Source organism: Rhinoderma darwinii, chromosome 1, assembly GCF_050947455.1.
Source record: "Rhinoderma darwinii isolate aRhiDar2 chromosome 1, aRhiDar2.hap1, whole genome shotgun sequence".
Taxonomy (NCBI): Eukaryota; Metazoa; Chordata; class Amphibia; order Anura; family Rhinodermatidae; genus Rhinoderma; species Rhinoderma darwinii.
The window spans coordinates 388,274,795-388,418,973 of NC_134687.1; the positions used below are offsets into that span (position 1 = coordinate 388,274,795).

The 144,179-nt window shown below is 42.5% G+C and overlaps 1 protein-coding gene across 1 annotated transcript; it reads right to left on the minus strand.

Annotated features, from left to right (window-relative positions):
• Positions 1-7,773: 7,773 nt before the first annotated feature.
• On the minus strand, positions 7,774-115,169 carry SLC28A3 (solute carrier family 28 member 3). Its single transcript, XM_075860606.1, has 18 exons — positions 115,110-115,169; positions 74,137-74,226; positions 71,732-71,787; positions 60,543-60,634; positions 56,794-56,983; positions 53,046-53,190; positions 50,805-50,918; positions 36,858-36,935; positions 35,890-35,970; positions 35,060-35,140; positions 34,287-34,412; positions 27,661-27,791; positions 24,023-24,191; positions 22,914-23,111; positions 21,705-21,786; positions 19,646-19,744; positions 9,976-10,102; positions 7,774-8,022 (listed from the first exon to the last, which is right to left on the minus strand). The coding sequence occupies exons 1-18, from the start codon at positions 115,167-115,169 to the stop codon at positions 7,896-7,898; spliced, it is 2,046 nt and encodes a 681-aa protein (XP_075716721.1). The 3' UTR covers positions 7,774-7,895.
• Between the last annotated feature and the right edge of the window lie 29,010 nt (positions 115,170-144,179).

Here is a 144,179-nt window from a genome sequence, read left to right on the forward strand (position 1 = left end):
ACAAGTCCGGAAGCCGCGACCGGAAGTAGTAATCTTACTGTCCGGCCTCGGCTTCCGGTCCACAAGAAAATGGCGCCGGACGTCGCTCGGCCGAAGTCCTTCAATTCATGCGCCGTTCCCACACAGACGGTGTACAGCATAGTGGATGGAATGGGCCCCGTTCGCATTCACTATGGGGCTGTATGTGCCGTATTCCATGTCTGTATGTGTCGTTAATCGACACATACAGAGATGGAAAAATAAATGGCAGCCCCCATGGACAAGAAAAAGTTAAAAAAAAAAAAAAAAGTAAAACACAAACACACAAATAAATAAAACATTTTTTAATAAAACACTAAAAGCAAATTGATATAAAAAAAATTTTTTCCGCGACACTCGTCCTTTAAGGTGTTAAAAAAGCAGGTAAAAAAATATCATCTACCTACTCAATGCCAAAGATGGTGTTAAATATTATGCAGTCAAACCCTCTAAAAAACTAGCTATACAAAACCTAAATAATAGCAACAAAATAAGACTTGCACACCAAATACCTGGGGAAGTGGGGAAATGTAACAATATACTTGTAGGGAGAGAATTCTCCAGGTCCCAAAGTGGGCGGCAGTGGAAGCTGGCATTTAGAGAATAACAGTGCTGCACTTATGTGTCACTAGTCCCATAAGAGTGTAAACCATTGGGCATCATAGTAAATAAAATTTGGGATATAACTGTGGAATCAAGAACCAGTCCTTCCCAGAAAAACAAAGGCATTCCTTCCCTAGAAATAGGGTCCATACAGGGTCATTTATGTAGTGGAGAGTCCCTGCAGCACCGAGGGTCTCAAGCGTTGTGGGGGAAGGGGTAGAATCAGGCAAGCCCCTTTCCTTAAAATTGTTGCTGCGCAACCTTACCTCTTAGGGCAAATATAGACGTGGTGTCAATTTGCCACTGCGAATCTGCAGCAAAATTTGTAGACTTGATGGTTTGTCCAGTTGTGGCGGATTTCGCAGCGAACTTACTGCAGATTTCAGTTTTTGCATTGCAGAATGACAATGCACTGCGTCTCCGCAACAGACTGTGCATGCTGCAAAATTTAAGCTAGTTTCCACACTGTTGTTTTCCGCAACTATTGTTTTCCGCAATTGAAACCAAAGAAAAATTGTCTACATCCTGTCCCCAGCGGAATTCCGCAGCAAATCCACCACGTCTGAACGTGCCCTAAATCATCCATCATCAGAGTCATCTGTAGGGATCGTGAGTAGGACTGAACTGACATCTGCAAGGCATCAACGTCCCTAGTCACAGTCAACTCTGAGCTAATTTTAACTAGTAGGATCAGCTACTTCAGATCACCAGGAGGTGACATTCCAACCTTTGGGCTAAAGTGTCCAGGTCCCTTTTAGAAGGCAGGATAGCCAGCAGCTTATGGAGGATGGAGTAATCCCCCGCCACCCCTGCAGTAGAGGAGTGAGATATCGTGGGAATAGTGAACTCTGGAGACAAAAGGTTCAGGTATGATTATCCCAAAATAGGGAGCGGAGCCTCTTCACCTCAGAAAGCTGCTAAGGATAAAAGCAGCTTGGGAGAGCTGCCATCCTGGACAGGTGAGCATTTGGCATCAGGAAGGGGTAGGCACAAGCAACTTCCCTGCAGCGAATGTATGATTGCCACTGGTCGAGGGAATAGAGGTCCATTCTTAAAGAGGCTCTGTCACCAGATTTTGCAACCCCTATCTCCTATTGCAGCAGATCGGCGCTGTAATGTAGATAAGAGTAAAGTTTTTTTGTTTTTTTAAACGAGCATTTTTGGCCAAGTTATGACCATTTTTATATTTATGTAAATGAGGCTTTCTAAAGTCCAACTGGGCGTGTTTAAAGTTAAAGTACAACTGGGCGTGTATTGTGTATGTACATCTGGGCGTTTTTACTTCTTTTACTAGCTGGGCGTTGTGAATAGAAGTGAATGATGCTGACGAATCAGCATCATCCACTTCTCTTCACAACGCCCAGCTTCTGGCAGTGCACAGACACACAGCGTGTTCTCGAGAGATCACGCTGTGACGTCACTCACTTCCTGCCCCAGGTCCTGCATCGTGTCGGCCACATCGGCACCAGAGGCTACAGTTGATTCTGCAGCAGCATCAGCGTTTGCAGGTAAGTAGCTACATCGACTTACCTGCAAACGCCGATGCTGCTGCAGAATCAAATGTAGCCTCTGGTGCCAATGTGTCCTCGCTCGTCCGACACGATGCAGGACCTGGGGCAGGAAGTGATGTCACAGCGTGATCTCTCGAGAACACGCTGTGTGTCTGTGCACTGCCAGAAGCTGGGTGGTAACGAAGAGAAGTGGATGATGCCGATTCGTCAGCATCATACACTTCTATTCACAACGCCCAGCTAGTAAAAGAAGTAAAAACGCCCAGATGTACACACACAATGCACGCCCAGTTGTACTTTAACGTTAAACACGCCCAGTTGTACTTTAGAAAGCCTCATTTGCATAAATATAAAAATGGTCATAACTTGGCCAAAAATGCTTGTTTTTTTTAAAGAAAAAACGTTACTCTTATCTACATTGCAGCGCCGATCTGCTGCAATACGAGATAGGGGTTGCAAAATCTGGTGACAGAGCCTCTTTAACCCGCAAAAAGCTCTAAAAAAGTATCCAGGCTAGTGGGTGCAGCGGAAGCAGTACCCCATTGATTGCCCCTATTATTTTTGTGCATTTTACGTGGCAGAAAAGTAGGGCCAAAGTGTGAAGCTCAAGAGAATTGTGTCTGCTCACAATGCACGCCATGCTACACCCCTGGAGGGCTGTTTTAAACCATTTGCATATGACTTTTAGCCAGCTTGATAAAAATTAGAAAATAAAAGTCAAGAGACAATTATGAATGTAAACATTTTATGTCATATAAATAACATTCAAATATTTTACTGTTTCAGTTGATAATTTTGTTTTGGCATAGACTCAAGAGCTCGTCCACACTCTGCGGAATTGCCGGGTTTTCGAATGGAAAATACGCAGCAGAATACAGTAGCAGCAAAGTGGGTGAGATGTAACAAATCTCTTCCACATGCTGCGTAAAAATTCAGAGCAGAAACTGACCTGTGGTGCATATTTTTCGAACCGCAGCATGTCAATTCCTGCTGCGTAAAGTTGCCAGAATTGCTGTGTTTTTCAGTGGAGATGTCACCATCTCCCAGCATTGTGAAAAATGCCGCAAAATACGCACCATTTTCTGCCGTAAAAACCGTAGAAAATGGTGCGTTTTTGCCTCAGCAGAATGTCTGCTACTTTCAGGGTATGTTCACACTGCCAAATTTCAGACGTAAACGAGGCGTATTATGCCTCGTTTTATGTCTGAAAATAGGGCTACAATACGTCGGCAAACATCTGCCCATTCATTTGAATGGGTTTGCCGACGTACTGTGCAGACGACCTGTTATTTACGCATCGTCGTTTGACAGCTGTCAAACGACGACGCGTAAAAATACAGCCTCGTCAAAAGAAGTGCAGGACACTTCTTTGGACGTTTTTGGAGCTGTTTTCTCATAGACTCCAATGAAAACAGCTCCAAAAACGGACGTAAAAAACGCCGCGAAAACGGCGTGAAAACGCAGCGAAAAATGCGAGTTGGTAAAAAAACGTCTGAAAAGCAGGGTCTGTTTTCCCTTGAAAACAGCTCTGGATTTTCAGACGTTTTTGTTGACTATGTGTGAACATACCCTCAACGGAATTGCTGCAGAAATTTTCTGCAGCAATTCCGCTGTGTGTGGACAAGCCCTTAAACATTAATCTTATTCATGGAATGTACACACACACACACACACACACACACACACACACACACACACACACATAACTGTATTTATTAGGAATTCAAAAGTAAGTTCATTTTTTAACACCATTTTACATACTGAATTAATCTACATAAAAGTTGAGTAATTCTGTAAATGTATTACACCTTGTATTATTCCTGAATTACAGTCTCACTGTTAGGCTGGGTTTACACGAGCGTGTGCGTTTTGCGCACGCAAAAAAGTGGCGTTTTGTATGCGCAAAAGGCACTTAACAGCTCCGTGTGGCATCACCATATGATGTGCGGCTGCGTGATTTTCGCGCAGCCGCCATCATTATGACAATACGTTTGGATGTTTGTAAACAGAAAAGCACGTGGTGCTTTTCTGTTTTCATTCATCCTTTACAGTGCTGTTGCACGAATCACGCTTGTCCCACGGAAGTGCTTCCGTGGGACATGCGTGGTTTTCACGCACCCATTGACTTCAATGGGTGCGTGATGCGCGAACAGCGCACAAATACAGGACATGTCGTGCGTTTCACGCAGCGGACATACGCTGCGTGAAAATCACGCACCTGTCTGCACGGCCCCATAGACTAATATAGGTCCGTGCGGCGCGCGTGAAAATCACGGGCGTTGCACGGACGTATAACACGCTCGTGTAAATGAGCCCTAAGGGCAGTGGCATAACTACCGCTGTAGCAGCCGTAGCGGCTGCTACGGGGCCCGCGGCATGAGGGGGCCCGTGTTGCCCGCCGGCACGGGCCCCCACCATGACCGGAGGCTCCGCTAGCAGCCGCTATGGCTGCTACAGCGCGACGCCACTAAACACTATGGCAGAGCAGGAAGGTATCTCCCCGCTCTGCCATTAAAGGGGTTGTTCCTACAAAAGACATGTATCCCCTATCCACAGGATAGGGGATACATGTGTGATCGCTGGCAGCGATAGGGAGAACGAGGGACCGAAAGTCCCCTGAAGTTCTCCATCACAAACCTCAGACTTCCAGGGTCTGTGTCGGCAGCTCCGTAGAAATTAATGGAGCGCCGGTCGCGCTTGTGCGCATGCGTGACCAGCGCTCCTTTAATTTTTATTGAGTTGCGCAGACTCCGGAAGTCAGAGGTTAGTCATGGAGAACTTCGGGGGACTTTCGGTCCCCCGTTCTCCCTATCACTGCCAGCGATCACACATGTATCCCCTATCCTGTGGATAAGGGCTACATGTCTTTTGTAGGACACACTATAGGTCGGATTTTTTTGGGGGGTTGGGGCTGCATGGCGTTACCTACAGGGAGGGCCATATAGCGTTACCTACAGGGGGGCTGTATAGCATTACCTACAGGGGGGCTGTATAGCGTTACCTACCGGGGGGGCTGTATAGCGTTACCTACAGGGGGGGCTGTATAGCGTTACCTACAGGGGGGCTGTATGGCGTTACCTACAGGGGGGCTGTATGGCGTTACCTACAGGGGGGGCTGTATGGCGTTACCTACAGGGGGGGCTGTATGGCGTTATCTACAGGGGGGCTGTAAAAAGGCACTATCTACAAGGGGGGGTTGTGTGACACCAAGGGGAGGGGGGGCCCCAGCCAAAAGTTTGCTATGGGGCCCAGTCTTTCCTAGTTACGCCCATGCCTAAGGGATGTGCCTGACTATGAGCTTGTTGACTGTTTGGGTATGTGCACACGTAGTGACCAAAAACGTCTGAAAATACAGAGCTGTTTTCAAGGGAAAACAGCCCCTGATTTTCAGACGTTTTTTGAGCAACTCGCGTTTTTCGCGGCATTTTTCGCGCCGTTTTCACGGCGTTTTTTACGTCCGTTTTTGGAGCTGTTTTCATTGGAGTCTATGAGAAAACAGCTCCAAAAACGTCCAAAGTGCCCTGCACTTCTTTTGACGAGGCTGTATTTTTACGCGTCGTCGTTTGACAGCTGTCAAACAACGACACGTAAATGACAGGTCGTCTGCACAGTACGTCGGCAAACCCATTCAAATGAATGGGCAGATGTTTGCCGACGTATTGTAGCCCTATTTTCAGACGTAAAACGAGGCATAATACGCCTCGTTTACGTCTGAAAATAGGTCGTGTGAACCCAGCCCAACTCACATTTTTCGCAGCGTTTTTCGCGCCGTTTTCGCGCCGTTTTTTCGACCGTTTGTAGAGCTGTTTTCAATAGAGTCTATGAGAAAATAGGTTGTGTGAACCCAGCCTTTCCGTAATAACTTGCTATTCTGGCCTATAAGGCCACGTTCAGATGTGGCAGAATTGCTGTTGAATTCCGCGGCGGACAGTCCGCAGTGGAATTCTGCAGAAGCCGTTTTTTTACATTTGTTTCTATACATTTTTAGGAAAGTTAGTTCAGACTTTGCGGAAAATAACTGTGCGGATATTTGGCTGCGGTGCAGAATTTTCCCTCTGCAGCATGCACATTACGTTGCGGAGAAGCAGCGGAATTTCACTGTGGATTTCAGCCATTGCAATGCAAAAACTGTAATCTGTGGCAAGTTCGCTGTGATATCTGCAAAGTCTGAATTACCTGTCAAATATGAAAATATTGATGCAGATTCGTTGCGTAATTGCCCCAAATCTGCACCAACATTTGCAGCAGAAAAATTCTGCCACGTGTGAACGTGGCTATATACCGACTGCTTCTCGGGATTAGTAAAAATATAAAGTAATGCAATGTATTTAGAAAGTTACTCAATATTTGTTCAAAAGTGGACATACCCTTTAATGCATTGAAGAAATTTTATTCATAGGATGAAGTAAAAGGCTCTATTCACATGACAGGGTCCGAGTGTCGGCCGATAAAAACGCCTGTTTTGGTCCATTTTTCTCTGCCGTTTTGCATCCGTTTGGCATCCGTTCCATTTCTCTTTCGGCAGTGTTTCCGTTTTTAACGACCGATTTTGACCCTTTCTGCATTCGTGTTTTTTCTCTGTCCGTTTTAAACACGGATGCATTTAATTTGTACATTTTTTGCCACACACTTCCCTCTGTAGATAATACCACACACTGCCCTCTGTATATACTGCCACAGCCCCCCTATAGGTAGTGCCACACAGCCCCCCGTGTTGGTAGTGCCACACAGCTCCCCTGTAGGTAATGCCACACAGGCCCCTGTAGGTAATGCCACACAGCCCCCTGTAGGTAATGCCACACAGCCCCCTGTAGGTAATGCTACACAGCCCCCTGTAGGTAATTCCACACAGCCCCCTGTAGGTAATGCCACACAGCAACCTTTTACATAGCACCCACCTACCTTTCTGTGGATAGCGCCACTGTAGGGGACCGTTCTAGGAGAAGTCCCTGACTTCAATGTCCACATATGGAGAGTAAAGTGAGGGACTTCTCCTAGAGCGGAAACACAATCCACAGCGTGGGGGATTCCGCTTCAGAAGTCCCTGATGTCACTGTGTCCATATATTGACAGTGAAGTCAGGGACTTCTCCTGGAGCGGAAACACCGTCCACAGCGCCGGCAATTCCGCTTCAGAAGTCCCTGACGTCACTGTGTCCATATATGGACAGTGAAGTCAGGCACTTCTCCTGGAGCGGAAACACCGGCCACAGCGCCGGGGATTCCGCTTCAGAAGTCCCTGATGTCACGGTGTCCATATATGGACATTGAAGTCAGTGACTTCTCCTGGAGTGGAAACACCGTCCACAGCGCCGGCGATTCCGCTTCAGAAGTCCCTGATGTCACTGTGTCCATATATGGACAGTGAAGTCAGGGACTTCTCTTGGAGCGGAATCCCCAATCCTCGGCCACAGTGTTGCCAAAGCTGTGGTCGGGGATTGGGGATTCCGCTCCTACAGGGAGCAAAAAAATACCCTCCTCCTCCTCACATGCACTTCGCACTGTGAGGAGTAGAAGAGAGCAAACGAGCGGCGGAAAGCTCGGCCGACACTCGGATCACATCCGAGTGACAACCGTGCTTTACACGGCCCCATAGACTTCTATGGGAGCCGTGTGGCCGGGAGAATGGCCAAACATAGGGCATGCATAAAATCGACCATGTGAATGACCCCATTTGGGGTCTACTGTTCCTACTGCGGCCGTGTGACGGCCATTCAAAAAGCAGTCTTCACACGGCCGGGAATCCTAGTTGTGTGAATAGGGCCTAAAGTACTGAAGCAAACCAGGTACAATTAAAGGATGGTGAATCAATTAGCTGGCAGCATCCAGATAATGTGTTCATGCTGTAATTGCCTCCAATGGTAACATTTAATGGACTTACAGCAACAACCCTGCAACAAAAAAAGAAGACATATCAGCCAATTATTATTATCAGTGTTATTGTTAATACTATTCTATTAATGGTAAATATTTTTTTTACAATGCAAATGTAAAATGTCTTTACTGACCATTTACTGGTTGTTAAAATGTATCACCCATGCATAAAAACTATCCTTTAACCCCTTCCCTCCGCAGCCAATTTTCAGTTTTTCATTTTTGTTTTTTCCTCACCGCCTTCCAACTTTTACATTTTTCCGTCTACATAGCCATATTAGGGTTTGTTTTTTGCCAAATGAGTTGTAGTTTTTCATGGCAGTATTTATTGTACCATATAATATACTGGGAAACTAAATAATGCTATATTGTAATATTTCTGACTTTTACGGATGTGGCAATACCAGATATGTTAATTTTTATTTTTTTAACAATACCCTATACTGTTTTCTATAAGTCCCTAGGGGACTTGAACCAGCGATCGTTGGATTGCTTGCATGATATACTGCAGTACTAATGTATTGCAGTATATCGCTATACTAACAGGAAGCGGGGCTTCGTAGGAGTACAAAGATGGCAGACCTGGGGGTCTTCATTAGGCCCACAGGCTGCCATAACAACCATTGGCACCCCACGTTCGCGTCGTGGGGGGGGGGCGATGTCACTTCGTAGGGGGCTGTCCCCCTATTTCTAACTGACTAAACTGATTAGATGCCACAGTTGCTATTGTCCGCGGCATCTAAGGGGTTAAACGGTCAGCATCAAAGTTATCTTTGATTCCGCCGTTGCATTGAGATGTCGGCTGTAACAAACAGCGGACGCGCTCAGTATGCAGCAAACTCAGCCCGTGAGCCTGCTCCATACAACCCTTTCACACCTATTACGTACAGTTAGGGTAAGGCCTCACGGTGCGACCACGTTGCGTTTATGTTGCGTTTTTAAACTGCAGCGAGTTATTTTTCAATAGAAGTCAATGGTGAAATGTTTGTTATAGACAGACTGCTGCTATTATATTACAATGTATTTTTATCTTCATAATGTTCGACCGCATGCGGTTAATGGCCGCGCTGCCAAAGTTGTTGCTGAACTTCTTGCGTTTTTGCTAAACAGTTCTGCAATGCCTTGTAATGAACTATATACCGGCAGCGCCTAACAAACTTCAACACGGGGGAAAACTATGTCCATCAATTGTTTCCTTTAAAAACACAACAGAACTGCAGCATTACAGAGACAAAAAACGCATGCAGTTGACCACATGCGGTTTTTAAACGCAACAAAACCACAACAAAACCGCGTCAACGACGCACCGTGTGGCCTTACCCTTAAGTGATAATGCGTTAAGGGGTTAAGTTTGTGTAATTAGGGGGAGTCCTGTAAGTGTTTGTCATTCAGCAGCGCTCAGTGAAGGGCTAAATTAAAAAATATTACCCAGACTGCCCCGTTAATCTGTGTGAAATTTTAGATAATTTGGAAAATACATGGCATTAGTTATGTCGTACTGACCATGAGTTACAGTTTGTAATATAATCCGAAGCTGCATTTTTGTCGGTCGTCATTAGAAACAGTCAACACGTATGTTAGACACAACTCAGCTGTAAGGGAATATTAGTTTTCCCTATATTGGATTACTTAATGCCTGGTGTAAATAAGACACTTCCAGCATTACTTGTTGGTTCAACGCCTACATAGAATTTGTTAGTTGTTTTGAATTCTGGGAAGATTTCAGCACTGAAGCTTGAAGAATTGTGGAACTCTGGCCTATAATAAAGGATCAGTATAAAATAGGTAATGCCATGCATTAACAAAGTAACTAAAATTTTTAATGTAGATCAATTGTACATATTTATAAACAGTAAAATTGTGTTGAAAGATAAACATATTCAAAAAGAATATGTATCTTGTAGCTACATTCATAAATTCCTGTAAATATTTAAATTCTGAAAGAGTAATAACTGGCAATGCATAGTTACAATTTATAGAAGCTCAAGCAGCAGTCAGTAATCTCCGGTGTTCCAACAGGCAGGTCCGTGGAATTAAGGAAGGAGCTGTCTAACACCATGCTGCATATGCGTTCTGCAATTGGTGGAGTTAATATTCCTGAAATTATATGGAATAACAGACAAATAAAAACTCGTTATTTTACATACATTTAGAAACAGATATAACTTTATCTCATTTAATTAGAGCAGACCACATCTATCCATCATATTCAAAAAACCTGTGACTAGGAGAGACCTCTGTATAGTAGAACATATCGCTTTATGTTAAGGGTATGTGCACACGATGAGAGGCTTTTACGTCTGAAAAGACAGACTGTTTTGTTATGGAATAAATATATGTATAATGTATCTGGGACCTCAAGGAGTGAAATGTTATAGAGGAGAACATGTGTTACAATAGAATGGGTATTTTAGAAAGGTTAAGAGAGGAAATAGTTTGCAGCTGCTCTGCTGTCTCTTTTGAAATTGCGAACAGATGGCGGTCAATCACTTGACCAACCCCCCTAAGCATAAAAGGGAATACCTTGTGTTCCACCAATGGGTTTTATTGAATATACAGATGACTCATATGTTATGGAGTGTTTTTGTGTGATGCTATAAAAGCGACCACTACGGTTAAATAAAGTCAGAAGTATTTTGCCTTGAGAAACGTCTCAGTGTATCTGTTACTTCTCCGAGCAGCTCGCCCCCCCCCCCCACCTGATTTGAACCTGCATGGAGATCAAGGCGTAACGTGACTCAAATTGCGATCACAGAAATTGGCGCCCGAACCAGGGACTTGACCAGAAGGACGGCACCCCACCTAGGGGATCTCCCGGGACTTGAATGGCGACCACCCGGACGAAGGAACGTGCAGACCACTGCTGCAGCAAGGTAAGAAGACTTAATTCTTACAAACTCTGCTCTGCACCTTCCTGTCTGGTAGGTCACCTTCCCGGTAGTACTCCTGAGGAATAGAGGGGCCACATGAGGGTATTTTTAGTGTAAAAATCTGGTCAAGTCTATATGTAATCCTACCCTCAGGATAAAGTGCCTGATCTCCATGGCAGTATTTGTATGAATGTTGTAGAAACCCAGTTTTGTGTCACAAATGCATTTTAGAATAAGGAAATTGTTTTTGGAAAAAACTTCCGATAATCCGGCAAATTACCAGAAACATGTGTACATGCTTCAGGTGACTATGGGGATTATGATAGGCTAAATTTTAGCCCGGAAATCGAAAATTTTGTGCAATCTGATAATCCGGAAAAATGCCGAAAATGTGTGTACAGCATTGAGGTACTTGCGGAGATTATCATGCACTGATTTTCAGCTCAAAATTCCGGAATTTTCTGCAATCTGATAATCCGGCATGTCAAATGAACAGCTTGATTTTACGTTTGCCTTGTTATTTGGATTAGGAATATTTGTCATGGTGCGGAGGGCACGTACTCGAGTGGTGTCTCAGACGAAGAAAGTAAGATAGTTATAAAAGGACTGTGAAAGGGAAAGATCCTCTGGCCAGAGTAGAAGAGTAAGTACGGAAACTAGAACTGTCTAAAATAGATGAGAAAGAAATTCATCTGTCAGTAGCTAAAATCTGTAACAAAATAAGAAGTATCAAGTGGATAAGTAACTGTCGAAAATAGGCAAGAAAGAAATTTGCCTATCAGGAAACTTACCCCTTGAATTACTTAGGGTGTGCCAAAAAAGGCCACCACTTACAGTCACAAGATGAGGAACTTGGTGTTCCTATTAAGGAGTTTCGAGGGGATAAGTAACTGTCTAAAATAGGTGAGAAAGAAATTCACCTATCAGGAAAATTACCCCCTACGTAACTTAGGGTCTGCCCATAGGCGACCACTTATAACTATGGGGAACTTGGTGTTCCTATTACGAGATGAGCACCCACAAGGACTGACAGCCAAACAGGTAGTAGCAGAAAGAGAAGGTAAAAAGGCAACGCAAGGAACGAATCAGTTAATGAAGGCATGTGGAATGGGAAAAGCGGGAAGATTAGATCTGGAAAAATATAGATGATATAATGAGCAGATCCTTTGTGGGATTATTGTTTAGTTGGTTGTAATTTGGCTCAGTTGGATAGTGAATTAGCAAGCACCTGTTAAAATGGTGTAAATTTATTAGGGGATTGTAAATCCAGAACCACACAGAGTCAAAATGACAAAGCAGATTGGAGTAGATGGATTGTAGCATCTTTTAGAAAGCAACAAAGAGCCTACAAATGTATGTAATGTTAATACACTGAAGTAAAAGTGCAGGAGGTTGTCAGAGGAAATTCAAAGGGAGGTATAGAAGTAGTAGTTGTTTTAATGTTGCAAATGACCTTATAGTAAATTCCCATACGATATAATTTAGAATCAACTAGTGTGATAAGAGAAGGGGGAGGTGGAGAACAGCTGCTAGTGAGATAAGAAATGTAATCTTGTTCTTGAAATGAATGGACACAACATTAAATGCTGATCCAGCCGACGCCCGGTAATGGCGTCCGTACCTCATGTTGAGTGTGTCCTCATTGTTGGTGGGAAACCCCTGCGCACTGTTTCCAATGGGAGAGGCTGCCCCCCCTGCCCCTGATGTGGCCACGCCCGGCCCATCCAAATCAGTATGAAATAATCACCTTGTTAATTTTGTCATTTGTAGTGTCTTTTCTATTTACAGAAGTTCCAGTTTTAGTTCACTGATGAAACAACACGTCATCATAATATAGAGATGGTGGCCGTCAGATTGTACGGTTAAACATTAACGTAGATAATTCCTATACAATGGTGTGATGAATGATTGCAGATACGTATGTTGTTTTGCCGGCATTGAAAGTGTTAAGTTGTGAGAAGTTGTGAGAAGTTGAGAGAAGAAGTTGTGAGAAGCTGCGAGTTTGTGACCCCCCTCCCTCCCCTCTAAAGTGTGCTGTGTTTGGGAGGAGGAGGAGGGGGGCTGACTGGGTGCAGTCTGCAGGGCTGATGAGACAAAGGGATCTCAATATGCACTGCTGATATATATATATATCAGTAATGTGTACAAACTGAAATAAATTTCTTCTCTTTTGCGCAAGCGCTGTTGGTTATAAAAGTTACGATATTTATGTGTTATGATGTGATCAGATTTCATGTGTTTTGATAATTCAGACGTATTAAACTACAGATACTGTGAGACACGGGGGGGTTTTGAAAATGTATGTGCCCCCACCGTTATACTGTTTATTGGTTTGCAGTAATTAATGTTATCAGAGATAATATTTTCTGTTTTGTTGAATAACTAACTACAATTGTTTTGTTTTTGATTTCACACATGAGTTATGTCATTGTAAAGATCAAATGTTTGTCAGGAAAAAGTCATTTTTGTTTCAGGCTGTTGTACATTACAGGGGGTTAAACTAGTGTTATGTTGAGATGTAGTTTTGAACTCTGCTACATTACTCTCGCAGAGTCCACAAAGGGGGGGAAGGGTGAAGGAACTGATCAGGTACAATTTTGGTTTATGTGTAAGAGACCATCCCCCTCCAGCAAAGTTACACAGGAGGCGATGTGACGTCACTCACACGAGTTTTTATGGATTTAGATGAGGGAGAAGGCAAAACAAAACTTGTCTGGACATTGTTAATTTGATGTAAAGTTTTTGGGAATGTTTTATTTTTATTTGTTTTTGTATTAATCAAGTATTTGCAGAACCTGATAAAAGTGAGATTCTCAAAGTATTCTGGATTATCAGCTGAATGAGGAGGAGTTGTGTTTGGTAGCGGCTTGTGACACCAATCCATGGAGTACCTCTACGCAAGCATATACTTTGTACTGGACTGAACAAAATGGACATGCCACTGCAGTTCTCACACAAAGTCATGGACCACAGCAGCGCCCGGTAGCATGTTATTCAGCTAGACTAGACCCTGTGGCCCGAGGTTCCCCATCATGTGTGAAAGTTATTATTGCTGTAAATTCAATGTTAAACAAGGCCTCAGATTTGGTCCTGGCATTTCCACCACATGATATTACTGCTATTCTAACTCAAGTACAACCTAAGCATTTGTCCACTGCAAGATATTTGAGATTAACCTGTGCTCTTCTTCTTCCTGAGCAGGTTACTTTACACCGCTGTACTACATTGAACCCAGCTACCTTACTGCCTTTGGAGCAAGGGGGAGAAGACGTAGGTAAAGTATGGTCACAATTTTTGCCTGAAACTGATGAACATGATTGTATGGCCCTTATGGCCCAGGAAACAGTGGGGTTCGCACATGTAAGAGATACCCCACTCCAAAACCCAGACCTAATACTCTTTGTGGATGGTTCAAGGTATTGTGTAGAAGGATCTTTTCTTACAGGATATGCAGTAACCACCGAAGATGTAGTCCTAGAAGCAGCCTCCTTACCAGCGTCCCGCTCAGCACAAGAAGCGGAGCTTAAGGCCCTGGCAGCAGCATGCCAACATGCAGAAGGAAAGACAGCAAATATATACACTGACTCTCGATATGCTTTTGGGATTGCACACGATTATGGCCCCATATGGAGGGCAAGACAATTTTTGACCTCTGCAGGTACACCTGAAAAGAATGCAGACTTTGTAAAATACTTGATGGAGACCCTGATGTTACCTACAGAAGTAGCAGTAGTAAACATTAAAAGCTCACACTAAGGTGAGTTCACCAGAGACAAAAGGGGAAATGCCCGGCAGACGAAGCGGCAAAGCAAGCAGCACAGAAGCTACCCGTGTTAGCAGCCGTATGTCAGATAAACGATCCAGAGGAAACAAGACCAGCTGTAAGCCCGGAACTACTGCAAAAACTTCAAGGACAAGCAACAAAAGAAGAAAAAGACAAGTGGACGGCCCAAGGAGCAACACTACGAAAAGATGGCCTCTGGCAATGCAAGAATAAACTGTGCCTGCCTAAGACAATGTTCCCAATGATGGCCCAGATAACACATGGAGAGACACACCAGTCAAAAACGGCAATGATGGACTTGGTAAACAAGGTGTGGTATGCCCCAGGGTTTAGTGTGATGGCCAGCAGTTTTACACAAGGATGCATGATCTGTGCAACACATAATATTGGAAGAACTGTAAAAGTACCACAGAAGCACACACCCAGACCTATATATCCGTTCCAGAGACTGCAGATAGACTATATTCAACTACCCAAAGTTGGTACCTATGAGTATGTGCTTGTTTGTATTGATCTCTTTTCAGGATGGCCAGAAGCTTTTCCAGTAACCAAAGCTACAGCCGTAGCCACAGCAAAGAAACTGATCAACGAGGTGGTGTGCAGATATGGAGTTCCAGAGGTGATCAAGAGCGACAGAGGAACTCATTTTACGGGTGAAATCATGAACTATGTGTTGTCAGCTCTAGGCATAAGTCAAGCCCTACATACACCATACCATCCACAAAGTAGTGGGAAGGTTGAGAGACTAAATGGGACTCTCAAATTGAAAATCCAAAAAGCAATGGTAGAAACCGGGAAACCATGGACCGAGTGTCTACCATTAGCCTTGTTCTCAGTAAGATACACGCCCACAAAAAGAACAGGTCTCAGCCCATATGAGATCTTATTTGGGTCGGCTCCCAGATTAGGATGTTATTTTCCACAGGTGCTCCAAATGCAGTATGGTAGACTAACAGATTATGTATAAACGCTGAACAAACAAGTGACTAAGGTGCATGCACAAGTCTTTGCTTCCATTCCAGGTCCTGATTCAGTTGACGTATAAGCTAGAACCAGCAGATTGGGTCGTTGTTAAAAGACACGTGAGGAAAAGTCTAGACCCAAGATTTGATGGTCCTTTTCAAGTCCTACTCGTTACAAGCACCTCAGTGAAGCTCGAAGGAAAGGCAAGCTGGATTCACGCCAGTCATTGTAAAAAGGTTCTTCAGCCAGAAGAATGAAGATCTTTGCGGTTGTTGCGGCGGTTGTTGCGTGTGCTCTTATCCAAAAAGGCAGAACTGCTACTCCTGTACACGTAATCAGTACAGAATCACTGGAACAGTTCAGGACAGGGTGGGCGAATGCCACAGTGGATAGAAAGCAGGGTAACTACACCTGTAAGGCCAATGCCCCGTGTTATACTACAAATGTGACTACAACCGAAGGGACTTGGAGAAAAGGACCACATGGAGGGACTGTGTACCTTCACATAGACAAAACAGCCAACATTAGCATACAAGAAGAGACGGCTGTTGTTTTGTTGTTATGAACCAGATTTACAGTATCTATAGAAATATACAACCAGTAAAAATAGAAATGAAATGATAAATAAGATTTATGAAAGATGCAACAAGGAGAGGCTCAACTCTACGATTGTAATAAAAGAAACTGATGGGATGATATTATGTATGAATAATAGCCAAATAAGAAATAGAAGATATTTTGTATTCTTGATAACAATTTTAAGAGATAGTTTTAAGCCACATATAACAGTACAAAGTCTGGAAAGAATCGCACACACTTGTAAGAGCGCTGTAACCCAACAGCAGAAAAAGAATGTACACTTCAATATTTCCTTCCCTGAATCCCCCAGCTGTCATAGACAAAAAAGAGAATGGTATGACATGCTATTAGGAGGGGTAGGAACGGGATTAGGAGTATTGAATGGTATACAGTTAGAAACAGTTATGAACAAATTAAACTCAGTGGGAGACGACACATCTACTGCATTAAGGAGAGGTGCCTCATGGTTACCTACTACCTTTGCCATACAACAGAAAGGGTTAGCTATAGATGAACTGTTTTTAAATGTTTTTAATGAAAGTATGCTAACCGAATATAGAACATTACAGAATGTATCAACTTTTGTAAATTGGACAGTATGTACGCTTAAAACGATGTGGCAACAAGAACAGATGAATAATTTTAAGAATAAATTGTTTAGTAGTCATGTTAGGCAATGGACAGACATTCTGCCCATAGGAAAGAGAAATGATACGTGGTTATTGTTACAGCCTGAGTATACTGAGTGTACACCTAGATGGTGCGCAGGAAGACTAATAGCATTTAATGTGAAAAATCCTACTCTATTATGCAAATTTATTGTTATGCCAATGGTAATGATTGATCCGGTGACATTATTAGGACAATATTGGATGCCAGAAATGAAAGGAACACACATAGATTCTCACAATAAGACAAGGAATATAGATTTGTGCCAATTAACAGAGCAAGGATATGTATGTAATCAGCAGTCAGGGATATATGAACCCTGTCTAATGCAGCACCAGGATAATGTATGCGCACTCACTATAATCCCACAAGCTAACCTACAGGTTTATATTGAAGTAGGTCCACAGCATGTATGTTTAATAACTAACAACAAGCAGACCCTTAGCCAGTTTAATCTCATAGGACCATTTTCAGGATGTCTATACAATGTGACGCATTTGACTTGGGGGAACCAAACTATAGTGTTCCTGCCTACTTTAGAAGAAATAATGTCCACTGTATGGGTACCTGAACCTTTGCCCTATGGAAATTTTAGTTTGCCACTGGAAGAGTTAAAACAAGTGTTACAAAAGTCTAAAGACGTAAAGAAATTGATAGCAGCCCATAATGTAACTCTAAGTAAAGTGAAAATATTGGCTACAATAGCAGCTAAGGAAGTAATAAATTTATCGTCAGCAATAAAAGATGCCAGTGCCCATCACTGGTATGACATATTTACAGGATTTTCCCCCACTGCCACTAAGATACTGCATGTGTTATTCCAACCCTTGATATGTTTCATAATATTGTTTATATTGCTTACATGTTTCAATTGTTATACATTTTGCAAAATAAGGGAAGCATTCAAACAGAGGCCTATACATTATGATGAAAGAGTGTTGTGAGATTACCCCACCTACATACCTGTGTGAATCAAGTGAAGAAATGGATCGAAGCCTTGCTATCAGGAGATAGAAGTAGCATTGGAATTTAGGTGTTGGTAAAATCACAAAAGGAGGGATTGTTATGGAATAAATATATGTATAATGTATCTGGGACCTCAAGGAGTGAAATGTTATAGAGGAGAACATGTGTTACAATAGAATGGGTATTTTAGAAAGGTTAAGAGAGGAAATAGTTTGCAGCTGCTCTGCTGTCTCTTTTGAAATTGCGAACAGATGGCGGTCAATCACTTGACCAACCCCCCTAAGCATAAAAGGGAATACCTTGTGTTCCACCAATGGGTTTTATTGAATATACAGATGACTCATATGTTATGGAGTGTTTTTGTGTGATGCTATAAAAGCGACCACTACGGTTAAATAAAGTCAGAAGTATTTTGCCTTGAGAAACGTCTCAGTGTATCTGTTACTTCTCCGAGCAGCTCGCCCCCCCCCACCTGATTTGAACCTGCATGGAGATCAAGGCGTAACGTGACTCAAATTGCGATCACAGTTTTCAGGAGAAAACAGCTGCCTCGTTTCAGACGTAAAAGCTCCTCCTCGCATTATGCGAGGCGTCTGTGACGCTCGTAAATCTTGAGCTGCTCTTCATTGACTTCAATGAAGAACGGCTCAAATTACGTTGCAAAGAAGTGCCCTGCACTTTTTTGACGAGGCAGTCAATTTACACGTCGTAGTTTGACAGCTGTTGACGTCGTTTGACAGTCGTTACTCCAATTGCTCGCCCTCATACAATATTATCATGTCGGCAGCGCGTCTCCCTGTTTACAGAGGGAGATGTGCTGCCAACGATAATCTTTTTTAAGTATTACTAAAACCTATTAAAGTTCCCTGTGACTGGTTAAAGGCTTTATTGAACTAATGTGGTATTTAGAGACACACCACATTGAGAAAATTTATGGTAACACCAAGTTGTAACTTTATTCATACATTTACGTGAGGAATAACAGAGGAACAGCAGGACACAGAGTTCTAAAGATATTACAGAATTATTATTTCCCTCATCCAACAATATTAATTGGTCCTGGGACGACCATTGTATGTTGATATCATAACCCTATGAAAACCTGATAATTGGTTCTGAAGCCCTCAAAATGTCCACCCGAAACGATAAAAAAGATGGATTGAGGACAAATAAGCACAAAAATACAAATAAAGCATGTATTGTAAGTACAGTGGTCCCTCAAGTTACAATATTAATTGGTTCCGGGGCGACACCATAACTCAATGGAAAACTAGGAATTGGTTCCAAAGCGCCAAAATGTCAACCACAGATAAGAAAAAAAAAGATGATTTAGCAGACAACTAATACAGATAAAGCAAGTTCTCACATATAAAATTCAGAAATACTGCTGAAGGCTTTAAATCACTTTCTACGATCAGGACAGAAGCTTCTTCAGGAGCCTGTACAGTACACAGTGTACCAGAAATATAACATGGAGCCGCCCTCACCTGGTGTCCAAAGGAGCAACTCATTCTGGCACAGATAAAGCGCAGTACAGGACATGCAGTTCTGTACTGTAGAGAGGCGCTATTCAACAGTCAATCAGGGCATGCTAATTCGCTGGATCTTCCAGCCAATCACACGCGCCCACGATCCAAACCTTTTGTGGCATTGTATGTTGAATGTGGTTTCAAGTTACAAGGAAAGACCATTGTATGTTGAAAATATTGTAACTTGAGGGACCACTGTATTTACTAAAACAGACATGTCAGGAGAGGTGACCGGTCATCTTCAAAATGTAAAATACTTGAGTTGTTATAAATACGATACCTGCAATACAAGCAGTCATGAAGCATGCTACCGTACCAGCGATCATTGCTCTAATGGCACCTGCTGCAATGTCACCTTTTCTGCTTGGTGCCATTGAGGCTGCAATATACAACAAAAAGCAAAAGTATTACATTATTTTTTTTAGCAAACTGGCATGTTACTAGTTCACAAATGCAGTGCAAAGGTCCTTTTACGCCGGCCAATATGGGGCGTGAAAACTAGTGCTGATCAACGAGACAGCTCGTTGATCGTCGCTCGTTTGCTCCTTTCACAATGAGTTATGTATGGGGACGAGCTCTCGTTACTCCGATCACTCGTCCCCATATATTTTCTTCATGTTGGCGGCGCGTCTCCCTGTTTACACACCAAGATGTGCTGCCGGCAACGATAATATTTTGTGATACGATACGATCAGCAGATCACGTTCATCAACTGATCGTTGGCCAATTATCAGGAACGACCATTTTTATATGGCCCATGTAAAAGGGCTTCACGTCTGGTCATACACATTTGTATGGAGGCAGCCCATATATCCCCCCCGATGTCTGCCATAATTAGAAAGAAAGAAAGACTGGATTTGTGGGATTTCAACATTCCCAATCCTTTGTTCCCTAGGGAGATAAGCATTGCCAGTTTTCTGTCACGGCTTACCGCCCTCTCCTCATTAAAAAAACATCCATGATCAGCTGATCCAGATCTTTTCAAGCAATTGCTGTAGATGAAAGTAAAGGTGTTCACACATGTAGGTTTTTATCAGGTTTTTATGATGCCGTTTTTGAAGCCAAAACCAGGTGCGGATCATAAAGTACAAGAAGGTATAAAGGACATATAATACTCATCCCCTTTTTTCAATCTACATGTTTTGGCTTAAAAAACTGCATCAAAAAACCTGATCAAAACCTGTGCATGTGAATACACCCTGATTGCTGTTTTGCAGTAATCGACAAAGGAGGTTTGCCTCTCTTGTGAACAAACTTTTATAGGTAACCTCTTGTTGACCTAAAGATTGAGCATCAGTATACATCAAAGTGTCACCACAGACCTCCCAGGCTCTTTGAGCATGTGGAGAAATTTAGATTAATGTGCATAGCGATCTTCCAACTCCACAATATTTAGGGCTACAAAGGATATCCAACACCTATAATGCAATTGTAATTGGTTACAGATAGGTTCCCCTTTGGGCACGTTCAGACGTGGCGTAGTTTTTCCGCTGCAAATGTTGGTGCAGATTTGGGCCAATTATGCAACGAATCTGCACCAACATTTGCATATTTGACAGGTAATTCAGACGTTGCAGAAAACACAGCGGACTTGCCACAGATTTCAGTTTTTGAATTGCAAAGGCTGAAACACGCAGTGAAATTCTGCTTCTCCTCAACAGACAGTGCATGCGGCGGAGGGAAAATTCCACACCGCAACCTATGGTCCGCAGCGGAGTTTTCCGTAACGTCTGAAATAAGTTGCCTAAAAATGTATTGAAACAAATGTAAAAAACGGTCACTGGAGAATTCCACTGTGGACTGTCCACAGTGGAATTCTACAGCAATTCCGCCACGTCTGAACGTGCCCTTTTTCAGATCTAAATGTTCAGTACAAAATTATCATACAGTCTCTCAATAATGAAATCTAAATCAGCCCTTGCCTAATGTTCGGCAATGTATCCGATATCTCCCTGTTGAAATCTTAGAATTCTAGGAGGTTTCCATTTAACATTGTTTTACTCAAACATTTTGCAAAGTAGTATTTCTAGCTATTGAAATAATGTGAAACTCGGGTAGAAGGTTGAGAATGTTGTGTTAAACAGAAAGGAAGGACCATTTTAGTCAAAATGTCATCATGTGATTTCAAGGACCCTTGACTTTCCGAATGACTTCTTCCACGGGAAGGAAGGATGAAACCTATAAATATGTATATGTATATGTATATATATATATATATATATATACATCTCAATTCATTGATGGGCTGTGATTCAATAGGCCTAGTAAAGGCTGGTTTCATTCCACTAAATGGCTTACACTTTAATAAAACAGATATAGGATAAAATATAGATGCATACATAGTCCACCAATAGTAATTCCCAAGGAGCCAAAATTTGCAAATCCACACAAAGCATATGTTGCAATAACTTCAGACCGAACCTAAAACAGAAGATAAAACAATAATGAGAAATGTCAAACCGTATCGTGTAGGTTAAAACTGGTTTTGACTTCTATTCATTGAAGGGTTCTATTGACCAACCAAGGTTGAAATGAGCAAGCGGGCAATTGTAAACCATAGTTAAATCTACTTTAGTGAGATTGAAATAAAATCATATGACGTAACACATTGGCATGATATCAAAGTGTCTAAAATCTCCCACGAAAAGCCTGGCAACAGCATTTATATATGGGCTTAATACTCCTAGACAACTTATTTTTTATCAACAATAGATTACATTCTTTCTATAACTGAGATGTATAGACTACAATATGTATTGTGCCTGAACTGTGCGGCTTAACTATGGCACACACAAATGATGTATTCCTTCTTCACATGAGATTTTACCAAAGTGCACCAATTGTGGATAAAACCTTAAGGCCTCACGCACACATCTGTTGCCCATCGACGGATCCGTGAAACACGGGCCGCACACGGATGGCTTCCGTGTGCAGTCCGTTGTTTCAACGGACCAAATTAATGAAATGGCCGGGTCTGTTCCGTCAAAAACGGACAGGATTAGGACCTGTCCTATTTTTGTCGGAACGGCCACACGGTTCCGTTAAAACAACGGAAGTGTGCATGGCCCCATAGAAATGAATGTGCCAGTGTGCTATCCGTTGAAAAAACGGATAGCACACTGAGGAAAATAACTGCGTGGGCATGAGGCCTAAATCATCGCCCCATTTGGACAACGTCTTATCTAAATGAGGACTCACGTGGTGAGGGTTTAATTCTTCCAGTAGCAGTCGCTGCAAGTGAATTGTGGCATTACATGGCGCCCATTAAAATTGGACGCAATGGGATTGTTATGCTCATGCAGGCACAGACCATCCAGGACTTTTTTAGTGGTGAACCTCTGTTTTTTTGAATGACTCCATTTTATAACGAAATGACCAGGATATATCAGGTTATCTATACTTCTAAAAGACCCCTGACAGAGACAGACAATGGTTTGGGCATTGGGAATCTTTTTGGACATTTTTGAAGGCATTAAGGAGGAATAGAAGACATAAACAACAGAGGGGACGTTTCAGTACAATGAATGTTCCAGTAGAATCATACTTACGGACATATATTGTTTTACGCCACTTATAAACAGCGGCCCGTTATCCTTCCTCTTTTTAATCAGCCCAGCAAGGTATTCATATGCAACAAATTCATTAAAAAATGTCTTGTATCCTATAAGTTTTCCAACTATGAAGCTGTCTTCCAAGTCTACGCCCATCATGAATGAGAACGGCATGAAAACATAAGAACATATTATCTGAAATATATAATATAGCTTGATATAGTTTAGTGGATCACATTGCGCATGTTCAATGTAATTCAGCAGGATAAACTGCAATACATGGTCTGCAACAATTACAATGTACAATCTTCAGATAGATTAATAATGCATTATTAATTAGTAATTAATTTCTAGAAACGACTATTCCTGCAGACAGGATGTAGGGAAATTTCTGAGGGGATATTTTCTACTCTCGCACATGTTTGGGCTTTGTTCACACAGTGCAGATTTGATGTAGATTTTGCATGTACTGTATTATATAAGGAAAAAACAGGAATAGAACCTAAACAGAATACATATATAAAGGAAGGTCTTAAAATGTCTCATCTCCTGGATCCAGTTATGGTTTTGCTTTGAACAAGGCCTAAAGCTGGTATACTGATGCAAATGTGACATTTTTGAGTGTACTCCAACAGAAAACTTTACTTGTAGATGTTGCCGTTGGACCCGGCATCTGGTGTCTGGGGGTCCCAAAGACCTGTGCGCCACAGAAGAAGACACCACTATTACACAAGGCAAGTGAGGGGCCCCTATTACAGATTTTTCACTGGGGCCTTGGAGCTTCAGGTAACACTCCTGACTACTATGAGCAACATTTCACATTTTTAATTTGCATAAAATATTGAGTACCATTGCAAATACTTGCCATGCTTGCATGTTTGTGGAGGAGATGAAAGATCTTAGCTTTAGGTATCATGCACACGACCGTTTCCGTTTTGCGAACCGCAAAACACAGATCCAAGTGAATATTGTGTGCTGTCCGGTTTTTGCTAACCCATACACTAGAATCGGTGAGATGGACCGCAAACACGCACAAGAATAAGACATGTTCTAGAATTTTTAAGAAAGGACGCACGGATCCGCAAAAAAAACAATTTGACGTTTACCTCAAAGCTGAACTGTGGATAATCAAACATATTTCCCAGCCATGAGAGGACAGCATTGAAGAACGCTAGCAGCGAGAGAAAAGCCATCAGATTCACTGCGATGTTTGCCACTAGAGAAATTGAGGCAGAGGCTCCTTGACTTGCAGCTTCTAGAATATTTCTTGCATCCCTGATTTGAAGCAAGCAGAATAATGCAGAATAAATAACCAGATGATATGTATAAATACTTGAGAATGTGATGTGACAGTACCAGCACAAAATAAATTACTGTAATAAAATATATTTTCAATTTATATGATTTCAGAACTATCTTAAAGGTTGAATAATACTACAGTATATGTTTTATAAAACTGAATAATGGAGTTCTATATTGATTCTAGGCAAGCAATGCCTTTAAATAGTTAGTCTAGGATGAGCAAAATATTGCTTAAGAAGAATTTTAGATAGAAATATACCATACTCGCATACATCTGTGAATAAAGATGTATTCTAGAATGTATACACAGTACTATACAGCCTGGATTCACCAAATACTATCAAACACACAAAACAATGAAGAACTTAAGGCGGACACACATAGCTGTTGACCAAACGAGCCCTTGGCTGACATCTATTTCTACCAACTCTACCATAAACATGTACGCTGAGCTCAGTCTAGTACAGAAAGTTGTACAAAATACAATAAATATGAAGAGTTAAAGCTAATATCTCTGGTTTTTGAGAGTCAGCGACATATGTATGCAAAGTAAAGTCATGCAGTTGTATTTGTCTAGAACATACATTTGGCGGCACACTTCAAACGTGCATGCCGAACATATACCACAAGCCAGGGGCGTAGCTAGTGGGGGAGGACGGTGGCCCCGTTCTCACTGAGATGGTGGGGTCCGCCGCTGCCACCACTCTGCATGGCACGTCTGCTAGAGAATGCCTCTGATTCTTCCCGTCAGGAGCAGAAGAAGCCTGCCTGTGAGGAGAGGGTGAGCAGGCCCCCCTCCCCGATGGATAAAGTTATGATAGGGTTTACATACAGGGATAATAGCTGGTATATACAGTGATGATGGCTGGTATATACAGGAATGATGGCTGGTATATACAGACATCATGGGGGTATATACTCTTTCATTCACTTTCAGAGAGGTCTGCAACACTTTCTAATGCAAACTCATCTGTCAGATGTCAGAGAAAAGATTAAAGGCTATGTACAACTTCGAAAGTGATATATATATATATATATATATATATATATATATATATATATATATATATATATATATATATATCAGTGTGTTTGGTGCAACTTTCTAATTCGGTCTTATTAAAAATTATTTGTACTTCTTGAGATATAGCTGCTTTGTATCCTGTATACAGGGCAGCTGTATCTAGCGCTGAAACCTGTATCCGTAAAATCAGTGGCACTGACGGGTTCAGTGACAGCGGGTCCACCCGTAATCTATCACATCTAAGCTTTGAATTTAGATGTGACCAGTAACATGCGTGTTACATGTGTTGGGGGGCACACTCAAATATGTTTCCCCCCCTGTGCTAAACACCTAGCTAAGCCTCTGCCCCAAACGCAATGTGAACAGAGCTTTAGGCAGCAAAATGCTAATTTTACAGGCCTGAACCACTTAAACCAGAGTGTACTGCATTCCCTTCAATATCCTGAATTTAAAAATAAATAGGTGTATTCCCTCCTTGTAGTAGCTTTTAACTTTGGGCGATTGTTCTTCATAAGTGATCAAGCCACAGTGACCCCATAGGAGACAGCCCGTGTCCCTATTAGTTTCAGCTCAATGAGTGCCAACTACAGCGCGTCCACAAATTAAAGCAACAGTGTCCCATGAACATTCCAGATGTAATGCCCTTATAAATGCAAAAGCCAGAGGCCTCTTTAGGCCGGGTCAACACGAGACAGAAATGCTGCAATTTTTGCAGGCAGATTTGTGCACGGAAAAAATCTGCAGCGGATTACAGTACCAGCTATTTGGATGAGATATGCACAAATTTTATCTACATGCTGCAAAAAATGTTTGCACAGACCTGCGGTGCAAATTTTGAATCAGCATTATGTCAATTTCTGTTGCATATTTTCACAGCGGATTTCACCCCTTTTAATATAGATGGGTGAAATCCACAGGCGGATTTGCCTGCCATGTGTGACCCTACCCGAGCTGAAACGGCATTTAACTAACTTCTTCCATGCTCCCATAGTTTCCTGCAGGGACCCACTTCCTGCTGAGTTAGGATTGAGTGGGGGTGTAAATATTTCATTTTCTGAATCTTGAAGAGTAAGGTCCCCAATTCAGCAGAAGAATTATGACTGAGAATTTTCTTCTTTGTATATAAACATTGACTATGCACATTTATGCTGTAAGCATGTCTTAGGCCTCATGCACACGACCGTATTTTTTTCCACCCGTAAATACTGGCGTAAATACGGGTCCGGTGTCACACGTATTCGACCCGTTTTGCACCAGTATTTACGGGCCCGTGCCTGTAAATACGGGCCCGGTGTCACCCGTATTCCACCCGTATTTACGGGCACGTTTTTGGCTGCAAAATTACACTGCAGTAATCGGCAGCCCCTTCTCTCTATCAGTGCAGGATAGAGAGAAGGGACAGCCCTTTCTGTAATAAAAGTCAAAAAAATTCATACTTCCCTGGCCGTTGTCTTGGTGACGCGTCCCTCTCTTCACATCCAGCCCGACATCCCTGGATGACGCGGCAGTCCATGTGACCGCTGCAGCCTGTGATTGTCCTGTGATTGGCTGCAGCGGTCACATGGGCTGAAACGTCATCCAGGGAAGTCGGGCCGGGAGACCGGGAGACCGGACTGGAGGAAACAGGAAGTTCTCGGTAAGTATGAACGTCTTTTTTTTTTACAGGTTGCTCTATATTCTGATCGGAATTCACTGTCCAGCGTGCTGAAAGAGTTACTGCCGATCAGTTAACTCTTTCAGCACTCTGGACAGTGAATATTTACCGACGTCGCCTAGCAACGCTCCCGTAATGACGGGTGCACACACGTAGTCACCCGTTATTACGGGAGCCCCATAGACTTCTATGGGCTGTCTGTGCCGTTATTACGGCCTGAAATAGGACATGTTCTATCTTTTTCAACGGCACGGGCACCTTCCCGTAAGAAAACGGGAAGGTACCCGTGGCCAATAGAAGTCTATGAGCCCGTTATAACGGGTGTTTTTACGGTCGTGTGCATGAGGCCTAAGGCTTCGTTCACATCTGCGTCAGGACTCCGTTCAAGGGTTTCGTCAGACCTTTCCGTCAGGGGAACTCATGAACAGAATCCAAACTAAAACAAATGGAAACCATAGCTTACCGTTTGCATCACCATTGATTTCAATGGTGACGGATCTGATGCAAATGTGACGCAGATGTGAACGAAGCCTTAGTTAATCTCTTTTTGTATTATTATTGTTACATCACTCAGTTTGTACTATGAGGATATAGGAGAAAATTGTGTTCAACAATGTAAGTTATTATGTGACGTATTACAAGGTTACACAATTATTAAAATTAACTACAAAATATTTGATCATTGTCTTCTTTACTTATCATCTTGTTTTTTCAATTCCCTTATAACTTATGAATTGTAAAGTTACAGTCTATATACCTCTTACCCTTTCTCCAGTTTAAGTCCATCCTGCATATTTATCTTCACTGGTTCAGTCTCTGGCCAGAATAACTTGGCTATAGCTAGTGCTGCTGGGGCAGACATGACAGAAGCAGTCAGCAGGTGAGAAGAAGATACCTACAAATTACAAATGCAAGAAGACATTTATTTGGTATTTTATGTACAGATTAGTCCTATTTAATACAATATGATATAGACACACATATTTCTGTGCGGAAATTCCGCAGCATTTACAGATTTAAGGGCATGTCCAGACGTCGTGGAATTCTGCAGACACTGTCCGCATCAATGCCGCACATAATCTGCGTTGCAGATTCCGTTGCGCCTTTGCCTAAAATGTGCAGTAAATTGCTGCGGATTAGTCGTTGCGGATTCAGGTGAAGAGTACTTTCTGTTGTCTTTTAAAACATTCCATCTCAGTCTGGCTATAGACCTCGAAACACATAGGTCAAGCCACAATGATGAAATATCCTGTTCGTGAAAGCAATCCGCAACGCAACACACATAACATCTGCGGATTTCCAGTGCGGACTGTACGCAGCGGAATTCCACAGCAATTCCGCCACGTGTGAACGTGCCCTAAAAGGGTTTTCCCATCAGAGACATTTACGTCAGATAGATGCGGGTCCCACCTCTGGGACCCGCACCTATTGCCAGAACAGGGCCCTCTAAATACCGTTCTACCACTCTGCGTTGCAGCTGACGCGTGTGATCCCGACCATGAATTACGGAGACAGCGTAGCTCGCTGAGCTACGCTGTTTCTGTACGTTTCATAGAACTGAATGGTAGTTACGGAAATAGTTAAGGGCCTGTTCACATCAGCGTTGGCTTTCCGTTCAGGGGTTCCGTCTGAGGTTTCTGTCGAAGGCGACTGCGCTATTGAGTCCGTAGTTAAAACGGAAACCTGCCGGAATGGTGACGAACGGAAACCATTAGCAATATTTCCGTCACCATTGATATCAATGGTGACTGAAACGGAAGCTGTGGTTTCAGTTTGACTTTCCGTTGCGGGGTTCACCCAACGGAAACCTCCGACGGAACCCCGGAACGGAAAGTCAACAATTATGTGAATAGGTCCTTAGCTCGCATGCTACACTGCTTCCCTAAAAGCCATTCACTATTATAGGAATTACGAAAACAGCGTAGCTCAGGAATCACACACTTCAGCCACAACATAGAGTGGCATCTATCTGACATTTATGACATATCCTGTGAATAAATCATAAATGTCTCTTAGGCTGGATTCACACGAGGTCATTACGTCCGTAATTGACGGACGTATTTCGGCCGCAAGTCCCGGACCGAACACAGTGCAGGGAGCCGGGCTCCTAGCATCATAGTTATGTACGATGCTAGGAGTCCCTGTCTCGCTGCCGGACAACTGTCCCGTACTGTAATCATGTTTTCAGTACGGGACAGTTGTCCGGCAGCGAGGCAGGGACTCCTAGCATCGTACATAAGTATGATGCTAGGAGCCCGGCTCCCTGCACTGTGTTCGGTCCGGGACTTGCGGCCGAAATACGTCCGTCAATTACGGACGTAATGACCTCGTGTGAATCCAGCCTTATGGGAAAACCCCTTTAATAGAAAAACAAAAAACTTATGTAACTCAATACAGTTACACAAAAATTTATTTTTTCTATAAAACACGTTTTTATTGTGCAAAGTACTAGAACGTAAAAAAAAACTATACTTGTTTTGTATCGCCAGATTTGTACTACCTCATAAAACAAAACCATTAACTTGTTATTTTACCGCTCGCTAAACAGCCAAAAAATATGCAACAAAACAATGGTGGAAATTTTTTTATAAAAGCTAACCAATAAACTATATATACATCAAAATTGTGCTATTGAAAAATACAACTTGTCCCAGAAAAAACAAGCCGTCATACAGCTGCAGCCACGAAAAAATATAACAATTATGGCTCTTGAGATGCGAAAGTAAAAAAACACTTGCGGTATTACGGGGTTAATGACCAGACCCGTTTGGGTCCTTAATGACCAAACCACTTTTTTTATTTTTTCATCCTCACCTTGCAAGAGCCATACATTTTTTATTTTTCTGTCACTGTAGCTGTATAAGGCCCCATGCACACGACCGTAAAAACTCCCTTAATTACTAGACTTCTATTGGCCACGGGTACCTCCCCGTATGCTTACGGGAAGGTGCCCGTGCCGTTGAAAAAGATAGAACATGTCCTATTTCAGGCCGTAATTACGGCACGGGCAGCCCATAGAAGTCTATGGGGCTCCCGTAATTACGGGTGACTACGTGTGTGCACCTGTAATTACGGGAGCGTTGCTAGGCGACGTCAGTAAATAGTCACTGTCCAGGGTGCTGAAAGAGTTAAACGATCGGCAGTAACTCTTTCAGCACCCTGGACAGAAACTACCGATCACAATATAGATCAACCTGTAAAAAAAAAAAAAGACGTTCATACTTACCCAGAACTCCCTGCTTCTTCCTCCAGTCCGGCCTCCTGGGATGACGTTACAGTCAATCACAGGCCAATCACTGGCTGCAGCGGTCACATGGACTGCCGCGTCATCCAGGGAGGTCGGCTGGATGTCAAGAGAGGGACGCGTCACCAAGACAACGGCCGGGTAAGTATGAATTTCTTTTACTTTTATTACGGAAAGGGCTGCCCCTTCTCTCTATCCTGCACTGATAGAGAGAAGGGCTGCCGATTAGTGCAGTGCAATTTTGCAGCCAAAAACGTGCCCGTAAATACGGATGGAATACGGGTGACTCCGGACACGTATTTACGGGCACGGCTCCGTAAATACTGGTGCAATACGGGTCGAATACGTGTGACCAAGGACCCGTATTTACGCCAGTATTTACGGGTGGACAAAAATGTGCATGAGGCCTAAGGGCTTGTTTTTTGCAGGACGGGGCGCCGATAAGATGAGAGAGGGAGCCAACTCCCACTGTCAAACACCTAACATTCCATGGTCGCTATTGACCGCAGTATCTAAGGTGTTAAACGGTCGAGTTGTTTTGCTGTTTATAACAGCTTGCTAAAAGGTAACTCCCTTATTAGGTAACTGTCCTAATAAGGACACGGCCAATTTTGGCCTTGAGGACAGAGCAATTTTTTTTACATTTCCCTCTTTGCATCCCGACGCTCATAACGCTTTTATTTTTTGTACGACGTAGTTGTATGAGACTTTGTTTTTTGCGGGACGAGTTGTACTTTATGTAGGTACCATTTTTTTGGTACAAATACATTATCGTTTAATTTCTATACATTTTTAATTAGATTAAAATGCAGAAAAAAAGCAGTTGCGCAGCAGTTTTAATATTTTTTTTTTACACCGTACACCGATGATCATAAATAATGTTATACATTTGTTGTACATGTTGTTACGGTCGTGGCGATACCAAATATGTCTATATTATTTCATGTTTTGGGACTTATATTTTAAAAAAGTTGATTTATTATAAAAAATGTGTGTTTCTGTGTATTTTATTAACTTTTTATTTATTTATTTACCATTATTTTTTTTTTACATTCATTTAACTTTTTTTTTTAATCCCATAAAGGGATTTATCATTTTGATTTTTAATTTGTAACTGCAATGTACTGGCATAGATCTATATGCCAGTACATTAGCCTGTATACTGATTGTACACAGGCAGTTGTTAGGGCATACCTCAGTATGCCCTAACAACAGGAAATATGTTCAGACAGCCCTGGGGTCCTTCAATGGACCCTGTGCTGTCTGGCCATACGAGTTGTGGGCTTTGATCGCGTCACAGTTATTTTCTGTGACGCGATCAATGTGCAGTCCCCTCTCTTTGAACGCCGCGATCAGCTGTCATCGCGGCGTTCAAAGGGTTAACAGCGGAGAGAAGATGTTTCTCTCCTCTCCGCTGTCAGAGCGGGGCCGTGGCTGTGTATTACAGCCGTTGCCCCGCTCTCGATCGCGCGCACAGACGCGCGCAGGGACGGCTGTCACACAGGACGAGTATGCTCGTCCTAATGCGCGAAGTTCTCGCCGCTCAGGACAAGCATACTCGTCCTGTGTCGGCAACCAGTTAAATGGTATTCCAAGAATCAACAATTATCACCTACACACAGGATAGGTAATAATTGTCCTAGCCATGATTAAGAGCACAGCCAGTGCTTGAAACGCGTAGGCTCCATTTCTTGCCATTTTTAACCACCTTGTTATCCTCCTGGTGTTTTCCGTTACTTCGTTGGATTATTTGTATGTCGATATTTTTTTCAATAAAGTGGAAACTGAGTTTCCCCCACTTATACCACACATCGCTGGACCTTTCTCTTTCTTGCTACTGCTCCCTGCCGTGAGCCGTCGCGGTTGATCCAGGCGATATCGAACACAGGAGTGTGAAGCTGGTGAGCTGGAGGTTTCCTCCCATCCCTTTATCCCTGCTATTATCACTGTAATAATTGTCTGATCGCTGGGCGCCCCACCGTGGGTCCCCACTGATCACAAGAACAGGGTGCCCGAACCCCCTGTTTCCCCTTACTGCAACCGCAGTGAGAAGCTTTATTGGAGCGGCCGTCCAGCATGTGCCCGCTGCTCCTCTTAATGTTTATGGGACTGACGGAAGCAGCTGAGTGCTGTACTCTGCTGTTTGTGTTATTCCCATGGACTTTGAATGGAGCGGCAGCGCACATTCTCAACTGCCGCTCCAGTCAATGTCCTACTCACTCACTAAAGTCATATTTTTATATGATATTACATTATTGTCTGTTCATATAAAATACCTTAGGTATGCCCTAACAGGCACAAACACTAGACAGACCTGGGGGCCTTTGTTAGGCCCCAAGCTGATAGCATAAAACTATCAGCCCTGGCAATTGTCCAGAATGTCCAAAAACCTGTGGCAGTGTTCACACAGAGTTTTTTGCAGGTAGAAAATTCAGCCTCAAAATTCCATTTGAAATTTTGAGGCAGATTCTCATCTGCCTGCACGCTGTTTGCCGCGTTCTTCGCTCGCGCCCATTGAGTGCCACGGGCAAAAACGCAGCGAAATACACTTTCTCTGCCTCCCAATGATGTCAATGGGAGGTCAGAGGCATAAACGCCTGAAGATAGGGCATGTCGCTTCTTTTTACCGCGAGCGTTTTTTACCGCTCGCGGTAAAAAAAAACGCGTCCGCCTCCCAGCATTTTTGCCCGTTTTTTGGCGCGTTTTCCAACGCGGTTTCCGCGTCAAAAGCGCGTTAAAAAAAAACTCAGTGTGAACAGGGCCTAAAGGCGACAACAGAGGTCAGAGCTTATTGAGTGTTTACAGGCAGATTTGTGACTCCAGACCTGGCCTATGATAAAGGTAACTCAGGATCAGCACAAATTAAGTAATTCAATGTATTTATAAAATTTTTATGTAGGTTATATCTATATATGAACTGTAAAATGAGTATACACATGTAGCATCTAGTGCAGAGGTCTCAAACTCGGCTGGGTAAATAGGTGGCACATAGAAAAAATGTGAAGTTGACGAACCGCATTACTTCAAATTTGATACAATACAAAAGTATTGTTAATACAATTAGTTATTTGAACTACTAGAACAATAATACATTACTATAATAATACTACATTACTGTAACACGACATTACTATAACAATAATACATTACTATAACAATAATACATTACTATAACACTACTAAACTACTTTAACACTATTACATTACTATAATAGTACTACATTACTATAACAATACTACATTACTATAATAATACTACATTACTGTAATAATACTACATTACTATAATAATACTACATTACTATAACAATACTACATTACTATAATAATACTACATTACTATAACACTACTAAACTACTACATTACTATAATAATACTATATTACTATAACAATACTACATTACTATAACACTACTAAACTACTTTAACACTAATACATTACTATAATAATAATAATACTACATTACTATAATACTACTAAACTACTACTTTACTATAATATTACTACATTACTATAACAATACTACTAAATTACTATAATAATACTACATTACTATAGCAATAATACAATAATACATTACTATTATAATACTATATTACTATAATACTACTACATTACTATAATAATACATTACTATAACAATACTACATTACTATAATACTACATTACTATAATAATACTACATTACTATAATACTATATTACTATAACAATACTACATTACTATAATACTACATTACTATAACAATACTACATTACTATAACACTACTAAACTACTTTAACACTACTACATTACTATAATAATACTACATTACTATAACACTACTACATTACTATAATAATACTACATTACTATAACAATACTACATTACTATAATAATACTACATTACTATAACACTACTACATTACTATAATAATACTACATTACTATAATACTACATTACTATAATACTACATTACTATAATAATACTTCTTCGGCCTGCTCTCTCCTCTCACAGATGTCAGCCTCAGGGGCCGCTTGCGGCCTGCGGGCCGCGTGTTGGAGACCCCTGATCTAGTGGTTTGCAGTTTATTTCCATAGTAGACATTATGCAGATCTACATTTGCCTTTTGTAAATACAACCACACATGTCTTTACTTACTCCAAATGAAATGTATGCACCAAGGACACTTCCTGCAATTGTAGCAAAGCCAGCAGTCATCACTGCATGTATTTCAGATTTTGTCAGATGTTCTAGATATGGCTTTATCAGAAGGGGCGATTCGGTCTACAAATAAAACACAAATTGTTAACACTTAATTATCAATATTTAACATCTCAATTGGAAGGATCTTTTGTGTAATTTATTAGGACAAGGAGATTTAGGCTTCATTTAGACGACCATGTCATGGCTGCATTTTCTGCAAGTCCATGGGTCTAATGACCCAAACTAACAGCATCATAAATCTATGATGCTGTTGATTCGGGTGACAAGACACATGGTCGGGCCGGGACTTGCGACCGTAATATTCATGCTAAGTACAGAACTTCATTAAAGGGTTTAGTCACTTTCTAAATATAATTGGCACCTAACATTGCCCTTATAATGCCCTATAATTAAATGACAGTGGAGATATGAATGAAACATCACATGACCTCAACTCCATCACTGCACCGCAATTGTTTACCTGCTACCCCGTCCCGCATGCTTCAGGTCAGGCAGCAAAACAGAACTTACGAAGCCATCCTATGAGTATGTGACAAAACTTTTGTTGCTTATTCTCATCATATAACCCAAAAACCAGGTGAACCCTCACTTTACAAATATTATGTTAATCTTCATTCTGGGATTATAACATTTTTATTACATAGGCTATGAAACGTGTGAGAAATGGAATATATATTTCAAATAAAAAATAAATATGATTTGGATACCTGGCCCACAAATATGTTCCCAGCAGCAACCAATGATTCTGTGGGAGACGTTGCCATGGTAATTTGCATTAACCAACCAACCTTTGAAAAAAGTTACAAAATAGTTATTAATTGCTTAATATGACAAGTAACTTTATATACTTCTAGGTTCCTTGTTTTGGCATAAACTTGTATTACAGCGGCAATTATTTTTTCAGACAGTGTCATTTGGTGTTGGATAACTTTTTTCCTTCAAGTAATAAATTGATCCTTGAAAATAGTTGTCTCAGGGCTTAAGCAGTGTGTATGGAGGCTGTATGGAAGTCTAGTATGGAGCTGCACAACCTCTGTATGCTGCCGTACAGGCCCCATTTGGTGCCGTATGTACAGAGATATTCTCTTCTCGGAGCATTGCATCTGGGGCAAAATATCTCTATACATATGGAGTCTGATGAACCAGGTTTTTTTTGGTGGCATATTAAGGTACAGTAGGAGCTCCATGTATCTCTGTGGGAGAACTATACGGTACAAACAGCTTCTTATAGCATAGTCCCCATTATCTTGACTTGGGAGCTAAGGTTTGGAATGCATTCCAAAATTGAAGCACCTGTTATATGCAGCAAAATTAACTCTATTATTAACTCCTTATTAACTCCAACCCCTTAAACAAAATATATGGCCCCTTGCTAAAGCATTTTTAAGTTTAAAAATACATTAAAAGAAGAAAGAATATTTTTAGTATTGTAAATATAAAATTAGCAATTTATAGACATCATATGTTTGCATTATCTCCACATTTACGTGGAAATAAGGCATAAAAGGAAGACATAAAACTAGAACAAAAAGTTTACCTTTTTAATTAGCCACTGCATGAAACCAAGGAAGTAAAGCATTGACATGATAGTGCTGAAGAATATCACAATAGGTAGAACCTGAATGACACAATAGAATAAGGTAAAGCCATTATTTCTTACACCTGGGATCTCTAACTCAGCACTTCTATGGATGCACCATTGATTTGCCTTGAGTTGGAAATTCAAGGCTAGATTAATATTTGACCGCGGCGCAAAATGTTTTTGGTGGCTGAATAAGCTTAGTGGTCCTTTCCCTCAGATTATTGGTGGCGATTTCAGCTCACGGGACCAATGTTGTCTACAATTTTGTCTTGAAGTTTGGTATACTAATAAAAAATAACAACTACCATAGTAGTCATAATAAAGGACATCGACAACCAAACCAAAGTTTGAATAACTTCCACTAGCTAGGAGCCATCAAGACCTCAAGATCTTGTAAATGGCTCACAAAATGATTTCTAGTGTAACTTCACCCAAAAATTTTTTAATTCATTAACCCTTGAATTCTCACCCACCATGTAAATCTTTAATCTAAAAAAGGAGCATAATTGCATGCATGCTGCTGCTGCTCTTCTCCCTTTTGGCACATCCTCAGTTTGTCTTCAAACCCAGCTGAGCTGAAAGCGAGCATTTGTGGTACGGAATCTGCTATTTATATATGCACCAAAACCTCTGTACAGTGCAAGTGAATGGAGTTTTACAATTTGAAAGCATGATGTGGATTCTAAAATCTACTGTAAGCTCTATTCTACTATGAATTCCTCATGGAAATGCAGCACATTAAAATTTGGATTCAAATTTTCATGATTATCTCCCTACATTTTAACATGTCCTTACTGATAATGGGAAAATGACAGTGGGCCTGTGAATACATCCGCGTGCTAATAGTAATACTAGCTGTAGTATTAAAATCATGAGGAGAAATTCATAATGGAGCACAAATTATTCAATTCTTTAGGGCTCACCTTAAAAGCAAAAAAGTGATCAATATACTTTTCTCCAAAAACAAATTTTGAGCCTGTGTCTGAATATTCGAGGAAAGTCTGAAACAAAAGGAATAAATAGACTTTTAATAACTGAGCTCCACTACATTGCTATTATAAAACTACTCAACTCTAAGGGTATGTGCACACGGTAGCAGGCATTTACGTCTGAAAAGACAGACTGTTTTCAGGAGAAAACAGCTGCCTCGTTTCAGACGTAAAAGCTCCTCCTCGCATTTTGCGAGGCTTCTCTGACAGCCGTAAATTTTGAGCTGCTCTTCATTGAGTTCAATGAAGAACGGCTCAAATTACGTCTGAAAGAAGTGCCCTGCACTTCTTTTGACGACGCTGTATTTTTACGCGTCGTCGTTTGACAGCTGTCAAACGACGACGCGTAAATGACAGGTTGTCTGCACTGTACGTCGTCAAACCCATTCAAATGAATGGGCAGATGTTTGCCGACGTATTGTAGCCCTATTTTCAGACGTAAAACGAGGCATAATACGCCTCGTTTACGCCTGAAAATAGGTTGTGTGAACCCAGCCTAAGACTGTTCATAGTTCACAGTTAAACCTGCAAAAATCGTGAGATTTTAAAAATCGCGCCGACTTGTGGTAATACCTTATGCCAGCTCGGTGTTTGGCCACATCACGACCGCACCTCAGCTGCCCAGCGACCGCTATATGTGTCCCTTCCCTCAGAATTGACCCTAATAGCAAATGATTGTCTCCAAATCAGCTTGTCTTTTGCTGAACCTTTGGAGTTCATTACTGTGTGAGAACATGGGCCCACTTGAGGATCTTCTAGAACTCTGGTGGGCCAGTCTGACTATGAACATATATTTCTAAATTCTTTAAAAAAAAAAAAAAGTGAGCTATTAACTAATAGCACACAAAGGTTTGATTTAATAAATAATTGCAATCCCAAATGTATCTATAGTAATACCACCATACAGTGATGCAATAACAGTGTCACACAGAGCCCACATAATACTGCCATACAGTGCTCAAATAATATTACCAATTACCATGCAATATTCTATAAATTCATTAAATAAATAGTAAAATCCTACATCTTATAATTTCACTTCAAAATATTGAAGGTACAATAAATATTACAATATAGTACATATTACAAGCAGATGCCGCTCCATAGACAAAATACAGGCTGTCATAAATGGATGCCTGCATTCTGTTGACGGATTTGCAGCGCAGCAGTGGGGAATTTATATTTTTGGTTGTCTCTCTCTATATATATATATATAATTTTCTACTTATGATTCCATCTGTACTAATAGTAAAGTTGGATTTGGCAGAGCTTCACCTGAGGGCTGCATTGGTTGGAGACACAGATTGAACAAGATGAATGTTTTTTGTCTGGTCTTATGGCTTCTGCTTGGGATAGATGGCATTATAGGGGTCTAGCAGCCATGCTTGATTAACCCTTTCATGATGGGGTCTTTTGAGCCTTTTTGACCAGAGTACCTCTTCAACTTTGGCAATGCCACATTCCAGAGATTTTTCAATTGGTTGCTCCAATTTTTATTATTTTCTTAGTGGACAAATAGGTATTCTTGTGCCAAATTGGAGCCAATATGTATTTCCTAGCTCTTTCCCTTTTAGATGTTATATCATTGGTTTAACCAATAAAATGTGTGACAAAAATGAATCCTCCAATTCTCCCAGGTATAGTGATGCCAAATATATGGAATTTATCTAACTTCCTATAGCACCCAAGAGAAAATTTCACCAGTTTAATTTTAAATGTCTATTCCTATTTTATTTAATCTGTAGAATGTTCCGCCATACAGATTGTTTTTTATTTTTTTTAGGGAAAGCACAAGAGCAGACATCGCTGGGTTATGGTGGACAAATACTGTGTGGGGTGCATACATTCTATGTGATATGCACGCATTATTGCATAAACGTTTGAGACTTTTGCAACATACGTCCATTTATTTTTCATTCGGGGAAGGTGACAACATTTTAACGTCTTATTTTTTTTCACAATTTTAGCACGGAAGCATGTTTTGTGTGTTTCCAGCATATCACGTTACAGAGATCACTGACAACTGTACACAGGGGCGGATTGGCCATTGTACTACTAAGATTCCCGGTGGGCCGCTGGTTTATGAGACATAGTGGGCTGCCTGGCCCGACTATCCCTTCTCTGCACACACATTTATTTCTCTGCCTGGCCAGGCAGACAATGTCCAGGCCAGTGTCAGAGCATTGTGAGCGGTGGGTGGCCGTTGCGCACATGACGTTCTGACGTTGGCCAGCGTCACGACATTCTGAGCGGAGCTAGTGCTGTCCGGCCGTCAAACTCAGAGAAAATATTTGTCTCCGCTCCCCCCCCTCTCCCAACCCCCATTGGTGTGCGGCGCTTCCACTGTCTTCTGGTTCCTGAGCTGAGCAGAGTTTGAAATGTGAGTGTGACATTTTGCGTGCATTTCATTTTTTTTCCAGGCTGATATCTATGACTTATGTGCTGACATGATCTCTGCACTGGGGCTGATAATCAGCACTGCCCCCAAGGCTACATAAGTGTCAAGTCTCCCTAGTACAGAAATCATGTCAGCCCACAGAGAGGTAATCAGCCCCTAGAATAGAGGCTGATGATTACTTATGTATGGGCTGACATGATTTCTGTATCAGGGCTGATATAACTTATGATTGAAAGCCCCCTAGTACAGAAATCATGCCAGCCCAGTATAGAGGATTCATGTGTGATCACTGGGGGTCTGACCATTAGGACACCCAGCAAAGAGGAGAACGTGGACCAAAATTCCCCTGAAGTTCTTGATGGGAATGAAGCGCTGGTGCGCATGAAAGACCCGCGCTCCATTCATTTGTATGAGACTTCTGAGACCACGGTCTCCGGCAGCTCTATAGAAATGAATAGAGCACTGGTCGTTCATGCGCACTAGCTCTCCGTTCTCATCGAGCACTTCAGGGGAATTTTGGTCCCCGTTCTCCTCTTTGCTGGGTGTCCCAGTGGTTGGACCCCCAGCGATCACACATGTATCCCCTATCCCGTGGTTAGGTGATACGTGGGTTTTGTGGGAAAATCCCTTTAGTGTCTAATAGTATTGAAAAAAAAAAATGCACAATAAATAAAAAATAAAACCATTTTTACATAAAAAAAAATTTTATTTTGTCAAAATGTTAAAAAAGATACACATATATAGTATGTAATTGTAACGACACGAACAACAAAAGTTAACACATTACTTAAACCACATGGTGAAGGTGAACTGAATAAGAAAAAAATGCAAAAGAAACGTAAAAATTCCTTTTTTTCAACCCCCCTTCCCCCAAAAAATGTGAAAAAAGTTAATTAATAAGTCCCATGTACCCCAAAAGGATACCAATCAAAACGACATCCCATCCCACAAATATCAAGCCTGCATACGGTTACATGGACAGAAAAATTAAAAAGTTATGGCTCTTTGAACACAAAGTAGTAAAACATATAAAACAATGTAAACTTGGTATCGCCGCAATCGTAACAACCTGCTGAATAAAGTTATTATGTTATTTATAACACATGGTAAACGGCATAAATTTTATACGCAAAAAAGAATTTGAAAATTTCAGGTTCTTTTTCCATTACCCCACCAAAAAAGTTAATAAAAGTTAATCAATAAATGATATGTACCCCAAAATGGCGCTATTAAAAAATATAACTTGTCCTGCAAAAAGTCCTCATACAACAATGTTGAGGGAAAAATAAAAAAGTTATAGCTCCTTGAATGCGACGATGGAAAAACTTAAATAATTGCTTGGTCATTAAGGTTTAAAATACCTTCAGTTAAAGTCTTTTACTTAATAACTAACAAAGCATGTTTTTTTTTATTTTTCTTTACGTTTTGTATCCTTCAAGTAGAGGTACAGAGGGCATTAAGAGGGTGGAACCTCTTCTTAGTGATAGGGGTAGAATACAAAAGTGCAGAAACATATGCTTTTAATATGACTATGATCACTTCACCATACGCTGTCCCAAAGTCTTTGTTAAAGGTAAACATAAGCAATGGGATCTATTTTGTCTTTTAACCCCTTCCCTCTTTAGCCACTTTTGACCTTCCTGACCGAGCCTCATTTTTCAAATCTGACATGTGTCACTTTATGTGGTAATAACTCCGGAATGCTTTCACCTATCCAAGCGATTCTGAGACTGTTTTCTCGTGACACATTGGACTTTAAGTTACTGGCAAAATTTGCTCGATATGTTCAGTATTTAATTGTGAATAACACCAAAATTTAGCGAAAAATTGCAAAAATATCCCACATGTGGCTGTAGCGTGCTACTGGACTGACGCACCGGCCTCAGAAGCAAAGGAGCACCTAGAGTATTTTGGGGCCTTATTTTTGTTAGAATAAATTTTAGGCACCATGTCAGGTTTGAAGGGCTCTTGCGGTGCCAAAACAGTCAAAATCCCCCAAAAGTGACCCCATCTGGGAAACTACACACCTCAAGGAAATTATCTAGGGGTACAGTGAGCATTTTGACCGCACAGGTTTTTTACAGAAATTATTGGAAGTAGGCCGTGAAAATTAAAATCAACATTTTTTCAAAGAAAATGTAGGTTTAGCGATTTTTTTCTCATTTCCACAAGGACTAAAGGAGAAAAAGCACATACAATTTGTAAAGCAATTTCTCCCGAGTAAAACAATACCCCACATGTGGTAATAAACGGTTGTTTGGAGACACGGCAGGGCTTAGAAGGGAAAGAGCGCTATTTGGCTTTTGGAGATCACATTTAGCAGGAATGGTTTGCGGAGGCCATGTCACATTTACAAAGCCCCTCAGGGGACAAAACAGTGGAAACCCCCCACAAGTGACCCCATTTCGGAAACTACACCCATTGAGGAAATTATCTAGGGGTATAGTGAGTGTTTTGACCCCACAGGTTTTTTGCATAAATTATTGGAAGTAGGCCCTGAAAATGACAATCTAAATTTTTTCAAAGAAAATGTAGGTTTAGCTTATTTTTTCTCATTTCCACAAGGACTGAAGGAGAAAAAGCACCATAACATTTGTAAAGCAATTTCTCCCGAGTAAAACAATGCCCCACATGTGGTAATAAACGGCTGTTTGGAGACACGGCGTGGCTTAGAAGGGAAAGAGCGCAATTTGGCTTTTGGAGATCACATTTAGCAGGAATGGTTTGCGGAGGCCATGTCACATTTGCAAAGTCCCTGAGGGGAAAAAAAAATGAAAACACCCAAAAAGTGACACCATTTAGGAAACTACACCTCTTGAGGAATTCATCTAAGGGGTGTAGTGAGCATTTTGACCCCACAGATGTTTCATAGAATTTATTAGAATTGGGCAGTGAAAATAAAACAATCCTTTTTCTTCAATAAGACATAGCTTTAGCGCAAATTTTTTCATTTTCTCAACAAATAAAGGAAAAAAAAGAACCCAACGTTTGTAAAGCAATTTCTCCCGAGTACGGCAATACCCCATATGTGGTCATAAACTGCTGTTTGGGCACACGGCAGGGCTCAGAAGGGAAGGACCGCCATTTGGAGTGCAGATGTTGCTGGATTGGTTTCTGGGCGCCTGTGGGCCCAAAACAGTGGAAACTCCCCAGAAGTGACCCAATTTTGGAAACTACACCCCTCAATGCATTTACCTAGTGGTGTAGTAAGCATTTTAACCCTGCAGGTGTTTTGTAGAAATTAGTGTGAACTCGATGTTGCAGAGTGAAAATGGGATTTTTTTCCACAGATATGTGGACAATATGTGGTGCCCAGCTTGTGCCACCATAACAAGACAGCTCTCTAATTATTATGCTGGGTTTCCTGGTTTTAGAAACACCCTACATGGGGCACTTATCTTTTGCCTGGACATTCGACCAGGCTCAGGAGTGAAAGAGTACCATGTCAAATTGAGGCCTAATTTGGCGATTTACAAAGTATTGGTTCACAACTGCAGAGGCTCAGATGTGAAATAATAAAAAGAAACCCCTGAGAAGTGACCCCATTTGGAAACTACACCCCTCACGGCATTTGTTAAGGGGTGTAGTGAGCATTTCACTTTTCCATAAATGAATGCACTGCGGATGGTGCAAATTAAAAATTTATATTTTTCCCTAGATATGCCATTTCAGTGGCAAATATGTCGTGCCCAGCTTATGCCACTGGAGACACACACCCCAAAAATTGGTAAAAGGGTTCTCCCGGGTATGACGGTGCCATATATGTGGAAGGAAACTGCAGTTTGGGGACGCTGTAGGGTTCAGATGGGAGGAAACGCCATTTGGCTTTTGGAGAGCGGATTTTGCTTGGTAGTAGATTTGTTTGAGTATTGCTGGTGTTTCCATTTATAATGTGGGGGTACATGTAAGCCGGGCGGAGTATATAAGGGGCATAGTCAGGTGGGATAATAAAGGGGTAAAAAAACAATAAAATAATCCATAGATGTGTGTTACGCTGTGCTCAATCCTTTCTGCACAGGCCGGTGTCGCACTGATATATGGCGTCCTTTATTATCCCTCTTTTGATCCACACTCCGCGCCTTTGCAGTTTGGGGAATTTTGCTGGGAAAGTGTTGTCCTGGTATAATACGGGCACAGGCGCTTCCAGCGGATATGTTTGGGCCCTCCCTTTCCTGGTTCCCTAATTTTAGGTCCTTGATAAATCGCCTCTTCAAACAGAAGAAATGTTCCCCTCGGGCACAACTGCATATTTTTTATTTCCTGACTTATTGGAGCCATAACTAATTTTATTTTTTCATAGACGTAGTTGTATAAGGGCTGTTTTTTGCGGGACGAGCTGTAGTTATTATTGGTACCATTTTGGGGTACATGCGACTTTATGATTACCTTTTATCCTATTTTTTGGGAGGTCTGGTAAACAAAAAAAACGCAATTCTGGCATAGTTTTATTTAGGTTTTTTTATACAGCGTTCACCATGCGTTATAAATTACATGTTACCTTTATTCTGCGGGTCAGTACGATTCCGGCGATACCTATTTTATAGGACTTTTTTATGTTTTACAACTTTTTGCACAATAAAACTACTTTTGTAAAAATAATGTATTTTTTCTGTCGCCAAGTTGTGAGAACCATAACTTTTTATTTTTTTTGTCGACGGAGTTGTATGAGGGCTTGTTTTTTGCGAGACAAGCTATAGTTTTTATAGGTACCATTTTTGGAATACGTGCGACTTTTTGATCACTTTTTATTCCTATATTTATAGAGCAAAGTGACCAAAAAACAGAAACTCTGATATCGTTTTTTACAGTTTTTTTTTACGCTGTTCAATAAATAATATAATATTTTGATACCTCTGGACGTTAAGGTCGCGGCGATACCAAATACGTATGGTTTATTATTTTTTTTCAATAATAAAGGACTTGATAAGAGTTAAAGGGGGATTGTGTTTTATTTTATTACTTGAAACTTGTATTGTTTTCAAACTTTTATTTTTTTCACTTTTTTTTTACACTTTTTTATACTTTTTTTTACACTTTTTCTCAAGTCCCACTAGGGGACTTGAAGGTCCAGCTGTCAGATTTATTTTTTTCTAATACATTGCACTACCTACGTAGTGCAATGTATTAGATCTGTCAGTTATTCACTGGCAGCAAGCCGATTAGGCTTCGCCTCCCGGCGGAGCCTAATCGGCTTCCGTAATGGCAGAGCAGGAGACCATTGTGTCTCCTGTTGCCATAGCAGCAGTCGCCAGTCCTGATTGCCTGTCAGGGCTGGCGATCTGCTAGTAACCGCTACGATACAGCAATCGCTTTCGATTGCTGCATCGAAGGGGTTAATGGCAGGGATCGGAGCTAGCTCCGGATCCTGCCGTTACAGGTGGATGTCAGCTGTAACATACAGCTGACTTCCACCGCTGATGATGCCGGATCAGCTCCTGAACCGGCGCCATCTTGCCGGCGGCTACGGAAGCCGATCAGGCTCCGCCGCCGGGCGGATCTTGACCGGTTTCTGTGCTAGGCAGACCGGGAGGCCAGTATTAGGCCTCCGGTTGCCATTGCAGCCACCGGAACCCCGGCAATTTCATTGCTGGGGTTCTGATGAGCTGCAAACACCTTAAATGCAGCGATCGCGTTTGAGCGCTGCACTTAAGGGGTTAATGGGGGGGATCGAAGCTAATTTTGGTCCCTGCCATTACAGCCAGATGTCAGCTGTAAGATACAGCTGAGATCCGGTGATGATGGCACCGGCTCAGCTTCTGAGCCGGTCCCAAACATTCGGCGTATGGGTATGGCAAAATGCGGGAAGTCAATGCTTTCCATGGCGTACCCATACGGCAAATGTCGGGAAGGGGTTAAACTGCTAGGCAGTCAGTATGAAATTGCCAGTAACGGCACGGCCAGACGTGGCGGAATTGCTCTGGAATTCCGCTGCGGGCAGTCCGATGCGGAAATCCGCAGCGGACATTTTCTCCATTGGTTTCCATACCTTTTTAGTTAGGTTCATGCAGACGTGGCGGAAAACTCCACTGCGGATCATAGGCTGCGGTGCGGAAATTGGTGTCCGCAGTATTCAGTGGGTGTTACGGACTTGTTGCGGAATTTCTCCATTGACTTTAATGGGGATTCAAAATTCCGCAATGAAATCCGCAGATGTTATGTGTGTTGCGTTGCGGATTGGATTTACAAACAGGATATTTCTTCATTCTGGCTGGACCTATATGTTTCGAGGTCTATAGCCAGACTGAGATGAAATGTTTTAAAAGAGAGCAGGATGTACTCTTCACCTGAATACGCAACGGCTCATCCGCAGCAATTTACTGCACATTTTAGGCAAAGGCGCAACGAAATCTGCAACGCAGATTATGTGCGGCATTGATGCGGACACTGTCTACATAAATACGCCACGTCTGGCCATGCCCTAAAGGAGACCGCTGTAAGAATGATTTTTCTCACAGTGGCAAGCTGGGCCTCATGCAACAGCAAGGAATTCACAGACCCAAAACCTATCCCTACCACGTTAGCCCTATGAACTTTCTGTTACTGGATTAATCTGTGTTAGGGCCTGTTCACATCAGTGTTTGGTTTCCATTGATGGGTTCCGTCAGACCTTTCCGTTGGAGAAACCCATCAACGGAAAGGCAAACGAAAACCATAGTTACCGTTTGTATTACTATTGATTTCAATGGTAATGCTTGAGTTGACAGCGGTATTAATTACGCCAAAAAAAAGAGAAACCTTTACGGAACGAAGGCAAATGGAAACCATTTGCAATGGAAGCATTACCTTTGAAATCAATGGTAATGCAAATGGCAGCTATGGTTTTCGTTTGCCTTTCCGTTGATGGGTTTCCCCCGACGGAAATGTCTGATGGATCCCATCAACGAAAACTGAACGCTGATGTAAACACACCCTTACTCACAAAAACTGATGTGTGGGCTCCACCCACTGGGGTGCTGGGTCAGCTACTTGTTAGTCTGCTCTGCCTACTGCTCTGTTGCATTGGCCCTGTCTACCAGTGCAGTGCCTCGCTTACTTATGCATTAACACCACCCATTGTCTCCGCCTACCAATGCATTTTTGCATTGGCCCAACCTACCACCAATGTGGATATTGATTAAGGTTTGCTGATCCCGACTACATGTGTTAGCCTCGCCTGCTGCCAAATTGGACCCACCCACAACATGAGGCCACTTTTAATTTTTTTTTCCAGGGCCCCTTTAAGTTCCCAATACGCCCCTGGCTGTACATTAGACCACTGTTACCAATAATCTGCATATAGGGATGTTTTTTGGAGAACCAGCTTATGTCATCTCCTCTTCCCTCCCTTAATGATTCCATGGGGCACAGCAACAGTGCAAATGGTAGGCGCTGCTTCAGCACACGGAGTCAGTAGTGACAAAGAACCTATTATTTCAGTCCCCTGGCACACTACAAGGATCTGGCTGTCATAGTGACAGTCTGATGAGGCTAATGGGAACGTGGTCTGGCAGGGAAACTGGACCTTTCCATGCCAATTTATATTTACGGTGGGTGGCTGGGAAGGATTTTAAATAACATGCATGTCTGCTTTTTATTTGAAAAAAAATCAATATGCAGATTAAAATATATAATATAAAAACATAATTTATAACAATTAAATAAAACGAACTCAGCTGAAAAAGAGGGATATAAAAATGAAGCAACTTTAGATGAAGTTTAGAAATACATTATAATTAGTCCCTTAAATTAAAGTAAAACTATAGGTTTATTTGTTTGTTTTGTCTTGCCTGAAACCCGTAAGAAACAAGTATAACTGGAAAGTCTTGTTTGAATGTGTTACATAGCATTGAATAGTCATTTGCCTGCCAGGATTATAAGGGTGGTTAAAGCAATATCTTAGGTGTTCCAGTTATTGCATTTAACTAAGAATGACTCAGAAATGAAACTGATGGTTCTGAAGCAACAAAAATTGTCTCCACCATTTCCTATGGTTACGTAACGAAAAAGAAGCACGCAGTGAATTGAACAACACTTCTCAAGGCAGTCAGAATAGTGTATATTCACTGACAATGCACTGGGCTCATTATGCCAAAAGCCCATAAAAAAACAATAGGAATCTGATTGGTCTGATGGGAGTCGCTGCTGAGCTCCATTGCATTACAATGCGTGTGGGGGTCAGAAGACAGTTACTTTATATGCCAAACAAAATGTGGTAGCTGACAATGTTTCCAGGTAAACATGCTTGGACATTATAAGACTGTATAATAGTAAAGCTCCACAATTACCAATAATAATTTTGATTATTAGTAATTTAATGACATTGTTTTGGCTGTTTTTACTTGTTATTCTGTCCATTTTATTTAGTGCAATATAATAAACTGTTGCTTCATGGAAACCATTAACAAGCAAGCAAGCCAATATTGGCAGATCTTATTATGGCTTTATTTATTTTGACATTTAAACCTTAGTTATAAAGCTGCAGTTCAGTTAATTTCCAAACAGTCTGATTAACGTGTGAATAACCAATACATGTATTGGGCACATGAAATCCCGACAGAGCAGGCAAGTCTCCCGTAAAGGCTGCTGGGCTACTGGTAAAGGATCTTGCTGCATATCTATATACAGTAAAACCTCTGAAAGCCGACCACCCAAAATTTCACAGAAATTATTTATTTTATGAGGCTTTTCACGCGTGTCGTACGCACCTATATTACTCTATGGGGCAGTTTAGACGATGCGTGAATTTTGCGCAGCGTGAGTGCGTTGCTTAAAACTCACGACATGTTCTATAATCGTGCGTTTTTCACGCAACACGCACCCATTGAAGTCAATGGGTGCGTGAAAACCACGCATGCCGCATGGAAGCACTTCCGTGCGAACTGCGTGATTCGCGAAAGAGCTGTCAAAAGGATGAATGTAAACAGAAAAGCACCACGTGCTTTTCTGTTTACAAACATCCAAACGGAGTGTCAAATTAGAGATGAGCGCACCGAACTTCACCGGGTTCGGCCGAACTCGTTTTGACCGAACCCGGCAAAAAATGTTCGGGTACGCGACGGCAGGAGACAGTCACTGTCCACGGTGCTGAAAGAGTTAAACTGGTTCAGCACCATGGACAGTGACTTCCGATCACAATATACATGAACGTGTAAAAAAAAAAGAAGTTCTGACTTACCGAGAACTCCCGGCTTCTTCCTCCAGTCTGACCTCCCGGGATGACAATTCAGTCCAAGTGACAGCTGCAGCCAATCACAGGCCAAGCACAGCCCGCAGCCAATCACAGGCTGCAGCGGTCTCATGGACTGCCGCGTCATCCTGGGAGGTGGGGCCGGATGACAAGAGAGGGACGCGTCACCAAGGCAACGGCCGGGAGACCGGACTGGAGGAAGCAGGAAGTTCATGGTAAGTATGAACGTCTTTTTTGGATTCACAGGTTGGTGTATATTGTGATCGGAACTCACTGTCGAGGGTGCTGAAAGAGTTACTGCCGATCAGTTAGCTCTTTCAGCACCTTGGACAGTGACGGGCGTCGACTAGCCTCATCTCTATGATGGCGGCTGCGCGAAAATCACGCAGCCGCGCATCATACACGGATGACACACGGAGCTGTCAAATGCCTTTTGCGCGCGCAAAACGCAGCGTTTTTTGCGCGCGCAAAACGCACACGCTCGTGTAAATCAGGCCTAAGTCTGATAGAGTGACTCGATCTGCTACCACTCAGACTGGTAGGCTGAGGAGTGGGAGAACCTATCACAGCCTGGCCAGACGGTTCTAGCTCCCGCCCTCGGTCTATTTACACCTTCATTTGCTTCTTGTCTTTGCCTGTGTTTCTCTCTTGTTTCCTGGCTCTGCTGTTCCAGCTATTACTATTGACCTCTGCTTCATATTGACCCTGGCTTTACTGACTACGCTCCTGCTCTGCGTTTGATACCTTGTACACTCCTGGTTTGACTCGGCTCGTTCACTACTCTTGTTGCTCACGGTGTTGCCGTGGGCAACTGCCCCATTTCCCTTAGCTTCTGTGTACCCTTGTCTGTTTGTCTGTCGTGCACATATTGAGCGTAGGGACCGTCACCCAGTTGTACGCCGTCTCCTAGGACGGGTCGTGCAAGTAGGCAGGGACTGAGTGGCGGGTAGATTAGGGCTCACCTGTCTGTCTCCCTACCCCGTCTTTACAATACCGGTTAAAGTGTGTAATGAAGTCAGAATACATGTACAGCACACATATAAACAGCCCTCTCAGTCTTGGTCCCAAGCATAGCTCCTCTCTCATTTTTAGTCCCCAGCATGACTCCACCTCTCATTCATTGTCCCCAACATGGCTCCATTCTTAGTCTGCAACATGGATGCCTTCTCATTCCTTGTCCCCAACATGTCTACCCTTTCTTTTCTGGTCCCCATCATTGCCCCCTCTCATTCCTAATCTGCAGAATGGCTACCCTATCATGCCTGGTTCCCAGCATGGTCCACCTCTTATTCCCGGTCCCCAGCATTGCCCCCTCTAAGTCCTGGTCCCAAGCATGGCTCCCATATCATTCCTGGCCCCTAGGGCTTTACTCTCATTCTTAGTCCCCCAGCATGGCTCATTCTTATACAGTACACTAGCATAGCACCCCTCTCATTTCACTATGGCTCCCCTTATACTTAGACCCCAATCTGCTAACCTTCTTCCCTTCTCTGCTGACCTTGATACTTTAGTGGCATACTGCCTTGCTCAGCATTCACGGGGGCTATTTAGTGCAGCATGATGCTGCACCCTTCCGTTTTCTGATAGCCTGGTAAATTGGCGTGGTACGAACCCACTTCCAGATGATTTACAGCGCATTTAAGTCCAATTTGCAGGGGTTCCGACTGAAAAATGTTAATGTAATGGAGAACACCACTTTAAAGTGTAATTCCACTTGCAAAACTACTTTTCTGTAATCTAATAACCATAAAATACCTTGCCTACTGCTGCTGTGTATTTACCCCTCAGATCCTCTTACTGCATAGTCTCTCAACTCCTTCTCGTCAGCGATCAATGATTTGCTGTAGGACTGGCCACACTGTCACCGGTCATGGCAATTGTATTATTTCTGAAAAACCTTTTGGGTATCTCAGTGCTGTTAAACCTTCAGGTTGTCATGGCCAGCACAGGTTTCAGCTGCTGCCTAGTAGCAGACAGCAGAGAATTTCAGGAATAATACAAATCAGGTAGATTAAACTTTGAGTACAAGCAGACCTCCATAAAAGACTTTCAGTTGGAATAAATAAATAAGGCTATGTTCGTAATACCATTTGGGAGTTTTGATGGGATATCTGTTAAGCTTTCCAGTATTCTTGATGGCAAGAATAGTGCGGTTCGCAATACTATTCTTTCTGTCAAAAATAACAGAATTTCAACTGACCTGATTAAATTCAATGCATTAGTCATGACTGAGTTATGAACAGAAGCCATGATGGTAATGTGATAGAGCATTAGTTATTTTAAAATTGACTAAAAGAAACAGTCACACAAATATTACCTGTACTTGTATCCCAAGCCAGTCAAATGCATCAAATCCTGGCTTCGTTCTTAGAATAAGTAGTCCTAGAAGAAACTGTAGTCCAATACCCCAAAATACTTGCCGCCAGTTAACCTTCAAAAAGAAGATAACATGATTATGTGAAAAATACACAACTTTACTATGAATTACATGGAACAAAACATTTCCCAGCTAATATGTTCAAATATCATTCTACATAATTTTTCAGCACTTACCACTGTATGCATTTCATTCATCATATGACACACATTACTTCTCATCTTCACTCATTCCTCATACTGTATGCCACACATAGATTTTATTTATAATATGTAAATCATTTGATTTATATATAAGAAAAACTATACAGTGAAGGAAATAAGTATTTGATCCCTTGCTGATTTTGTAAGTTTGCCCACTGTCAAAGTCATGAACAGTCTAGAATTTTTAGGCTAGGTTAATTTTACCAGTGAGAGATAGATTATATAAAAAAAAAAAAGAAAATCACATAGTCAAAATTATATATATTTATTTGCATTGTGCACAGAGAAATAAGTATTTGATCCCCTACCAACCATTAAGAGTTCAGCCTCCTCCAGACCAGTTACATGCTCCAAATCAACTTGGTGCCTGCATTAAAGACAGCTGTCTTAAATTGTCACCTGTATAAAAGACTCCTGTCCACAGACTCAATTAATCAGTCTGACTCTAACCTCTACAACATGGGCAAGACCAAAGAGCTTTCTAAGGATGTCAGGGACAAGATCATAGACCTGCACAAGGCTGGAATGGGCTACAAAACCATAAGTAAGACGCTGGGTGAGAAGGAGACCACTGTTGGTGCAATAGTAAGAAAATGGAAGACATACAAAATGACTGTCAATCGACATCGATCTGGGGCTCCATGCAAAATCTCACCTCGTGGGGTATCCTTGAACCTGAGGAAGGTGAGAGCACAGCCGAAAACTACACGGGGGAACTTTTTAATGTTCTCAAGGCAGCTGGGACCACAGTCACCAAGAAAACCATTGGTAACACATTACCCCGTAATGGATTAAAATCCTGCAGTGCCCACAAGGTCCCCCTGCTCAAGAAGGCACATGTACAGGCCCGTCTGAAGTTTGCAAATGAACATCTGGATGATTCTGAGAGTGATTGGGAGAAGGTGCTGTGGTCAGATGAGACTAAAATTGAGCTCTTTGGCATTAACTCAACTTGCCGTGTTTGGAGGAAGAGAAATGCTGCCTATGACCCAAAGAACACCGCCCCCACTGTCAAGCATGGAGGTGGAAACATGTTTTGGGTGTGTTTCTCTGCTAAGGGCACAGGACTACTTCACCGCATCAATGGGAGAATGGATGGAGCCATGTACCATCAAATCCTGAGTGACAACCTCCTTCCCTCCACCAGGACATTAAAAATGGCTCGTGGCTGGGTCTTCCAGCACGACAATGACCAGAAACATACAGCCAAGGCAACAAAGGAGTGGCTCAAAAAGGAGCACATTAAGGTCATGGAGTGGCCTAGCCAGTCTCCAGACCTTAATCCCATCGAAAACTTATGGAGGGAGCTGAAGATCCGAGTTGCCAAGCGACAGCCTCGAAATCTTAATGATTTACCTATGATCTGCAAGGAGGAGTGGGTCAAAATTCCATCTAACATGTGTGCAAACCTCATCATCAACTACAAAAAACGTCTGACTGCTGTGCTTGCCAACAAGGGTTTTGCCACCAAGTATTAAGTCTTGTTTGCCAAAGGGATCAAATACTTCTTTCTCTGTGCACAATGCAAATAAATATATATAATTTTGACAATGTGATTTTCAGTTTTTTTTTAAATATAATCTATCTCTCACTGGTAAAATTAACCTAGCCTAAAAATTCTAGACTGTTCATGTCTTTGACAGTGGGCAAACATACAAAATCAGCAAGGGATCAAATACTTATTTCCTTCACTGTATATACTGTATAAAAAAAAAAACTCATTTGGAACCAAATGAAAACATTTCTTGGTCTATTTATTTACATTCAGCATTGGTACTGTATTCTCCCTCTTCCTATAATAACATTCAGTACTTCCCTCTTCCTGAAGGGACTAACTTATAGACTACCCTCCCACACACCTCTCGATCAGACGCTGCACATTGTAACCCAGTCATGGTAGAACATGTAATTAAGTAAAAAAAAAAAGAAGAAAACAATTACAAACAATCTGTTTCATAGGTAAACACGACGTCTATACCTTAGTCGGATGTTTCGAGAAGATGAGCATCAGGAGAACATACATAACAAGACCACCAAAAGAAATGAGCTGATTGGGTCCCATTTTTGCTGTGTCAAAAATAAGCCATAATATCACTGCTGTAATAAGACTTATCCAAATTACCCTATAAGGAAAGCACATCATATTGGAGTTTAATAGAATAAAAAAATGCTATATACGAAAAGTACAATAAAAGTTTAGTATTGAAGCCCCTATCTGTAGATATGTTTGACATTGCAGAACATACATAGAATTTTGGAGTGAGAAGAAAATTCACTAATATGTAGATACATTATAGCTTGCATCACATTACCCAAGATAGCACAAGTCCATAGAGAAATATATACTGGGAAGTTACTGTGTTTTATCTGATCTCGCTGTGCAGTAAGCTGCAGCACAGCTCCATTTAAGTGGATGGAGCAGTGCTGCAGTCCTCTGCACAGTCGATGGCCGGGAGCACCTATGTGCAGGGAAAAACTTTTAATGGGACACTGCGCTAAAGCATCGCTGAAGCAGAGCTGCTGGCTCCTTCAGTGTCAGGATTGGTAGGCTCTTGCCAGTTGGACCCTCACCAATCAGAAAGAGAAGGCGTATTCTAGTGGTATGCCATCACTTTCTGTCATAAGAATAGTCCTTTCATTGGTTTACCTGGAACACTTATTATGGCAACAAAGTATCTTCATTTAGAGCCAAGTTCCCATATGATTTACAACACCAAGAGAAGTGAAAAGGTGAAACCAGACAGCTACATTAAAGTGCAACTATCTTTATTAATTGTATTTGACATCTAATAGCTGTTCATTTCGTATGAAAGTTTCATTTTCTCGTACGAACGCATGAAGCACCAAATACTCTGCCACCCCTGAATAGCTGGCCTAGTTAAATATAAAATGCTGTAATATACATTTACTAAATGCAAATCAAAATCATAGTTAGGTTTTAATCTTTAGTGGGCATTTGTCTGCGCATGTTAATGTCATTGCTATCAAAATGTCGAATACAGACAAAAGGGCAGATGAACTGGTCAATTGGATCACTTCTGGGCATAAGGTTACTATAGATACCTCTGTATATAATAATCCCTTATTACTGGCCAAAGTTCAAGAAATTCTTGATGGCTGATGGCCAAACAATCAATAGTCAAGAGTAAGGGTCCTTTTACGTTGGCCAATTTTGGCTGTAACAACAAGCGCCGATCAACGAGACAGCTTGTTGATCAGCGCTCATTTGCTCCTTTCACAAGGAGCCATGATCAGTAATGTATGGGGACGAGCGATTGTCACTACAATCGCTCGTCTCCATGTATTACCATCATGTTGACTCCACATCTCCCTGTTTACACAGAGATGTGCTGCAGACAACGATGATATGTTCGGTTGCATAAACGATCAGATCAGCCGATGATCAAGTGTTTGTTTGTTTATTGGCTGATCGTTGCCCTGTTTACACATATGAACGCTGGTTAGCCTGATCAATGGCCCATATAAAAGAGCCTTAACAACTTACACAATCAATAACAATTATTTTTTTTAGTACTTTTGAAGTATTGGAGTGTAATTTATCTATATCTACCTCTTTCCTAGGTTAACTGGTGGAGGCAAAGAAAGAAAATTTGAAAGATCAGGGTTGAAGAGCGTCTGTTACCAAAGAGTCTCAGGAGCAAACATTACAGAATCATATGATAAATATATTTTCTGCTATATATGGCTTCATTCACATCTGCGTTGGGGATCCGTTCATGGCTTCCATCTGAGCTTTCCCTCAGGGGAACCTATGAGTCCAAACTGAAACAGATGGAAACCATAGGTTTCCATTTGCATCCCCATTGATTTTAATGGTGACGGATCCAGTGCAAATGTTTTCTGTTTTTGTCACCGATGTTTAAGAGTTTCGTCGTTTTGACGGAATCATTACTGTAGTCGGCTGCGCTATTCATTCCGTCAAAGCGACAAACCCTTACACAACGGGGACAAACGGATACCATCTGCACTGACACAGATGTGAACGAAACCTAAGACTGATTTTCTCCCAGTAACTTACACTGACGCGGTCCTGAGTTTCATCTGTGTATCTTAATAAAATGAGTACAGTTGTATTTCATTATGGCTTTTGCACTCTTCCAGTCCTCTTACATTGGTCGGTTATACTTTGCTTAACTAAACTGAATTCTATTGGTCAGAGCCCTCACTAATACCCCAACCTGTAAACTCATTCAGACACAAGCAATCCCTACAGACTCATTTACTTCAAAGTAAAAGTTGCTGAAAAATGGGACTAAAAGATATTAAACAAGTAAAAGTTATCATGTACCTGATTGTCCTCAGAGGAATATATCATAAACTAATGCTGATTAAACTCCATATATTGGTGAAAGATACTCTATAATTCCTTCCTGCATTTTGCATACTATTATGTCCTAGTTGTGGTGTTCTTACCCCAATAGGACATAATAGTATGTCTAGTGATTGGCACGGGCACAGGATTTGTGCCCACGCTAATAGCAGCGGGTGCCGGCTGCAATATACAGCCAAGATCCCGCTGACATGGCCAGGATTGCAGCATCTAATTGGCTACAGAGGGAGGGGTCTCCCTCTTTGACCCCATCTCCATCCAGCGACCCGATTGCATATTTGGTTTTGTTGCAATCATAACGACCTGGATTATAGAGTTAACATATTATACATATCACACGGTGAACGACTTAAAAAAAAAATAACCTAAAAAATAACCTAAAAAAACGTCATAATTGCTCTTTTGCCTTCCTTCCAAAATTTTTTTATCAATTATTATGTTTTACGTACCCCAAAATGGTGCCATTAAAACTTACAACTTGTCCTGCAATTAAACAAGCCCTAATACATATACATTGATGGAAAAGTAATAATATTTTGGCTCTCTGAATGTGGTGATGTCAAATCTTTTTTTATTTAATTAAAATTGCTTTTATTGTGCAAACGTAGTAAAACATTAAAAAAAGTATACATATTTGTTTTCGCCGCAATCGTAATGACCTAGAATAAAATTAACATGTCACATGGTGAACGGTGTAAATTAAAAACAACAATGATGGAATTGCTGTTTTTTTCCCAATCCCCCACAAAAATTTATTAGAAGATAATCAATAGATTATATGTTCCCAAAAAGGCCATTGAAAAATATAACTCATGCCGCAAAAATCAAGCCATTATACAGCTACATTGACAGGGAAATAAAAAAAAGCTCTGGCTCTCGGAATGCAGCGATGCAAAAACAAAAAAATTGCCTTTCTGCCAAAATGGGTTTGGTCCCTAAGTGGTTATCGTAGCCTGTAAGTGGAAAAAAGTGTAATCCAAGGCCTTCAAATATACATTTTATTAGATAATTGCTTACAATTTAAAAAACTTGTTTTAGAAAACAATACTTATTTATGTGGGAAAATGATTCTAGTTGTACTTTGTGTATAATTTCCTTACATTTTTCAAGACCTCTGCTTGTAGTTATTGAATGTTTCATTGTATACTTCTTGAGGATGAGAATCTTAAGATGAGCACACCGGTGCACAGGTCGTTGCGAGGTAGAGCTCTGATAACTGTAGAGTAACCAGCGCCGGTGTGATCATCTCATGACTAGGACAGGTTCAGCCTCTGGAACTGAACAATGAAGTTTCCCATTCAATGATTACAAGTAGAGATCTTGAAAACGGATACATTCATGAATTCCACATATTGAAGAACTGTATAGCACTTACCATTTTAACCAAAACCATTGTTTCTTGAAGAACGAGCCAACGGGGGAGAAAAATGTAATAATTTTTCCTTCAAATCTGTCCATAAATAAATCCCAGCAGACAAAAAAGATGACCAGCAGGGTTAGAACAAAGAGAGCCAGTGCTCTTTTAAAGTTCAATGCACAGGCCGCGATCACCATCGCCAAGAAACCTTAAAGAAAATATGTGCCCATTTATTAAGAATATTTGGATTTGAACATGTGAATAGATATTTTCTCTGAAACAAACATATGTCTAATTTACCTGTCATTATCAGTATATGCAGTTCTGTGTAGATTATAGGGACTATACCTTGGCAGGATGTAGGAGATGTCAAAAGATTAATTTTAATGAGATAATGGGGGCAGGGCACTTTTTTTTGTTAGAAGTTTTCATTTTTGGTTATTTTCTATTATCCATATTTATTTATTTAGGTTTTCCAGTGCATTGTTAGCATATTTATATGCTTTTTTAAAGTTCTAGAAAACTTATTTTATTTGTCACCTTTGCACTTAAAGGGAAACCATGGGCAATTATTCATAATACGTAAAATTGACGCACTAGGGTCAAATAATATACCAGGGCTGTTAAAGGGGTTATCCCATTAGGCATTTTTATACTAAAAGTCCAGAAATGCTGCTAATAGTGAATAGAACTTTTATCAATTTGAGAGGACAACTCAGAGATTTATGATATTTTTACAGGTAATTGTTTTAATTTTTGTGGAAGTGCTCTTTACAAGGGTTGTCCGCATTTTACAATGCCTTTTTGTTAGAAGGTCACAAGGTGTCCCCTTCCTGAGACCCTCAGTGAGTAGCAGCAAGCAGTAGAGGTATATGGCAGTAAGTATTCAATACTCATGTTGTGCCACAGCAGGCTACTCTCCACTCTGGCTAATGCATTAATCGAGGACTGCTCTGTACTAACTTTCCTAATAGAGTTATTGAAAATTGGATTTCTAAACCAGAAAGTCCCTTTAAATATACACTACCGTTCAAAAGTTTAGGGTCACTTAGAAATTTTCTTATTTTTGCAAGAAAAGCACAGTTTTTTTCAATGAAGATAACATTAAATTAATCAGAAATACACTCTATACATTGTTAATGTGCTAAATGACTATTCTAGCTGCAAACGTCTGGTTTTTAATGCAATATCTACATAGGTGTATAGAGGCCCATTTCCAGCAACCATCACTCCAGTGTTCTAATGGTACATTGTGTTTGCTAACTGTGTTAGAAGGATAATGGATGATTAGAAAACACTTGAAAACCCTTGTGCAATTATGTTAGCACCGCTGTAAACAGTTTTGCTGTTTAGAGGAGCTATAAAACTGACCTTCCTTTGAGCTAGTTGAGAATCTGGAGCATTACATTTGTGAGATTCGATTAAACTCTCAAAATGGCTAGAAAAAGAGAGCTTTCATGTGAAACTCGACAGTCTATTCTTGTTCTTAGAAATGAAGGCTATTCCATGCGAGAAATTGCCAAGAAACTGAAGATTTCCTAAAACGGTGTGTACTACTCCCTTCAGAGGACAGCACACACAGGCTCTAACCAGAGTAGAAAGAGAAGTGGGAGGCCCCGCTGCACAACTGAGCAACAAGACAAGTACATTAGAGCCTCTAGTTTGAGAAATAGACGCCTCACAAGTCCTCAACTGGCAGCTTCATGAAATAGTACCCGCAAAACGCCAGTGTCAACGTCTACAGTGAAGAGGCGACTCCGGGATGCTGCCCTTGTGCAATTATGTTAGCACCGCTGTAAACAGTTTTGCTGTTTAGAGGAGCTATAAAACTGACCTTCCTTTGAGCTAGTTGAGAATCTGGAGCATTACATTTGTGAGATTCGATTAAACTCTCAAAATGGCTAGAAAAAGAGAGCTTTCATGTGAAACTCGACAGTCTATTCTTGTTCTTAGAAATGAAGGCTATTCCATGCGAGAAATTGCCAAGAAACTGAAGATTTCCTAAAACGGTGTGTACTACTCCCTTCAGAGGACAGCACACACAGGCTCTAACCAGAGTAGAAAGAGAAGTGGGAGGCCCCGCTGCACAACTGAGCAACAAGACAAGTACATTAGAGTCTCTAGTTTGAGAAATAGACGCCTCACAAGTCCTCAACTGGCAGCTTCATGAAATAGTACCCGCAAAACGCCAGTGTCAACGTCTACAGTGAAGAGGCGACTCCGGGATGCTGGCCTTCAGGGCAGAGTGGCAAAGAAAAAGCCATATCTGAGACTAGCTAATAAAAGGAAAAGATTAATATGGGCAAAAGCACACAGACATTGGACAGAGGAAGATTGGAAAAAAGTGTTATGGACAGAAAAGAGTGCCTGACGCCATCTGTCAAGCATGGTAGAGGTAATGTGATGGTATGGGGTTGCTTTGGTGCTGGTAAAGTGGGAGATTTGTACAAGGTAAAAGGGATTTTGAATAAGGAAGGCTATCACCCATTTTGCAACGCCATGCCATACTCTGTGGACAGCGCTTGATTGGAGCCAATTTAATCCTACAACAGGACAATGACCCAAAGCACACCTCCAAATTATGCAAGAACTATTTAGGGAAGAAGCAGGCAGCTGGTATTCTATCTGTAATGGAGTGGCCAGCGCAGTGACTAGATCTCAACCCCATAGAGCTGTTGTGGGAGCAGCTTGACCGTATGGTACGCAAGAAGTGCCCATCAAGCCAATCCAACTTGTGGGAGAGGCTTCTGGAAGCATGGGGTGAAATTTCTCCTGATTACCTCAGCAAATTAACAGCTAGAATGCCAAAGGTCTGCAATGCTGTAATTGCTGCAAATGGAGCATTCTTTTACGAAAGCAAAGTTTGAAGGAGAAAATTATTATTTCAAATAAAAATCATTATTTCTAACCTTGTCAATGTCTTGACTATATTTTCTAGTCATTTTGCAACTCATTTGATAAATATAAGTGTGAGTTTTCATGGAAAACACAAAATTGTCTGGGTGACCCCAAACTTTTGAAAGGTAGTGTACATAAGTACCATAAGCAAGAAGTATGATAGCTGGATCACGTCAATGTCTTGAGTAGGTAAAAAATATCCCCTTACAGGTAGTCTATTCACATATCACCAGACAGACCTCTTTTATTATGGATCTTTGAAATAGCCTAATATGGCCCAGTTAATGCCCCCCACCATCCTCTAAAACAGGGGACCACCAAGAATAACACACTGTATGTAAAACAGGGCATCCTTCATGCTGATTGATCAGAAAGGGGATCACCGGAATGGCTTTACAAGGAAAGTGTTAATGAGGGGTCAGGATAAATATAGTTTCTGCCTCAGTGGGACGAATTCATCTGCATTATATTTTAATTCGATTCCTCGGGGCATACTTCAGTAAGCCACAAATAGACTTATGAACTCTGGACTTTTACCACAATCAATTTGCCATTAAAACTTGGACATTACATTTACAAAATAATTTGGCCAATCACATATACATATAAATACAATTCATATACCATAGAGGTAGCCATCTATCATCAATGTTTCTTTAATGTATTTGTTTATTAGACATGCCACCAATTTCAATCACCTTGTGTGCGCAGTAAAAACTGCATAAAAACTTCACTATGTGAACAAGTCCAGGTCTGACGTACATCAACAATTCTTATTCATTCTCCACATTGGTTTGTTGATCTTTCATTTGTTTTCTGTAATGAAAGGAGCCACAGAACTGTCTAGGGCTGAAGTAATTCATTCTTACCTGCCAACAAAATGCCATAGATCACATGTTTGATTATGTCTTTATGTTTGTTGTAGAAGGAACATATGGCATCATATTTCTCTTCCAAGTATCTGTGGAAGAAAAGATATATTGGGATAATGGGTGAAACTTTATGTAAACACAATGGAAGAAAAATAATTATCTATCTATCTATCTATCTATCTATCTATCTATCTATCTATCTATCTATCTATCTATCTATCTATCTATCTATCTATCTATCTATCTATCTCTCTATCTCTCTATCTACCTCATATCTATCTATCTATCTATCTATCTATCTATCTATCTATCTATCTATCTATCTATCTATCTATCTATCTATCTATCTATCTATCTATCTATCTATCTATCTATCTCATGTGTACTTTTATTAAGGTTTAACACTTTTACTAAATAAAACAACTTTTTATGGAAAAAATTGTTTGTTTTATTTATTTATTTACTGTTATTTTTATTAATAATTTTTATTTCACACTTATTACTTATTTTAATAGTCCCACTAGGGGATCTTTAGATCGCAGCTATAATGCTTTATAGCATTATGCTTTAGAGCATTATTGCCTGTCAGTGTTAAACTGATAGGCAATCTATTAGGACATGCCTCTGGCATATGCCCAGGGCAGACCTGGGGCTTTTATCAGGCCCCCGGCTGCCATGGCACCCCATCGGAGGCCTGCGATTGCATTTGCGGGCCGCCGATGGGTGAGAGAGGGAGCTCCCTCCCTCGATCGAGGCCGTTGGAGCAGAAGCCCTTCTGTTATTAGACAGCCGAGCTCCCACTCCAGCTTGCATGGGACACCCGTGCAGGACTTAGACTGGGCCGCCGTGAAAAGGCGATGGCCTAGCCTAAGGCCCCTTAGTGACCGCCATGAAAAGGTGTATTGGTGGTCACTAAGGGGTTAAGTGTATTATTAACCCCTTCATGACCAAGGGTCATTGATGACCCTGTGTCCAGGTCAAATTTTCAATTTTTGATATGCACTTCTTTAAACGATAATATCTTTGCAACCGCTTTGATTATCACAACTATTTAAGACTTTGTTTTTTTACAAGATTTATGAGGCTTTCATTTTCTAGATTAGCTTAATTAATTCCATGTTTTGAATTTTTATCATCAGCAGACAAATCACGAAAAATGTGTGAAAAAAAACCTTTTTAATTATTTTCTATATATTTATCTATGTTATTTATCTATGTGTGTATACACTACCGTTCAAAAGTTTAGGGTCACTTAGAAATTTCCTTATTTTTGAAAGAAAAGCACAGTTTTTTTCAATGAAGATAACATTAAATTAATCAGAAATACACTCTATACATTGTTAATGTGCTAAATGACTATTCTAGCTGCAAAGATCTGGTTTTTAATGCAATATCTACATAGGTGTATAGAGGCCCATTTCCAGCAACCATCACTCCAGTGTTCTAATGGTACATTGTGTTTGCTAACTGTGTTAGAAGGCTAATGGATGATTAGAAAACACTTGAAAACCCTTGTGCAATTATGTTAGCACCGCTGTAAACAGTTTTGCTGTTTAGAGGAGCTATAAAACTGACCTTCCTTTGAGCTAGTTGAGAATCTGGAGAATTACATTTGTGGCTTCGATTAAACTCTCAAAATGGCTAGAAAAATAGAGCTTTCATGTGAAACTCGACAGTCTATTCTTGTTCTTAGAAATGAAGGCTATTCCATGCGAGAAATTGCCAAGAAACTGAAGATTTCCTACAACGGTGTGTACTACTGCCTTCAGAGGACAGCACACACAGGCTCTAACCAGAGTAGAAAGAGAAGGTGGAGGTCCCGCTGCACAACTGAGCAACAAGACAAGTACATTAGAGTCTCTAGTTTGAGAAATAGACGCCTCACAGGTCCTCAACTGGCAGCTTCATTAAATAGTACCCGCAAAACGCCAGTGTCAACGTCTGGGATGCTGGCCTTCAGGGCAGAGTGGCAAATAAAAAGCCATATCTGAGACTGGCTAATAAAAGGAAAAGATTAATATGGGTAAAAGCACACAGACATTGGACAGAGGAAGATTGGAAAAAAGTGTTATGGACAGACGAATCGAAGTTTGAGGTGTTTGGATCACACAGAAGAACATTTCTGAGACTCAGAACAACTGAAAAGATGCTGGAAGAGTGCCTGACGCCATCTGTCAAGCATGGTGGAGGTAATGTGATGGTCTGGGGTTGCTTTGGTGCTGGTAAAGTGGGAGATTTGTACAAGGTAAAAGGGATTTTGAATAAGGAAGGCTATCACTCCATTTTGCAACGCCATGCCATACCCTGTGGACAGCGCTTGATTGGAGCCAATTTCATCCTACAACAGGACAATGACCCAAAGCACACCTCCAAATGATGCAAAAACTATTTAGGGAAGAAGCAGGCAGCTGGTATTCTAACTGTAATGGAGTGGCCAGCACAGTCACCAGATCTCAACCCCATAGAGCTGTTGTTCGAGCAGCTTGACCGTATGGTACGCAAGAAGTGCCCATCAAGCCAATCCAACTTGTGGGATGGGCTTCTGGAAGAATGGGGTTAAATTTCTCCCGATTATCTCAGCAAATTAACAGCTAGAATGCCAAAGGTCTGCAATGCTGGAATTGCTGCAAATGGAGCATTCCAAGACGAAAGCAAAGTTTGAAGGAGAAAATTATTATTTCAAATAAAAATCATCATTTCTAACCTTGTCAATGTCTTGACTATATTTTCTAGTCATTTTGCAAATCATTTGATAAATACAAGTGTGAGTTTTCATGGAAAACACAAAATTGTCTGGGTGACCCCAAACTTTTGAAAGGTAGTGTACATAAGTACCATAAGCAAGAAGTATGATACCTGGATCACGTCAATGTCTTGAGTAGGTAAAAAATATCCCCTTACAGGTAGTCTATTCACATATCACCAGACAGACCTCTTTTATTATGGATCTTTGAAATAGCCTAATATGGCCCAGTTAATGCCCCCCATATATATATATATATACCTATACCGTTGCAGCTTTTTAATAATTAGTCTTCTTCTCTCTCCTGGATCCCCTGTGAGGAGAGAGTGAAGAAGGTTAAGAGTTCAGAGCTGCTTGAAAAGTTTGTTAAGCAAACTTTTCTATGATCACCATGAGTAGACAGTCCTGGTGATCATGAGCTCCTTATCTGCCCAGATATCAAGCACACTGGCTCCGGTATCTCTGGGCAGAAGCCGTGGATGGAGGGAGAAGGAGGGGGGAGGTGCTTTGTTCACATCTGTGCTAGGGCTCCGTTCCGACCTTCCGTCTGAGCTTTTCGTCGGAACGGAGCCCTGACAGACACAAACGGAAACCATAGGTTTCCGTTTCCATCAACATTGATTTCAATGATGATGGATCTGGTGCCAATGGGTTCCGTTTATCTCCGTTGTGCAAGGGTTCTGTCGTTTTGACGGAATGAATAGCGTAGTCGACTACGCACGGGGCATGAGCAGTTGGAACGTATATCGCCGTATGGCAATCGTGAAGGAGTTAAAGGCTAAAAATGCGTATCAGTGTGATTGGTGCAACTTTGTAATCAAATTTTATTACAAAATATTTTAACTTTTTCAGATACGGCTGCTTTGTATCCTGTATAAAGAGCAGCTGTATCTTGTGCTGAGACCTGAATCCGTCAGGTCAGCAGGACTGCGGGTTCAGTGATAACGGGTCTCTAAACGAGCTGTTATCGATCACATCTAAGTTCAGAACTTAGAAATGATCGATAGCAGCTCGATCCTGCATGTCAGAGACACGCAGGACGCTCTGTCACTGAACCCATCAGTCTCGCTGACCTGATGGATACAGATTTCAGTGCAAGATACAGCTGCCCTGCATACAGAACTGTGGGTCCCACGACAGCCATAAGAACCATAGGCACTCCCGCAATCGCATCACGGGTGTGCCGATGAGGTGAGAGAGGGAGCCCCTCTCTCTCAAATCACTTAGATGTGGCTGTCGCGTTTGACAGCCGCATTTAAAGAGGCTCTGTCACCAGATTTTGCAAGCCCTATCTCGTATTGCAGCAGATCGGTGCTGCAATGTAGATAAGAGTAATGTTTTTTTTTAAAAAAACGAGCATTTTTGGCCAAGTTATGACCATTTTTATATTTATGCAAATGAGGCTTTCTAAAGTACAACTGGGCGTGTTTAAAGTAAAAGTACAACTGGGCGTGTATTATGTGCGTACATCTGGGCGTTTTTACTTCTTTTACTAGCTGGGCGTTGTGAATGGGAGTGTATGATGCTGACGAATCAGCATCATTCACTTCTCTTCGTTAACACCCAGCTTCTGGCAGTGCACAGACACACAGCGTGTTCTCGAGAGATCACGCTGTGACGTCACTTCTCCAGGTCCTGCATCGTGGTGACAGAGCCTCTTTAAGGGGTTAAACGGGCGGGATCGATGCTGATTTCGATCCCGCTAGCTAGAGCAGGTGCCGGGCTGTCAGCCTGACACCCGCTCTAGCCGGCAAGGGAAACCAGTACCCGGCTTATGTCACAGCACCACCTTTTCATGGTGCTGGGGCATAAGTACCCTTAACGGCCGGGCTTTTGTTAAGGTGTTAGAGGTGCTTTGTAATGTACTGAATATACTGTACACAGTACTGTATAAATATATACTATGCAGTACAGAGCACTACATGCACTTATAAAACAATACATCTTTAAAAGAAATGTGATTTTGCACAAAGGAATAATGAGTAAAGGCATAAAAAATGTGAAATAGCCACGTGAAAAAGTAACTGTCGTCTTAAGGCCAAGATCACACACACAGTTTTGATTCCGTTTTTGTGGCAGTTTTTAACTCAGTTTTTTAAGCCAAATCCAGAAGTGGACCCAAAAGGAAGGAAAGGTAGAAAGAAAAGATTGATGCGTCTCCTTGCTTTTTAGTACACTCCTGTGTTTGGCTAAAAAAACTGAGCCAAAATCTGCCACAAAAACTGCATCAAAACTGTGTGTGTGTGTGATCCTGACCTAAGGCTGGAAACACACATGAGGCATTTGGTGCAGTTTGAGGTGCAATTTTTGATGCAGTTTTTTTAACCAAAACCAGGAGTGGATGCAAAAGGAATATGAAGTATAAAGGATGGACTAATACTTTTCCTTCCTGTTGGTGTATCCTGTAATTTTGGCTCACAAACTGCATAATAAAAATGCACCTCAACTGACAGAGTAATTGTCATTTCATAAAACTTTTGACATGTCATAGGGAAATGTCAAAAGTTTTCATCAGTGGGAGTCTGAGCACTGAGACCATTGCAGCTGAAGAGGCACTGCGCTCGGCTGGGCACTTTTGCCCCATAGTTTTAGCAATTAATGGCGGTCTCAGCACCCGGACCCGCACCAATTAAAACTTTTGATATGTCCCTATGACATGCCAAAAGTTTTATGAAATGAGAGTTACTCTTTAAAGGGGTTATCCAGCCCCAGAAAATACAGGCCCAAAAGGAAAAGGCCCAAAAGGGCATGACGGGAACTGTAGTTTCAGAGCGCGCTGAAACTCCTTGTCCTGTCTACCGAAAAGTTATGTAAGTGGCTACATTGGAAAGTGGTGAGTATTGCAGAAACATGATTTTGTGCAGGCAGAGTAGTTGTAGTAGTGTGGAAATGAGCTTAGACATATTTGCAGGGTTTTCATTTTTTTTCTGTGGTCCCCGTATAACCCCTTTAATGTGTGCTATTGATTTACGTCAAACATCTGGCCACCGCGTTTTTTTAAAAGTAACCAATATGTCAAACCTAAAATATAGATTTTATTAATAATCCACTAAAATATGAAACCAGAGTTAAATCCATATTGTAAAAATACAACCAAACATAAAGACGCAAACCAATGAGGGCATCGATGTGTTTCCTACAAATATTAACATGTGTTCTGAAGCGCCTGTATTTTGGTTGCCATTAGCAACTGCAGGGACATGTGAAGAACTATCCCCACTTTATAAGCCCTATATTATTGGTATCGTAACATAAAGCAGAGCATTTACCACATCCAAATTAGCAACCAATTGGCGCAATGAATATACAGTGTAGTGGAAGGGAAGGGTGTGAATCCTATTCAAGCCTGAAACAGCCCTGAAACATTCAATCCTCAGGACAAGCGCAATTATCACACCAAAAGGGGTAGCCCCGCGCAGAAAAAAAAAATATCCATATATATGCCCTAAGAAGCCCTACAATCAGGGTCTATTAATCGATTATACAAGAATGTCCCCCCGAACTTGCCTCACACGCTTCCCCATAAGCACAGTTCATCAGTCGACACTTTGTGCGTATCAGTGGTATATAAGCCAGAGAAAGGCTTGAAAGGCTGAAACGCGCATCGGGGAGGACGCCAGGTAGCCATATTAACACATGGGTAAGCAGCCATTACCATTGAACTTTTATCTTCTTTGAAAACGAATATTTCTTAACCTGATAGGGACTATTACAATTATTATTGTTCCCTTTATTGCCTGCTCTTTTTGGGTATAGAGGACATTGTTCCTGACATATATTTATAACCCTTGTACTAATATGTTTGGCTGTATTGGGTCTAGTCAGTAACTGAGCGATTCATTCTCATCCTACCGTTTTTGTATTTTTGGATGTTTTAAAATGATTTGATAAAAATCAAATTTTTTTACATATTTCTAACTGATGTGTTGTGTGATATTCACTCTGTTTTCATGTAGGTTTGGTGCTTTGACATTTGGGGTGAAGTGCGATATTAAGTACCCCATGTATATTGGCTTCAGTAATTATGTGTATAATTTAGGGTGCAAAACAGTTGTTTTTCTGGTATTGGAATACTTCTTGTGTAAAAGAAGTACATAGCTGAACTAGAACAGGTGTAAAGGAAGGCGACCCATAATAATAAAGGGATTGGGTGGATTGTAGTACCAAGGAAGGTTAGCAAACTTGGGGCTATTCAGTTTAGAAAAAATATGGCTTAGGGGCGATCTAATAACAATGTAGAAATATATGAATGGACAGCACAGAGATCTTTCTGATAATCTTTTTACACATAGACCTGTAGCCATGACAATGGGCATGTTCTGCATTTAGGGGGAAAAAGGTTTCACCATAATCATAGATGGGGATTCTTTACTGTAGTGGCAGTAATACTGTGGAAATCTCACACAGCAAAGCGTAATCTCGCAAGATCACGCTGTGCTGTGTGAGTAAGTCCCACAGAAACTTTACTGAAGTGTCGGAAGTGTGAATAGTCATCGCATCCTGGCTGGTGGCAAGGTCTATTCACTCTCAAGACACTTCAGTAAAGTTAATGTGGGTGTATGTGACAGCACAGCGTGATCTCGCGAGATCACGCTGTGCTGTGAATACAGATGGACATAAATGGAGAGAAGTGTGTGACGCTGATTGGTCAGCGTCATACACTTCTCTTTACAATGCCCACTTGGTCACAAGTTCAAAAACGCCCGGTTGTCTATTAAGAAACTAATTAGCATAAATCTAAAATTGTTCATAAATTTATCAAAAATTATCGTTTTTCAAAATAAAAACCACTGTTGTTATCTACATTACAGTGCCGATCAGATTATGTAGGAAATAGGGCACTTATAATCTGGTGACAGAGCCTCTTTAAATCTAAAGATGGGAAGTTGATCCAGGAATTTATTCTCATTGCCATATTTAGAGTCGAGGAGGAATTTTTCCCCTAATAAAAAAATTGTCATTCACCTCATGGGGGTTTTAGCCTTCTTCTGTATCAACACGGTAGTATTATGGGTTGGACTTAATGGACCTGTGTCTTTTTTCAACCTTATCAACTACGTAACTATGCACATTTTTTTTTTTTTTACCTAAAAGTATATCTTTAGGCCAGTATCACACACTGTTTCGATGCAGTTTTTGGTTCAGTTTTTTTAAGTTAGTGTACACAAAAGAAAGAAAATTCATCAGTCTTTTCTTATTATCTTTTGTTCCTTTTGGATCTACTTCTGGCTTTGGGTCAAAAACTGAGGCCAAAATGGCATACATTTTTTTTGGGGGGGGGGGGGGGGGTGTGATCATGGTCTTAGAGTGGTTCACATTTGTCATTTGGTGCAGTTTTTTAAGCTAATGCCAAGTGTGAATCGTAAAGGGAGAGGAAGTATATAGGAAAGACTTTACTTATCCTCTTTTTTTAATGCACTCCTGGTTTTGGCTTAAAAAAATGCATATAAAAAAGCGTTAAAATGAAATGGCACGTGTAAAAGTACACTTATAGGGGTTGAAGTTCCATTTTTTTCTGTTACAAAGCTCAAAGTGAAATAAGATTTGATCTGCTGGCAGCCACCACAAGAGAAGCTTTACGTATTTATACAGCTTCCATTAAACTCAATAATAAATTTGTGTTCAGTAGTCTCCTAAAGTCATTCTAGTGGTGGTTGTAGCTTTGTATCAGAAAAAAAACGATCTACAATTCCTATATAAAATATCCTCCTGCCTCGGGATAACCTTCCTTTCTACCCTGTCCTTCAAACCGCACATCCAAGCCTTTACCAGTTCTTGCCGCCTCTGCCTCAAAACATTTCTCGAATCTGCTCTTTCCTCAACCTCGATTCAATAAAAATGCTAGAACATGCTCTCATTTTCTCCTTCCTAGACTACTTGAACATCCCTCTCTGTGGCCTCCCATCTAACACGGTTGCACCCCTCCAATCCACCATCAACTCTGCTGCCAGGTTAATCCACCTGTCCTCTCGTTTCACCTCTGCCTCTTTTCTCTGCCAATCCCTTCACTGGCTACTTATTGCCCAGCGAATTCAATTCAAAATGTTAACAATGACATACAAGGCTGTCCACAACCTGTCCAATCCATACATCTCTGCTCTAATCTCCCAATACCTCTCCAAACATAATTTCCTCACAAGATCTTCTGCTTTGCTCTCCTGTTATCTTCTCCTCCCTCATCGTCGTTAAGATTTCCCACATGCATCCCCCACACTCTGGAACTCTCTACTCCAACGCATAAGACTCTCTCCCACCATTCAAACCTTCAAAAGCAACCTGAAAACCAACTTTGTCAGAAGAACTTATAACCTACAATAACCCTGCTGCCACTATATTACCAGGTGAACAGCTTCTACCCTCACCTTCTGTCTACTTCCCTTGTAGATTGTAAGTCCTCGTGGGCAGGGTCCTCTCTCCCTCTATACCAGTCTGTCATTCATTAAGCTCATGTTTATTGTACCACACAGCACACTATCACCAAATCATGCAACCTGAATAGTGGCTTCAGGATGATTTGGGTATTCTGTTAAAAGTCTGAATCAAGCAATGATATTATAGTTGGTTACAGGGGCGTAGCTAGGGGGGCAGGCGTGGCATGTTCCCTGGGCGCAACTAAGAGGGAAGGTGGGGGCGCCAGGGCCGTACCGTCCATGACGGCAGCCTGCTGCCTCTCTGAGGGAGCGGTGGCGCCACTGAAAGAAGCTGCCTCCATCCCCTCCTGCACTATAGGCGATGAATGGCCGGGTACGTTCCGTGCCCGGCCATTCAGCGCCTTTCAACGACTCAAGCGGCGTGAGGGGCACTATCTACAGGGAGCACAGTGTGTGTGGGACACAGTGTATGGTGATATTATAATTAGAGGTGCAGTGTATGGCGCTATTATAATCAGGGACACAGTGTATGGTGCTATTATAATCAGCGACAGTGTATGGTGCTATTATAATTAGAGGTACAGTGTATGGTGCTATTATAATTACAGGTACAGTATATGGTGCTATTATATTTAGGGGCACAGTGTCTGGCACCATAAGAACTTTATCTTTGTTTATAGATGCAGAAATGTTTGAAAAGTGAGAAGCTGAAGACATCTGAGTTGAAAACTGCAGAAATGGGCTGTGGCCGGGAGAAGTCGTCACAGAGGTCTGGACCAGATGGAGAAGAAAAAAGAAAAAAAACAACTAGAATCTGAAATCATCACCTGTGAGTCACTTAATATAAATGTTTATTCTGTCCCTAATCAGCACTGTAGTCACTGTATGATGAGCAGCGAGATGATGGTGGTATGATTTTTTTTTGTGAAACAGCATCTCCCAGCATATCTTTACCATTGTTTGGGCCGTGCTGGGAGCTGTATACAATTTAGTGAAAACCTATTCGGCAGGTGTTGCACTAAATTGAGCTGTATTTGTGCTGGTGTTGTATTTATGTACTGAGCTTGGTTCTGGTGCTGTATATATGTTATGATCTTGGTTCTGGTGTTGTATGTATGTACTAAGCTTAGTTTTGGTACTGTATATATGTATTGAGCTTGGTTCTAATGCTGTATATATGTACTGATCTTGGTTCTGGCACTGTATATATGTACTGAGCTTGGTTCTGGTGTTGTATATATGTACTGAGCTTAGTTCTGGCACTGTATATATGTACTTATCTTGCTTCTGATGCTGTATATATGCAATGAGCTTTATTCTTGTGCTGTATATATGTAATGAGCTTGGTTGTGGTGTTGTACATATGTAATGAGCTTGGTTCTGGTGTTGTATATATGTATGAGCTTTGTTCTGGTGTTGTATATATGTACTGAGTTTTGTTCTGGTGCTGTATATATGTACTGAGCTTTGTTCTGGTGCTGTATATATATTGAGCTTTGTTCTGGTGCTGAATATATGCACTGAGCTTGATTCTGGTCATGTATATATGTAATGAGATTTGTTTTGGTGCTGTATAAATCTAATGAGCTTGGTTCTGGTGTTGTATATAGAACTATATTGCTTGTAAAATGTACAAATGGCTTTATGCTCGAGTTATATAAAAAAAAATTTGGAAAAAAAATGACACCTCATTGATTGGTAGAGAAAACAAACATGGCGAGGAGGAAGGAAACATCGGAAAAAGAGGTTTGGGGGGGACGGACGCCAAACTGAATCTTTGTCCCAGGTGATGGAGAACCTAGCTACGCCTCTGGTTGGTTAGCAGTGGTAACCACCTTGCTACTCCCTCATCCCATATTTGGCCGGTCTCTTTCTTTAATAATGAGTAATTATACAAAGCAGGTATTAAGTCAATTCCATGTGTATTTTCAGTGCAAGTTGACCAAATTGTATCCGAAACAAATGTCGGGAAATTTGCTTATCTCTACTTGCAGTGTTTTAAGAACTGTCCCGTATGAAAAAGCACTGTCAAAATGTGTATTGAATGTTGCAAAACAAAATGGAAATTATACCTTTTATGATTTGAGGCTCCTTTATCATATTTAGTGTGTAAAGTCTCATCTTCAAGCTGAGGAGGGAAAAAAAAAAAGTGATATAGACAAGAAATGGAGAATAGAAATACAAACAATTATCATCCTAATTGTATACTATTAAATCTTGTGACATTTAAAACATTAAGGCCTGATTCACACGAGCGTGTTCGGTCTGTGATATACAGACCGTATGCCGGCAGTATTTCCCGGACCGAACATACTGCAGGGTGCCGGGTTCCTATCGTCATAGTTATCTATGATGCTAGGAGTCCCTGCCTCGCTGCGGAAAACTGTCCCGTACTGAAAACATGATTACAGTACAGGTCAGTTTTCCCGCAGCGAGGCAGGGACTCCTAGCGTCATAGATAACGGCTCCATGCAGTGTGTTCGGTCCGGGACATACTGCTGGAATACGGTCCAGATATCACGGACTGAACACGCTCGTGTGAATCCGGCCTAAAGCTGAGTTCAAACGGGGCGAATACGCTTCATAAAGTTACAATGTGTATCCACCCCGGTGGCCGCAGGGAATTCTGGCCGAAAAACCGCACCTTACTGTGAAGCAGTTTTTCGCCCGGAATGTCCACGAGAACCGCTGCATTTAGTTAGATGACGTTTCATCCCAGGAGACCGGTGCAGCCTGTGATTGGCTGCAGTGGCGGTCACATGGGATGAAACGTCATCCCAGGAGGCCAGCCCTCTGACGTCATCCAGTACAGCCTCCTGGGATGACGTTTTATCCCATGTGACCGCCGCTACAGCCTGTGATTGGCTGCAGCGGTCACATGGGATGAAGTGTCATCCTAGGAAGCCGACCTGGAGGAAGAAACACAGACTTCTGGGTAAGTATAAGATTTTTTTTCTCTGTGTTGCGTTTTTGGTGGCGGAATCACTGCAATACCACTGCAAAAAACTAAACAATAGCTATTTGTTGCGGGTTTTACATCCCCATTGAATTCACATGGAAAAACGCACAACAAATAAGCAGCGTTTACGCAAATCCAATTGACATGCTTAAAACGCCGCACCACATGTCAATTTCTGAGCGTTTTTTACACTTACTATTTAGGCAGCATGTGGATTAGATTTGTTCTATGTCATCCCCTTTGCTGCTACTGTATTATGCTGCGGATTTTCCGCAACAAATTCCGTTGCGGAAAATCTGCAGTATTTACACAACATGTGAACTGACCCTAACGTAGATTACAGATTCTGATTACAGATTCTGTTGTGGCTTTGCCTAAAATGTGCAGGAAATTGATGCGGATTAGCCATTGCGTATTCATGTGAAGAGTACATCCTGCTGTCTTTTAAAACATTTCATCTCAGTCTGGCTATAGACCTAGAAATACATAGGTCCAGCCAGAATGAAGAAATATCCTTTTCTTAAAACCAATACGCAACGCAACACACACAACAGCTGCGGATTTCATTGCGGAATTTTGATTCTCCATTGAAGTCAATGGAGAAATTCCGCAATGGGTCCGCAACAAGTCCGCTACACGTCCGCAAAAGCCAGTGTATGCTGCAGACACCAAATTCCGCACCGCAGCCTATGGTGCGCAGCGGAGTTTTCCGCCACGTGTGCACGAACCTAACTAAAAAGGTGTGGAAACCAATGGAGAAACTGTTCGCTGCGGATTTCCGCAGCAGATTGGCCGCAGCGGAATTCCAGAGCAATTCCGCCGCGTCTGGCCATGCCCTAAGAGCAGACTGGTTGCTTTAAAAGGGGGATGGTACTTGAAATCATTGATGATTTAATAAATGGTTGATTTAGGGGAGATCTTGACTATATGTGTTTCCTTGGATATAACCTTGGTTAACAGAAGGCAATGATTTCAAGCACCATCCCCCTTTTAAAGCAACCAGTCTGCTCTTTAATTTAATCAGCATGACGGAGTGATATCAGCGGCCTTGTCCTCGTTCACACTTTCTCCTGAGGTAGAGAAATTGCAATTCATCTGACAATCATAACAATCTAGAATTAATGCAAATTGCCACTATAAAAACTAATGCAGCACTCTTTGTGAAAGCCCAAATTTGTGTCAGTCTCAAAACTTTTGGCTAGGACTATATGTGTGCCATTATGGGCGTGTGTCATTCTGGATAAGTGCTATTGTGTAACTAAACTTTATTTATCTCCCTAACATCCACACTGGCCCCTTATATTCAAAACTCTCTAAGAATATCAACCATATTTACAAATATCGTACGGTAATATTTTTTGGGCAATTTATGGTTACAATCTTTAATCCAGATTATTATTACAATTTGCCCATATTTAACGATATAGCAATCAAGAAAACCTCTTCGTCAAATTCTAAAGATCTAAATAATTGTAATGAAATAAATAAAGGCCAAATTAATGTTAACCATTCTCTTACCTGGCCAATAATTACAGAGTCTCCATTTATATATTTGCTGTTCTGAAAATCATTGCTGCTTGGTTCTTCTCTTTGTACAGATTCATCATTCTGTAAAAACATATACATTAATTATACAAATTATCAATTATTAATAATTTAAGGCCTAAATCACTGTTTTCTTTCAGGCCACCAATGCTCAAATCTTTCAGCAGAGGCATTTCCTAATAGAGTATATTGTACGTTTAACAATGGTATCTAAAAGGCCTAATGAGGTTATTATCCAAAGCTAATAGATCTTCATATAGCAGTTATTAGCTTAAAGCATACCTAACTTTTCAGGTGACTTTTCAGAATAAGTTGTCATATGTGTGTACATGAGGAATAACACTATTTCTGGCCATTACATGACTTGTATATGGCATTTTTTTTTAGCAGTTTTCCCCTCTGCAGGCTTTATCTCTAATTCTCAGTTGTCTCTGAGCTACTGGGCGGAGCCTAAATGCTACCATGTCTTCTATACACTGGACACAGAAAAGAATCCTGCTCCCCTATCTCTATCTATCACATATATAGAAGTAGCAGCATGGATTATACAGCAGTAATGAGCAGTGCAGCTGAGAATCCAGCACTGGGGTGGCATATAACTCTTACCAGCAGCCTGTGTCTCCTCTGTTTTGTAACCAGGAACAAATTTTGCTCGACAATAGGGGGTGGACAGCAGATTACAGGAAGGGAGACACCTTATGGCAGTAACTTCACACAGAATTTTCAGAGATAAAACAAAATTCTAACAGTAAGTAAATTACAAAATTGATATTTATCAGGTATACTAATAGAGCATAAGTTATTTAAAATGTTAGTATCCATTTAATTCTTGAATATCTGCATCACACAGTTTACCTTAATTTGCAGCTAGCATTTTCTGAAATTATAGTTCTTTTCATGGATACATTTCTGCAGCCTAAGAATTTCATAATTGGTGCATTTAGTGTCCTCCTCAGATGTTAAAAAAGATTGATGTTACCCTTCCGATGTAGAAATGGGTTTCTAAGTGTGTTTGTATCCACAGTCGCAAAATGCTCATCAATTGTACCCACAACTTTCTACATGCACAACATCACAAGTTGTTGCATAGGATGGTTTGGAAGTTAGCGATAGTATTCCTGTAATTTACCCGTGGTCTTACATTGGTTTGTTCAAATTCTCATGCTTGTACATGTTTTGTTGCTTTCATAAGTAATGTGGAATCGTTGCTGCATTATCTATGAAAGTACAGAGGTACTTTTCTGTTCAGGATATATTAACCCTTTCATGACAAAGCAATTTTTTGTTTTTCCATTTTAGTCTTTCACTCCCCGACTTCCAAGAGCCATAGCTTTTTTATACAGTGAAGGAAATAAGTATTTGATCCCTTGCTGATTTTGTACGTTTGCCCACTGTCAAAGACATGAACAGTCTAGAATTTTTAGGCTAGGTTAATTTTACCAGTGAGAGATAGATTATATATATATAAAAAAAAAGAAAAAATCACATAGTCAAAATTATATATATTTATTTGCATTGTGCACAGAGAAATAAGTATTTGATCCCCTACCAACCATTAAGAGTTCAGCCTCCTCCAGACCAGTTACACGCTCCAAATCAACTTGGTGCCTGCATTAAAGACAGCTGTCTTAAATGGTCACCTGTATAAAAGACTCCTGTCCACAGACTCAATTAATCAGTCTGACTCTAACCTCTACAACATGGGCAAGACCAAAGAGCTTTCTAAGGATGTCAGGGACAAGATCATAGACCTGCACAAGGCTGGAATGGGCTACAAAACCATAAGTAAGACGCTGGGAGAGAAGGAGACAACTGTTGGTGCAATAGTAAGAAAATGGAGGACATACAAAATGACTGTCAATTGACATCGATCTGGGGCTCCATGCAAAATCTCACCTCGTGGGGTATCCTTGATCCTGAGGAAGGTGAGAGCTCAGCCGAAAACTACACGGGGGGAACTTGTTAATGATTTCAAGGCAGCTGGGACCACAGTCACCAAGAAAACCATTGGTAACACATTACGCCGTAATGGATTAAAATCCTGCAGTGCCCGCAAGGTCCCCCTGCTCAAGAAGGCACATGTACAGGCCCGTCTGAAGTTTGCAAATGAACATCTGGATGATTCTGTGGGTGATTGGGAGAAGGTGCTGTGGTCAGATGAGACTAAAATTGAGCTCTTTGGCATTAACTCAACTCGCCGTGTTTGGAGGAAGAGAAATGCTGCCTATGACCCAAAGAACACCGTCCCCACTGTCAAGCATGGAGGTGGAAACATTATGTTTTGTGGGTGTTTCTCTGCTAAGGGCACAGGACTACTTCACCGCATCAATGGGAGAATGGATGGAGCCATGTACCGTCAAATCCTGAGTGACAAACTCCTTCCCTCCACCAGGACATTAAAAATGGCTCGTGGCTGGGTCTTCCAGCACGACAATGACCCGAAACATACAGCCAAGGCAACAAAGGAGTGGCTCAAAAAGAAGCACATTAAGGTCATGGAGTGGCCTAGCCAGTCTCCAGACCTTAATCCCATCGAAAACTTATGGAGGGAGCTGAAGATCCGAGTTGCCAAGCGACAGCCTCGAAATCTTAATGATTTACAGATGATCTGCAAAGAGGAGTGGGCCAAAATTCCATCTAACATGTGTGCAAACCTCATCATCAACTACAAAAAACATCTGACTGCTGTGCTTGCCAACAAGGGTTTTGCCACCAAGTATTAAGTCTTGTTTGCCAAAGGGATCAAATACTTATTTCTCTGTGCACAATGCAAATTAATATATATAATTTTGACAATGTGATTTTCTTTTTTTTTTTTATATATATAATCTATCTCTCACTGGTAAAATTAACCTAGCCTAAAAATTCTAGACTGTTCATGTCTTTGACAGTGGGCAAACTTACAAAATCAGCAAGGGATCAAATACCTATTTCCTTCACTGTATCTCTCTATATTTTATATATATATATCTATATATATATATATATATATATATATATATATATATATATATATATATTACATAGTAACATAGTTGCATAGTTCGTACGGTTGAAAAGAGACACATGTCCATCAAGTGCAACCAAGGGATGGGAAAAGGGAAGGTAAAAATTTCTACACATAGGAGCTTATATTTTTTTGTTCTAGGAAATTATCTAAGCCTTTTTTAAAGCCATCTACTGTCCCTGCAGTGACCAGCTCCTGAGGTAGACTATTCCATAGATTCACAGTTCTCACAGTAAAGAAGGCTTGTCGGATCTGCAGGTTGAACTTTTTTTTTTTCCAGACGGAGGGAGTGCCCCCTTGTTTTTTGAGGGGGTCTTACATGGAACAGGATCTCACCATATTTTTTGTATGTGCCATTAATATATTTATATAAGTTAATCATGTCCCCCCTTAGTCGTCTTTTTTCAAGGCTAAATAGGTTTAATTATTTTAATCTTTCCTCATAACTTAGATTCCCCATGCCCCTTATTTGCTTCGTTGCTCTTCTTTGTATTTTTTCTAACTCCAGGGCATCCTTTCTATGAACTGGAGCCCAGAACTGAACTGCATATTCTAGATGAGGCCTCACTTCTGCTTTATAAAGTGGTAATATTACATCCCTGTCCCGCGAGTCCATGCCTCTTATAATACACGACAATATCTTGCTGGCCTTTGAAGCAGTTTATTGACATTGCATGCTGTTATTTAGTTTATGATTTACAAGTACACCCAGATCCTTCTCAACAAGTGACTTCCCCAGTATAGCTCCCCCTAGGACATATGATGCATACAGGTTGTTTGTACCCAGGTGCAAAACTTTACATTTATATACATTAAACCTCATTTGCCAAGTGGACGCCCAAACACTTAGTTTGTTTAAATCTGCTTGCAATTCACGAACATCTTCCATAGACTGAACATTACTACATAGCTTGGTGTCATCTGCAAAAATAGAAATAGTGCTATTAATCCCATCCTCTATATCATTAATAAATAAGTTGAATAATAATGGACCCAGCACGGAACCCTGGGGTACACCACTTATAACCGGGGACCATTCAGAGTAGGAATCATTGACCACAACACTCTGGATACGGTCCTTGAGCCAATTCTCAATCCAATTACAAATGATACTTTCTAAACCTATAGTCCTTAATTAACCCATTAGATGTCTATGAGGGATAGTGTCAAATGCCTTTGCAAAGTCCAAAAACACTATATCCACAGCAGCCCCTCTGTCTAGGCTCCTGCTCACCTCTTCATAAAAACAAATCAGGTTGGTTTGACAGCGTCTGTCCTTAGTAAAACCGTGCTGGCTGTCACTTATAATACTATTTTTTGGTCACATAATCCTGTATATAGTCTCTCAATAGCTCCTCAAACATTTTCCCCACGATGGATGTTAAGCTTACTGGTGACCAACACCCCATTACCATTATCTAGGGGTCCTACATGTTCAGAACTTGGCTTTTTTGCATTTATATACTTGAAGAATTTTTTGGGATTTGTCTTACTATCCTTGGCCACCTGCCTTTCATTTTGTATTTTTGCTGATTTTATTACAATTTTACAGATTTTATTACGCTCTTTAGAATTTAAAAAGGCTACAGGTGTACCCTCAGATTTGTATTTTTCAAATGCCCTTTTTTTGTCATGTATTGCTCTTTTTACAGAAGGTGTAAGCCATGTGGGGTTTAATTTTAGTAGTTTATACTTGTTGCCTATAGTAATAAATTTTGCACTATAATTACCCAAAGTAGATTTCAAAATCTCCCATTTATCATTTGTACCATTATTTGACATTAGTTCTTCCCAGTCTATATCCTGAATTGCAGCCCTCATCCTGGGGAAATTGGCCTTCTTAAAATTAAGTGTTTTTGCCCTCCCAGCCTGTGCTTGTTTTTTACAGTATAGGTAAAATATAACTATATTATGATCACTCTTACCGAGGTTTTCACGAATATTGACGTTCCCAACAAGCTCTGCATTATTAGAAATGACTAGATTCAACAGAGCTTCACCTCTAGTTGTGTCTTCCACAAACTGGCCCATAAAATTTTCCTGCAACAGGTTGAGAAAATGTCTCCCCTTTGCAGTTGAAGCCGAACCATGGCAATGGCATGAAAAGTCAGCACAGTGCTCTAGGAACCCAAAGCCTTCTCCTCTACACCAAGACTTAAGCCATGCATTTAACTCCCTGAGCTCCCGTTGTCTTTCCTGTAATGCGCATGGCACAGGGAGTATTCCTGAGAATACTACCTTGGAGGTCCTTCCCTTCAGCTTGTAGCCTAGTTCTTTAAAATTATTCTTAAGGCTCCTCCACCTACCATTCTGTCGTTGGTACCCACATGTTCCACAACAGCTGGATCATCACCAGCCCCTCCCAGCAATTTGTCCACCCGTTCCACCACATGCCGAACCCTGGCACCAGGGAGAAAGCAAACCATTCGGTTGAATCCCCTACAACTATGAATTGTCTTGCCTTACCTGCATTACCATCCCGCCGACTACTAGCTGGGCTGTTCTCCCGGCTGTTAGGGAGATCAGTTTCCACTAGGGCTGCCATTTCTGAGACCGACACCCTTTTGCATCATCACCCATATATATATATATATATATATATATATATATATATATACACTACCGTTCAAAAGTTTGGGGTCACCCAGACAATTTTGTGTTTTAACTAAAAACTCACACTTATATTTATCAAATGAGTTGCAAAATGACTAGAAAATATAGTCAAGACATTGACAAGGTTAGAAATAATGATTTTTATTTGAAATAATAATTTTCTCCTTCAAACTTTGCTTTCGTCAAAGAATGCTCCATTTGCAGAAATTACAGCATTGCAGACCTTTGGCATTCTAGCTGTTAATTTGCTGAGGTAATCGGGAGAAATTTCACCCCATGCTTCCAGAAGGCCCTCCCACAAGTTGGATTGGCTTGATGGGCACTTCTTGCGTACCATACGGTCAAGCTGCTCCCACAACAGCTCTATGGGGTTGAGATCTGGTGACTGCGCTGGCCACTCCATTACAGATAGAATACCAGCTGCCTGCTTCTTCCCTAAATAGTTCTTGCATAATTTGGAGGTGTGCTTTTTGTCATTGTCCTGTTGTAGGATGAAATTGGCTCCAATCAAGCGATGTCCACAGGGTATGGCATGGCATTGCAAAATGGAGTGATAGCCTTCCTTATTCAAAATCCCTTTTACCTTGTACAAATCTCACACTTTACCAGCACCAAAGCAACCCCAGACCATCACATTACCTCCACCATGCTTGACAGGTGGCGTCAGGCACTCTTCCAGCATCTTTTCAGTTGTTCTGCATCTCACAAATGTTCTTCTGTGTGATCCAAACACCTCAAACTTTGATTCGTTTGTCCATAACACTTTTTCCCAATCTTCCTCTGTCCAATGTCTGTGTGCTTTTGCCCATATTAATCTTTTCCTTTTATTAGCCAGTCTCAGATATGGCTTTTTCTTTGCCACTCTGCCCTGAAGGCCAGCATCCCGGAGTCGCCTCTTTACTGTAGATGTTGAAACTGGCGTTTTGCGGGTACTATTAAATGAAGCTGCCAGTTGAGGACCTGTGAGGCATCTTTTTCTCAAACTAGAGACTCTAATGTACTTGTCTTGTTGCTCAGTTGTGCAGCGGGGCCTCCCACTTCTCTTTCTACTCTGGTTAGAGCCTGTTTGTGCTGTCCTCTGAAGGGAGTAGTACACACCGTTGTAGGAAAACTTCAGTTTCTTGGCAATTTCTCGTATGGAATAGCCTTCATTTCTAAAACAAGAATAGACTGTCAAGTTTCACATGAAAGCTCTCTTTTTCTATCCATTTTGAGAGTTTAATCAAACCCACAAATGTAATGCTCCAGATTCTCAACTAGCTCAAAGGAAGGTCAGTTTTATAGATCCTCTAAACAGCAAAACTGTTTACAGTGGTGCTAACATAATTGCACAAGGGTTTTCAAGTGTTTTCTAATCATCCATTAGCCTTCTAACACAGTTAGCAAACACAATGTACCATTAGAACACTGGAGTGATGGTTGCTGGAAATGGGCCTCTATACACCTATGTAGATATTGCATTAAAAACCAGACGTTTGCAGCTAGAATAGTCATTTAGCACATTAACAATGTATAGAGTGTATTTCTGATTAATTTAATGTTATCTTCATTGAAGAAAACTGTGCTTTTCTTTCAAAAATAAGGAAATTTCTAAGTGACCCTAAACTTTTGAACGGTAGTGTATATATACACTGTCACCCTGGATCGCTGTGAGCAGATAAAAGGGTTATAAAGCTATATTCACACGACATGAAAAAAAGGGCAGTTAACAACGGATCAACTGTCAGTTTTTCATGGCTGTTTTGCATCAGTGTGTCTCATATCTTGAATCCAATTCCAGTCTGACCGTTTTGCACCGACAATTGCCATCCATTTTTCATGGACTTTAAACAAATTTATTAATTTTATTCGTTAGTTTTTTTTTTGTCGCAGTCACCTGAAAGCACCACAGTGCCCATGTAGATAGTGACGCAATACCACTGTAGATAGTGTCACATTGCCCACTGTAGATAGTGCCAGTGCCCACATATATAGGGCCCACTGTAAATAGTGCCACAGTGTCCATATAGTGCCACAGTTCCCACTGTAGATAGTTCCCACTCAGTGCACCACACAGTGCCCATGTAGATAGTGCCACAGTGTCCCCTGTAGGTAGTGCCGATATAGTGCCCATGTAAATACCCACACCCCCTGTATATAGCACCTCCTGTAGACAGCACCACATCCCCTGTAGATAGTGTCACACACTGCAGATAGCGCCACCCCCTGTAGGCAGCACCATCCCCCCTGATGATAGTGCCACCCCCTGCAGATAGCACCCCCCTGCAAATTGCACCATCCCCCTGTAGATAGCGCCACTCTCCTGTAGATAGCGCCACCCCACCTGTAGATATCAACATCTCCTCTGTATATAGCGCCACCGCTGTAGATAGTGCCACTTCCCCTGTAGATAGTGCCACTCCTCCTGTATGTATCAGCACCCCTCCCAAAATTGACACCCGCTTCCTGTAAATAGCACCACTGTAGCTCCCTGTAGAAGCGTAATCCATCTGACCGGGGATTCTGCTCCTAGAGGGAGCCCCTGATGCCTCTGTCCATATATGGAGAGTGACATTAGGGTTTAACCCTAAAAGCGGAATCCCCTACCTGAGCGTCAGCAGCGCAGCGGCCGGGGATTCCATTCCAGGAGTAGCCCCTGACGTCACTGTCCATATATGGATAGTGACGCCAGGGGCTTCTCCAGTAGCGGAATCCCCGGCACAGAGCGATCTGACACCGAGGATTCCGCTCCTAGAGAGAGCCGCTGAGATCACTGTCCATATATTGATAGTGACACCAGGGACTTCTCCAGTAGCGTAATTCTCTGATCAGAGTGTCGGTCGGGGATTCCGCTCTTAGAGAGAGCCTCTGACGTCACTGTCCAAATGGACAGTGATGTCAGGGGCAATCTCTAGAAGCGGAATCCCCAGCGCAGAGCTATCTGACCCCAGGGATTCCGCTCCTAGAGAGAGCCGCTGACGTCACTGTCCATATTTGGATAGTGACGCCAGGGGATTAACCAGTAATGGAATCCCCGGTCAGAGTGTCGGCCGGGGATTCTACTCCTAGAGAGAGCCCCTGACGGTGGACAGTGACATCAGGCTCTCTCTAGAAGCGAAATCAGAGCAATCTGACATCGGGGATTCCGCTCCTAGTTGGAATTTAGGTGGCGCTATTTATAGGGGGTTTGCTATCTACAGGGGGGGCTCTATTTACAGGCTCCCTCTAGAAGGGGAATCCCCGGCCAGAGAGCTGGCCAGGGATTCCGCTCCTACAGGGACCTTAGGTAGTGCTATCTGCATGGGTTTCTGCGCTATCTACAGGGGGTTGTGTGTGGCGCAATCTTCAGTGGGGGGTGTAGTCTGGGGCTTTTAAAGCCCCGGTAGACATGAGAGTGCAGCGTTGCTCACACTGAAGCAGCACAGCACTCATTAAACCCTGTTCAAGGCTGTCAACGTTTATACACGTGTCAACTGCATGGGGCATTGTCAGTTGCAATGTATAAAGCTTTATGGCAGTCGTGAACGGGTTAACCAGTAATTGCCAGAGGCAGGGCTTGACAGAGGCAGAAAGAACGCAGACCTGGAGGCCTTTATTAGGCCCTGGGCTGCCATGACAACCATCGGAACCCTACGATCGCATCCCGTGGGGCTGATGGGACGTCAGAGGGGGCCGCTATTGACCGCGGCATCTAAGTGCTTAAACGGCCAGGAACAAAGCGATTGCTGTTCCTGGCCAATAGTGCAGGGTGTCAGCTGTAATACACTGCTGACACTCACAGCATATGGAGCGGGCTCAGCACGTGAGCCTGCTCCATACTTCACCCCCCACAGCAGGACAAGCAATTATGTGTAGGTGCGTAAAGGGGTTACGAAGCTATTTTCCCTCACAGGCTTTTACAGATAACTTATTGATAATTTTCATTATCTTTTTTGGGGGGGAATGGAAAAAATACAGCAATTCCGCCATTGTATTTTGCATTTTGAATTGACGCCATACACAGTGCAGCATAAACAACCTATTATCTTTATTTATATAGAATAGGCGCTGCCCCCAATGTCAGTACATGGCGTAGCCATGCTACAATGTTCTGGAACTGTTATGGCGCAGCATGAAAACTCGACAGAGTTGGTGCCCTGGCCATTGAAATCAATGGCAATGCAAACAGAAGTTATGGTAATGCTTCCGTTGATAATGGTTTCCGTCTGTCTCCATTCCGTTAAAAAACGGAAACCTTACGAAACTGAGACAAACGGATACCATTAGCAACGGAAGCATTACCATTGCAATCAATGGTAATTCAAACAGAAGCTATGGTTTCCATTTGCCTTTCCGTTGATGGGTTTTCTCAGACGGAACGGTCTGACTGAACCCATCAACGGAAAACGAACGCTGATGTGAACACACCCTTAGTAGTACAAAATTAAAAACATGATCATCATAGTATAATACAGTATAATGCAACCGACTCCCTTATCATTATGTACGATAGGAAGGAGGTAACTGATAAAGTTGTAACAAAGGGACTAGATCTAATTGTATTTCACCCTTTTCAATGTAGATGTGGTGGAAATCAGTGTAAATCTGCAGCAGAATCTGCAAATAAATCTGCAAGAAACACGCATGAATTTTGCTGTGGATTTGTTGCAAAAAAATCAGCAAAAAAAATTTCTCTTGGCGCTTAAGGGCAAAATTGTGATTAATACTAATGAATGTTCTGAAACTGACACAAGCTCTATGCCAGCTTTGACCTGAGGCACATTTATTCACACTATAACACAACTGATTAATATGACACAGTCCCTTAGGGTCCTATTACACAGCCCGACGTGGGCCGTGTACATGAGTGCCAATAAACGACAGCTCGTTGATCGCCGCTCGTTTGCTCCTTTCACACGGAGGTATGATTGCTTATGTATAGGGACAAGCGATCGTTACTCCGATCGCTTATCCCCATACATTTTCGTCATTATTATTTGCCTCATTATTGTTGCTATAGAAGTAGATCTCACAACTGATATACCATACTAATGGGGTATAGTCATAGCGGAAATTCATTTATTTTTGAGAAACCAAATAAGAACCTGAGGTAAATATAAAAATAATTTTATAAGAAAAAGTTGACTTGAAATACTGAACAAAATCATATTAGCATTCTACACAAGTTACATATATTATTTTTGAGTACTGTCTCGTTGAACATGCCAAAATTGGCTGGTGTAATAGGGCCTTAAGTGTCTCCCTTCCTGTAATCTGCCCTCCACCTCCTGTTAAGAAACAAAATCCATCCCCAGTTTCAGTGCAGAAAAGCCGGACTACAGGAAGTAGGGGGTCTTCATTGCCTGCCAATATAACTGTAACGTCTATGGCCGAGGGCCCCGGCCATGGACGTCTGTGTTCTCGGCGGCATCTCCCTCCAGGGAGACGCTGGCACTCACTTCCAGGTTCTGGGACTGTTTCTCAAAGGGCGCGCGCTCCCGTGTGTGCGCAGCCTTAAAGGGCCAGTACGCGTCCAGTTGTCATTAATCAGTAATTATCCCAGAATGCTGCTGGACTATAAAAAGGGCTCTGCCCACTTGATCCTTGCCTGAGCGTTGTTGTATAACTAAAGTTTGTCTTGCAAATGGTCTCCCAGTGTTTTCCAGTTCCCAATGTTACCCGTTCCTGCTGTCTGTACCCTGTATCCCGTGCTACCGTGCCTCTGTGCCATCTACAGTAAGTCAAGTCGTGTCTTCCGCTGCATCTACTGTGCCATCTACAGTGAAAGTCAAGTCGTGTCTTCCGCTGCATTTACTGAGCCATCTACAGTGAAAGTCAAGTTGTGTCACCGCTACTGTTAACATTGCCTCAGGTACCCGTTCTGGACTATAGACATTGTTTTATACCTAGCTGGCCAGCTGCTTTCCCGCTGCGCGGTACAGCCCAGTGGGTCCACACCCCACGCCGTGACAATAAGTCTATAAAAATGGGAAGGGGAGAAGGAAGAGGGAGCAGGGAAAGAAAAAGACACAATCATGCTGCCAATACTACGTGGAGGGGAGGGAGAGAAGGAGGAGGCAGCAGAGGGAAAGTGAGTCAGACACACACATGCTGCATACAAGGCTATGGAGAAGCAGAGGGGAGCCAGAGCAGAGTGATAAAGATACACACATACATGCTGCATCTTCCTGGTAAGTGTTGCGTTCTCAACTACACTGCTCATTATTCCTGTATAATCTCTTACATGCTGCTGCATTTATTTATATATATATATATATATATATATATATATATATATATATATATATATATATACACTACCGTTCAAAAGTTTGGGGTCACCCAGACAATTTTGTGTTTTCCATGAAAACTCACACTTATATTTATCAAATGAGTTGCAAAATGACTAGAAAATATAGTCAAGACATTGACAAGGTTAGAAATAATGATTTTTATTTCAAATAATAATTTTCTCCTTCAATGGAGTGGTAGCCTTCCTTATTCAAAATCCCTTTTACCTTGTACAAATCTCCCACTTTACCAGCACCAAAGCAACCCCAGACCATCACATTACCTCCACCATGCTTGACAGATGGCGTCAGGCACTCTTCCAGCATCTTTTCAGTTATTCTGCGTCTCACAAATGTTCTTCTGTGTGATCCAAACACCTCAGACTTCGATTCGTCTGTCCATAACACTTTTTTCCAATCTTCCTCTGTCCAATGTCTGTGTGCTTTTGCCCATATTAATCTTTTCCTTTTATTAGCCAGTCTCAGATATGGCTTTTTCTTTGCCACTCTGCCCTGAAGGCCAGCATCCCGGAGGCGCCTCTTCACTGTAGACGTTGACACTGGCGTTTTGCGGGTACTATTTAATGAAGCTGCCTGTTGAGGACCTGTGAGGCGTCTATATCTCAAACTAGAGATTCTAATGTACTTGTCTTGTTGCTCAGTTGTGCAGCTGGGCCTCCAACTTCTCTTTCTGCTCTGGTTAGAGCCTGTTTGTGCTGTCCTCTGAAGGGAGTAGTACACACCGTTGTAGGAAATCTTCAGTTTCTTGGCAATTTCTCGCATGGAATAGCCTTCATTTCTAAGAACAAGAATAGACTGTCGAGTTTCACATGAAAGCTCTCTTTTTCTAGCCATTTTGAGAGTTTAATCGAACCCACAAATGTAATGCTCCAGATTCTCAACTAGCTCAAAGGAAGGTCAGTTTTATAGCTCCTCTAAACAGCAAAACTGTTTACAGCGGTGCTAACATAATTGCACAAAGGTTTTCAAGTGTTTTCTAATCATCCATTAGCCTTCTAACACAGTTAGCAAACACAATGTACCATTAGAACACTGGAGTGATAGTTGCTGGAAATGGGCCTCTATTCACCCATGTAGATATTGCATTAAAAAACAGACGTTTGCAGCTAGAATAGTCATTCAGCACATTAACAATGTATAGAGTGTATTTCTGATTAATTTAATGTTATCTTCATTGAAAAAAACTGTGCTTTTCTTTCAAAAATAAGGAAATTTCGAAGTGACCCTAAACTTTTGAACGGTAGTGTATATATTTTTGCACGTGTACAATAAACACATTCAAGTTATGAGATTATGTTAACAATTACACCTACTAGTTAAAGCATACCTAACTTTTCAGATGATTTTTCAGAAGCTGTGATATGTGTGTACATGAGGAATAACGTTAGTTCTGCCCATTATATGACTTGTATATGGTATTTTTTGGGAGTTTTCCCTCTTGCAGACTCTGTCTCCAATTCTCAGTTGTCTCAGAGATAGTGGGTGGAGCCTAACTGCTATCATGTCTTCTATACATTGCACAAATAGAGCAAAGGAGAATCATCCTGCTCTCCTATCTCTATTTATCACATATATAGAAGCAGCATCAGCATGGAGGAGATCATGAGCAGTGTAGCTGAGAATCTAGCACTTGTGTGAGACAGTAACACTTACAGGCAGCTGCAGCATGTCTGTGTGTGTCTTTCTTACTCTGCTTCTGCTCTCCCTTTCTTCTCCATAGACTTGTATAGGCAACATGTCTGTGTTTCTTTCTCTCTCTCTGCTCCCTCCTACTGCTCTCCCCTCCCCTTTCCATAGACGTGTATTGGCAGGCACTGAAGAGACACACCCCACCTTCTGCAGTCTGTTAGTCACTAGGGACTTATTTTGCTTGACAACAGGGGGTGGACAGCAGATTACAGGAAGAGAGACACCTAGTTACTTTACACAGAATTTGCAAGGATAAAACAACTACATTTGAACAGGCTGAAAATTACAAAGTTGATCTATATCAGGTATACTAGAGCAGGATGTACTCTTCTCTATGTGTGCAGTTTATTTAAGGACATGATAGCCATTAGGCTCCGCCCGCTAGTTCAAAGACAACTGAGAATTAGAGAGAGCCTGCAGAGGGGAAACCAGCTAAAAAATGCTGAATATAAAAATCATCCAATTGCCAGAAATACTGTTATTTCTCATGTACACACAGGATAGCTTATTCTGAAAAGTCATTTGAAAAGTTGGGTATGTTTTAAGGGGCAACCATCTATAAATAGCACTATTTTTTGCATACTTAGACTCCCTACAAGCTGAATTTCCACCAGCGCCTTTTGTGAGAAAGTACCGCAGTCACACTAGATTGATAAAACAGCATAACTGGTGTGTGAGTGTGATGAATCAACATTTTTATCCTAAATCACCTAAGATCTCTTTCTCTTATAATCGCTGTTAGATATTCATTGGGATGGGTCGATGAGCAATTTTAGAGTTATAACCATTACTATTATCCAATAACTAGCTTCATACAACATGCCTGTGTAACAGATGGGAGGGGGTTTAGAATGATAACCACCCGCAGAGGAAATGGCACAGCAAGAACTTCAGACGACACAGATATAAGACGCTGAATAGAACTTTACCCTAGCAGAGGCACAGTCTATAACTGGTTAGAAGGGGACACCATTTTGTCTCTAGTTTAACTTGTAGCGCAGGGTATCTTTGTTTCGCCTGTGATCAGTCATATAAAGTGCTGAGATACAAGGTATCTCTGGTGTATCAGTCACTTCGTAGTTTACGCCCTATCCAGCAAGGCAACCTGGCAGCACTCAACCTGCCTGGCTATCCAATTTGGCAGCTCTCGCCCTGCCCGGCTATCCAATCTGGCAGCTCTCGCCGTACCCGGCTATCCAATCTCGCAGCTCTCGCCCTCCCCGGCTATCCAGCAGCGGCTCACGATGCGCTCGACAACTCAACCCACTCTGTACTAACTTCTCTCTTCCTCTCCCGTTTATCCCACACGCATCACTCTTTCTGTTTCCCTCTTCCATGACTCACCAACTGTCGCTCAAAAAAACCCCAAAGATTAGACTCCTCCCTTTTTTTTTTAAAGGAGCCGTGCGGTGCTGTACTACAGTTTCCGCATGCCACAACTGACCTCTGAGCCTAATGTGCCTTTACAGTGCCCCGTCCATACAATTTTTTGCGGCCAAATTTTTGGCGTCTTTTTGCCATACGGTGTCACATTTTAAGCCACGCCTATTTAAGCTAGACCTTGCCCCTTTCAGGTTTAGTTTTTTTGTATGACAATTTCCCCAAATCCCTGCAATGACTGAAGAAAGAAGATTGAGGATCAAGGTACAACATGGAGTTTCTGTAACATAAAATAAAAATAGTTCTGTGTTCACTATTGTAGGTAAAATTATTAGCCATTGCATTACAGAGTAATCTAGTTAATTGTTACTGATTTACTGAAGCCCGATATATCATTACAGTTTGGTCTAATTCACATCAACTTATTAAACTTAACGACTAGTTGCTTCATGCAATATATATTGTCAACACGTCCAGTTAACCCATTTAGATTTCCTTATTTATATGAGATTGTAGTAATTTAAGGTATGAGTAGAGCAAATATTTATTACAAAATAACATGACTAGACAAGAAACTAAATTACATAGTGATAACTAGCAACGAAGCCGGAAACAAAAGTTACTTTGTAAGGCTGGATTCACACGAGCATTTTCGGTCCGTAAATGACGGAACGGATTTCGGCCGCAATTCCCGTACCGAACACACTTGCAGGGAGCCGGGCTCCAAGCATCATAGTTATGTACAACGCTAGGAGTCCCTGCCTCGCTGCGGGACAACTGTCCCATACTGTAATCATGTTTTCAGTACGGGAGAGTAGTTCCACGGAGAGGCAGGGACTCCTAGCGTCATAGATAACTATGATGCTAGGAGCCCGGCTCCCTGCAGTCTGTTCGGTCCGGGACTTGCGGCCGAAATACGTTCCGTCCTTTACGGACCGAACATGCTTGTGTGAATCCAGCCTTAAAGTAGAAAATAGATTGCAGCTCCCCAAGTGAATTTCCATGTAACAACCTGTTACTCTTTATTATTGCTGCCTATTTAGTGACCTTTCAGCATACGACTATTGACCTTGAATTCCTTATTAGTGAGTTAAACCTCAAGAAATCTCAAACTAATGGTTCCCATACACATGCCAATTGGACATACACATGTGGGCATAGTCATTGACTGTAGACTTTTAGACCGCTGTTAGATGTGTAAGGGTATGTGCACACGGTAGCAGGCTTTTACGTCTGAAATGACAGACTGTTTTCAGGAGAAAACAGCTGCCTCTTTTCAGACGTAAATGCTCCTCCTCGCATTTTGCGAGGCTTCTCTGACAGCCGTAAATCTTGAGCTGCTCTTCATTGAGTTCAATGAAGAACGGCTCAAATTACGTCTGAAAGAAGTGTCCTGCACTTCTTTTGACGAGGCTGTATTTTTACGCGTCGTCGTTTGACAGCTGTCAAATGACGACGCGTAAATGACAGGTTGTCTGCACAGTACGTCGGCAAACCCATTCAAATGAATGGGCAGATGTTTGCCGACGTATTGTAGCCCTATTTTCAGACGTAAAACGAGGCATAATACGCCTCGTTTACGTTTGAAAATAGGTCGTGTGAACCCAGCCTAACAGTTTATGAACAGTTTATGGGGCCCTTGCTCTCCAATACAGTAGCTCATCATAGAGTATCCCTTTATGTCTCTCTACTAGTATAGTATAAAATGCATTAGTTTAGTCCCTTACATGTAATTTAATAGACAATAGGAAGATGCCGTAAGGGTGGCAGTGAGACCACTCTTAAACTACTGGGCACCTGTGCAGTTGCACAGGTTGCATATATGGTATATCTGCCCCTGGTGAGATATTTGGTAAAAAAAAAAAGTGATATCAAGCAGCCTGTACACCAGTTTTCAATAGACGTAAGTATTATTGGCTAAAAAATAATGAAATCGATCACTTCAACTAGCAACCCTAAATAATATGCACAGTTGAATGCTCATTATTTCTATTATAATTTTAGTACTGCATTATTTAAACATGATTCGGTTTTTATTCTTATTACGGAAAATTCTGCAAGTCTGACTGACTTATCTAGCCTTCTTGTAAAGGATCTGCCAGGCACTACGTCTGTGGATACTCCCAGAATTAATCAATCGACACCTGAGGCCGGACCTCTTAGACTGACTCCGGCTCCCACCAATCAGGGTGGCAGGCTCAGGAGTGGGAGAGCCTATCGCGGCCTGGTCAGTCGGAGTTAGCTCCGCCCCCTGTCCATTTATACCTGCCGTTTTCTCTTCCTCATTGCTTGTGATTCTTCCTGGTTTCCTGGCCTTGCTACAGCCTTGCTCCAGCCTGCTTCTGCCTCGCTTCAGCCTTGCTACAGCTTCTGCTTATCCTGCTTCGCTCTGCCCCCGGCTTGCTTCCTGCTCCTTGCTCTGCGTTCGTATACTTCGTGACATCCTGATCCTGACTGGCTCGTTCACCACTCTGGTTTCCTCACGGTTTTCCGTGGGCTACTGCCCCTTCCCTTGCTTGTTCCCTGTGTGTATTCCCTTGCACTTAGTCAGCGTAGGGACCGCCGCCAAGTTGTACCCCGTCGCCTAGGGCGGGTCGTTGCAAGTAGGCAGGGACAGGGCGGTGGGTAGATTAGGGCTCACTTGTTCCCTTCCCCTCCTTCCTGCCATAACATAATCACAAGCCCATACCTAGTCTACCCTTTCTTCCACGCTATCATGGACCCCCTTGAGACCCTGACCCAGCAGATGCAGGGCCTCTCCCTACAGGTCCAGGCCCTGCCTCAGAGGGTCAACCAGCCTGACGCTGCCATAGTAGTACCCCTCGCCTCACCTCTAGAACCTGACCTCAAGTTACCTGACCGGTTCTCAGGGGACCGTAAGACTTTTCTCTCCTTTCGGGAGAGTTGCAGACTTTACTTCCGTCTAAAACCTCACTCCTCAGGTTCCGAGAACCAGCGGGTGGGAATCATTATATCCCGACTCCAGGAAGGGCCCCAAGAGTGGGCCTTCTCCTTGGCTCCTGACGCCCCTGAACTCTCCTCCGTTGATCGTTTTTTCTCTGCCCTCGGACTCATTTACGACGAGACTGACAGGACTGCCTTAGCCGAGAGTCAGCTGGTGACCTTACGTCAGGGTAGGAGACCTGTCGAGGAATACTGTTCTGACTTTAGAAAGTGGTGCGTAGCTTCTCGGTGGAATGACCCTGCCCTAAGGTGCCAGTTTAGGTTAGGCTTATCTAACGCCCTGAAGGATCTGCTTGTTAGCTACCCCTCTTCTGACTCCCTAGACCAGGTTATGGCCTTAGCAGTACGACTTGACCGGCGTCTCAGGGAACGACAGCTTGAACGTTTCAGTGTTTTCCCCTCTGACTTCCCTGCGATTCCCCCCGAGGTCCCGTCTCCTCGTTCTTCCACGGAAGACTCGGAGGTACCTATGCAACTCGGGGCCTCCGTGTCCCCTCGACAACGTAGAGAGTTCCGCAGGAAGAATGGTCTCTGCTTCTATTGTGGGGATGACAAGCATCAACTGAACACCTGTCCCAGGCGCAAGAATAAGCAGCCGGAAAACTTCCGCGCCTAAGTGATCATCGGGGAGGTCACTTGGGCGCACAGGTATTTCCCGTTAATATGAAACGCAATAAAATTTTGCTTCCCTTTCAGGTCTCGTTTGCTGGTCGGTCTGCCACCGGCAGTGCCTTCGTGGATTCAGGCTCATCTGCTAATATCATGTCTGTGGAATTTGCTATGTCTCTAAAAATGCCTTTTATTGATTTGCCTTATCCTGTCCCGGTAGTGGGTATCGACTCCACTCCTCTTGCTAATGGTTATTTTACTCAGCATACTCCTGTTTTTGAACTCCTTGTTGGCTCCATGCATTTGGAGCAGTGCTCTGTACTGTTGATGCAGGGATTATCGTCCGATCTGGTATTAGGTCTTCCCTGGTTGCAGTTGCATAATCCCACGTTTGATTGGAATACTGGGGATCTCACCAAATGGGGTAGTGAATGCCTGACGTCATGTCTTTCGGTTAACTCTATTTCTCCCCGTGAGGAGGTAAACACGCTACCTGAGTTTGTTCAGGACTTCGCTGATGTTTTCTCTAAGGAGGCCTCCGAGGTGTTGCCCCCTCATAGAGATTACGATTGCGCCATCGATTTGGTACCAGGTGCTAAGCTTCCTAAGGGTAGGATATTTAATCTTTCATGTCCTGAACGTGAAGCCATGAGGGAATATATCCAAGAATGCCTGGCCAAGGGTTTCATTCGCCCCTCGACTTCTCCTGTAGGTGCTGGCTTCTTCTTCGTGGGGAAGAAGGATGGTGGTCTTAGGCCGTGCATTGACTATCGTAACTTGAATAAGGTCACTGTAAGGAACCAGTAACCCCTTCCTTTGATTCCGGATCTTTTTAATCAGGTTCAGGGGGCCCAATGGTTCTCTAAGTTTGATCTACGGGGGGCGTATAACCTTATCCGCATCAAAGAGGGGGATGAGTGGAAGACTGCGTTCAACACGCCCGAAGGTCATTTCGAATACCTGGTCATGCCCTTTGGGTTGTGTAATGCCCCTGCCGTCTTCCAGAATTTTATTAATGAAATTCTGAGAGAGTACCTGGGAAATTTTCTTGTAGTGTACCTTGATGACATACTGGTGTTTTCCAAGGACTGGTCCTCCCACGTGGAGCATGTCAGGAAGGTGCTCCAGGTCCTCCGGGAAAATAATCTGTTTGCGAAAACCGAAAAATGTGTGTTTGGGGTACAGGAGATACCATTTTTGGGTCAAATCCTCACTCCTCATGAATTCCGCATGGACCCTGCCAAGGTTCAGGCTGTGGCGGAATGGGTCCAACCTGCCTCCCTGAAGGCGCTACAGTGTTTTTTGGGGTTCGCTAACTATTACAGGAGATTTAATCAATGGAGTCAATGGGTGCGTGAAAATCACGCACAGCACACGGAAGCTGATTCGCGCAACAGCAGTAAAAACTATGAATGAAAACAGAAAAGCACCACATGCTTTTCCGTTTACAAACATACAGAGTGTCATAATGATGGCGGCTGCGCGAAAATCACGCAGCCACGCATCATATGGTGATGACACGCGGAGATGTTAAGTACCTTTTGCACGCGCAAAACGACAGTTTTTTTGCACGCGCAAAACGTACATGCTCGTGTAAATCCGGCCTTAGGCTGTGATCCTGTTTTATTATTCTCTTGCTGTGCTTTTCCCAAAACGGAGGCAAAACACGAAAAAACCGCCATGTGTGAATACACTCTAAGGTCAGGTCCAAAGTTGCTTTTTTTTTTTAATATAAGGATCCATCTACTGACTGACCAATCAGTTTTTTTCAAAAAACATACTGCAAATATGTTACCTTGGATGTGCCCCTCTAGGCTCTGTCCACCTTTACAACCATTTTTTTATGGCTCCAAATTGATGCAACTTTAAAAATCTACCATTTTGTGTCTACAGCTCTGTGTCTCCATGGTTACAGACTACAAACAAACCCTGTGTAGTCTGATTTTGCAGTCATTCTCCCTTTCATCTTTACCCTGCTTCTTAGGGCTGCATCCAGTAGGTCTCTCTGAATGACTACTGGGGTTTATAAACGATATGAGAGGTTGACCTGCAATAAACATGCTACGGAAACAAGCCTTTATATTGTGTCTACGCCTATGACAACAATGATCATGAGGACTCCAGCAGATAGGATCGCTCTCTACCTCAGTGACTTGCAACTGCAATCTAAGACGGAGGTGGGGTAAACTGCAACAAACCTTATTACACAAGAACAATTTTGTGATGAATATGTGTTTCATCTTGTATAATTAGTGAGAGTCCCTCATAAAAGGAAATTGTCAGCTCGAGTTATGCATTCTTTTCTAATGCTAATGAACCTGTCTTATTGAATTGAAGCCAAATTATAATTTAGTCTGTTGAAACCAATCGAACAAGCTGGTTCAGACAGTTTTTGAAGCAAGCAGGGTGTTCCTCTGAAACTGCAGAACAGACAAACAAGATCTACATATAAAACTTCCTGTTTGAGTAAGGAAATTAACTTAAAACATAATTTCTATTTATCTAAAGCAGAAGAAATACAAATACAGAAATAATTTATGATGCGATAAAAGGTCATTCAACCCCTTGACGCACCAGGATGTCCCCATATGTCCTGGTGCGAGCGTTGAAGTATAGAGCAGGCTCACGCGCCGAGTCTGCTCCATACACTGAGGGTGTCAGCTGCGTATTACAGCTAACACCCTGCACTAACGGCCATGAAAAGAGAGGACTCTGATCCTGGTCGTTTAACCATTTAGATGCCACAGAATAGCGTCCGTGGCATCTAAGCCGTTGGAAAGAGGGGGACGGCCTCCCACAGGGGGTCAGACCATCCAAGATCGTGGAGTGCCAATGGTTGTCATGGCAGCCCAGGAGCCTAATTAAGACCCCCAGGTCTGCCTCTGCCTGGTATTTAAGGGTTTTCCAGTCCATAAGTTGATGACCTATCTCTCAGCATAGGCCATAATAGCTGATCGCTCAGCATCCAACACCCGGGATCCCCGCCAATCAGCTATTTAATCAGCTATTTTGAAGGGGGTGCAGCGCTCGTACAAGCCCTGCTTCCCCTCTTTTTCTACTTGCTCACTGTGAATCGTCGACACACATGCAGCAGCGATACACAGTATTGCAGCTTACTCCCATTGAAGTGAATGGGAGAAGGCTGCAATACTATGAATCGCCACTAAATCGTGTCAACGATTTACACTGCACAAGTAGAAGTTAAGGGGAAGCAGGGCTCGTAAGAGCGCTGCACCCCCTTAAAAACAGCTGATCGGCGGGGTCCCGGGAGTCGGACCCCAAGCAATCAGCTATTGATGGCCTATCCTGAGCATAGGCCATCAATTTTTAGGGACTGGAAAACCCCTTTAACAGGAGCCTATAAAATGACAATACACTGCAATACATTAGTATTGCAGTGTATTGTACCAGCGATCTGACGATCGCTAGTTCAAATCCCCTAAGGTGACTAATAAAAAGTGTAAAAAATTGTTAACGTTTTCAATACGGTACAACAAATTCAACAATATTAACCAGTTCAGGACCGGGCTAGTTTGAGCCTAGCATGCGTTAATTAAATAAATAGCTATAACTTTTTTATTTGTTGAGCTAGCAGCGTGATTTTTGCAATGTTTTTTCCGTAGACCATGCAGGTTTCTTTTTTTTTTAAATCATTTTTATACACATCCTTTTTGCTATTTTAGAATTTTTATTCTTAAGGTTTGAAAATAATAGTAAAAAAATAAGCTCTTTTAATTTTCAGCTATTTTTTTGGTAATAACATAGTTTTACCCTAAAATAGACCTTTTATTTGTGATAGTCATTGTCTGCCGTAATATTACATGACTAGGGTAATTGGGTACAGGCTAGCGTTACGACAATGATTGGCGGGGGGAACATTTTGTTTGGGGTGGGTATTTTATGTGTATTTGTTATTAATTTTTTTGCACTTTACTTTACTTTACTGAACTTTATATATATTTTTTTCTTTCTTTTACACCATATTTTTCCACTGTAACAGGAGCTGCACAGCAGCCCCAGTTACAGGTGAAATCAGCCCTCTCAAGTGACGATTGTCACTAATAGGGCTGTGCTGGGTCTAGTAAGACCCAGCAGCAGTTTGTCACTAACTGCACCAGTCACATGAACACCGGGACCAATAGAGACAGCCGCGCAGCCGCTGCCTCTATTCCTATACACAGCGTTCATTGAGCGCTGTGTAAAAGAGATTGGAGAATAATTTGTCACCAAGACCGCCTCAACCGAATGGTTTGCTGTCTCCCTGGTGCCAGGGTTCGGCATGTGGTTGAACGGGTGGACAAATTGCTGGGAAGGGCTGGTGATGATCCAGCTGTTGTGGTCCATGTAGGTACCAACGACAGAATAAATGGTAGGTGGAGGAGCCTTAAGAATAATTTTAAAGAACTAGGCTACAAGCTGAAGGGAAGGACCTCCAAGGTTGTATTCTCAGGAATACTGCCTGTGCCATGCACATCACAGGAAAGACAGCGGGAGCTCAGGGAGTTAAATGCATGGCTTATGTCTTGGTGTAGAGGAGAAGGCTTTGGGTTCCTAGAGCACTGGGCTGACTTTTCATTGGGGTACAAACTGTATTCTGCAGGTGATTTGCACCTAAATGGAAGGGGGTCAGCTGTGCTGGGGGAGAGAATTCTGGCTGGGGTGGTGGAGTATTTAAACTAGGGCTGAGAAGGGAGGTCAATGTAGAAAATAAAGGGGTAGTCAGGTTAGAGAGGGGTCAGACTATATTGGTGGGGGGAGAAACAGACTGTGGGGAGAGGACTAGACAACAGGATAAGGAGATCCTTTTGTTACAAAACAGCAGTGAAAATAAAAATTCCCAAATAATGTCAAATAATCACATTTGATAATAAAAGTGAAAAACTGAAAGGCTAGCGAGCAAAATGGGGGAGCTGGAGGCCTTGGTACTGGTGGAACATATAGATATAGTTGGTGTTGCTGAAACATGGCTAGGCTCTTCGCACGACTCGGCTGTAAATCTACAGGGTTTTACACTTTTTCGGAAAGACAGGACAAATAGGAAAGGCGGTGGTGTATGTCTGTATGTGAGAAGTGATATGAAGGCGAGTGTGAAAGAGAGAATAGTGGGTGAAAATTTGAGGAGGTTGAAACCTTGTGGGTGGAACTAGAAAGGGAGGTAAACACTGAAAAAATAACTTTTGGTGTAATCTATAGACCCCCCAATATAACTGCGGAGATGGAAAGTCAGCTATATAATCAGATGGAGCGGGCTGCACAGACGGGCACTGTAGTAATAATGGGACATTTTAATTACCGGGATATTAATTGGTCATGGTTCGGCTTCAACTACAAAGGGGAGACATTTTCTCAACCTGTTGCAGGAAAATTTTGTGGGCCAGTTTGTGGAAGACCCGACTAGAGGTGAAGCTCTGTTGGATCTGGTCATTTCTAATAATGCAGTTCTTGTTGGGAATGTCAATGCTCGTGAAAACCTCGGTAACAGTGATCACAATATAGTTATATTTTACCTATACTGTAAAAAACAAACACAGGCTGGGAGGGCAAAAATACTTAATTTTAAGCGCCAATTTCCCCAGGATGAGGGCTGCAATTCAAGATATAGACTGGAAAGAACTAATGTTAAATAATGGGACAAATGATAAATGGGATATTTTAAAATCTACTTTGGATTATTATAGTGCAAAATTTATTCCTATAGGTAACAAGTATAAACGACTAAAATTAAACCCCACATGGCTTACACCTTCTGTAAAAAGGGCAATACATGACAAAAAAAGGGCATTTAAAAAATACAAATCTGAGGGTACATCTGTAACCTTTTTAAATGATAAAGAGCTTAATAAAATCTGTAAAAATGTAATAAAATCAGCAAAAATACAAAATGAAAGGCAGGTGGCCAAGGATAGTAAAACAAATACCAAAAAATTCTTCAAGTATATAAATGCAAAAAAGCCAAGGTCTGAACATGTAGGACCCCTAGATAGTGGTAATGGGGAGTTGGTCACAGGGGATCAAGAGAAGGCAGAGTTACTAAATTGGTTCTTCAGCTCTGTATATACAACAGAAGAAAGAGCAGCTTATGTACCTGGTGCCAGTGCTGTTAATATATCAGTTGATATACTGAATTGGATGACTGTAGATATGGTCCAAGCTAAATTAAATTAAATAAATGTGCACAAGGCCCCGGGACCAGATGGGTTACACCCTAGAACTCTTAAAGAGCTTAGTTCAGTTATTTCTGTCCCCCTTTTCATAATATTCAGAAATTCTCTAGTGACTGGTATAGTGCCAAGGGACTGGCGCAGGGCAAATGTGGTGCCTATTTTCAAAAAGTAAACTAAAATAGAGTAAAAAAGACACGGCGCCACATAGTGCCGATAAAAGCGAGGTAATACACGGGAGCAACTTAATGACAAAAAAAGTGCTCACCTTGGATTATGGACACTGATAAGTGTCATAAAAGTAAGAAAGCTGCTGCCAGGTCCATACACAAACAAACAAAGTTTGTTGTCAGAAGAATAGCTCAGTAAAGTGAAAAAAGGACCAGCGGCGCTGCTATATTAAACGATGTCACAGGTTAAGGCAGGAATTAAATAAAAGTATTTATTTATAAATAGCAGAGGCTACGTGTTTCAGCAATTGTTGCATACATAGAAAGGTCTGAGCAGCAGGAGCAATCAGCACATGATCATTCCTGTGAAAACTGCCTGACTAGTTGTACTTCAGCATCTACTAGGGGGCGCCTCACAGCCTGTGAAGCAGCCATTTACTGGTTATATCATAAATATTATTGTTATTATTATTATTATTGATGTATTCTCATTTTACAGATACACTGTAAATGTTTGATTACCATCATGTGACAAATATTTAAGCTCCGCAGTAATTATTTAACTGTCCTATACGTGCACTTAACAATTGACTAGTGGAATGGTTCACTAAATACAAAAACAAAAAACCAATATAGGAAAGAAATCGTGCATTTTCATCTAATTTTGTAGATCCACAAAAGTGCAACAATCTTGTGAGCCCCGTATGATATATACAGTACTTCTTGTAACTCTAGCAGCATTTATAATATTAGCAATTTGTACCTGTATTGATTTGGTGATTATAGAATTGCATACTGTTGTATTTTTGATGAATACTTTCTAAGTGATTTATTAACAGAGAACACATTACAACTTCTGGTTTCACTCTTCATGAACTCGGAAGAGGAGTCTGGAATGTTGAAATGGCAAATATTATGCTTTCTTTTGTGTCTGGGCACTGATTAACCCAATAAATATAACTCTTATGTTTCAGCCTTGTTTTTTAATTTCTGAAATGTCCTCTCCTGAGTTTTTCAATTGAGCCAGTCACCAATTGTATCCATTGATAAGCAACTTTATCAATCTTCTAACATTGGCAAAATACGTTTTTCCTAGGGGAGAAATTAATGATTGGCCAATGATTTATACCAATATTAGTTTAAATGCGTCTTTGTGTTTCAGGGTGGACTGTCCATTCAGCATTAGGACCGGGCCGAAGCGTCAATGCCCAGAAGGGGCCAAAAATACTAACCCAAAAAAAAAGAGATAAATTAGATTAATGCTGCTAAAAGGCATTGTGTTAACCTGACTGTCAGGATCTGTGGGTATGTGGACCTACTGGGCCGTACCGCCAAAGCGGGATAGCAGCTGGCCAAACAGTGTACCAAGTACAGTCTATAGTCCGAGCAAGGGTATCTGTGGTAGTACAGACAGTAGCGATGGCTAGGCTCAGATGGGACCTTGGCAGCAGACACCAGGCGTGGTGTAACACATCACGACTCCAACTCTATTAGGGCACAGGAACAAGGTAGCGCGGGATACAGGCTACATATAGCAGCAACAGAACACTGGGAACAGGAAAACACTAAGGGACCATTTGCTAGACTGACACGGGAAAACACAACAACGTTCAGGCAATGAGTGAAGGGGCAGGGCCCTTCGTAAAGTCCAGGGTGATTAGACAATTCTAAACATGTGTGTGCTGGCCTTTTAAGGCCAGGACTGAGCTCACGCGCGCACCCTAGTGGTCACTGCAGGCCAGGACGGCCGCTTGTGCTGGCATCTCCGGGAAGGAAGGCGACTACAGGATGAGAGGAGTCTGCAGTGTGCGGCCGCAGACATTACAGTATCCCCTCTCTTATGCCCCCTCTTCTTGGGACCAGAGCGAGAGAGGAACTTCTTAATGAGGGTAGGAGCATTGAGGTTCTCCTCTGGCTGCCAGGACCTCCCCTCTGGACCAAATCCCTTCCAATTCACTAGATAGAAGGTTCCTCCTCCTACTTTTTTGGTGTCAGGATCTCCTTAACTTCAAATGTATCAAATGAGAGGAGAGGAGTCGGCAGTCTGCGGCCGCAGACGTTACAGTATCCCCCCTCTTACGCCGCCTCTTCTTTGGACCAGAGTGAGAGAGGAACTTCTTAATGAGAGTAGGAGCATTGAGGTTCTCCTCTGGATCCCAGGACCTCTCCTCTGGACCAAATCCCTTCCAATCCACTAGATAGAAGGTTCCTCCTTCTACTTTTTTGGTGTCCAAGATATCCTTAACTTCAAATGTATCTGCAGGACGAGGAGTCTTGGAGTAGTTGTTCAGGACCACAGGCTTCAGGAGGGAAACATGAAAAGAGTTGGGGATCTTGAGGATAGGAGGCAGCCGAAGTTTGTAGGAGACAGGTTTGATCTGTTGCAGGATCTCGAAGGGTCAGAGGAACCTAGTAGCAAACTTGTGTGACGACACCTTCAGCCGGATATTCCTAGAGGACAGCCAGGCCTTGTTACCTGGAAGAAACTAAGACGGCTCTCTTCTCCTTGTGTCCGCCTTACGCTTCATGCGGTCGACAGCCAGCAGAATAGAGGATCGGGTTTGCTGCCAGATCTGCAGAAAGTTCCTGACTGCAGAGTCCGCTGTGGGCACCTGGGACGTAACTGACACCGGGAGAGGAATTTGTGGGTGTTGCCCATAAACGATGAAGAACGGTGTTGCAGCAGTGGACTCGCTTGTGTGGTTGTTATAAGAGAACTCGGCCCAAGGAAGAAGCTGCAACCAGTCATCATGCTGCCCGGAGATGAAGTGTCGTAGGTAGTTCTCCATGATCTGATTGATCCTCTCGACTTGACCATTGGACTGGGGGTGGTAGGCTGAGGAAAAGTTCAACTTCACATCAAGGAGTTTACAAAGGGCTCTCCAGAACTTTGAGGTGAACTGAACCCCCCGATCAGACACAATATGCAGAGGTAAGCCATGCAGGCAGAAGATGTGTTGGATGAAGAGGTTGGCCAATCGAGAAGCAGAAGGTAGGCCGGTGAGCAGAACAAAATGAGACATTTTCGGAAAATCGGTCCACCACCACCCAGACCGCACTGCATCCGCAGAGGGGGGCAGGTCCGTGACAAAGTCCATTGCTATATGCTGCCAGTGGGCATTGGGCACAGTCAGCGGCTGGAGTAGGCCAGAAGGCTTGGAGTGAGCAACCTTGTTAGCAGCGCACACCGTGTAGGACGAGACAAAGTCCATGATGTCTTTGGGCAGCGTGGGCCACCAGAACTGACGGGCAATCAGATCTCGGGTTTTACGGACACCCGCCAGTTTGGAGCTGTGTCCACAGTGAAGGATTCTTCTCCTGTCTGTCAGGCATACAAAAGACCTCCCTGGAGGGATGTCTCTAACTTGCAGGGGATTAACAGAGATGATGCAGGACGGATCAATGATTTTTTGCACAGAGTCCTCTGTCTCGAACGACCTGGACAAGGCATTGGCCCTCACATTTTTGTCAGCAGGGCGGTAGTGCAGCACAAACTGGAACCGAGCAAAGAACAGCGACCACCTGGCTTGACGGGGGTTCAGCCGTTGGGCCGACTGGAAATAGGCGAGGTTCTTGTGGTCAGTATATATCAGGATGGGGTGAGATGCACTCTCTAGTAGATGTCTGCACTCCTCCAGAGCCAATTTGATGGCCAATAACTCCCGATCCCTAATCAAGCAATTGCGCTCTGTGGAAGAAAAAAGTCTAAAATAATAGCCACATACCATTGACATTCCTTTGGAGCCTCTCTGGAACAGAAGTGCACCAGCACCAACAGAGGAGGCGTCCACCTCCAACGAAAACTGTAGAGATACATCAGCATGATGGAGGGTTGATGCAGATGTGAAGGCACTCTTCAGGCTATTAATGCAGATTCTGCTTCTGGAGTCCACACCTTGGCGTTCATACCTTTTTTGGTGAGGGTAGAGATGGGAGCCGTCAGTGATGAGAAGTGTGGGATAAACTGCTGGTAGAAGTTGACGAATCCCAAAAAGCGCCGTATGGACCTCAAGCCTTGTGGGCGTGGCCATTCCAGGATGGCCTTTACCTTCTCAGGGTCTATCTTGAGGCCTTGATCCGAGATGATGCAGCCCAGGAAAGGGAAATAATTTTTCTCAAACACGCACTTCTCCAGCTTGGCATACAGGCGATTCTCTCTTAGTCACAGCAGAAATTGACGGACATGTCTTCGATGAGTCATCGGATCTGGAGAAAAAATTTAAATGTCATCGAGACCACAACACAGACATAGAGGAGGTCTCGGAAGATGTCATTGGCGTAACCCTGGAAGACCGCGGGAGCGGTACACAGACCGAAGGGCATCACCAGGTATTCGTAGTGCCCGTCTCGAGTATTAAACGCCGTCTTCCACTCATCACCTTGACGGATTCTAATTAAGTTAGGTAGTGCAATGTATTAGAACATCAAACAAACAGTTGGAGCTTCAAGTCCCCTAGTGGGACTAAAGAAAAGGGTAAAAAAACGTGTAAAAAAAGTTCAAATAAAAGTTGTAAAAAATACAATAAAAGTTTCAAGTAATAACATAAAACACAATCGCCCTTTTTCCCTTATCAAGTCATTTATTATTGAAAAAATAATAAAACCATACATATTTGATATCGCCGCGTCCGTAAAGACCTGAACTATAAAAATATTGTTATTTATTTCGCACAGTGAATGCCGTAAAAAAAAAACTAAAAAAAATACTGACATAATTGATATTTTTTGGTCACTTTGTCTTCCAAAAATGTAAATAAAAAGTGATCAAAAAGTCGCATGTACCCAAAAATGGTACCTATAAAAACTAAAACTCGTCTTGCAAAAAACAAGCCCTCATACAGCTCCGTCGACGAAAAAATTAAAAAGTTATGGCTCTCACAACATGGCGACAGAAAAAATCCATTCTCTTTACAAAAGTTATTTTATTGTGCAAAGTTGTAAAACATAAAAAAGTGATATAAATTAGGTATCGCCGGAATCGGACTGACCCGCAGAATAAATTTAACATGTAATTTATGATGCGTGGTGAGCGCTGTATAAAAAAGAACTAACAAAATATGCCAGACTTGGTCACCCAAAAAAAAAGGATAACAAGTGATCAAAAAGTCGCATGTACCCCAAAATAGTACCAATAAAAACTACAGCTCGTCCCGCAAAAAAACAGCCTTTATACCTCTACATCTATGAAAAAATAAAATTAGTTAAGGCTCCAATATGTCAGGAAATAAAAAATATGCAGTTGTGCCGACCCGAGGGGAACATTTCTTCTGTTTCAAGTGGCGAATTATCAAGGCCCCTAAAATTAGGGAACCAGGAAGGGGAGGGCCCAAACATATCTGCTGGAAGCGAGGGTGCCTGTATTATACCAGGACAACACTTTCCCAGCAAAATTCCCCAAATTGCAAAGATGCCGAGTGTGGACCAAAAGGGGAATAAGGAAGGACCATTTATTAGTGAGACACCGGCCTGTGCAGAAAGGATTGTGTCACAGCGTAACAAATATCTATGGATTATTTTATTGTTTTTTTTACCCCATTATTATACCACCTGACTATGCCCCTTATATACTCTGCCCGGCTTACATGTACCCCCACATTATAAACGGAAACACCAGTAAGACACCAAACAAAACTACTACCAAGCAAAATCCACGCTCCAAAAGCCAAATGGCTACCTCCCTTCTGAACCCTACAGTGTGCCCATACAGCAGTTTACTTCCATATATATGGCATCGCCATAACCAGGAGAACCCTTTTAACAATTTTTGGAGTGTGTGTCTCCAGTGGCACAAGCTGGGCACACCATATTTGCCACTGAAATAGCATATCTAGGGGAAATTTGAAATTTTTACTTTGCACTTTCCGCAGCGCAATCATTCATGGAAAATGCCTGTGGGGTGAAAATGCTCACTACACCCCTTAATAAATGCCTTCAGGGGTGCAGTTTCCAAAATGGGGTCACTTTTCAGCAGTTTCTTTTATTATTTCACATCAGAGCCTCTGCAATTGTGATCCAATACTTTGTAAATTGCCAAATTAGGCCTTCATTTTACATGGTACTGTTTCACTCCTGAGCCTGGTCGAATGCCCAGGTAAAAGATTAGGGCCCCACGTAGGGTGTTTCTAAAACCGGGAAACACAGCATAATAATTAGAGAGCTGTCTTGTTATGGTGGCACAAGCTGGGCACCACATATTGGCATATCTATGGAAAAAGTCCTATTTTCACTCTGCAACATCGAGTGCACACCAATTTCTGCCAATCACCTGCGGGGTTAATATGCTCACTACACCCCTAGGTGAATATCTTGAGGGGTGTAGCTTCCAAAATGGGGTCACTTCTGGGGGCATCCACTGTTTTGGTCTCACAGGGACTTTGCAAATGCGACATAGCGCCCAGAAACCAATGCAGCAAAATCAGTTTTTTTAGCTAAAGCTACGTCTTATTGGAAAAAAAGGATTTTTTTTATCTTCACTGCCCAATTCTAATAAAATCTATGAAACCCCTGTGGGGTAAAAATGCTCACTATTCCCCTAGATGGATTCTTCAAGGGGTGTAGTTTCCTAAATGGAGTAACTTTTTGGGGTTTTCACTGTTTTGGTCCCTCAGGGCTTTGCAAATGCGACGTGGTCTCCGCAAAACATTCCTGCTAAATTTGAGCTCCAAAAGCCAAATGGTGCTCTTTCCCTTCTAAGCCCTGCCTTGTGTCCAAACAGCCATTTATGACCAGATGTGGGGTAGTGTTTTACTCGGGAGAAATTGCTTTACAAATGTAGTGGTGCTTTTTCTCCTTTAGTCCTTGTGGAAATTAGAAAAAATTAGCTAAACCTACATTTTCTTTGAAAGAATGTAGATTTTCATTTTCACGGCCTAATTCCAATAATTTCTGCAAAAAACCTGCGGGGTAAAAATGCTCACTATACCCCTAGATAATTTCCTCAAGGGTTGTAGTTTCCAAACTGGGGTCACTTTTGGGGGATTTCCACTGTTTTGGCACCGCAAGAGCCTTTCAGACCCGACATGGTGCCTAAAATATTTTCTAATAAAAAAGGAGGCCCCAAAATCCTCTAGGTGCTCCTTTGCTTCTGAGGCCTGTGCTTCAGTCCATAAGTGCAATAGGACCACATGTGGGGTATTTATATAAAAACTGCAGAATCTGGGCAATAGATATTGAGTTGCATTTCCCTGGTAAAACTTTCTGTGTTACAAAAAAATAGATTAAAAATGAATTTCTGCAAAAAAAAAAGAAATGTGAACATTTCACCTCTACTTTGCCTTAATTCCTGTGAAACGTCTAAAGAGTTAAGAAACTTTCTAAATGCTGTTTTGAATACTTTGAGGGGTGAAGGTTTTAAAATGGGGTGACTTATCAGGGTTTCTAATATATAAGGCCCTAAAATCTGCTTCAAAACTGAACTGGCCCCTGTAAAAATAGTCTTTTGAAATTTTCTTGAAAATGTGAGAAATTACTGCTAAAGTTCTAAGCCGTGTAACGTCCTAGAAAAATAAAAGAATGTTCAAAAAACAATGCCAATCTAATGTAGACATATGGGGGATGGTAATTAGCAACAATTTTGTGTGGTATTACTATCTGTCTTACAAGCAGATACATTCAAAATAGAAAAATACAAATTTTTGCAATTTTTCGCTAAATTTTGGTGTTTTTCACAATTGAATACTGAATGTATCGAGCAAATTTTGCCAGTAACATAAAGTCCAATGTGTCATGAGAAAACAATCTCAGAATCGCTTGGATAGGTAAAAGCATTCCGAAGTTATTACTACATAAAGTGAAACATGTCAGATTTGAAAAAATTGGCTGTGTCCTGAAGGCCAAAACAGGCTGTGTCCTTAAGGGGTTAAATAGATCCACCTGCACAGACTCCTCAGGTGTGACTCTTGCTTCCCGGCGAGCCTCTTGGGATCGCTCCCAGAGCCTCATGAGGTCATCCAGGGTAGGTTGAAGATCACGAGCCGCGAGCTCGTCTTTAATCTTAGGAGACAGTCCCTGCCAGAATGTAGCCACTAAGGCCTCATTGTTCCAGGACAGCTCTGCCGCCAGGGTGCGGAATTGAATGGCGTACTCGCCAACGGAGGAGTCCCCCTAGCGAAGGCTCAACAGAGATGCAGCTGCTCAGGAAACTTGTCCAGGTTCCTCAAACACCATGGGAAAAATCTGTAGGAAACACTGGAAGTCCCGGGTCTCTGGTCCCTTAGGTTCCTAGATTGGATTCGCCCTTGCTAGGGCATTGCCAGTAAGGAGAGAGATGATGAAAGCGATCCTTGCGCCGTCAGTAGAAAATGCTCTGGCATTTAGGCTGAAGTGGATCTGGCACTGGTTCAAAAATCCAAAAATCCCCTGCAGGTCCTCGCGTCTCCATCATAGCGATGGGGTAGTGGCAGAGAAAATCGGGGTCAGCACTGCCAGGAGGTGTAGTTGGGGGGTCAGTACTGCCGGGAGGTGTAGCAGGAGGTACAGCAGAGGCAATAGGAACAGGTGTCGGGGGAACTGTAGCTTGCGTATCCAGCCAATGTGCAATAATGTTCACCGCCTGGAGGAGTTGGTCCTGTCGTAATTGGCAGACTAGCATATCCGCCTGCATGGCTTGTGATGTCGTCATGGTCTTGGGTTGACCAGCGGGGTCCATGGCCTGAGCGTACTGTCACGATCTGTGGGTATGTGGACCCACTGGGCCATACAGCCGTAGTGGGATAGCAGCTGGCCAAACAGTGTACCAAGTAAAGTCTATAGTCCAAGCAAGGGTATCTGTGGTAGTACAGACAGTAGCGATGATTAGTCTCAGATGGGACCTTGGCAGCAGACACCAGGCGTAGTGTAACACAACACGTCTGGAACAAGGTAGCACGGGATACAGGATACATGTAGCAGGAATGGGAACACTGGGAAAAGGAAAACACTAAGGGACCATTTGCTAGACTGCCACGGGAAAACACAACAGCGCTCAGGCAATGAGTGAAGGGGCAGGGCCATTCTTAAAGTCGAGGGTGATTAGACAATTCTAAACATGTGTGCGCGCTGGCCCTTCAAGGCCATGTCTGAGCTCGCACGCGCGGACCCTATTGGTCACTGTAGGGCAGGATGGCCGCATATGCTGGCATCTCCGGGAAGGAAGGCGTCGGCAGGATGAGAGGAGTCTGCCATGTGCGGCCGCGTACGTTACACTGACTCAAGTGTATTATATGCCCACACCACTCTTATTACACCCTTATCATGATTTGATGTGCTTTATTGCTGAAGTTGGCCAAACATCTTTGGGTTGTAAGCCAATTCTAGGCCAAATTGTGCTGGGTGAGTGTTAAGGATCTGCCAGGCACAGCTTCTGTATCTACGCCCATAGGTAATCAGTCTGCACCTGCTTCTATGTCTGTGAGACTGACTCCATCTTCCACCACTCAGGATGGCAGGCTTAGGAGTGGGAGAGCCTATCACAGCCTGGCCAGACGGAGCTAGCTCCCGCCCTCTGTCTATTTATACCTGCCTTTAATGTTCCTCCTTGCTTGTGATTCTTCTCGTTTGGTTTCCTGGCCCTGCTGCAGCTTCTTGAACTATTTGACCCTGCTTCATATTGACCCTGGCTTACTGACTACTCTCCTGCTCTGCGTTTGGTACCTCGTACACTCCTGGTTTGACTCGGCTTGTTCACTACTCTCCTGCTCTGCGTTTGGTACCTCGTAAACTCCTGGTTTGACTTGGCTCGTTCACCACTCTTGTTGCTCACGGTGTTGCCGTGGGCAACTGCCCCTTTTCCCTTGCTTCTGTGTACCCTTGTCTGTTTGTCTGTCGTGCACCTATTGAGTGTAGGGACCGTCGCCCAGTTGTACCCCGTCGCCTAGGGCGGGTCGTTGCAAGTAGGCAGGGACTGAGTGGCGGGTAGATTAGGGCTCACTTGTCTGTTTCCTTACCCCCATCATTACAGTGAGTAGTTACATCAAATTATATCAAATATATTATTCATTCATTGCACATAAATATATTGACACTCAAAAAAACAATGGCTTCTAATGAACATATTGTTCCATGCATGTAAATTGCTAATAGTAAAACATTGTAATTTCACTTAAATTGTGTTTTCTGGCACAAAGAACAATAAATTAATCAGCATAACCTGTCACTTAATCCACACAAATGAATATTAAGCAACAGCAGGGTGACTGGAAGTTTTACATCTCAATGTTATTTTCCATTGGAAGAGCTAAAACGTTGGTGGCAAAGCCCAGTAAATAGTGAATGATATGAATGGGTGAATTGTATATGATCAACAATGGAAAATTTACATACAGTTCCCCCTTTAGGAATTTCTGAGCCCCATACAGCCAAGGACTCTGGGCCCCCCTCCATTGACAAGGGCTTCAGCAGGGGGGGGGGGTTGTGGCGCGAGTCGGACGGGTCCCTTTTTTTCAGCCACGTGACCGGGCCCCTGACAGCAGTACCAGTAGTACTGCCCTGATGGCGACCCTGCTTACATATCTCTGCTTGCCCTTAATCTGTGTAAAGATCTTAGGTGTAATTACTCTTGGCATGAAGGAATGATGGGTGTGATGATTAGCGCAATGATTAATACTTTATGTATTTGTGCATTTAGATTTTATATTCTGTTCTAAAATACATATCACACGCTTGAAATTCACCCTTTTACTTTGTCGCGTTCTAGCATCTGCTGAATTTAATCTCAGCGGTCAGATGTTACTTTGTAGAAAACAGGATTTTAAACTTCTGGGTCATCTACTTGCAAGTCAGTCAGAAGATCCTGATAGTGAAATTTTTATGTAGATGTGCTACCAGAGACCATGCTGATGCTCCCACACACAGAGCAATAAACCTCCCCTGCTCGTTCTATGCAGATACCATTGTATTACAAGTTATAAAGTGGAAATTGAATGTCTTTAGTTTGGGCACATTAAGTAGGAAATGTAAGAAAATAAACTGTGGAAGTAGCAAAGAAACCAAATAAAAGACCAGCTTCCAGATACATATAGTCTATACCTGTATTTATTTTGAATCCTTTCATCTTTATGGCATTATTGTATGTTTGAAGGCTTTTATGGCCTGGGTCAATATAAGCTTAGAAATTGTACTCCCTACATGCAGTACGTGTAAATAGAATTTGGAAAGTGCATCTCAATATAAATAAAAGGCTTAAAAATATCTCTTGGACCACTGTAGTAACTGAGAATTCTGTTCCTATGTAACAAGGAAAATAATAAGATGAAACCATAGTTCTCTATAATTTTTAATTATTAAGGCCTCATTCACACGACAGGGTCCGAGTGTCGGCCGGGAAAATTGTCCGTTTTTGGCCGATTTTCCCCGGCCGGTCTGCATCCACTTTGCATCCGTTCCGATTCCGTTCCGGGCCGTGTTGCCGTTTTTACCGGCCGATTTGGACCTGATTTGCATCCAATTTTTTCCCTGTCCGTTTTAAAATCGGATGAATTTCATTTAAATTTGTTGCCACACACAGCTCTCTGTAGATAATGGCACACAGCCCCCTGTAGGTAATGCCACTCAGACCCCTGTAGGTAATGCCACCCAGACCCCTGTAGGTAATGCCACCCAGACCCCTGTTGGTAATGCCACCCTGCCCCCTGCAGGTAATGCCACCCAGCCCCCTGCAGGTAATGCCACCCAGCCCCCTGCAGGTAATGCCACCCTGCCCCCTATAGGTAATGCAACCCTGCCCCCTATAGGTAATGCCACCCTGCCCCCTGTAGGTAATGCCACCCTGCCCCCTGTAGGTAATGCCACCCTGCCCCTTGTAGGTAATGCCACCCTGCCCCTTGTAGGTAATGCCACCCTGCCCCTTGTAGGTAATGCCACCCAGCCCCCTGTATGTGATGCCACCCAGCCCCCTGTAGGTAATGCCACCCTGCCCCTTGTAGGTAATGCCACCCTGCCCCTTGTAGGTAATGCCACCCTGCCCCTTGTAGGTAATGCCACCCAGCCCCCTGTATGTAATGCCACCCAGCCCCCTGTAGGTGATGCCACCAAGTCCCCTGTAGGGGTTGCCACCAAGTCCCCTGTAGGTGATGCCACACAGCCCCCTGTAGGTTGCACCCATCCCCCCCCCCCACATTCCAGAAGAAGTCACTGACTTCAATGTCCATATATGGACAGTGTAGTCACTGACTTCTCCTGGAGAGGAATTCCCTGCCACAGGTCGGGAATTCCGCTTCAGAAGTGAGTGACGTCACTGTGTCCATATATGGACAGTGTAGTCACTCACTTCTCCTGTAGCAGAATCCCCGGCCATAGCGTCGGGGATTCCGCTGCAGAAGTTAGTGACATCGCTGTGTCCATATATGGACAGTGTAGTCACTCACTTCTCCTGTAGCGGAATCCCCGGCCATAGCATCGGGGATTCCGCTGCAGAAGTGAGTGACATCGCTGTGTCCATATATGGACAGTGTAGTCACTCACTTCTCCTGTAGCGGAATCCCCGGCCATAGAGTCGGGGATTCCGCTGCAGAAGTGAGTGACATCGCTGTGTCCATATATGGACAGTGTAGTCACTCACTTCTCCTGTAGTGGAATCCCCGGCCATAGCGTCGGGGATTCCGCTGCAGAAGTGAGTAACATCGCTGTGTCCATATATGGACAGTGTAGTCACTCACTTCTCCTGTAGCGGAATCCCCGGCCATAGCGTCGGGGATTCCGCTGCAGAAGTGAGTGACTTCGCTGTGTCCATATATGGACAGTGTAGTCACACACTTCTCCTGTAGCGGAACCCCGGCCGGGGATTGGGGATTCCGACTCCTATAGGGAGCAAAAAAAGACCCTCCTCCTCCTCACATGCACTCTGCACTGTGAGGAGGAGGAGGAGGAGAGAGAGCACGAGCGACGGAATACATGGCCATCACTCGGAACACATTCCGGTGTATTACCCGGCCCCATAGACTTTTATGGGAGCCGGGCGGCCGGGCACCCGGCCGAAAATAGGGCATGTCCCAATTTATTTATTTTTTGCGTTTACGGCCCGAAAAACACCCGAAAATGGTCCGTGTGAACATACCCTAACATACACATGGTCAGTGCCGCTATGAAATTTCTCCATTGATAGATATCGTTAGCCAGGAGCACTACTATAGGGGGAAGCAGAGGTAGCAGCAGTGGTGGATCATCATTAGGTGCGGTTCAAACCGCACATGACCGCACGGGCCCCCTCATGCCCAGTGGCGTCGCTAGCACCGGAGGAGGCCCGGAGCTAGCGACAGCCACATTCACTTGTATTTGCGTCCTCAGGACGCAGATACAAATGAATAATACAGGCTGCAGGCCACATTAGGCCTGTAGACTATAAGGCGCTGGGAAGACTTCCTGCGCAGGCCGGTGTGATGACGTCACTGAATCATGCTGGTCTGCACATGCGTCCTGCCCAGAGGATGTGCAGCGCTCCGTCCGTCGCGGGAACAGCGCAAGGTAAGTAAAATATTTTTTAGTTTATTTGTTTTTTTCGGGGGGGGGGGGCTGTGTGTAGCACTATACACAAGGGGGAGCGCTGTGTCACACTACATACAAGGGGGGAAATGCTGTGTAGCACTATATACAAGGAGGGAGCGCTGTGTAGCATACCTCCCAACTTTTGAATTCAGAAAAGAGGGACATTTTAAGCCACGTCCCCTAACCACTCCCAATATCCAGCATAAACACATCAAATCACGGCCAGATCCTTCTGCAAATAACACACGCACATTCTCACTGCGGATCTCTAGACTGTCTGGATATCACAGATATTATGGATCCGGTTATATCGTCTTTGTGTTACTTTTCCTATCTTGGGTATAACATTTGCTCATCATGGCGGTAGCAGCTGCAGGACAAACCAAATGGCTGACAACAATGAAAGTCAAGAGGGAGACCCTGTGGTTGATGACTTTTCAATTGACAGGTAGCAGAGTTACATGATGGGGATTTTTTTTTTTCCAGTTGTGTAACTCTGCTACCGGTCAATGAAAAAATCATCCACAAGAGACCCCCTGTAGATAGCTCCAGACACAGCCCTCCTGTAGATAGCTCCAGATACAGCCCCCCTGTACATAGCGCCAGACACAGCCCCCCTGTAGATAGCTCCACACACAGCACCCCTGTGCATAGCGCCAGACACAGCCCCCCTGTAAATAGCTCCAGATACAGCCCCCCTGTACATATCTCCACACAGAGCCCTCCTGTAGAGAGCTCCAGATACAGCCCCCCTGTACATAGCGCCAGACACAGCCCCCCTGTAGATAGCTCCACACACAGCCCCCTGTAGATAGCTCCACACACAGCCCCCCTGTAAATAGCTCCACACACAGCCCCCTGTAGATAGCTCCACACACAGCCCCCCTGTAGATAGCTCCACACACAGCCCCCTGTAGATAGCTCCACACACAGCCCCCCTGTAGACAGCTCCACACACAGCTCCCCTGTAAATAGCTTCACACACATCCCCCTGTGGATAGTGCCAGACACAGCCCCCTGTAGATAGCTCCAGATACAGCCCCCTGTAGATAGCTACACACACAGCCCCCTGTAGATAGCGTCAGATACGGCCCCCTGTAGATAGCGTCAGACACAGCCCCCCTGTAGATAGCGCCACACACAGCCCCCTGTAGATAGCTCCAGACACAGCCCCCCTGTACATAGCTCCACACACAGCCCCCCTGTACATAGCGTCAGATACAGCCCCCTGTAGATAGTGCCACACACAGCCCCCCTGTAGATAGCGCCAGACACAGCCCCCTGTACATAGTGCCAGATACAGCCCCTTTGTACATAGCGTCAAATACATCCCCCTGTAGATAGTGCCACACACAGCCCCCTGTAGATAGCTCCACACACAACTCCCTGTACATAGCGCCACACACAGCCCCCCCCCCTGTAGATGGCTCCACACACAGCACACTGTTGTCTTCTTATTTGGCAGAAAGGCATTTGTGGTGCGCTATCCAACAACAGGGCTCAGGTTCGACATTTACCTCTATAATCCCTATAGCTACACTACTGCTGACCTAGGAAGTTATTTTAAAATGTTAGCATTTAATTATGACCTTTAATTTTTGTTATTAAAAACCATATAGGATTAGATCCCTCATCGAATCTCAGTGTTGAGGGAATCTTATTTAATAAAATCAGTTTGCATCCCTTTCATCGAAACCCATTTTTAACATTTTAAAGAATGCAGGATGTAATTTCAGATTACAAAACATTTCATCTGTCATCAATTTTTTCATCAGATTTCCAAAGGAGATGGGAGGGGGGAGCAAGGGCAGATTGATAAAGATACACACAGGGGTGCTGCATCTTCCTGGTAAGAGTTATATGTCACCCGAGTGCTGGATTCTCATCTACACTGCTCATCACTGCTAGATAGAAATAGGAAAGCAGGATTTTCCTCTTTTCTGTATGCAATGTATAGAAAACATGATAGCAGTTAGGTTCCAACCACTAGTTCAGAGACAACTGAGAATTAGAGATAGAGCCTGCAGAGAGGAAAACTGCTAAATAATGCAGAATACAAGTCATATAATGGCCAGAAATAGCATTATTCCTCATGTATACACATATGACAGGTTATTCTGAAAGTCATCTGAAAAGTTAGGTACGCTTTCATTATATAAAATATTTTAAACAATTATATTTTTAGAGGCACTATGTTTAAAAACTAAGACACCAATTGTAACTATCTCTGTTGTACAAAAGCAAAATAAATGTTTTTTATAGGAATAAAAAAAGAGAAGTTTTATAGCTAATACTTGTAACTCACTTCCTCCCCTTTTCCACATGCTGGTGGATGAAGCATGCAGTGCACACCTCTCCAAAGCAATCTGACAAAAAGCATCTAACAAGTCATAACATGGAGTATTTGGCAATACGCACCGATCTATTGTATCACTATATTTGTTATTGTGTTGCTGACTGCACCTGTTTCTAGCTTGCTTAGTGCACTTGTATAGTTATTAAAAGCAAAGTCTAATTGCATACATACAAATAATACAAAACAGTAATAGTAGTTATAAAAGCTACATATACGTATATACTATATCCCAATTCAAGAATGAATTTTCTACTAATATACCCACTTTACCTGAAAAGCAGAATTAGTAAGACCCATAGTTCCATCCCGGCTTTTATCACTGAGCTCCATGTCACAACAGCATGAATTTGTAAATGTTCCAACCACACAAGTGACTCCTGAACGTACAAGTGCAGAGATTGACTTGCCTGCTGTCACTCCCAGCTTGTATTTTTTTTCCCTGCTCCACCCTTTAATAGTTGTTCATTCTTACATAGATTGATAAAGACTGTAAATTGGTCATTTCCACATAAAGGTGGGAACTGGTGCAACTCCATGTGTCAGTGCTTTATTTACCCAGAAGTGACAATAGTGTCTCATTCTTGCACAATGTTCTTGTATCACACGTAGCAAAAAGTTAGTTAACTTTGTGATTGACACAGAAACGCACGTAAATTAATGAAATAATTGGAAGGTTTTTTGTAATTACCTGGGACATTGTAATAGTATATATATATATATATATATATATATATATATATATATATATATATATATATATATATATATATATATATATAAATAAAAAGACATACAGTAGAATTGGGACTGCTGAAGTCCCGGTTTATAGGAAAGTGTGGACTATTGGAAGCAATCCTACACACACAGGAATTTTGAGGCAGATTTTGAACTGTCAGCATTGTTTTTACACTTTTCTTCTGTGATTATTCACGGCATTTGCCCGCGACCGTTGAATCGAATGCCAGCACCGCGGGTGAAAAACGCCACCTAAACCACTCAGAAAAGAGCGCCACAGGTTTTTTCTGCCTTCCATTGATTTCAATAGGAGGTCAGAGGCAGTAATCGCTGGAAGAAAAAACATGCCCCTTTGTTCTGTGAGCTGCCAAAAGCCACACAGGTAAAAAAGCGCCTCTGCCTCCCATTGAAATCAATGGGGGACGATTTGGTCAGTTTTGGCACTGATTTCAATGTGCTTTACGTTCCAAAAAAATCAGTGTGAACTGACCCTTGTACAGTACATACATACAAATCATCAAACACATACATATATACATACATTTATACACACACACATTTATTTATACTTAAAGGGGTTCTCCGGGCATTTGATATTGATGGCCTGTCACGATCTGGGCCGCACCACCGTAGCAGAGTAGCAGCTGGCCAAACAGTCCTAGTACAATAGTACCTTAAATAGTCCAGAAAGTAATGGAGGCTCGGCACAGATGAATTTGTAGACACCAGACGTGGTGTAAATCAGCAGGCGTGACCGGTGGTACAACACAACTCCAACAGGTTAAGGCACAGGAACAGATATAGCACAGGATACAGGTAGAAGGGCACGGGAACAACGGGAAAAGGATAACACTAAGGGACCATTTGCTAAAACTAACATGGGTAAACACAACAACGCTCAGGCAAGAGTGAAAGGGCAGAACCCTTTTTATAGTCCAGGGTGATCATGGGCTAATTACAGATCTTACTCATGAGTGTGCACCGGCCCTTTAAGGCTGGATGCGAGCGCGCGTGCACGCCCTACAGGAACTAGTGCAGCGATGCGGAAGCGAGTGCCGGCGTCTCTCAGGAGGGAGATGCCGCTCGGCCCTCACTCGTCCATGGCTGCGGCCATCGGGGGGCAGGTAAGAACGACGGTCTGCGGCTGGGGACGTTACATGGCCTATCCTTAGGGTAGGTCATTGTTATCAAAACGGTAGGGGTCTGACTCCCGGCACCTCCGCAAATCAGCTGACTGAAGGGACCTTTTTATAGCTTACCAGGCACAGCTCTGTACACATCCGTGGTGGCTGTGCCTAAGATTTTAGTTTAGTCCCATTTACTTTAATTGGACCGGAATTGCAATCCCAGACACTGCTGCTACGGATGTGTACGGAGTTGTGCCTGGTAAACTAAAAAGAGGCCGCGCATTCAGTCAGTCAGCCAGCTGGTCAGCAGGGGTGTCAGAGTTAAATCCCCGCCAAGCTGATATTGATAACCTACTCTAAGGATATGCTATCAATATAAAATGCTCAGAGAACCCTTTTAAGGGCCAATAACATGGGACCAATATTGTTTGATAAAACATTATATTGCGCACATGTTTACAATCATTGTACAGTGTAAACATGTTCAGCGATTGCACAATCTGCGAGAATTTGCTTATTTGTTGTTGATCTAATTTTATATGATGGCATAAAAATGATTCTTCGTCGGTGTTATATACCCTCGTGTAAACATGCTTCAGCTAATCGTCACATTGGAAACAGGAGGAGAAGAAAAAAACTTGCAATCTCAAAAGCGATCAAGATGACGAAAAAACATACGATTACTGTTACATATAAGGGCATGTTTTTTGAATGTTAACACCTTAAAATATTGTCGATTGGCCCTCGTTTTTAACAGTTTATCTACACATGTAAAAAGACACTAAGCCGTGTTTCGTGGATGAGTGTCGTGTCCTCCGCTGTGTGTCATTTGGCTAGATGGTCTGCGATGAGGTTTGTTATAACTTCCTACTTTTAAGTATTACAGTGGGCGTAAGGAGAAAGCGGCATAGTTACATACATATACATATATATGAGCATAGGCCCCCTTCCCTAGATTACATTCAGGGACTAAATGTACACATATTGCTGCCCATCACAGAGAAACTGCCAATCACTGCCATATTATCGGGTAATTTTCATGTTAATTCCGCATGTAACTAATTATAGTACCATGCAGGACTAACATGGAAATTACCTGATAATATGACACTTCCTGTCCGGCACCTGTGGACATGACCCATATATATGAGTTTAGGCCCCATGCTGTGGCCTAGATTACATGTAAGGTCCTAATTTACACATAGTGCCGACTGCCACAGAGGATCGGCTGCCCACAGATGCCAGATTATAAAGTAATTTTCACGTTAATCCGGCAGAGGACTATTTTGCAGTTTCTACAAGAGTATACACATATCGATGTTAACTCTAAAATTATTGTTTTGTCCCTACTTTAACAGACAGATTTATTTTATATATTCCTATTTCAGTGTTGTCTCAATCCAGACATTTCATCTTCTCTGATTACACTCCGATCCCATTTTTACCTTCTTTTTCCAATGTACAATGACCATTGATATTATTCTTGGAAAGAATTGCTGCTCCCACTTACTGCTCTCACATGGGTCCTATTTTTGCCCTGTAATGTATTGTGGTGTTCTGAATACTGACCTTAGCTGAGGCTACAGAGACCTTCAGTTCTATGAATGTAGAGTTGAGTTGTCGTTACAACCTTGCAATCTTTTTGGCAGAAATTTTGTAGTTCTGAAAAATGTACAAAGAAGAGCAACAAAACTAATACGTTTAATTGAGAATAATAGTTATTATTAAAAAGATTAAAAGAGTTGAAGTAAAGATTAAAAGAAGTACATTTATTTAGTCTCAAGAAGAAGCATCAGAGGGGGACATGCTAAACTTGTACATTTCTATATAAATTGCCCATACAAAAAAGCTGTTTAATGTACAGTGCCCTGAACAGACAAGGCAGCACTTTCTTAGTCTAGAGAATAAGAAGGTTTCATCTCCAAAGACAACAAAGCTTCTTTACTGTAAGAGTGGTGACGTTGTGGAACCGTCTACCTCAGGGGCTTTTTTTTTTGGTAGCAGAAACAATTGATGGCTTCAAGAAAGGATTAGATTATTTCTTAGAGCAAAAATAATCAGCCCTTATGTAATTTATAGAATTCTTGTATGCATGTGGATCCAGTCTGATCACCAAGTGGGGTCAGGAAACTTTTTTTTCTTTTTTGGGAGCTTGGTTTATGCCCTAAATGGGTTCCCCCTCCTATCCTTCTTCCACACCCTGTCCACTTCAGAACCGTATCTTACCTTAACCACACTATGTAACTACTGTAAATGTGACTATGTGTTTACTAGTCTTCTCTTTTTTTCAATATTGCACTTTATTGAAATATCAGACACCATTCAGTAGAGTTACGTCATAATATGGAACATTTGGAAATACTCTTTATAGTACAAATATAAATAAGTTAACCCAGAAATAGAAAATGTCAGCGTACAGTATTACCTTGCCTGTTCAAAGCAAGATCCAATTATAGCACATATGATTGCATTGCTTATAAAAAGTATTTACCCCCTTTACAATATATCAACAGAAGTTGAAAATACATTTTACACTCATTATATCTATTAAGCACAAAATAAATGTATAGATAACTACTGTATATACCCCCTGCAGGTCAGTATTTAGTATTGAGTCTCCTTTGACATCAATGACTGTAAGGACGGGTCAATTTTTATCATTCTTGTTTGCAAAACTGTTCCTACTGTGATTAAAAATAAGGGCTTCATTTTATTCGCCATTTTTTCTTCAGATTAAAATGAATACTGTGTAAATGAATGGATCTTTCTGTTATTGGAGTCCCAAAAAAAGAATCTATCAGGGTCTTGCTTTTTAACTAGATAGAATAGTGTGCAGGCTGAGCTTTTCTTTCCAGTATTTTTTTGGCATGCAATTTAGACCATTATGCTCGCATATCTTTTTTGGGAAAAAGGCTGAACTTGATGGACATACAGTGAAGGAAATAAGTATTTGATTCCTTTCTGATTTTGTAAGTTTGCCCACTGTCAAAGACATGAACAGTCTAGAATTTTTAGGCTAGGTTAATTTTACCAGTGAGAGATAGATTATATATATAAAAAAAAAAAAAAAAAGAAAATCACATAGTCCAAATTATATATATTTATTTGCATTGTGCACAGAGAAATAAGTATTTGATCCCTTTGGCAAACAAGACTTAATACCTGGTGGCAAAACCCTTGTTGGCAAGCACAGCAGTCAGACGTTTTTTGTAGTTGATGATGATGTAGTTCATGAATTGCAGGCAGATTTAAACAAACTAAGTGTTTGGGCGTCCACTTGGCAGATGAAGTTTAATGTAGATAAATGTAAAGTTATGCATCTGGGTACCAACAACCTGCAGGCATCATATGTCCTAGGGGGAGCTACACTGGCGGATTCACTTGTTGAGAAGGATCTGGGTGTACTTGTAAATCATAAACTCAATAACAGCATGCAGTGTCAATCAGCTGCTTCAAAGGCCAGCAGGATATTGTGGTGTATTTTAAGAGGCATGGACTCGCGGGACAGGGATGTAATATTACCACTTTACAAAGCATTAGTGAGGCCTCATCTAGAATATGCAGTCCAGTTCTGGGCTCCAGTTCATAGAAAGGATGCCCTGGAGTTGGAAAAAATACAAAGAAGAGCAACGAAGCTAATTAGGGGCATGGAGAATTTAAGTTATGAGGAAAGATTGAAAGAATTAAACCTATTTAGCCTTGAAAAAAGACGACTAAGGGGGGACATGATTAACTTATATAAATATATTAATGGCGTATACAAAAAATATGGTGAAATCCTGTTCCTTGTAATACCCCCTCAAAAAAGAAGGGGGCACTCCCTCCGTCTGGAGAAAAAAAGGTTCAAGCTGCAGAGGCGACAAGGCTTCTTTACATTGAGAACTGTGAATCTATGGAATAGTCTACCGCAGGAGCTGGTCACAGCAGGGACAGTAGATGGCTTTAAAAAAGGGTTAGATAATTTCCTAGAACAAAAAAATATTAGCTCCTATGTGTAGAAATTTTTCCTTCCCTTTTCCCTTCCCTTGGTTGAACTTGATGGACATGTGTCTTTTTTCAGCCGTACTAACTATGTAACTATGTAACTATGTAACTATGAGGTTTGCACACATATTAGATGGAAATTTTAGCCCACTCCTCTTTGCAGATCATCTGTAAATCATTAAGATTTCGAGGCTGTCGCTTGGCAACTCGGATCTTCAGCTCCCTCCATAAGTTTTAGATGGGATTAAGGTCTGGAGACTGACTAGTCCACTCCATGACCTTAATGTGCTTCTTTTTGAGCCACTCCTTTGTTGCCTTGGCTGTATGTTTCGGGTCATTGTCGTGCTGGAAGACCCAGCCACGAGCCATTTTTAATGTCCTGGTGGAGGGAAGGAGGTTGTCACTCAGGATTTGACGGTACATGGCTCCATCCATTCTCCCATTGATGCAGTGAAGTAGTCCTGTGCCCTTAGCAGAGAAACACCCCCAAAACATAATGTTTCCACCTCCATGCTTGACAGTGGGGACGGTGTTCTATGGGTCATAGGTAGCATTTATCTTCCTCCAAACACAGCGAGTAGAGTTCATGCCAAAGAGCTCAATTTTAATCTCGTCTGACCACAGCACCTTCTCCCAATCACTCTCAGAATCATCCAGATGTTCATTTGCAAACTTCAGACGGGCCTGTAGATGTGCCTTCTTGACCTTGCGGGCACTGCAGTATTTTAATCCATTACGGCGTAATGTGTTACCAATGGTTTTCTTGGTGACTGTGGTCCCAGCTGCCTTGAGATCATTAACAAGTTCCCCCCGTGTAGTTTTCGGCTGAGCTCTCACCTTCCTCAGGAACAAGGATACCCCACGAGGTGAGATTTTGCATGGAGCCCCAGATCGATGTCGATTGACAGTCATTTTGTATGTCTTCCATTTTCTTACTATTGCACCAACAGTTGTCTCCTTCTCACACAGCGTCTTACTTATGGTTTTGTAGCCCATTCCAGCCTTGTGCAGGTCTATGATCTTGTCCCTGACATCCTTAGAAAGCTCTTTGGTCTTGCCCACGTTGTAGAAGTTAGAGTCAGACTGATTAATTGAGTCTGTGGATAGGAGTCTTTTATACAGGTGACCATTTAAGACAGCTGTCTTTAATGCAGGCACCAAGTTGATTTGGAGCGTGTAACTGGTCTGGAGGAGGCTGAACTCTTAATGGTTGGTAGGGGATCAAATACTTATTTCTCTGTGCACAATGCAAATAAATATATATAATTTTGACTATGTGATCTTCTGTTTTTATTTTTTATATATAATCTATCTCTCACTGGTAAAATTAACCTAGCCTAAAAATTCTAGACTGTTCATGTCTTTGACAGTGGGCAAACTTACAAAATCAGCAAGGGATCAAATACTTATTTCCTTCACTGTAGATAGATATTAAATATATTTTCATAAGCAAATTAATTTTTTCACTTCTTGTGTTCTATTGCATTTTAATAATTCAGCATCATCTGTATCTCTCTTACAAAAGAATGTAGTCCTGTTTGTAGCCGCAGAAATAAACTACTGTTAGCAGTCTGTAGTCAGTGGGCAGATGAGGTAACTTTTGTAATTCTGGAGCAGTCCTCTCAGCACATTTATTTATGGGATTTGTATAATCCTAATATATTCCTAATATTTAGTGAGACATTTAATGAGAAAAAAATGTAAACTATACTTGAATTATAGAATTAGTATTTTGCTAGGTTTGTGGTGTGTGAGAGGTCAATGGTTTGTAAACGGATCAAATAGTAAAATATTTGCTATAATAAGTATAAAGTTAGCAAAATCCTTTAATCCTCTGCTTATGAGGAAGTTGGGTGTCTGTCAATATGGCAGGTGTTGTCACCAGGGGTTGAACAGCAAAACTGGCTAGTTATGCAAAATACTCAACCTTGTTGCCATATTCCTGACTAAAAACTGTAGGCAATTTAATTTAGGAATCTGCGAACGTTTTGTGACTACCTGTGTCGGAGTTGTAATGATGCTCATCAAAGAAGTTTCCTCAGTCAACGATACAGAATTTTGAACAGTCTGACATAATTTGAGAATACAATGAATTATATTGAATTAATAATTTTTTTGTCAGAGTGAGTTACTGTGTCACGGCCGTGGTCGCGGACCGCCACCGTTCCTTACCTTGCGACGGCTGTGACCACAGACCGCTGGCATCCTGCCAGCGTCTCCCTCCTAGCCCGTCCGGCCCAATTCTTAATGTTAGAATGCGCACGGTCGCGCACTCGGTCCTGGACTTAAAGGGCTAGCGTGCGCACATTGTTAAAAATTCCCTAATCCATTCCTGATCACTCTGGACTTTAAAAAGGGCTCCGCCCTTTCACTCCTTGCCTGAGCATGGTTGTTGTCTACCCATGTTCGTATTGTAAATGGTCCCTTAGTTGTTTACTGCTCCCAATGCACCCTTGCTCTGCTACCCGCATCCTGTATCCCGTGCTGTGTTTTTTTCCTGAGCCTTTCTAGTGTTGGAGTCGTGTTCTGTCATCTGCCATGTCTGCTGTTATATACCATGTCTGGTGTCACCTGCCACTCCTGCAGGTATACACCAAATTTGGTGTCATCTTCTACTCCTGGTATCATCCGCTACGTCTGGCGCTACCTGCCACGTCTAGTCCCATCCGTGCAAAGGCCTCTGCCACTGACCAGACTATCTCAGGTACCCTCGTGCTATGAACGTTTGTATAGACTTTGCATAGACTGTGACTTGGCCAGCTGCCTCTCCCTTACGGCGGAGTGGCCTAGTGTGTCCACATACCCCTAAATCGTGACAGTACGCTCAGGCCATGGACTCCACTGGCCAACCTAAGACTGCAGTTCAGGTGATACAAACCGATATGCGTGACCTATGTGCACTCCAGGATCAACTCCTCGTGGCTGTAAACTCCATCATCGTCCGACTGGATCAACCTCCTGCTCCTCTTCCAGATGCTGCTGCCATTCCACTGCCCGTTACTCCTCCTGTCTGTTCCGGATTCAGAGTTTCGCTGCTTCTTCCTCCCCGCTATGACGGTGACCCTAGATCATGTAGAGGGTTCATCAATCAATCCTATCATTCATTTTAGACTATGAGCTCATCTCTTACCCTCTGATGAGGCCAAGGTAGCGTTCATCATTTCCCTTCCTGCTGACAAGGCCCTGGCATGGGCGAACATCCATCTTGGAACGAGAGGGACCTGAATTCTCAGACCTAGCTTTATTGTTACAGACTTTTCGTACTGTGTTCGAGGAGCTGGGTCGAACATCCTCTGCAGCGGCCACTCTGCTAACCCTCAAGCATGGAGGTTCCACAGTAGGAGAGTATGCAATCTCCTTCCGTACCCTGGCAGCAGATTTGGCATGGAACAATGAGGCGTGGATGGTGACCTTTTGGCAGGGACTGTCCTCGCACATCAAAGATCTTCCTTCTACTCTGGATGCTCTTATCTTGTTGGCTACCCGGGTCATCATGTGGATTCAGGAACGTGCTCAGGAGGTTCGGCGAGAGAGATGTTTCCAAAGACTGGCACCCTCATTCCAGAGACCACTATTGCCTTCCCCTGTTGCTCTACCTGAAGAACCTATGCAGGTAGACAGAATCAAACTGTTCGAGCAGGAGAAACAGCACAGACGCTCTTCAGGTCTGTGTCTGTATTGTGGCCTTAAAGGCCGTTTCATGCACCAATGTCCATTAAAACCGAGAAACTCCAGCACCTAGGGTTGGTTGGAGAGACAACCCTAGGTGGGACGACGACAAAAGTCAAAGCCTCTTCCAAGTTATCTATTTCTGTGACTATCATTTCTGGAGAGACTTCACTCTCCTCCTCTATCTATCTGGATTCTGGAGCAGCTTCAAATTTTATCCAGCAGGATCTAGTGGATCGTCTACATCTACCCACAAATCTCCTGGAGAGACCCCTAGCTGTTGCCTCTGTGAATGGACTACCATTGCCCGACCCTATTGTGTCCATCACTAAACCACCGACACTACAAATCAGAGTTCTACACTCAGAACAGATCACCTTCCTCGTTCTACCCAGAGCGATCAACCCTGTCCTGCTGGATCTGCCTTGGCTTCATCTAAATGCTCCGGTTCTCGACTAGAGTTCTGGATAGGTCCTCCAATGGGGGTCCAAATGCCTTGCCCGCCGCCTGCCACAGGTTCATCCTGTTTTGCCTCCACTGCCTTAGTCACTCTTCGATCTACCGCCACATTATGCTAGTTTTGAGGACATCTTCTGTAGGAAGGAAGCAGAGACTCTTCCTCCTCATCGCATTTACGACTGCCCAGTTGAATTACTTCCTGATGCCTTGCCACCTCAAGGTCAAGTTTATCCTCTCTCCCTGCCTGAGACCCTAGCCTTGACGTTATGGAGAACCCTGAGAGAGGGTTCATCCAGAAGTCATCCTCTCCGGCCGGAGCCGGATTCTTCTTCGTGAAGAAGAAGGATGGATCTCTTCGTCCATGTATCGACTACCGGGGTGTGAACCAAATTACGGTTAAGAATAAGTATCCCTTGCCCCTTTTCTCAGAACTTTCCGATAGAATTCGTGAGACCAAGGTGTTCACGGACATGGATCTAGGCTGGGTGTTTATAACTTGATCCGTATCCGCAAAGGGTGGAAAACCACATATAACACCTGAGACGGCCATTATGAATACCTTGTGATGTCCTTTAGACTATGTAACGCTCCAGCTGTGTTCCAGGAGTTTGTAAATGACATTTTTTTCGAGCCCTGCTGTATGTCTGCGTGGTGGTCTATCTGGACGACATCCTGATTTACTCACCTATTTTGAGGACACATCAGAAGCATGTTTGTCTGTTCGCCAAGTTCTCTCGCGGTTAAGGGGAGATCGCCTATATGCTAAACTCGAGAAATGTATGTTCGAGGGGAACTCCCTGCCCTTCCTGGGCTACATCCAGGGCCGGCCTTAGGGGTGTGCGAGCTGTGCGAGCGCACAGGGCGCTGCCCCCTCCAAGCATGTAGAGGGCGCCACTGGGCTCTGCCTCTACTCTGTGCTCTGTTCTTAGTTACACACACAGAGTAAATAAGACCCGAGGAGCAGAGGAGGAAGCTCCACCCACAGCCCATCCTGCACGAAGCCTGTGATCCTGTCAGCAAGGAGACATGGTAAGTTTCTATGTGTGTCTCTGTGTATATGTGTCTCTGTGAATATACAGTGTGTGTGTGTGTATACAGTATGTCTCTGTGTGTATACAGTGTTTGTGTGTGTGTGTGTGTGTGTGTATGTGTGTGTGTGTGTATACAGTGTGTCTCTGTGTGTATATGTGTATATGTTACAGTGTGTGTGTCTCTGCATGTGTTTATGTCTCTATGTAAAAGTGTGTGCAATATTAAAGTAGAACAGATAAAACTAAGATATCTGTGCTGCCCCTATATACCCTGCTGCCCCCTATATACCCTGCTGCCCCATTTATATCCTGCTGCCCCTATATATCCTGCTGCCCCTATATAACCTGCTGCCCCTTATATAACCTGATGCCTGTTATATACCTTGCTGCCCCTATACACTCTGCTAACCCTTATATACCCTGCTGCTCCTTATATAACCTGCTGCCCCCTATATTACCTGCTGCTCCCTATATATCCTGCTGCCCCTATATATCCTGCTGCCCCCTATATAACTTGCTGCCCCTTATATACCCTGCTGCCCCTTATATACCATGCCGTCCCTTATAAACCCTGCTGCCCCATATATAACCTGCTGCCCCTTATATAACTTACTGCCCCCTATATACCCTGCTGCCGCCTATATACCCTGTTGCCCCTTATATACACTGCTGCCCCTTATATACCCTGCTGCCCCCTATATACCCTGCTGCCCCTTATATTCCCTGCTGCCCCTTATATACTATGCTTCCCCTTATATACTGTGCTGCCCCTCTATATAAGGGCACTCTGCTGCCCTTATATATATGCCTCTTTGTGTGTGTGTTTATATGTGGCTGTGGGTATAGTTATCATCTACGACATTATCTGTACTCAGAGAGTTATCACTGTGTTATGTGTGGTGTTACATAGGACTGCAGGTAACATCTACTACATTATCTGTACTCAGAGAGTTATCACTGTGTGTTATCTGTGGTGTTACATAGGACTGAAGGGAACGCCTACTACATTATCTGTACTCAGAGAGTTATTACTGTGTTATCTGTTGTGTTACATGGGACTGCACGTAACATCTACTACATTATCTGTACAGCAGAAACAGGGGAGTTGGATCCAGCGCTGAGAGTGCAAATTCTGTTAAAACGGGAATCTATTTCCAAGTTTTATTTTGTCTTGGTTAAAATCGCAGCAGAGAGGCTACGAACAAAAGTTGGTGACGGGTAGGTATAGTCCAAAGTACAGAGAGGAAGAGAGGATAGGCGGTAGCTCTCTGTACTTTGGACTATACCTACCCGTCACCAACTTTTGTTCGTAGCCTCTCTGCTGCGATTTTAACCAAGACAAAATAAAACTTGGAAATAGATTCCCATTTTAACAGAATTTGCACTCTCAGCGCTGGATCCAACTCCCCTGTTTCTGCTGTATCTTTCGCGTGCGCCGACACGAGGATCCGTGTGCCGATTCCCATACCCTTCTTGTGACAAGGTGAGCTGGAGGATTTTTTTCATATTTTTTCTGTACATTATCTGTACTCAGAGAGTTATCACTGTGTTATCTGTGGTGTTACATAGGACTGCAGGTAACGTTTACTACATTATCTGTGTCACGAAGCGGGTTAGTGGACCCACGTAGCGGGGAGGCAGCTGGCCAAAAAACAGGAAACCCCAGAAATACAATGTCCCGCACAAGGGTACCTGGATAGTCCAGACGAGGGCCGCAGTTCTGGCACAGATGGAGATGGGTGCAGAAGATAACGCCAAACGTGGCGGATGACACAGGTGCCGCAGGTAGCGCCAGACGTGGCGGATTCCTCCGGACGTGGCAGGTGACACAGGACGTGGCAGATTCCTCCGGACGTGGCTGATGACACAGGACGTGACAGATTCCTCCAGACGTGGCAGATGACACAAGACGTGGTGGATTCCTACGGACGTGGCAGATGACACAGGGCGTGGCACGAATAGATACTAAAGGCACAGCATGGGAAAGAGGAACAGGGAACAAGGCACGGGTAACAGCTGGAACGGGAAACACTAAGGGAACATTTGCAAGACAGACTGGGAAAACTAACAACGCTCAGGCAAGGATTAGGAAATCGTGGCAGTTGATGATGATGACGACTTCCGATTTGCGCGCGCTGGCCCTTTAAGGCCGGGCACGAGCGTGCGCGTGCACACCCTACGGGACACAGCAGAACGAAGCGGAAGTGAGCGCTGGCGTCTCCTAGGAAGGAGATGGGGACCAGCGCTCACGGATCCATGGCTGCGGGCATCGGGAGGTGAGTAAACCCGATGGCCCGCGACCATGGACGCTACAATCTGTACTCAGAGTTATCGCTGTGTTATCTGTGATGTTTTATAGGACTGCAGGTAACATCTACTAAATTATCTGTACTCAGAGAGTTATTACTGTGTTATGTGTGGTGTTACATAGGACTGCAGGTAACATCTACTACATTATCTGTACTGTGTATATAAGTGCCTGTGTGGGTACATATAGGTCTGTATGTGAATGTGTATTTGTGCTTGTAAATATGTGCCTTTTATGTATTTCTATATGTTCCTGTCTGTGTATGTATCTATCTGCCAGTGTGTGTGTGTGTGTGTCTGTGTGTGTATGTGTGTGTGTGTGTGTGTGTGTGTGTGTGTGTGTGTGGGTCTGTGTGTGTGTGTGTGTGTGTGTGTGTGTGTGTGTGTGTGGGTCTGTGTGTGTGTGTGTGTGTGTGTGTCTGTACGTCTATATATTTACCTGTATGTATATATTTCGGATGTGTGTATGTATAGTTACTATGTAACTAGGGTGAAATACGTCTTAGAATGGCCACGACCACAGGGCCTTTGGTCCATGCAACGATTTCTGGGTTTTGCAAACTTCTATCAGCAATAAATCCCGAACTTCTCATCTCTGACTGCTCCAATCTCGGCCCTCACCAAGAAGGGGGTGAACGCCAAGGTTTGGCCTCTGGTGTCAGAATCAGCATTTATTAATTTCAAGGGTGCTTTCACCTCAGCATCTGTTCTCCATCACCCTGATGCTTCTAGACAGTTCTTTCTGGAGGTGGACGCCTCTTCCGTAGGAGCGGGAGCACTACTATGCCAAAAGAACACTAAAGGCAAAATGGTGACTTGTAGCTTTTTCTCAAAATTATTCTCTCCAGCAAAACGCAACTATTCTATCGGGGATCGGGAATGGACGTCAAGTTGGCCTTAGGGGAATGGAAACACTTGCTGGAGGGTGCTATCCATCCTATTATCATTTATACGGACCACAAGAACCTCACGTACCTACAGTCGGCTTGACGATTAAATCCACGCCAAGCCAGATGGTTGTTGTTCTTCGCCCGATTTCAGTTTTTGCTTTACTTCCATCCTGCAGACAAGAATTTACTCAACACATCACAGTTCCTTCTAGGATTATTGGCGCCAACCCTCTGCAAATCAGTGACATTCCTCCTGAAAAAACTTTTGTTTGTCTTGCTGACAGGAAGACAATTCTCTGCTGGGGACACAATGCTAAACTAGCTGGGCACTCTGGTGTCCGTAAGACACAGTACTTGATAGCTCGTCACTATTGGTGGCCTACTCTGCCTGGGGATGTTGCGACTATGTCTCTTCATGTATGAACCTCTAACAAGTCTACTCGCTCCAAACCTGCTGGTTTGCTACTACTCCTGCCTGTTCCTGATGCCCCTTTGCATCATATCGCTATGGATTTTATTACTGACCTTTGCCCCTCAGCTGGATGTACTACGATCTGGGTAGTAGTGGATCGTTTCTCTAAAATGGCACATTTTATTCCGTCGGCCCCTTGCTTGGCAAATCTGTTTATTCTGCACATCTTCAGGGTACACGGACTTCCTCTGCATATTGTCTCGGACCGGAGTGTACAGTTTACATCCAAGTTCTGGAGAGCCCTGTGCAACCTGCTAGACATAAAACTGGACTTCTCTTCTGCCTATCACCCACAGTCCAATAGTCAAGTAGAGAGGACCAATCAAATTTTGGAGAATTATCTCCATCATTTAGTTTTCGCCCAACACGACAATTAGGTGCAACTCCAGCCCTCCGCTACAGCAGGGGGCCTAGTGAGTCCACATACCCCTAGATCGTGACATACTGTAATATTATTGGGCAAAGAACAAAGCAGTAATCTAAAATTTAAAGAGTGAAAATATAAAGCAAAATGTTTCTAGATCAATACTTAGTATACATAGTTATTACCTCATTTTACATGCAATTTACCAAAAACAAATATTACGTGGGAATTTGTTGAATACACATACAAACTATAGCACAAAATATGTTTTTTTTTATTGCACCCCCCGTTTGTACATTGGTGTTTCAGTGGGGTGCTGTGTGCAGAAATACTTACTGATCCCCACATCTTGTCTTTTTCGGGTCCAGCGCAGCTAACGCGATCTTCCCTCTGACTTGTCTTGAATCAATGTGCTTTTCAGAAAACCGGAAGTAAGGCTCTTTATGCATTCCTATGGAGCCTTGTTCTGGCTCAAATAGGAATGCATTGAGAGCATGAGTTCCGGTTTACTCAAAAGCACGGTGACTCCAGACAATTACCCAGCGCATTCATCCAGCAGACCCAAAGGCTTCAATTATACCAACACAGGCCAAAAGAGTGTGCTTTTGGCCTCTTGTCAACTGTATACAATCCGGATACCTTTTTTTCCTGGTAAGAATATCGTAGTTGGCTATGCTGTTCTATTAAGAGGCACCCAGTAAAAAAGATGTTTACAGCACGCTATACTTTTTTTAACTTAGAAGTTGGGTGACGTGTGCCACTACTTGACATTTGTCACAGGCATGCATTTAACTAATACGTCATTGGCTTTCCATATTGTATACATTAAACCAATGCCATTATAGCCTATGGGTGACAAAACTGTTTATCAGATATGTCACGAAAATGTTTATGAGTGTTCATGACGTATCAATTTAATGAATCCCATAATAGTCTATGGGTGACGGATGCAAACATTATGTATCCATCACAGCCTCCGTTCATCGTATTTGTCGGGAGCTTTTCCCGGTATATACATCCAATGGTGACCATAAAACGCAAAGTAAAAGAGGCCTTCGAATTTTTTAATATAATTTTAGAAAATCTGTCTAACAAAAAATTGGCCTTGTTTAAATTTTTCTTATGTGCAAATACTCTTTTGTATGACAGTTAAATAGTTAAATCTTTGGCTACACTGATTTTATTTTCAATCATTCAAAAGGTGCCCATACACCTTAGATAGCTGTCTGCCGACAGCTATTCCTCCCGACCATCCCCCCATACACATGCAAGCTCGGGAGAGCATGCATGGGTTCTCAATAGGAAGAGGGGAACAAGCCGCTACCAGACACTTCTGGCAGTGGTTTATCTCCTGCGGGAATAATGGTTCAGACATGTTGAAAGCCAACGTTCGTCTAAGGCTTCGTTCACATCTGCGCTAGGGTCCCATCCCGACGTTCCGTCTGAACTTTCCGTCGGAACGGGACCCTGACTGACACAAACGGAAACCAAAGGTTTCCGTTTCCATCACCATCGCGTGCCAATGGTTTCCGTTTGTGTCAGTCAGAGTCCCGTTCCGACGGAAAGCTCAGACGGAACGTCGGAACGGGACCCTAGCGCAAATGTGAATGAAGCCTAATGTGTATGCACACCTCTTTAGTAGCAGTATGTTCCACCATATCACTGTTTTTATATATAGAGAAAAATTGCACATATTTTCAAATAATAGATTAGAATTAAATGAGCGTGTGTGCTGAGTTAAAATGGTAAGGAGTAGACCTGCATGGTTGGCAGCCTGGGCTATTGTGTCTTTGGTTACATAATGACGTGTGTTTACAGTAATTAAGCAGTCCATTAAAAGTTAGTTTGCAGGATAAATCAAGTGTAAATACAGTGAAGTACTGTGTTCACCAAGGGATTGTCATTTGTTTTTCTTCTTAAGATACATTCAGACCAGCATGTCCGATTTGGGCGCGTATAAAAGGCAGCATTTTTCCTGCATTTCATGTATTGGTATCAGTGTGCTTTGCGTGTGACATGCGTTTATCACGTCCGTGCAAGCACTTCTTTTTTTTTTTTAAATGTATTTCTCTGTTTTTCAATGTTACTGATGCGTGAAACACGACCAGCACATGGATGTCGTCTGTGTGTTGTCCGTGGTTTTCACGCACCCATAGACTTCAATGGTCTACTTGGTGCGCAAAAGTGCACCAATATAAGACATGCAGTGAGTTTAACGCAATGGACACATGCTGCGTGAAAACTCACGCATGTCTGAATAGCACCATTGAAATGAATGGGTCTGTGTACTGTGAGTTATTTCAACGCACAGCACACGGACTAGTATTACTCTCGTCTGAATGAGCCCTTACAGTACATAAATCACTGGGTATTTATTTTAAAGACAACTAATAAACATAGTACACGAGTTCAATTTTTAATCACCATCAGTGATAGCTTCAAGCTCCTGGGCCCTAAAATCTGTACTGTAACGGCCGCGGTCGCAGACCGCAGACTCCTCTCATCCTGCCGACGTCTTCCTCCCCGGAGATACCAGCACATACGGCTGTCCTGTCCTGCAGTGACCATTAGGATGCGCCCGCAAGCTCATTCCCAGCCTTAAAGGGCCAGCGCGCGCACATGTTAAGAATTAACTAATTACTCCCAGATCACCCTGGACTATAAAAGCAGCCCTGCCCTTTCACTCCTTGCCTGAGCGTTGTTTGTATTTCTCTGTTAGTCTTGCAAATGGTCCCTTAGTCGTATCCTGTTCCCTGTGTTGCTGTGCCCTGCTACCCGAATCATCTATCCCGTGCTATATTTGTTCCTGTGCCCTCTCTAGTGTTGGAGTCACGTTGTGCTGTCTATTATGCCTGCTATATTACACCACGTCTGGTGTCATCTGCCACGTTTTGCATCATCTGTCGCCGAGGTCCCATCTGTGCCTAAGCCGTTGCTGCTGTCTGGACTATTACAGGTACCCTTGTGCTCTGACTTTATATTGAATTGGTACACTGTTGTTTAGCCAGCTGCTACGCCGCTATGGCGGTGCAGCCTAGTGAATCCAGATACCCACGGATCGTGACAGTACGCTCAGGCCATGGACACCGCTGGTGAAACCAAGACCATGACGACATCACAAGTCATGCGGGCAGATATGCTAGACCTCCGGTCACAACAGGACCAACTCCTCCAGGCGGTGAACGTAATTGCACATCGGCTGGATACATCTTATTGCTCCTGCTGTTCCTCCTATTACACATCCTGGCAGTACGATTGCCGATTCTCTCTGCCACTACCTTCTCTATATGACGGAGATGCGAGGACCTGCAGGGGATTTCTGAACCAAAGTCAAATCGACTTCAGTCTACATGCCAGAGCATTTCCTTCCGATGGCACAAGAATCGCATTCATAGTCTCTCTTCTTACTGGCAATGTCCTGGCATGGGCAAACCCCCTCTGGGAACGTCAGGGACCAGAGATGCGTGACTTACAGTGTTTTCTACAAACTTTCCGCACTGTATTTGAGGAACTTGGGCGAGTCTCTTCAGCAGCTGCATCCCTGCTGACCCTTCGCCAAGGAGACACCTTTGTGGGTGAGTACGCCATTCAGTTCTGTACCCTGGTGGCAAAGCTGTCCTGGAACAACCTTGGTGGCTACCTTCTGGAAGGCTTTATCCTCCGATATCAAAGACGAGCTTGCCACTTGAGATCTGCCTTCTACCCTAGATGACCTCATTCTTCTAGCCACTTGGATTGACATGAGGATCCATGACCGGTCTTAAGAGGTTTGCCGGGCCAGAAGACTTCCTAGGCTGGCTCCTACATTCCAGCAACAACCTGCTGCCCTCATCAGCATTTCCACCTGAGGAGCCTATACAAGTAGACCGTCTCAAGCTGTCTGTCTAAGAGAAACAACGCAGACGCACTTCGGGACTCTGTCTGTATTGCGGCATCGGAGGCCATTTTGTGCGTCTGTGTCCCCAAAAGCCAAATAGACTCCGGCGCCTAGGATTGGTTGGAGAGACAACTCTAGGTGGAAAAGGACTAAATAATATTTTGTCCATTCCCGTGACCATAGTGTCTGGTGAGAAGATGCATCGGGTCTCTGCCTGCCTTGGCTCCGGCTTCAGGCCCCGGTTCTGGACTGGAATTCTGGAGAAGTTCTCCAATGGGGCTCCAAATGTCTCAACTGCTGCCTGTTGCAGATTCAGCCTGTCCTGCCTCTTATGTCTCAGTCATTGACAGGATTACCTACTCATTTTGCACAGTTTGCAGACGTCTTTTGCAAGAAGAAGGCTGAGATGCTTCCCCCACAGTGGGCGTATGACTGCACGATTGAACTGGTTCAAAGTGCTTCACCGCCCATGGACGGGTATACCCACTCTCCTTGCCAGAGACTCAGTACATGTTAGCCTATATCAAGGAGAATCTGGGGAGGTGTTTTATACAAAAATCCTCCTCCCCGGGCGGTGCCGGGCTCTTTTTTGTAAAGAAAAAAGACGGATCTCTTCGACCCAGCATTGACTACTGCGGTCTCAACCAGATTACGGTCAAAAACAAATACCCTTTGCCACTAATCTTGGAACTATTTGATCTCATACGAGGAGCCAAGATCTTCTCTAAACTAGACTTGTGTGGGGCCTACAACTTAATCCGAATCTGTCAAGGTGATGAGTGGAAGACGGCATTTAACACCCAGGACGGGCACTACGAATACCTAGTGATGCCCTTTGGCCCGCGTAACGCTCCTGCGGTCTTCCAAGAATTTGTTAATGATATCTTCCTAGATCTACTCTATGTCTGTGTTGTGGTCTATCTCGATGACATTTTGATTTTCTCCCCAGCTCCGATGACACATCGTTGGCATGTCCGTCAAGTCCTGCTGCGAAGCTGGAGTAATGCACTTTTGAAAATAATTCTCTGCCCTTCCTGGGCTACATCATCTCGGATCAGGGTCTCAAATTGGATCCTGAGAAAGTAAAGTCCATTCTGGAGTGGCCACATCCTCAGAGCCTGCGATACATACAGCGTTTTTTGGGATTCGCGAATTTCTACCGGCAATTTATCCCAAACTTCTCTTCACTGACGGCTCCCATCTCTACCCTTACCAAGAAAGGTATGAGCGCCAAAGTGTGGACCCCAGAGGCAGAATGAGTATTCAATAGCCTCAAGAGTGCTTTCATTTCAGCCTCGATCCTCCATCATCTTGACGTGTCTCGGCAGTTCTCCTTGGAGGTGAACGCTTCTTCTGTTGGTGCAGGGGAACTTCTGTTACAGAAAAGCCATAAAGGAAAGGCAGTAGTATGTGGCTATTACTCGAGACTTTTCTCCTCCGCAGAATGCAATTACTCTATTGGGGATCGGGAGTTACTGGCCATCAAATTGGCTCTGGAGGAGTGGAGACATCTGCCATATAGCGCAGCTCACCCCATCAGGATATACACCAACCACAAGAACCTTACCTATCTCTAGTCGGCTCAACGGCTAAACTCCCGTCAAGCCAGGTGGTCGCTGTTCTTCACCCGTTTCCAATTTGTGCTCAACTACCGTCCTGCTGACAAAAATGTGAGGGCTGATGTCCTGTCCAGGTCTTTTTGAAACAGAGGACACTGTGGAGATCCCTCAATATATCATAGACCTGTCCTGCAGACCCCTCAATATATCATAGACCTGTCCTGCATTGTCTGCCAATCCTTTGCAAGTTAGAGACATCCCTCCGGGGAGGACTTTTGTTCGGTTGGCAGACAGGACAAGAATTTTCCGCTGGAGACACAGCTCCAAACTGTCTGGGCACACTGATGTTCATAAAACCTGATAACTTGTAATTTCTGGTGGCCCACGCTGCCCAAAAATATTGTGGACTGACTTTGTCTCTTCCTGTACTGTGTGTGCTTCCAACAAGGTTGCTTACTCCAAGCCTGCCGGTCTGATCCAACCTCTGCCTGTACTCAATGCCCCTTGGCAGCACATTGTGATGGACATTGTCACAGACCTTTTCCCCTCAGCAGGATGCAAAACTGTCTGGGTGGTTGTGGACCGGTTCTCTAATATGGCACATTTTATCCGGCTGACCGGCCTACCTTCTGCTCCTCGACTGGCAAATCTCTTTATTCAGCACATCTTCCACTTGCATGGCTTGCCTCTTCACATCATGTCTGATCGGGGGGTTGAGTTCACCTCATTATTCTGCAGAGCCCTCTGTAAACTCCTGGATGTGAGATTGGACTTTTCTTCAGCCTACCACCCCCAGTCCAATGGTCAAGTCTAGAGGATTAACCAGATCAGGGAGAATTATCTCCGCCACTACATCTCCATGCAGCATGATGACTGGGTACAGCTTCTTCCGTGGGCCGAGTTCTCACATAACAATCACACAAGTGAGTCCACCACTTCCACACCATTCTACATTGTGTATGGTCAACATCCAAGAATCCCTCTTCCTGTTTTGGCTACATCTCAGGTACCAGCAGCTGACTCTGCATTTGGGGACTTTCTGCAAATCTGGCAACAGACCCGGTCCTCTATTCTGCTGGCAGTTGATCGAATGAAGCGAAATGTGGATACAAGAAGATGAGAGCCGCATCGGTATCTTCCGGGTACCAAAGTTTGGCTGTCCTCTAGGAATATCGATCTGAAGGTGCCTTCATACAAATTTGCCCCACCTTCCTCGGACCATTTGAGATCTTGCAACAAATTAACCCTGCCTCCTATAAGCTTCGGCTGCCTCCTACCCTCAAAATCCCCAACTCCTTTCATGTGTCCCTCCTGAAACCTGTGGTGCTGAACAGCTACAGTAAGACTCCTAGTCCTGCGGCTCCCAGCGGTTCCTCCGATGTGTTCGAAGTAAAGGAGAGCCTGGACTGCAAGAGGGTAGGAGGAAGGAGTTTCTATTTAGTGGATTGGAGAGGGTTTGGTTCCTGAGGAGAGGTCCTGGGAGCCAGAAGAGAATCTTGATGCCCCTATCCTCATTAAGAAATTCATCTCTCGCTCTGGACCCAAGAAGAGGGGGCATAAGGGGAGTACTGTAACGGCCACGGTCGCAGACCCCTCTCATCCTGCCAATGTCTTCCTCCCCGGAGATGCCAGCACATGCGGCCATCCTGTCCTGCAGTGATCACTGTTAAGAATTAACTAATTTCTCCCAGATCACCCTGGACTATAAAAGGAGCCCTGCCCTTTCACTCCTTGCCTGAGCATTGTTTGTATTTCTCTATTAGTCTTGCAAATGGTCACTTAGTCATATACTGTTCCCTGTGTTCCCGTGCCCTGCTACCTGTATCCTGTATCCCGTACTGTATTTGTTCCTGTGCTGGAGTCGTGTTGTGCCGTGTACTACGCCTGCTGACTTACACCACGTGTGGTGTCATCTGCCACGTTTTGCATCACCTGCCGCCAGGGTTCCATCTGTGCCTAAGACTTTGCTACTGTCTGGACTATTCTACGTACCCATGTGCTCGGACTTTGTATTGACTTGGTACACTGTTGTTTGGCCAGGTGCTTCCCCGCTATGGTGGTGCGGCCTAGTGCGTCCACATACCCACAGATCGTGACATGTACCAGGACCTAGTATAGTAGATATAAGTGTTGCAGAGGCTGCAGTAGCACATGAGTCCTAATGCTTGGCCCTACTGCCTTATTTATTTATTTATGTTATTTCACATATAGATAAAATAGTAAAAGTACAGGCTTTCAAAGCACTGCAGATCTAAGTAAATATGGTCATTGGTGTAGTTAAAAGTGCTTTATTCTGGTACTACGCGTACAAAGGTGATTACCAGACAATCCCTGAAATGTAAGGGTCATGTCACCAATGCAAGGAGAGCATGTACTTAGTCCACACACACCTAGCAGCCCTCCAACCTCCTTCAACCCCCAAACTGCATCCCTCATAACTCCTAAACATAAGTTTATCCAACTTGGCAACATACCACTGAATACACTTAAGGTGGATAATCTCACTATGGTACTAGAGCACCTCAATTCATTGACTGATACCAGTAACACTTCAGCTGCTGGGAACTCACTTCTCCAACCTTCATCCATTGACTCACAACAACCTAGCATTCATAGATCTACAGACACCCTGTGCAGTGCTAGTCCCCATATGGATCTATCTCAACTCTCCACATACAATGAGTTACCTTGTTCCTCTACTGATCTACTTGATACTAAAGAGCCTAGACCATATAACAACTCATTTAATCTAACAGACAAAAAACCTCGGCAACCAGCACAACCTCCTCCATTTTTGCCCATCCCGGAACAACAGACCACTACCATCCTATTTCCTATTCTAAAAAGTCTAAAGAGTCAGACTATTACAAGGATATTCCCACCAATTAGCAAAATATCCAGAAAAAGAAAGGCAGACCTCGTGGATGCTGAGGGGTCACATAAAAAGCAGGGTATCCCCCTGAAAGATCGATCATACCGAAAAGATCCCGCCAAAAACTGTAAAGCTATTTAATCAATGAAGTTCAAGGCCTTTTGCCTTCACCTCGCAAAACAAATCTCTATCCCCCATAGACTCTATCCTTCCGAATATCCACTTCACCGCCCTGACAGTCACTACCTCTCCAATTCCCAGCCCCATTCCTCCGCCCCTTAGGGTAGATGTAAACCCCAAGTTCAATTTCTTTCCCCTACATCATAAAGGACTGGCAGTTGAAACCTTCTTTAATCTGGTTTCCAATGACTTTCGTGGTTTGGAAAAACCCAGCCACATGAAGTTTACTTTAACCCCAAATGAAAGAATACCGGTTAAAAGTTTATCCAGGAACACTAGTATTGTGATTTGCGCTGCTAACAAGGGGAGAGGTATTGTAGTACAAAATCAGGAAGATTACATTTCTGAAGCAACCAGGATACTCTCAGATATTGAATTCTATGAAACCTAGACCTCCAATCCCAATAAAGAACACCTTATATCATAGAATAACCTTATCATCAGATAAACAAGAGAAACGCTTTCTTACTTTCAACAAAACATCTCTCCCCTTCTACAACCTCCCGAAAGTTCAATAATCCATTTCGAATCCCCCTGGCCGACAATAATTTCTGGAATTGGATCATTAACAATCAACCTGTCGCACTTTATAGACCTCCACCTGCAGAAACTAGGATTACGGTTACAATCATATTCTACACGGCTGATTAATGACCTCCGCAACCTTAACAAAACCATTAATTTTTCTACAATTTCTTTCCTCAGAACAGATGTCTCTGATCCATATTCCAACATTCCCCACCAAAACGGCCTTGCAGCTACAGAACATTTTCTTTCCTTAGAATCCATCATACCATCCTACACAAACTGATTTTCTCCTCTTTTCTTTCAATTCGACTATATACAAGCAAACAAGTGGATACGCCATGGGCTCCCGCTTCACAAATCCAAACCCTGAACAACAATGATTTCGGCCTTTCCGTTATGCACATACATGCAACTAATAGTATTAGCTGCCCGGACATAAATGTAACTGCAGATTCCAAGTGGTCGGTCCATAGGAGTACCTATTTCAAGACAGTGGACGTCAATAGGTATCTGTACTTCCATATCGCCCATTACCCAGTGTGGATAAAAAATTACGAGAATACGAAAGAACTGTTCCACCAACCGGATCTTTAGGTAACAGGTCAAAATGATCACTGACCGTTTTGAGGATAAAAATTTCCTAAAAATACATTTTAAACAAGCCTATAAAAAGTGTTGTAAACTTACACAAGCGCATTAACTGGATCAAACCAAGAAATCTAAGTCCAGTACTTTATCACTACCTACAATGTGGGGCACAAAACTATCACTAACATCCTCAACTGTCACTTGCCCATTTTACCACATTCTTACCCCATTCTTAAGAACTCCTTGCCGAGTAGACAAAAACAAATCACATATAGACGATCCACCACCCTGCAAAACCTTCTTGCACCAAGTAGACTTAGAAAACCAGTCACCATATCACCAAATATGTTCCCCACCCTTGTAGGATCCTACAAATGCAGTAGACCTAGATGCACGTGTTGCAAAAATATTGCACACAAAATCACACATTTCATAGCTTTAATAAGCGCCAAATCTTTCTCTACACAGTCTTTTATCAACTGTGGGTCAAACTGTTATCTAACTCCTCCAATGCTCCTGAAATCTACAACACATGGGTCGTACTGTACAACAACTACACTGTAGAATGAACAAGCATAGACACAACATGGCTAATGGATACCTCTAGCATAGTGTGTCCCACCATTACAACCTGGTCCATAACAATGATTTTAGCAACATCCTAATCACACCGAGAGAACTTGTACCCTCTGATGTGCCCAACAGGTTTCTAAAACTGAGGCAAAGGGAATCCTATTGGATATACAAACTGTCATGCCTGCAACCAAATTTCCTCAATGAAGTGATCTAATCCTCATTTATTTTTATTTTTTTTAACAAAGCCCATTTTCCTAGATCGAAGCAATCTTTTATCTTTTACATGTTATATGTTGTATTGGTAGTATTATCTCTATCCAGGTTTCTATTAATTTTTATTTTCAAACCAGCATCTCTGTTTTATGCAATGAAGCATTCCGATACCATATAGACAGAATACATTGAGACAACACACGTATAAACTTTATTCGTTTTTGGTAGTTTTTGTCCATAAATTACTCTCCATGCAAAGCCCCTTTTCTATTATTTTTATTATATTTTTTACTACTATCATGTCCACGCACAACAACTTAACTCTCAGTAAACTCTCAGTTCCAGTCCCAGCTACGTATGTAATGAATCCACACAAGTTAGTGGCAGCTCTCTGTGCCAAGTGGAGCCTCCACTCATTTGTGTGGTCTACAGCATTGTGCTTCCGCTTTGCCTTTTTCATCCCCTGATGTGATAGGATGTTGCATGCCACCTAGGCCGATCGCGGTCCTGTATAGGTGGCTTTAAGCTGCACAGATGAGATGACAACCGGCTGTGACAGTGAGCTCCCAATTGCTGCCTGGCTCACTGATTGTCCATGAGAATATACATAATGCTAAAATTGCTCAACACTAAGCGTCTGGTTGTTGTGGCAACCAACACTGTCGGTTTATACTCCGACTTTACCATGTCCTGCTGACGATGTGTGGGGACACGGATCAGAGGTACAGTCCCTGACCCATCATTTATTGGCTTTGATGCTCAGCCAAACATAGAAAATCTTAAAGACTATCGGCTATTTAGCGGCACTCAAGGAGAACAAGCACCCCGCTCTCTGATTATGATGCCCTGCTTACCAGGATACTATTGAATTTTATCTTATGTTATTTTTATTATTTTTCTTAACCATGATTTATATGTGTAAATCCTTTATTTAGGGCATATATATTAGATAATTGTTATTTTATCATACTATTGAATATTAGCTGTTACTGCTTCCTATTATGCAATACACAACTGTCCATCATACTCTGACCTGATCACGTCAGTTTTAACCTGATCTCAACCAGTTTCTTTCTCTTCTTTTTTTTTTCAACGCACTTTTTTCCCTGCACTTTCTGAGCATAAATGTGAAGCCTCTCTTACCCTTCTGTATTGTTGCTCAACCTGATGAAGTCTCATGTATGGCCTGTGCCATGGATACAATGTTTACATGAGGCCATTAGGAACCAGGAAGTTCACCGAATCTGATTGAGGCAGAGTTTTTAATTAAAATAATTTGGAAAGTCACTTTATTTGTGTTAAATTACTCATTCCTTTACTAAATGAAAACCCCATTAATGGAATAAGCACAAGTTTTTGTGGTATAGCACTAGTTAAGACCTTTAGAAAACATGAACTTTGTAGAACAAAGACCAGAAACAATTGATGGACAAACAAATGTGAACACCTGGTTATATGACTGAGTTGAAGCATTATCAAAGACAGTACTTGATTAAGAAGGTGGATTGTGCTGGGATCCAACAAGTAACCCCTGAGTGTCCAGGGTCATGTATAATGATACTGAACAGCAGGCATCTGATATTGTTACCATGGCCAAGAGACATTTGTATAATTATAAGAAATTTCTGGTGAAGACAACATTTACTTAAAAACTGTACCAACATACCTTATAGATGTATACCTTGTACTTGAGTGGTTCTATATATTCATAGGACTGTACCTCCAATACATGAAAATGAAGTGGAACCTTGGTATTGATGATTCAATTGCATTTCTTATGTTCCTTTGTGTATTAGCATTCAAAAAACAGAATGCATGCAAGGCCTAAACCTCACATGTGCATTTTACATTCTTACAGTGACATTTATTGTTTTTTGGGTGCACTTGCCACTTGTAAAGAATGGCAGAAGCCATGTTATTAATGAAAGTGTAGATAGTTAAAGTTATACAAATCAAATGTTAAAGGGTAACTAAACGTTCAACAAACTTCTGACATGTCATAGTGACATGTTAGAAGTTTTGATAGGTGGGGGTCCAAGCACTGAGACCCCCAGCAATCGTTAAAACAAAGTGACAGAAGCGCTTGTGTGAGCGCTGAGCCGCTTAGTTTCTGTTTGGCTTTTTACGGAAATTGATGTAGCGATGTACGGGCTCAATAGAAAGCCTATGAGCCCGAACACCACTTTCCGAAAAAAGCCGAACAGAAACGAAGCGGCTCAGCGCTCACACAAGCGCTTATGCCGCTTCGTTTTAGCGAATGGTGGGAGTCTCAGTGCTTGGACCCCCATCTATCAAAACTTCTGACATGTCATTATGACATGTCAGAAGTTTGTTGAACGTTTAGTTACCCTTTAAGGACTTGGTTAAAGTCCAAAGCTCAAAGCATGCACTTCCTTATGTGTTTTACCCTTGTGGTTATTACTGTAGTGTTTTTCATACTTCACTGTTTTGGAATATGTCCAGCTCCATGTGGTTACATTTGGAAATATAAAGAAACAAATGATTACAATGGGTGCTGACAAGGTGGGGGATGTTACTTTCGGCTACAATGAATTAACAGTTACAAAAATGTCAGGTTTATTTCAGACAAATAGGAAGTTTAGCAGGACAGAGTAAACCATACCATGAACTCCAAGATAGCGAGAAGTAACAGCAACAATCCTCATCACACATCAACTTGGAGTGTTGCTGCAATAACTTATAGAATTGGCAACTTTAATATGTATAGTAATCTAAACTAAGGAATGATGTAGACATATATTTTATCGATGATTTAATTAATAATAACAGGTTATTACTAATTTATTAGCCTTCTAGATTCTTTGATGTAAACATAGTCCATATATTTATTAAATTTTATTGCTATATATTTTTTTAACAGGGCAACATCAAACCAGACTTATACTCTTAGACTTTAAAGGAAATGTGTCATGTTTAACTTCCTTAATTAGATCTAAGTTAATAGAAGGGAAATGCTGTGTTTTTTGTTTTTTTATATGTTGTACCTATTTATTTTTTACTTTTAAAAACTTGACATATGGGAGGCACATACTTTTTTTTATTGTCAGTATAGATAGTTCATTAGGGTGTGTGCACTTTATGGCAGCTAAAATGACAGTGTAATTGACAGAGAAATCTCATAGATTATTAGGGTACAGTCACACGTGACGTATTTGCCTCATACACTTTACAATGTCCACTGCAAAATAATATTCTGCAACAGATCTCTAAATTTCTTGCGTAGCGGAATATTTATCCCATTAGATTACATTACAATTTGGACAACTTATATTGGGCAACTTCTGCCAACTTGAGCTATACAAAATGTGTCCGAATTTCTTACATGCTGGGCGCAAGGCGGAGCTTACAATCAATGGTGCAAACTGGCTTTTGGAGAGAAAATTTTCCAAAGCGATCTTTGTGCATGCGACCAGTCTTGCGGCCAAAGTCGCCGTATAGCCGCAGCCTAAAACTGAACGATACATCTATATATAATATGAAAGATATAGAGATATAGGTAGACAGAAATAATAATAATCATTATTTGTACAACACACAAAAAATAATCGCAATTTAGATTATATATATATATATATATATATATATATATATATATACATATAGATATTATAATTATCTATCTATCTATCTCATATTTATCTATATCTATCCCATATATATTGATATACAGTATAGTTCTAGGCTGGGGCTACACAACGACTTTGGACGCAACACAGGTCCCATGGCCAAAAATTGCTTTGTCCAGTAGCCTACATCGCAAGTAAAATGACTGCGACCACTTTTATTCTCATCACTTGCCATGTAGGCTATGGAACATAGTAATCTTTGGCCGTGCGACCTGTGTCGTGGCCAAAGTCGCCGTGTAGCACCAGCCTAAAACTATACTAT

Coding starts and splice junctions, on each gene's coding strand:
- SLC28A3 (XM_075860606.1), bottom strand. CDS start 115,169: ATGGAGCTCAGTGATAAAAGCCGGGATGGAACTATGGGTCTTACTAAT. Junction 71,788..74,136: donor ACTCTGTAATTATTGGCCAG/GTAAGAGAATGG, acceptor TTCCCTCCTCAG/CTTGAAGATGAGACTTTACA. Junction 53,191..56,793: donor CAATGGTTTTGGTTAAAATG/GTAAGTGCTATA, acceptor CTTTCCTTATAG/GGTAATTTGGATAAGTCTTA.